This window comes from Bufo bufo, chromosome 3 (genome assembly GCF_905171765.1).
Source record: "Bufo bufo chromosome 3, aBufBuf1.1, whole genome shotgun sequence".
In the NCBI taxonomy this organism is placed as follows: Eukaryota; Metazoa; Chordata; class Amphibia; order Anura; family Bufonidae; genus Bufo; species Bufo bufo.
Window position 1 is genome coordinate 433,230,818 of NC_053391.1, and position 112,205 is coordinate 433,343,022.

The 112,205-nt window shown below is 43.7% G+C and overlaps 1 protein-coding gene across 2 annotated transcripts; it reads left to right on the forward strand.

Annotated features, from left to right (window-relative positions):
- The first annotated feature begins 24,568 nt into the window (after positions 1-24,568).
- On the forward strand, positions 24,569-89,353 carry TAB3 (TGF-beta activated kinase 1 (MAP3K7) binding protein 3). Of its 2 annotated transcripts, none has more exons than XM_040424997.1 (8): positions 24,569-24,817; positions 52,707-52,896; positions 62,251-63,631; positions 73,623-73,783; positions 79,028-79,121; positions 80,627-80,716; positions 87,774-87,881; positions 88,956-89,353. In XM_040424997.1, the coding sequence occupies exons 2-8, from the start codon at positions 52,795-52,797 to the stop codon at positions 89,093-89,095; spliced, it is 2,076 nt and encodes a 691-aa protein (XP_040280931.1). In that variant the 5' UTR covers positions 24,569-24,817; positions 52,707-52,794; the 3' UTR covers positions 89,096-89,353. The 2 variants fall into 2 exon arrangements, with proteins under 2 accessions (XP_040280931.1, XP_040280932.1); XM_040424998.1 differs by having other exon boundaries at positions 52,707-52,827.
- The last annotated feature ends 22,852 nt before the right edge of the window (positions 89,354-112,205 follow it).

The window sequence follows — 112,205 nt, forward strand, 5'->3', positions numbered from 1 at the left end:
TCAGACACTTACGCCCTATCCTGTGGACCCAGAATATTTTTTACTGACAACATAACCATGAGAGGGCTAACTTATTAGATTCGTTCCTAGTGATAGTTGTTATCCCTCTTATTGTAGCATGTAACGGGTATCATGAGAAAAGAGGTCTGCATATTGTATGGTCAAAATACCATGTGGAAAGGAGGGACAGTATAAAATCAGAGAGCAAGTATGCTCTCTGATTGATGGAGAAGAGGGAGATAGGCCATCAATATCAAAATCCCGGAGAACCCCTCTAACGATATAATGTGCATGACCACCTTTATTCCTTGACTAATCACAACATATAAATTCAAGTTACAATAAGCAAGAAACATCCTGGAAATATATGAGTAGGGGTTCTTTGGGAATGATTTAAAATGGCTGCCAGAAACCTGACTTATTTTCATATTAACAGTACTGGTTGCCACCATATGCATTTGGCTGCCTAGGGGAATGAGTGGTCTCACTACACTGCTTTATAATAGACGGTAATGGTGGGATCCTACCTATTATATTCCATTATGTAGTATATGCAAATGCCAGAGCGTAGTGAGGCCCCACCACCTCACCTCCCCTAATGGGGGCAACCAGTCCTGCTGATATTCTAGGATGGGTTAATTTAAATAATTCCCAGAGAACTTACTGGGGAACAGAGTAATTAATGGAATAATTCCCAGAGAATGGAGAATTCTGAGACATCTCCTCTCACCACTTAATCTCGGGTCCCAACCTACAAGTTTTACCCCTTTAGGACACAGCCTTATTTCACCTTAAGGACCAGGCCATTTTTTGCAAATCTGACCAGTGTCACTTTAAGTGGTGATAACTTTAAAACGCTTTGACTTATCCAGGCCGTTCTGAGACTGTTTTTTCGTCACATATTGTACTTCATGACACTGGTAAAATAAAGTTAAAAAAAATAATTTTTATTTATAAAAAAAATACCAAATTTACCAAATATTTGTTAAAAAGTGCAAATTTCCAAGTTTCAATTTCTCTACTTCTATAATACATAGTAATACCTCCAAAAATAGTTATTATTTTACATTCCCCATATGTCTACTTCATGTTTGGATCATTTTGGGAATGATATTTAATTTTTTGGGGATGTTACAAGGCTTAGAAGTTTAGAAGCAAATTTTTAAATTTTTCAGAATTTTTCAAAAACCCAATTTTTAGGGACCAGTTCAGGTCTGAAGTCACTTTGCGAGGCTTATATAAAATAGAAACGACCCAAAAATGATTTTACAAACGTCGTCCCATTTGAAGCCCCCCTGATGCAACCCTACAGTAGAAACTCCATAAAAGTGACCCCATCTAAGAAACTACACCCCTCAAGGTATTTAAAACTGATTTTACAAACGTCGTTAACCCTTTAGGTGTTCCAAAAAAATTAATGGAAAAGGAGATACAATTTCAAAATTTCACTTTTTTGGCAGATTTTCCATTTTAATATTTTTTTTCCAGTTACAAAGCAACGGTTAACTGCCAAACAAAACTATATTTATGGCCCTGATTCTGTAGTTTACAGAAAAATGGTATTACTTACCGGTAATTTGATTTTACAGAGCCCATGACAGCACCACCGGAGAGAGGAGGATCCGCCCCACAGAGACAGGAAACCTGCAGAATAAAACGGGCGGGCCTACTCCTCCTCTTCAGTGAGTTTTCCAAGTATCGGAGGAAGGCCGCCACATGAATTAGACATGCAATTTGTATACAGGGAACATATATTATATATATATATATATATATTTTTTTTTTAACACCCGTGTAATAAAGAAGAACCACCAGGGAGGGAAACCCAGGGTGCTGTCATGGGCTCTGTAAAATCAAATTACCGGTAAGTAATACCATTTTTTCCTATCGCCCATGACAGCACCACCGGAGATTTACTAGAGTAATCCATAAGGGTGGGAAGTAGAAAGAAGAATCCCTTTACCAAGGAAGGATCACCAGAAGAGTTCACGTCCAACCTATAGTGCCTAAAAAAGGTCAAAAGGGGAAGACCAGGTTGCTGCCACACAAATTTTCTCTATTGGAACAGAAGACCTCTCAGCTCAGGAGGCAGCCACCGCCCTGGTCGAGTGGGCCCTTCGGCCCCCCGGGGGAGACAACCCCGATGAAAGGTAGGATAAGGAGATGGCTGACACGACCCACCGAGATATGGAACTCTTTGAGGCAGCAGAACCTTTGTATCTCCCTTGAAACTGTAAGAAGAGTGAGGAAGATTTCCGCCAGGAAGAGGTAGAGGACAGATAGGCCAAAGAGCTCTCTTGACATCCAGACAGTGCAGAGATTCTTCTTCCTCAGAGGAAGGATTTTGACAGAGAGTGGGAAGAACAATCTCCTGAGAGCGGTGGAGTTTGGTGGCGACTTTTGGAAGAAAAGCCGGGTCAGGACGGATGATAACTTTGTCTTCTAAATCAAGGTATACGGAGGGTTGATGGAGATGCCCTGGATCTCACCAATCCTCCGAGCAGAAGTCAAGGCTATCAGAACGGATAGCTTTAAGGTAAGGTGTTTAATTGAAATAGAATCAATGGGCTCAAAGGGGGGCCCAGACAAAGCTTTTAATACCACCTCCAGACTCCAGGGGGGGGGCTTTTGGAACTACCACCAAGGAAGACCTCTCCACAGCTCTAAAAAACCTGGCAACCCAAGGGCTACTAGCTATGTTCTGATAAAAAAGAATTGACAGGGCAGAGACCTGAACTCTCAGGGTACTGACTGATAGACCCATCTCTAGACCTTTCTGGAGAAACTCAAGAATAGAAAGCAAGGGATCAACCCTAGGTAGGCTCCTTAACTGGATCTGGGCAAAATTTAAGAACCTGTGCCAGACTCTGCTATAGATCTTTATAGTAACTTCCTTTTACTTTTTAGCAGGGTAGAAACCAAGGCATTAGAAAACCCTTCCTTTTCTAATAACCACCTTTCAAAATCCAGGCCGTTAAATGTAGGCTGTCTACAGCTGGATGTCTCACAGGTCCCTGGCCCAGAAGGCCCCGGACCGTCGGAAGCACCCAGGGATCGGCAATCGACATGGTTCGGAGTCCCGAGAACCAGGACCTCCCGGGCCAGAAGGGCGCAATCAGGATTACTGCGGCCCGCTCCTCCCTGATTCTCCGTAAAACTCAGGGAATCAGGGGGAAGAGGGGGAAGGCATAAGCTAGGCGGAAATTCCACTCCTGAGACCGGGCGTCTATCCCACAGGGGGATCCCGCTCTGCTTAGGGAATAGAATTTAGCCACCTTCTTCTTAGAATACGTGGCAATAAGTCGATTTCGGAAAACCCCCAAAGATCTACTATCCTCTGGAAAACCATGGGGTCTAGGGACCATTCCCCCTGGGACAGGGTAAGACGGCTCAGAAAATCCGCCTGTCTGTTCTCCACCCTTCTGATGTGGACCGCTGAAATCGAGGTACATACCCTTTCTGCCAGACTCAGAGTGACATAAGCTTCCTCCATAAGAGCCCTGCATCTTGTCCCTCCCTGCCTGTTCAAATAGGAGACTACAGTCCTGTTGTCCGAAAGGATCCTTAGGTCCTTCCCTTTTATGAAGGGAGGCCCTCATCGCAAGGCCGACTGCCATCAATTCTTTCAGGTTGGAGGACTCTACTTTTTTGTAGGGGGTCCCAACGACCCTGGAAGGAAGTTCCTTGAATGTGGGTACCCCACCCCCAAGGGCTTGCATCTGTAGTCAGGCACACTAATTAAGGTTTGGACTGAGACCTCCATTTTTGCATTTAAGGACCGGCTTTCCTTCTAAGCAGACAGGATTTCCCACTGTAAAGCTCTGGAGTGCAGCTGAGCCCACCTTACTCCCGGAATACAGGATGTGAGGGAGCCGAGGACCGACATTGCTGTCCTTACTGAAGTAACCGGTCTCCGGGTTAGATTTCGGATCTTGTTCTGGACAACTACTACCTTGCTTGTAGGTAAGAAGGTTTTCTGGAGAGAAGAGTCCAGTATTAGGCCTAAGAAGGTCTGCCTCCTCGATGGACGGGGTCTTGACTTCTCCTCGTTTATTATCCACCCTAACCTGTTCAGGATAACCCGGGTCTCTGATACTGCCCAGATTTTTTATTTTTAAATATTTTTTTTTTTTTTTATTTATTTATATTTTTATCTTATTTTGTATTTAATTTTTTAAATTTTTATTTTGGCTCTGCATCTCGTTCCTCCTTGTTTGTTTAAATAGGATACTACCGTCCTGATGTCTGAAAGAATTCTTAAATTCCTTCCTTTTATTTTTGAAAGTGAATTCCTCATAGCTAAGCCTACCGCCATCAGCCCCCAAGGACTTGCGTCCGTAGTCAGGCAACCAAATTTTTGATCTTCCACGGGGCCCCCTTTGTGAGATTTTCATTTTCTAACCACCAGGCTAGTTCCTGGATAGTCTGGGAAGAGACTTCCAACTGGCGTCCAGTGATTTGCTCTTCTCCCAACTGGCCAGAATCTCCCACTGTAAGCCCTGGAATGAAATTGTGCCCACCTTACTGCTGGAATACAGGACGTGAGGGAGCCCAGGACTGACATTGCCTTCCTTATGGAGGTCACCGGTCTTTGGGTTAGACTTGTAATCTTGCTTTGAACGGTTTGTATCTCCTCTATAGGCCAAAAAACATCTCTGGAGAGAAGAGTCCAAAATTAAGCCCATTTATAATGGTTCTCCAGGAACTTTTTTTTTTTTGACCAGAAAAAGCGGTGAATAGAACCCTTTTCCTCCTCTTTTTCCCTAATGGATCTTCCTTGTATGGTAAGAATCTGGCAGGAGGAGACTGAAGGAATTCCAGATAAAGGCCTCTGGATATGGTATCGAGCACCCAAGGGCTCAAGGAATCTTCCTCCATTCTAATGCGCAATCCTTCAGTCTGCCCCCTACCGGAGTGCTGGCGTCATTGTTGGCCTGACTTCTTTTTATCCGAGGAGGGCTGGCTAAAGAATAAATTCCTGCTCTACCTTTGACCCCTAAACCGGTCTTCTCTAGATTTTCTATCTTGTTCCTGGTTTCCCTTAAAGGGACGAAAGGAGCGACTAAACCTGCTTTTACTGGGGAAAGAACTCTGAAATCCGGGAAACTTTCTCTTTTGACAGCTGCCTTATGCAGGAGGTCATCTAACTAGGACCAAAGAGGTACTCCCCCTCACACGGAACTCCGCAGAGCTTTGTCTTGGAGGCAGAATCGCCACTCCAATTTTTTATCCACAGTGCTCACCGAGCCGAATTGGATAGGGCTGCTGACTTAGCGGCTAGTCTGACCGAGTCAGTAGACGCATCCGCCAAAAAGTCAGCTGCTTTTTTTTTTTTTTTAGCTGAGTTTCTAATTCAGACAGCCAAACAATTAAGGAACGGGCAGTACAGGTGGAGGCTATACTGGGCCTAAAAGATGAAGTTGATGCCTCCCTTTATAGTAGAACGAAAGGCCTTTTAAAAGCTTCTCCGTATTTTCCACAGGGAAACACGGTCTCCGCCCCTGGCCTTCTTCCTCATTACTGAAGAAGGAAAATAGTCCTCTTCTTCTGAAAAAATTGGATTTCGCCGGGTCTCTTTACGAATAGGCCTCTGCTCCTTTTTAGCGGTTTTAAGGAGGAGTTAACCTCTGACCGAACCACAGCCTGTAGACATTTATAAAAGGAAGGAGATTCTTCTTCCACCATTTTGTCTATACAGGTCTGGCCCATTTTCTCCCGCCGGAGGGAAACCCCACTTTATACAACACACATCTATTTTCTTTTGGCCACCACTTTCCTAGGCTTAACCTGTAAATAAACAGTAATGCCTATCAGTATAAAAGTATCTAGGTCATAAGACCCACACTCACCCCTTCAGAGGTACCGGAGCAGGAGGGACAGCAGGCTCCTCAGAGGGCTTGTCTTCCTCCATTGCAGGCAGCCAGCCCGGTTGTAAACAGACACCGGCAACGACAATCGCACTCCTTTCCCTAGGGCGCAGGCAGATTACGTCACCGCCGACGCTTACGCCGGTCACATGACTACAGGAGCGCTATCCGGCACTCACTGCCAAAGCCGCTCCTCTTCCTCCCCCTGGTGGCCGGCGCTCAATCTTCGCGGCACCTCCATGGAGGTGCCGGCTTTCCCCCAGCTCCAGCACACTGAGTACCCGCTCCGGAGTCAGCTGTGCCTCTGCTCGGCCCCCAGCGCACCTCGATGCCGCCAACTTCCAGGGACCGCAGGTCAGTAGCGGAGCGCCACCAGAGAGAGGGCTTGTTGCATCCATGCTGCAGGCTTCCCACCAGAGACAGGAAACCACACTGAAGAGGAGGAGTAGGCCCGCCCGTTTTATTCTGCAGGTTTCCTGTCTCTGTGGGGCGGATCCTCCTCTCTCCGGTGGTGCTGTCATGGGCGATAGGAAAACACCCCATATATGGTCGTAAACTACTGTATGGGCACACGGCAGGGCGCAGAAGGAAAGGAATGTCATACGGTTTTTGGAAGGCAGATTTTGCTGGACTGGTTTTTTTGACACCATGTCCCATTTGAATCCCCCCTGATGCAACCCTAGAGTAGAAACTCCATAAAAGTGACCCCCATCTAAGAAACTACACCCCTCAAGGTATTTAAAACTGATTTTACAAATGTCGTTAACCCTTTAGGTGTTCCACAAGCGTTATTGGCAAATGGAGATGACATTTCATAATTTAAATTTTTTGGCAAATTTTACATTTTAATCCCTTTTTTCCAGTAACAAAGCAAGGGTTAACAGCCAAACAAAACTCAATATTTATTGCCCGGATTCTGTAGTTTACAGAAACACCTCATATGTGGTCGTAAACTGCTGTACGGGCACACAGTAGGGCGCAGAAGGAAAGGAATGCCATACGGTTTTTGGAAGGCAGTTTTTGCTGGACTGTTTTTTTTTTACACCATGTCCCATTTAAAGCCCCCCTGATGCAACCCTAGAGTAGAAACTCCATAAAAGTGACCCCATCTAAGAAACTACACCCCTCAAGGTCTTCAAAACTGATTTTTACATACGTTGTTAACCCTTTAGGTGTTCCACAAGAGTTATTGGCAAATGGAGATCAGATTTCAGAATTTAAATTATTTAGCAAATTTTCCATTTTAATCCATTTTTTCCAGTAACAAAGCAAGGGTTAACAGCCAAATAAAACTCAATATTTATGGCACAGAAACACCCCATATGTGGTCGTAAACTGCTGTACGGGCACACGGCAGGGCGCAGAAGGAAAGAAATGCCATACGGTTTTTGGAAGGCAGATTTTGCTGGACTGGTTTTTTGGACACCATGTCCCATTTGAAGCCCCCCTGATGCATCCCTAGAGTAGAAACTCCCAAAAGGGACCCCATTTTAGAAACTACAGGATAGGGTGGCAGTTTTGTTGGTACTAGTTTAGAGTACATGTGATTTTTGGTTGCTCTATATTACACTTTTTGTGAAGCAAGGTAACAAGAAATAGCTGTTTTGGCTCCGTTTTTATTTTTTGTTATTTACAACATTCATCTGAATGGGGCTGGATCTCACAGGCTCTTCACCGGAAGGCAGCGCGATGCCTTCCTTAGACATCACGCTGCCTTCCATGCCATCATCGGGTCTCCCCCACAGCCACATGGGGACCCGATGGCACCGCCCGATCGCCGCAACCGCAGGTAAAAGCCGCAAACCGCAGTTCTGCGGCCGTTTGCGGCGATCGCCGACACGGGGGGGGGGGGGTCACGGGACCCCCCGGCGCATTTAGCCAAGGTGCCTGCTCAATGATTTGAGCAGGCACCGGGTTGCGATCACTGCCCGCCGTCATGTGTCCTTAAGTACCAGGACAACATGCCGTACCGGTACGTCATGTGTCCTGAAGAGGTTAAAGGGAACGTGTCACCGGGATTTTGGGTATAGAGCTGAGGACATGGGTTGCTAGATGGCCGCTAGCACATCCGCAATACCCAGTCCCCATAGCTCTGTGTGATTTTATTGTGTATAAAAACCGATTTGATACATACGCAAATTAACCTGATGAGTCAGAGCTTGAAAATATGACTCTTCTCTGGTCACACAAGTAAGATATGACTCTTTTATGTTAATTTGCATATGTATCAACTCTTTCTTTTTTTTTTTTACAGAATAAAAGCACAATGAGCTAGTGGCCATCTAGCAACCCATGTCCTCAGCTCTATACCCAAAATCCTGGTGACAGGTTCCCTTTAACTACTATGAGGCCACCTCCACCTGTAAAAAAAAAAAAAAAAGGGGGACTAGAAAAATGTTTTTTACTTATAGATGTGGTTATTGCAAGACATATTAATATATCTAAATGCGAAAACCATTACGAGTGTAAGAGTAGTGCTTCTAAACGAGACTTGGTAAACTGCAAATCATGAAGACTCATGTACCTTTCTTTTTGAAGTTACCTGAATAACTATCATAACTTGATCATGACAATACATTTGAATTGACTGAAGGCCCCCACCATTGAGTTTCCCAGATTTGTTGTGTTAACCCCCAAGTATGATACAGAGCAATTTGGAAAATGTCAAAGCTGATTTCAGCGTGCATGCCTATAGAAGGATCAGGAAGAATAGCGGTCAGCCAAATGGATCTTCAGTTGATGGCGGTATAGGCAACCATACTTCAAAGGAACTGAAAAGTAATACATAGAATGAAGACTCATGCACTTTTATTATATTTTATGTTATCTTCTTCCTGTTTTCTTCCATTGTTACATTTCTATTCCCTTTCATTTAGTACAATCTAGTCTGTTACCTTGGCATACAAAATCAACGAAGGATGTTTCTGTCTGTCATTTTTATTTTCTCATCTCACTGTGCTATACATTTAGGGTTCCTACTTTCTTTACTTACTGACAGTTGTGCCTGCTTTTGGCTGTAATGTGACTTGTTTGAGGTGTGATCTTAGCAACACTAAATATTGGTTAAAAAAAAAAAATCACTTCTTAAATGAGTTTTCCAGGATTACTATGGTTTTTAACAGGTATGCTCATGTAGCTGCCTACCTTATGTACATCTTCAATATGCTTTCTTTTTCAATTTGGACTCTCCTGACCCATTTTCACCATTTAAACAAATCCCTCTGGTTTATTTCCATCCTCTATGAAGCATTTCAGGTTGTTGTGTCCAACCAAATCCATGATGCAATTCTCCTTCCTCTGCCACAGCTCCATCACTGCCCCTAACAACACCCAGCTAGTTTATAGCTTCTCCCACCAGATAGTTACATAGACACTCCCCGATCACTGCCCCTAAGAACTCCCAGCTAGTTTATAGCTCCTCCCACCAGCTAGTTACATAGACACTCCCCTATCACTGCCCCTAACACCCAGCTAGTTTATAGCTCCTCCCACCAGCTAGTTACATAGACACTCCTCTATCACTGCCCCTAACACCCAGCTAGTTTATAGCTCCTCCCACCAGCTAGTTACATAGACACTCCCCTATCACTGCCCCTAACACCCAGCTAGTTTATAGCTCCTCGCACCAGCTAGTTACATAGACACTCCCCTATCACTGACCCAACAAGTCCCAGCTAGTTTATAGCTCCTCCCACCAGCTAGTTACATAGACACTCCCCTATCACTGACCCAACAAGTCCCAGCTAGTTTATAGCTCCTCCCACCAGCTAGTTACATAGACACTCCCGTATCACTGCCCCTAACATCCAGCTAGTTTATAGCTCCTCCCACTCAGCTAGTTACATAGACACTCCCCGATCACTGCTCCTAACAACTCCCAGCTAGTTTATAGCTCCTCCCACCAACTAGTTACATAGACACTCCCGGATCACTGCCCCTATCAACACCCAGCTAGTTTATAGCTCCTCCCACCAGCTAGTTACAGAGACACTCCCCGATCACTGCCCTTATCAACACCCAGCTAGTTTATAGCTCCTCCCACCAGCTAGTTACATAGACACTCCCCGATCACTGCCCCTATCAACACCCAGCTAGTTACATAGACACTCCCCTATCACTGACTCAACAAGTCCCAGCTAGTTTATAGCTCCTCCCACCAGCTAGTTACATAGACACTCCTCTATCACTGCCCCTAACATCCAGCTAGTTTATAGCTCCACCCACTCAGCTAGTTACATAGACACTCCCCGATCACTGCCCCTATCAACACCCAGCTAGTTTATAGCTCCTCCCACCAGCTAGTTACATAGACACTCCCCGATCACTGCCCCTGATAATCCCCCGCTAGTTTATAGCTCCTCCCACCAGCTAGTTACATAGACACTCCCCTATCACTGACTCAACAAGTCCCAGCTAGTTTATAGCTCCTCCCACCAGCTAGTTACATAGACACTCCTCTATCACTGCCCCTAACATCCAGCTAGTTTATAGCTCCACCCACTCAGCTAGTTACATAGACACTCCCCGATCACTGCCCCTATCAACACCCAGCTAGTTTATAGCTCCTCCCACCAGCTAGTTACATAGACACTCCCCGATCACTGCCCCTAACAACACCCAGCTAGTTTATAGCTCCTCCCACCAGCTAGTTACATAGACACTCCCCTATCACTGCCCCTGATAATCCCCCGCTAGTTTATAGCTCCTCCCACCAGCTAGTTACATAGACACTCCTCTATCACTGCCCCTACCCACACCTAGCTAGTTTATAGCTCCTCGCACCACCTAGTTACATAGACACTCCCCTATCACTGCCCCTAACATCCAGCTAGTTTATAGCTCTTCCCACCCAGCTAGTTACATAGACACTTCCCTATAACTGCCCCTAACAACACCCAGCTAGTTTATAGCTCCTCCCACCAGCTAGTTATAGACACTCCCCGATCACTGCCCCTATCAACACCCAGCTAGTTTATAGCTCCTCCCACCAGCTAGTTACATAGACACTCCCCTATCACTGCCCCTAACATCCAGCTAGTTTATAGCTCCTCCCACTCAGCTAGTTACATAGACACTCCCCGATCACTGCCCCTATCAACACCCAGCTAGTTTATAGCTCCTCGCACCCAGCTAGTTACATAGACACTTCCCTATCACTGACCCAACAAGTCCCAGCTAGTTTATAGCTCCTCGCACCAGCTAGTTACATAGACACTCCTCTATCACTGCCCCTAACACCCAGCTAGTTTATAGCCCCTCCCACCAGCTAGTTACATAGACACTCCCCGATCACTGCTCCTAACAACTCCCAGCTAGTTTATAGCTCCTCCCACCAACTAGTTAAAAGACACTCCCGGATCACTGCCCCTATCAACACCCAGCTAGTTTATAGCTCCTCCCACCAGCTAGTTACATAGACACTCCCCTATCACTGACTCAACAAGTCCCAGCTAGTTTATAGCTCCTCCCACCAGCTAGTTACATAGACACTCCTCTATCACTGCCCCTAACATCCAGCTAGTTTATAGCTCCACCCACTCAGCTAGTTACATAGACACTCCCCGATCACTGCCCCTATCAACACCCAGCTAGTTTATAGCTCCTCCCACCAGCTAGTTACATAGACACTCCCCGATCACTGCCCCTAACAACACCCAGCTAGTTTATAGCTCCTCCCACCAGCTAGTTACATAGACACTCCCCTATCACTGCCCCTGATAATCCCCCGCTAGTTTATAGCTCCTCCCACCAGCTAGTTACATAGACACTCCTCTATCACTGCCCCTACCCACACCTAGCTAGTTTATAGCTCCTCGCACCAGCTAGTTACATAGACACTCCCCTATCACTGCCCCTAACATCCAGCTAGTTTATAGCTCTTCCCACCCAGCTAGTTACATAGACACTTCCCTATAACTGCCCCTAACAACACCCAGCTAGTTTATAGCTCCTCGCACCAGCTAGTTACATAGACACTCCCCTATCACTGCCCCTGATAATCCCCCGCTAGTTTATAGCTCCTCCCACCAGCTAGTTACATAGACACTCCTCTATCACTGCCCCTATCAACACCCAGCTAGTTTATAGCTCCTCGCACCAGCTAGTTACATAGACACTCCTCTATCACTGCCCCTACCCACACCTAACTAGTTTATAGCTCCTCGCACCAGCTAGTTACATAGACACTCCCCTATCACTGCCCCTAACATCCAGCTAGTTTATAGCTCTTCCCACCCAGCTAGTTACATATACACTCTCCTATCACTGCCCCTGTTGCTGCTCTGACATGCTCATGGACATAACATCAGAGGAAATAAGAAAGAGCTGCATAGACATGTTCATGTGACCACAGCACAGAATGGAAAGATAGGAGCAATAAAGGTAAATAAGGAATTACCTTCATAAATGATGAGTTTAACCCTTTCTCTACCAGCGCCGTACATGTACGGTGCTGGAGCGATGGGTAAATATGGCGCAGATGGCAGGCCAACTTAAGAAATTAGAAATTCTGCTCTCATCATGGATCTATAAGAAACATGATGGTACAGAATAAAAAATATAGTGAGTCTTGTAGCCTCAAACACGAGCTACAAAACTATAAAAAAGTTTAAAAAAAATACATTAAAAAATATAAAAAATGTAATCACCCCGCTTTCCGTGGAATAAAAAATTAAATACATAAATAACAAAAAATATAAACATCATGGGCATCACCGTGTCCAAAAACACCTGTACTATGAAAATATAAAAATATTTTTCCAATACCATGAATGGCGTTACGAAAAAAAGGATCAATATGGCCTATTATATATTCTCTTACACAAAAAAATTAATAAAATGTGATCAAAAAGTCACACACACTCCAAAATGGTATCAATAAAAACTACAGATTGTCCCGCAAAAAATAAGTCCCCACACAGCTCAGTAGATATAACTATAAAAAAGTTATGGGGGGTCAGAATATGGTGATGTAAAAAATATGTTTTTTTTCAAAGTTTTAATTTATTTTTACACTATTTAGACATAAAAAAAAAACAATACATATGTGGTATTGTTATAATCGTAATGACCCAGAGAATTAAGGTCACAGGTCAGTTTTGCCGCAAAAGGTAACGCTGTAGGGACAAAACCCGTAAAACGGTGGAGGAATTGCGTTTTTTTTTCCCAATTCCACACCATTTGGAAGTTTTTCCTGCTTCCCACTACATTGTATGCCTTATTAAGAGGTGGCATTAGAAAGTACAACATATTCAAAAAATAAACCCTAGTATGGATATGTGAACGGAAAAATAAAAAAGTTATGGCTCAAGGAAGATAGGGAAGAAAAATGAAAACGCAAAAACTAAAGGGGTCTTTAGGAAAAGGGAAAATCTATGTCGCAGGTCCACATGATCAGTGCCGCTTGCATGCACATATAACTCACCAAAACAACATTATTTTTTTGCATTTGTATTATTTTACAGTAATATAGAGGTTTTAAAACCTCAGTAAGATATTTTCTAGAATTTGCCCTACAGCTGGGTTAATATAATTTGGCCAATTCTACAATGTCAATTTATTTATGTAATTACCGGTAATTTCTTCAGGTGAAGAGAATGGGAAAGTAATTTACATATTTTTCCTTAAACTGAGTATAAGGTATGGTATGACATCTGACAACTATTTGTATGTTGCAATACATGTTGAGAGTTCTGACAGGAGGAAGTATAAGTACGTCATCACACAGTCACCTCCTGCGGCTAAACAGGCAGTGCTAGTTGTATTATGTCCCCATGGTGAGGGAAAACAATACAACCAATATGAGCACTCATAGGGCCAGATTTATCATTAGCTCAGGTCAGAATAATGGAGTGAAAAAGTCCCAAAAAAGTCCCAAACGCTAAAACTGCGCACAAATTTGCGACTTTTTTCTGCTCTGCACTATGCTCGCCAGTTTTCTGAAAGTGGGCGTGTTTTCTTATGTAAATGAATCTCTAGACAGATTTACTATTGGGACTATTTAAAAAAGTCGCAAAAAAGTCGCAAAAAAAGTCCCAATTTCACTCCAGTGAGGACCATGCTTATCTTATGAGACTTTTTAATAGAACATGCGACTTTTTCATAAAAACGTGCGACTTTTTCATAAAAACGTGCGACTTTTTCATAAAAACGTGCGACTTTTGTAAAGCAGCTTACTGACGGATAAACTGCTACCGTCAAACCACATTTATTACAGTCTTAAAGGGCCGATCATAAATCTGACTTGGCTAAAACTGACTTTAGCCATATGTGAAAGTGGAGTGAGCTGTCAGAGTAATGATAAATCTGGCCCATAGTGTTAAAGGGGTATTCCCATCTGCAAGATCATATTTGAGAAGTTTACACTAATGCCATAGATAATTTTTGCAATTTGCTTGTATTATTTAAAATGCACCCTCTTAACCCATTGTTGACATCTGCCAACCCATAGATACGGCCACCGCTCCACGGCCGTATCTATGGGCCGCGCTTGTGCAGACTGCACTTACTTTTCACCCAGGCGGCCGGTCATTCCCACAAGAGAGCGCATGGTGCCGCGCATGCGCGTTTTTTCTTTCTTCATGGCCGCGTCTAATACAGAGCCGTGCATGCTCTGTATGCAGCACGGCCGTAGGAGCGAGCGGGGGAGAAAGGAGCTGAGCGTGCAGGAGCAAGCAGCAGAGAGAGGACGTGATCTAGAGACCCGGAGGACCAACAGCCTATGTAAGAGGCTGCAGCACATAATTCCCTCATCCACTAAACCACCAACGATTTTATATGTTATAACAATCAAAGGGGGAGAACTCTATATAGTGGAGGGAGGCTGGGCACAACAATATGTAGGAAAATGGACCCTGGGGACAATAATCTTCTGGAAAATGGACCCTGGGGACAATAATCTTCTGGAAAATGGACCCTGGGGACAATAATCTTCTGGAAAATGGACCCTGGGGATAATAATATTCTGGAAAATGGACCCTGGGGAGACTAATAGGCAGTAAAATGGACCCTGGGGACAATAATATACAGGAAATAGGACCCTGGGGACAACAATATGCGGTAAAATTGACCCTGGGCACAACAGTATGCAGTGAAATGGCCGCTGGGGGACAACAGTATGCAGTGAAATGGCCGCCGGGGGACAACAATATGCAGTGAAATGGCTGCTGGGGGACAACAATATGCAGTGAAATGGCCGCTGGGGGACAACAAAATGCAGTGAAATGGCCGCTGGGGGACAACACTATGCTGTGAAATGGACCCTAGGGACAACAATATACAGGGAAATGGCCGCTGGGGGACAACAGTATGCGGTGAAATGGACCCTGGGGACAACAATATGCTGTGAAATGGCCGCTGGGGACAACAATATGATGTGAAATGGCCGCTGGGGACAACAATATGGTGTGAAATGGCCACTGGGGACAACAATATGGTGTGAAATGGCCGCTGGGGACAACAATATGGTGTGAAATGGCCACTGGGGACAACAATATGGTGTGAAATGGCACTGGGGACAACAATATGCAGGGAACTGGCACTGGGGACAACAATATGCAGGGAACTGGCACTGGGGACAACAATATGCAGGGAACTGGCACTGGGGACAACAATATGCAGGGAACTGGCACTGGGGACAACAATATGCAGGGAACTGGCACTGGGGACAACAATATGCAGTGAACTGGCACTGGGGACAACAATATGCAGTGAACTGGCACTGGGGACAACAATATGCAGTGAAATAGGCGCTGGGGACAACAATATGCAGTGAAATAGGCGCTGGGGACAATTCTATGGAATGGAAGGACGCTGGGGACAATTCTATGGAATGGAGTGACGCTGGGTAGGACACTATAGAATGGAGGGACACTATGGAATGGAGGGACGCTGGGGACAAATCTATGGAATGGAGGGACGCTGGGGACAAATCTATTGAATGGAGGGACGCTGGGGACAAATCTATGGAATGGAGGGACGCTGGGGACAAATCTATGGAATGGAGGGACGCTGGGGACAAATCTATGGTGTGTAGTGATGCTGAGGGAAGACAATATGCAGTGAAGTAGACAACAATATGCAGTGAAATGGTCACTAGGGACAACAATATGAAGGGAAAAGGCCACTGGAGACAACAATATGATGTGAAATGGACGCTGGGGAGAACAATATGCAGGGAATTGGCGCTAGGGACAATTCTATGGAATGGAGTGACGCTTGAGGGGACACTATGGAATGGAAGGATGCTGGGGACAATTCTATGGAATGGAGTGACGCTGGGGGGAACACTATGGAATGGAGGGACGCTGGGGACAAATCTATGGAATGGAGGGACGCTGTGGACAATTCTATGGAATGGAGGGACGCTGTGGACAATTCTATGGAATGTAGTGATGCTGTAGGAGGACAATAGGCAGTGAAGTGGACGCTGTGGACAACAATATGCAGTGAAATGGCCACTGGGGACAACAATATGAAGGGAAATGGCCACTGGGGACAATATGATGTGAAATGGGCGCTGGGAACAACAATATGCAGGGAATTGGCAAATGGGGACAACAATATGCAGTGGAATTGGCGCTGGGGACAATTCTATGGAATGGAGTGACGCTGGAGGGGACACTATGGAATTGAATGACGCTGGGGATAAATCTATGGTATGTAGTGATGCTGAGGGAAGACAATATGCAGTGAAGTGGACAACAATATGCAGTGAAATGGTCACTAGGGACAACAATATGAAGGGAAAAGGCCACTGGGGACAACAATATGATGTGAAATGGACGCTGGGGAGAACAATATGCAGGGAATTGGCGCTAGGGACAATTCTATGGAATGGAGTGACGCTTGAGGGGACACTATGGAATGGAAGGATGCTGGGGACAATTCTATGGAATGGAGTGACGCTGGGGGACACACTATGGAATGGAGGGATGCTGGGGACAAATCTATGGAATGGAGGGACGCTGTGGACAATTCTATGAAATGGAGGGACGCTGGAGACAATTCTATGGAATGGAGTGAGGCTGGGGGGGGGACTGGAATGGAGGGACGCTGGGGGAGGACACTATGGAATGGAGGGAAGCTGGGGACAAATCTGTGGAATGGAGGGACACTGGGGACAATTCTATAGAATGGAGTGAGGCTGGAGGGGGGGACACTATGGAATGGAGGGACGCTGGGGACAACAATATGCAGTGAAATAGATGCTGGGGACAAAAATATGCAGTGAAATGGGCGCTAGGGACAATTCTATGGAATGGAGGGACGCTGGGGACAATATTCTATGGAATGGAGGGACACTGGGGGGGGACACTATGGATTGGAGAGACGCTGGGGACAAATCTATGGAATGTAGTGATGCTGGTGGGGGGACACTATGGAATGGAGGGACGCTGGGGACAATTCTATGGAATGGAGGGACACTGGGGGGGACACTATGGATTTGAGAGATGCTGGGGGAGGACACTATGGGGTGGAGGGAAGCTGGGGACAAATCTATGGAATGGAGGGACGCTGGGACGAATCTATGGAATGTAGTGACGCTGGGACGAATCTATGGAATGTAGTGACGCTGGGACGAATCTATGGAATGTAGTGACGCTGGTGGGGGGACACTATGGAATGGAGGAACACTGGGGACAATTCTATGGAGTGTAATGTAAATTGCTTGAATGGAGGGACACAGAGGGGATGACATTATTGAATGGAGGACAAAACATACAATGCAACAGCACTCTGCAAACCAAATAAAGTACAAAAATGAATTATATTGCTAATGCTATGCTTATAAATTAGAGATGCTTGGCACATCATTTTGTACAAAATTATTTGAGCCCGTCTGCCACACGTCAAGGTGATCTCTGTAAGACAGGAACCTAACACTAAGTTTAACCTGTTAAGTGCCATGACAGCGACCATGAAGTTCAGGGGGTGTAGGTTCCTGATCAGCCTGTTTGCCTCATAGGCCGATTTTAAATTAGCATGAGTATAAAGCTTAGTTTGCTCTGCATGCATGTTGGTACTTGTAGTCCCTGGATTCAATGGAGGCCATTTTGGCACCGAAAATGAAAAAAAACCAAAGGGGGCCCAGCATGCATGCGGAACCTACACCCCTGAACTTCATGGTCGCTGTCATGGCACTTAACAGGTTGAACTTAGCGTTAGGTTCCCCTCTTATAGAAATCGCCTTGACGTGTGGACGACGGGCTCAAATAATTTTGTACAAAATTATTTGCCAAGCATCTCTAATTTATAAGCATAGCATAAGCAATATAATACATTTTTGTACTTTACTTGGTTTGCAGAGTGCATTGTATGTTTTGTTCTATGTTGTGTTTTCGGCCATGGCAACGTGCATCTGTGCATTGGGATGTGCTGACTGACCCCCTTTTTTTCTTTGCATTATTGAATGGAGGGACACAGAGTGGATGACATTCTGAAGTGGAGGGACACAGGGGAGGCCATTACTGGAGGGACGCAGAGGGGATGACATTATTGAATGGAGGGACACAGAGGGCATGATATTATTGAATGGAGGTGATCCAGCGCCATTCCCGACAGGCAGCCACATCATGATAATAGACCGCTGAAGAAGGTCTTCACGGGCCAAAACGTCCGGTCGCTATATCTTATGAATGTGATCACTGTAAATTTCCTATGACAGAACTGGATCATGAACTTTATGTGATGTAATATAAATAAATAGTTAATTGCAGACAAAAAGAGACTGTGTGCCGCAATTCTCTACTATTATTGAATGGAGAGACACAGAGGGCATGACATTATTGAATGGAGGGACACAGAGGGGACGACATTATTGAATGGAGTGACACAGAGGGGATGACATTCTGAAGTGGAGGGACACAGGGGACGACATTCAAGTGGAGGGACGCAGATGGAGGGTATATAGTGGGGGAGATGGACAATGACGGGAGACATTGGGGAGGCCATTATGAGTGGAGGGATGCAGATGGAGGGTATATTGTGGGTAGATGGACAATGACGGCAGACATTGTAGAATGCAGTGACACAGGGGAGGCCATTATGAGTGGAGGGACGCAGATGGAGGATATATTGTAGGGGAGATGGACAATGACGGCGGACATTGTAGAATGCAGTGACACCGGGGAGGCCATTATGAGTGGAGGGACGCAGATGGAGGATATATTGTAGGGGAGATGGACAATGACGGCGGACATTATGGAATGGAGTGACACAGGGGAGGCCATTATGAGTGGAGGGACGCAGATGGAGGATATATAGTGGGGGAGATGGACAATGATGGCGGACATTGTGGAATGCAGAGACACTGGGGAGGCCATTATGAGTGGAGGGACGCAGATGGAGGATATATTGTAGGGGAGATGGACAATGACGGCGGACATTATGGAATGGAGTGACACAGGGGAGGCCATTATGAGTGGAGGGACGCAGATGGAGGATATATAGTGGGGGAGATGGACAATGATGGCGGACATTGTGGAATGCAGTGACACTGGGGAGGCCATTATGAGTGGAGGGACGCAGATGGAGGGTATATAGGGGGGAGATGGACAATGATGGGAGACATTATGGAATGCAGTGACACTGGGGAGGCCATTATGAGTGGAGGGACGCAGATGGAGGGTATATAGTGGGGGAGATGGACAATGACGGGAGACATTGGGGAGGCCATTATGAGTGGAGGGATGCAGATGGAGGGTATATTGTGGGGAGAGGGACAATGACGACAGACATTGTAGAATGCAGTGACACAGGGGAGGCCATTATGAGTGGAGGGATGCAGATGGAGGGTATATTGTGGGGAGATGGACAATGACGGCAGACATTGTAGAATGCAGTGACACAGGGGAGGCCATTATGAGTGGAGGGACGCAGATGGAGGATATATTGTAGGGGAGATGGACAATGACGGCGGACATTGTAGAATGCAGTGACACCGGGGAGGCCATTATGAGTGGAGGGACGCAGATGGAGGATATATTGTAGGGGAGATGGACAATGACGGCGGACATTATGGAATGGAGTGACACAGGGGAGGCCATTATGAGTGGAGGGACGCAGATGGAGGATATATAGTGGGGGAGATGGACAATGATGGCGGACATTGTGGAATGCAGAGACACTGGGGAGGCCATTATGAGTGGAGGGACGCAGATGGAGGATATATTGTAGGGGAGATGGACAATGACGGCGGACATTATGGAATGGAGTGACACAGGGGAGGCCATTATGAGTGGAGGGACGCAGATGGAGGATATATAGTGGGGGAGATGGACAATGATGGCGGACATTGTGGAATGCAGTGACACTGGGGAGGCCATTATGAGTGGAGGGACGCAGATGGAGGGTATATAGGGGGGAGATGGACAATGATGGGAGACATTATGGAATGCAGTGACACTGGGGAGGCCATTATGAGTGGAGGGACGCAGATGGAGGGTATATAGTGGGGGAGATGGACAATGACGGGAGACATTGGGGAGGCCATTATGAGTGGAGGGATGCAGATGGAGGGTATATTGTGGGGAGAGGGACAATGACGACAGACATTGTAGAATGCAGTGACACAGGGGAGGCCATTATGAGTGGAGGGATGCAGATGGAGGGTATATTGTGGGGAGATGGACAATGACGGCAGACATTGTAGAATGCAGAGACACAGGGAAGGCCATTATGAGTGGAGGGACGTATATGGAGGGTATATTGTGGGGGAGATGGACAATGACGGCAGACATTGTAGAATGCAGAGACACAGGGAAGGCCATTATGAGTGGAGGGACGGATATGGAGGGTATATTGTGGGGGAGATGGACAATGACGGCAGACATTGTAGAATGCAGTGACACAGGGGAGGCTATTATGAGTGGAGGGATGCAGATGGAGGGTATATTGTAGGGGATCCTGAGGAACTCCTATATGTAATGTAGTTACTATAACCAAGTGTCTACAGACCAGCACTAGCGTGCTGAAAAATTTGAAACCCGGCATACAAACTCGTCAAGTGGGACGCCACGTGACACTCCGGACAACACGTGAACTGCCTCTTGGAAGAAACTCGCAGACCGCGAGACAAGTCCTCGGCTATACAGCGAGCAGAGCTCCACCAAGCTGGCCGATATCTGCTGAAACAGAAGCTGTAGACACAGTAAAACCGTACCAACTAACCATTAAAGTACTACTGTTGACATTATCTTTATAAGCCACAACTTTGTCAGCTAAGGAAGAGCACCTACATAAACGCATACTATACAGAGTGACACTAATTCGCGGATTATGCAAAACTGTTAAAACAGATACAGATCAGGTCATATTGGGTTACAGTAGGTCTGACTGATCAACTAATCCTTCAGTGCCCTTGGCATCTTACAACCTGATATATTTTATTCAGTTTTTTATATTATACAGAAAAGTGGAATGATATGACTCCCATATAAAGGAGGATCATTGGGACAACATACACCAACCCAGTCCAGATTTGGTGTCACCCATACCTACCACCTAGAATACATGCATTTATGTTTTAATACCCTATGATCCCAAGGGTTCCCAGGACTGACGATCCACGACCTTAGTATTTTGCATCCTGTATTTTAAAACTCTTAATTTACTAAATTTATACTTCCTTTATGTATATTGATGTCTGCAACATCCAAACAGACCTAGCCTGCTGTCTCTACTCCCACACACACAGCCCCAACTGGGAGTTGCCTGTTGGAATACAGCTAGCCTGAATACGTCCTATATATTTACATGCATATATGATATATGCTTTTTATGTTTATTTTGTATATACCCTTCATATTATCCTTAGGGTATTTTTAATTATGTATATAAACTACAAATTGGCGTGGAGATGAAAAGTAGGAAGTGCTCAACCCCATATGCAGTGGTGCATCTATACCGGGGGGAAGGGGGGGGGGGGCAGATCCTGCACTTGTGGTCCGCTGCTAATGGCAATCCCCAGCAAAAATGCATACAATGGAGGATGCCCGCAGCGGACCACAATAGACATGTGATAAGCAATAAAACAAAATAACAATAAATTTTACAAAGACAGGTGCACTCTGCGGTCTTACTTACTTGTGGGGCAGTCCTGGAACATGAGCACCTAGGTCCACTAGGTGAGTGGGGTGAGCCGCTATCTACAAATTATATCAAATTATATAATTAGAAATTACCAGATCCAACACAGAGCATTGCCCCTAGTGGGAGCTTCAATTGTTACATAAAACCGAGGGATGATGTAAATTAGGGAAGGGACTGGTAGTCACTGGACTCTGCTGATGTCTTACTGACCACTCTCTTTCACCCTCTCCAGGCACTGTGCACTTCACAGGAAGAGGAACTTCTGGGCTCCCATGTTATTGTCCCCCTCCCTGCGTACCGGTCTTCCACCCTCAATGACACTCCCCTGGTCCATCATCTATATTTTCATTGGTGAGGCAGTGGCTGACAATCTAAGAGCCCTCTTTGACTCTCCCTTCCTCAGCCATCTCAGTGGTGGCAGTGGCTGCACTGGCTGACGTCACAGTGGGAAGGAATGCTCTCCCTCCTTCTCGCTGTGTGGCCGCAGATGAGAGCATAGTCTGCGCATGAGTGGGCTCATGCCCTCCTGATGTCTTCTCCTCTGTGTACCCACTGCCCGGCAGCAAACCATCCAGGACCCGGTACACTGCCACAGCCTGGTTGTTTGGGACCACTGGCTTAAAGAACAGGGCAGGATCAAATGATATCCCCAGGCATTAGACCTGCGAGTAGGGATCGACCGATATTGATTTTTTAGGGCCGATACCGATACCGATAATTTGTGAACTTTCAGGCCGATAGCCGATAATTTATACCGATATTCTGGGAATTTTCATTTTTGAGAAAAAAAATAAATTCCTACACAAATCTGCTGAAAATTAATATGTTTATTGTTAATGTGTATTTTTTTTTTATAAATCTTTTTCATTTATACTTAATATTTTTGTGTGTTTTTTTTTACTAACTTTTAACCCCCTTAGGGACTAGAACCTTTGTCCTATTCACCCTGATAGATCTCTATCAGGGTGAATAGGATCTCACACTGTCCCTGCTGCTCTGTGCATAGTGCACACAGCAGCATGGAGCTGAACATGGCAGCCAGGGCTTCAATAGCGTCCTGGCTGCCATGGTAACCGATCGGAGCCCCAGGCTTACACAGCTGGGGCTCCGATCGGAGGAGCAGGGGATCCTGTGGCCACTGCCACCAATGATTAATACTGGGGGGGGGGGGGGGCGCACTGCGCCACCAATGTTTTTACTATTGGCCGGGATGGGGGTGGGGGGCGCACTGCGCCACCAATGAAGATAAGTCTATCGATCATTCATATACAGGAGGCGGGAGCTGGCTGCAGAATCACATAGCCGGCTCCCGACCTCTATCAGCGGTAGCTGCGATCCGCGGCACCTGAGGAGTTAACTACCGCGGACCGCAGCTATCGCTCATAGAGGTCGGGAGCCGGCTATGTGATTCTGCAGCCAGCTCCCGCCTCCTGTATATGAATGAATGAAAGGCTTATCTTCATTGGTGGCGCAGCGGCCACAGCCCCTCCCCTCCTCTTATGTTCTATCCCCTCATTGGCGGCAGCAGCATCACAGGGGGAGGAGACACTGCTTCCTTCTCCCCTGTGCTGCGGAGGGAACACAGAGAGCGCTGTCAGCAGCGCGTTCTGTGTTCCCAAAACGTTATCGGTATATCGGCAAAATAGATGCCGATACCGATAACGTTCAAAATCCTCAATATCGGCCGATAATATCGGCCAAACCGATAATCGGTCGATCCCTACCTGCGAGACTGAGAAAGTGTTGTGCTATTAACTGTAATGGACTGGTTAGGTAAGGGGACTGAGTGATGTGTGGGAAAGACCATGAATTCAGTTTTCTCCATGTTGAGTTTTAGGAATCGGGAGGAGAAGAATTAATAGATATACTGCGATTCTAGATAGCAGGGAAGTGACATCTTGGCCAAAGAGTTTCTGTAGATTCGAGTGCCGTCAGCATAGAGGTGGTATTAGAAGCCATGGGACTCTATGAGCGGTCTCAGGCCCAATGTATAAATGGAGAAAAGTAGGTGACCCAGGACATAGCCTTGAGGAACACCAACAAAGAGGGGACGCGACGAGGAGGTGGGGACGTATGAATGGGGAACGCTGAAGGTTCTCTGAGGTACGAGGCGATCCAGAAGAGGGCTAGGTCTGGTGCTGAGGAGAGAGTGGTCAACATTGTCCCAGCTTATTTCCTCCTCTGCGCAGGTGACAGACTATGCCTAGAAAGCTCTCCTGAAGTCCATGAAGTCCTCTCCTGTCCATTGTGTCTATGGACCATGGGGCTGCCGTAAAGCTTTTTTTTTTTATGCTGTTAACAACAGCTCAGGCAAGATGGCCGCCCCCATAATCATGTTTAGAAAATAGAATTAAAAAAATCTATCTGGTAAAAATGTTTGGCGTCCCATTTCCTAGAAGGTAAATAGTGCAGCAGACTGTGAACCATCCCTTCCCTCTGACTGCAGAGCAGGCTGAGCTGTGGGGGAGAGGCGGACAGCAAGCCTACAGGATGGGCGAGTGCCTCCAGCAGTAACCCGTCAGGGCGCAGCGGAAGTTCCCGCGAGAACGGGCGGGATTGTCGCTCACGTCCCACAGCCAGCCGCCTCTCGTCTGCGTCAGGCACCACGGGACCGGATCCAGGAAGTGAGCGGGGCTCAGCGCTGCGGGTCCTTATCTCGGCAGTGCACTGGCAGCCCCTGCTCCGGCCTGGTGACGTCACGGCCCGCTTAGCTGGGCCTAAAGTAGCTTAAGCCGGGGAAGCAGCCCAAAGGATAGGCTGGTGTGCAGCCGCCTCCCTGGCATGGAGCAGTGCCAGCTCCGGGGCACCCCCAGCCACCTGGAAGTGGACATGGGAGATGAATGAGCACAGCTGTTTTGCAGGTAGGATGAGTGTTGTGTCAGTCAGCTGCTGCACAGCCTGTCAGTGACGTGGGAGCCTGGCCGGGCAGGGTTCATAGAGAGGATCAGTCAGGGGTGGGCAGCCACTGGTTGTACCAACTGTAGGGAAGAACCCAAAAGTTACAGACTTCTCCACATTTCTGAATATGTGGATGCACAGTCTTATATCAAAAAGCAATGAAGGGGCACACTCAAAGGGCTCACTTGAAAAAGCAACGATAGACACTTTATTTAACCTAAAAATATACATAAAATATAGGCTGAATACAAATATGTGGCACATTGAGTGATATATAGCCGGCACATATGCACCACCTTTCTATCGATTAGTAAGGGTCTCAGCCAACATACTTGCTACAGGAATCACCCTGGGACGGGTGTACTGATACACGGGACTCAATCCTATATATATATATATATATATATATATATATATATATATATATATATATATATATATATATATAGGTCATATATTTGTATTCAGCCTATATTTTATGTATATTTTTAGGTTAAATAAAGTGTCTATCGTTGCTTTTTCAAGTGAACCCTTTTGAGTGTGCCCCCCATTGCTTTTTGACATCCACGTTTCACTTTGGTCCTTAGGGTGGGACTTGTAGGTGAGCACCTTATCTCATACGGTGAGAGGTTGAGCCGCTGAGCTTTCTGGTTATATATTTTTCACAGTCTTATATCAGACATGTATATGTGGTCACTGTGCATATCGCCCATGTATATGTAGATGCACACCTGTATATCACACACATGTGGATGCACACACATGTATGTGGTCACACGTGTGTGTATATTAAACATGTATATGTGGATGCACAGTCTTATATCAGATATGTATGTGTAGGCAAGTCTGTGTATATCGCTCATGTATATGTACCGTAGATGCACACCTGTATATCACTCACACATATGTGGACGCACATACATATATCACACATGTATATGTGGACACACGTGTGTATATTAAATGTGGATGCACAGTCTTATATCAGACATGTATATGTAGCCACGTGTGTGTATATCGCTCATGTATATGTAGATTCGCACCTGTATATCACACACATGTGGACGCACACACATCACATGTATATGTGGTCACACGTGTGTGTATGTATATTAAACATGTATATGTGGATGCACAGTCTTATATCAGACATGTATATGTGGATGCATACATGTATATTACTTATGTATGCACTTTACAGGACGAATCTGATAAGTCCATATGTAAACCATATGGACTTATCCGTCTTACTGCATAGCAGTCCTATATACGGCCACCAGTGCATGGGAGCAGTATTGCTGCTAATACAGGTATACCGCCCTTTATTGCTCTTGATGTGCTCTGTTAATCATCCTGATTTATTTTCTTCGCGCTCGCTTGCTGTGTAACATTTGGGGACAGGCGTGTGGCTACTATGCTCACGGATACATACCAGCTCGGACAGATCCCCAAGGCCATGTAGCTAATGGACCTAGAAATTCGATTTTGACACCTCTGTTTTAGGACCTCCTGGCTGTCAGACATGATGCAGACAGTGTTGTGGAAAGGAAATTGGCAGCACTGAAGCCTGGTTGTACATTAGCAGTATTAATCAGATTTCTGTGTGTACAGTATAGTACAGTGGCAGCACTGAGGCCTGGTCGTACGTTGTCAGTATTAATCAGATCTCTGTGTGTACAGTATAGTACAGTGGCAGCACTGAGGCCTGGTCGTACGTTGTCAGTATTAATCAGATTTCTCTGTGTGTACAGTATAGTACAGTGGCGGCACTGAGGCCTGGTTGTACATTAGCAGTATTAATCAGATTTCTCTGTGTGTACAGTATAGTACAGTGGCAGCACTGAGGCCTGGTCGTACGTTGTCAGTATTAATCAGATTTCTCTGTGTGTACAGTATAGTACAGTGGCGGCACTGAGGCCTGGTTGTACATTAGCAGTATTAATCAGATTTCTGTGTGTACAGTATAGTACAGTGGCAGCACTGAGGCCTGGTCGTATGTTGGCAGTATTGATCAGATTTCTCTGTGTGTACAGTATAGTACAGTGGCAGCACTGAGGCCTGGTCGTACGTTGTCAGTATTAATCAGATTTCTCTGGGTGTACAGTATAGTACAGTGGCAGCTCTGAGGCCTGGTTGTACATTAGCAGTATTAATCAGATTTCTGTGTGTACAGTATAGTACAGTGGCAGCACTGAGGCCTGGTCGTATGTTGGCAGTATTGATCAGATTTCTCTGTGTGTACAGTATAGTACAGTGGCAGCACTGAGGCCTGGTTGTACATTAGCAGTATTAATCAGATTTCTGTGTGTACAGTATAGTACAGTGGCATCACTGAGGCCTGGTCGTACGTTGTCAGTATTAATCAGATTTCTCTGTGTGTACAGTATAGTACAGTGGCAGCACTGAGGCCTGGTTGTACGTTGGCAGTAGGGCGGCAACGAGTATTCGTTTAAATCGAGTAATTTAACACATAAAAATCCTTGATGCAAATTTTTTGCATCAAGGATTTGTTTGTGTCACGTTACCACGGAGCGGGAGCGAAGAGCTTGCTATTACTCCATGGTCTCCCGCTGGCCCGCAATACTCACTTTCCAGCAGGGGGCCTCCAGACACTCCACGGCACGTCCATGGTCCTGCACTGACCTCCTGACGTACACACGCCGTGACCTGACGCGCTGTGTGACGTCAGGCATAGAGCAGCGCAGAACGATGCAGCGCCCCTGCTGGTAAGGTGAGTTAGTGACATCAAGGGGGTGGGGGCGTGACTAAAGCCGGGCACCCGGAGTGCACAGCGTTATATCAACCAATGACACTGTGCACTCCGGGTGTCAGGAGGAGGGCAGGCTGCATGGACAGGCACAGCTCTGGGTGCTGGGACAGAAGCTCTATGTGGTAGCTGCAGCTCCAGCTTGCAGGGGGCGTGTGCCAACCAAGATCCCAGACCAGAGAATCACCATGAATAGTTCCAGTCAAAAGGCCACCAGGAACAGTGCCCCCACAGTAACCTCCTCAATAGTGCCAGCCACAGTGCCCTCATCGATAGTGAAGGGGGGAGAGACAATGGCACAAGGGGGAGTGGAGCTGATGGCACTGGGGTGGGGGAGTGGAGCTGATGGCACTTGGGCTGATCGCACAGGGGGGAACAAAGGGTGTGGGGGACTGATGGCAGGGGGAGTTTTTATAAAGGAAAAGTCTATTAATTCATTTTTTTCTTATTAGATTACTCGATTAATCATAAATAATTGATAGAATGCTAGGTTTCTAAAATAATCGTTTACTGCAGCCCTAGTTGGCACTATTAATCAGATTTCTCTGTGTGTACAGTGGCAGCACTGAGGCCTGGTCGTATGTTGGCAGTATTAATCAGATTTTTCTGTGTGTACAGCATCTTCTCATGCAAATACCTTCTGCCTTACATCATAATTCCATAACGGATTACCAAAACAATGCAATTCTTCCTCATTTTCTTTCTGTTGAATGGAGCTACAACGAGTTCCTTTTTTCTAACTATAAATTCAGAGCCACTAGGGTATAATTCAGACACAGACTAAGGGTACTTTCACGCTTGCGGCAGGACGGATCCGACAGGCTGTTCACCCTGTCGGATCCGTCCTTCCGCTATTTCGCCGGACCGCCGCTCCGTCCCCATTGACTATAATGGGGACGGGGGCGGAGCTCCGGCGCAGCACGGCAGTGCACGGCGAAAGGCCGCCGGGCTGTTATAAGGGAAAATAATAAAGATCGGGTCCCCATCCCGATTGTCACCTAGAAACCATGCGTGAAAGTCGCTTGATTGCGGATGCTTGCGGTTTTCACGCAGCCCCATTCACTTCTATGGGGTATGTGTTGCAGAAAAATCATGCTAAAAAAAGAAAAGAAAACATTGCCACAAGCAATCCTGGGAACACATGCTCCGCACTGGAGGCTGCAGGACCTGGTGCTCCCAGTCTTGTGATGTCACAAAGGCCCTTTTTTTTTTTTTTTTTTTTTTTACACAATCTACTTGTTTTTAATGGATGTTAGAAAGGTGCAGCTCTGTCTAAATGGTCCCACTAATTAAAAAAAACTGCCATGTGAATAGCCCCCTAGACTTTATTAGATTCTGAAGACAGCCATGTTTTATTGGCTGTCATTCTGCAGCCTCGGGAGTGGGCATTTGAGTGCTGCTGGGCAGATACCCGCTCAGGAGAACGTGAGTGGCCCTCATTATTTCACTCCATGCCACCTTAGGCATGTCAGGGGACATATTACACTTACAGCCAGTATTTTACCATTGCCAGATTTTCTGCCTTACCATATAGTTTGCTTACTGGTCTTTTTTATTTATTTTTATTTTTTATTTTTAAGAACCTGGTTTCTATGCTATTTTTGGTGGTGTCACTATAAATCAGTGGACAACAACTTGAAAATGTAGGTGGAAGGAGCAGATTTAAAACCACATGGGCTTCCTGGCTCCTGACATACGACTTTCCCTTACCAGACCTCACGTGTACCTACCTAGTGGAGCGCTGGGTGTGCACTCCTGAATACATATTCATTAAGTAAACACCTTCTCAATGAAAATGAATGTGACGCCTCATAAATGGTCATCGCCTACACTTGTTCTGGTAGGATTTACAGGTAAGTACAGTGATCCCTCAGGATACAATATTCTCAACATACAATTGTCTTTTCTGACCCATCGTAAGTTGAAACCAGACTCCGCATACAATGCCTCAGACTCCGCATACAATGCCTATAGATTTATCAATATATAGGGCTATTACTCATTTTCGTTCAGTAGTTTTTAAAAAAAATTGACTTTTATAATATGTAAATTACCTCTCTACCAGCAGGTAGGGCGGCTACTTGCTGGTAGCAGCCGCATCCTCCTTTCATAATGACGCCCCCTCCTCATGTTGATTGACAGGGCCAGCGAACGCGCTCGTCCTCTGGCTGGCCCTGTCTGCGTTTTAAATCTCGCGCCTTCGCCGTACCAGTCTTCAGTCGGCGCAGGCGCACTGAGAGGAGGACGCTCACTCGGCCGCTCCTTCCTCAATGCGCCTGCGCCGATGACGTCACATCTACACCCGGCGCACTGAGGAAGGAGCGACCTGCTATCAGTGCGCCTGCGCCGACTGAAGACCGGTACGGCGAAGGCGCGAGATTTAAAACGCAGACAGGGCCAGCCAGAGGACGAGCGCGTTCGCTGGCCCTGTCAATCAACATGAGGAGGGGGCGTCATTATGAAAGCAGGATGCAGCTGCTACCAGCAAGTAGCCGCCCTACCTGCTGGTAGAGAGGTAATTTACATATTATAAAAGTAAATTTTTTGAAAAAACTACTGAACGAAAATGAGTAATAGCCCTATATATTGATACATCGCAGCATAAGGATTTTAAGGAGCCAAAAAAATAATAATATGACTTTAGGGGGGTGACAGAAGCCCTTTAACTTCATCTTTTATTATACATGTTGCAGATATTTCTGCTGCTGAAAATCTGTTCTGGAAGAGCACATGTAGCTGGCCTGCTGCAGAAAATCCACAGCGAATCGGGCTGGTTTCTGTGGTGGCTTCACTTCCAGGATCAGAGCGGGTCTTCTACTGCTTTCAGCCTTTGACATGTCGTAGATTGAAAACCTGCTGCATTTTTGTGGATCATGCAATATTCTTGTACTGTAAGAGCTGCAAATTATCCGCCTAAAATTTCACTATGGAGAACACCACCAAGTCTGGCTGTACCCTACACCTGAATGGGGCTGTTTCTACAGGTTGTTAAAGGGAACCAATTGTGTTGAACATGATGTCTGAGCTGCAGGCGGCATGTTATAGAGCAGGAGGAGCTGAGCAGATTGATATATGTTTCTGTGTGAAATGATTCAGTAAAACTTGTAATTTAGGCTACTTTCACAGTAGTGTTTTTGCTGGATCCGACAGGGTTCAGCAAAAACGCTTCCGTTACTGATAATACAACCGTCTGCATCCATTCTGTACGGATCCGGTTGTATTATCTTTGGCATAGCAATGATGAATCCTGTATGAACACCATTGAAAGTCAATGGAGGACGGATCCGTTTTCTATTGTGTTTGAGAAAACGGATCCGTCCCCATTGACTTACATTGTGGGTCATGCCAAATCCGTTCTGCTCCGCATCCCATAACGGCAAGAAAACGGTTTGCTCTCCGGTATGAGAACAGAACGGAATGCATTTTGGAGCATTCCGTTCTGTTCAGTTCCGTCCCCATTGACAGTGAATGGGGACAAAACAGAAGCGTTTTTCTCTGATATTGAGATCCTATGACTGATCTCAGTACTGGAAAAGTTAAACGCAAGTGTGAAAGTAGCCTTATCCATCTTTGCTGTTTCTGAGCCTAGGAGTCATGTGGGCGGTGCCATCCTTTTATCCCACATTTCAGGGAATGCTATCAGTCATTGATGAGATGACCCACTTCACTACTGAGCTCCGAAAGAACAGATTTAGGCCTCGTGCACACGACCGTTACCGGCTGTGGCATGTATTGCGGCCCGCAAACTCTTGAATGGGTCCGCAATCCGGAAGGAGTGCTTCTGTGCAGTTCCTCTCCGTGCCTCCGCACCGCAAAATAATAGAACTTGTACTATTTTTTTGCGGTGTGGACAGATTGCGGTCTCCAATGCACGGGACGGCCGAGCAACGGCCCTGTGCATTAGGCCGTACTGAACCTTTTCGCAGGCCGCTTCTCAGTCTTCATTCAGGTGGGCTGCTTGGTGGTCTTTCTCTGAAGGGTTACTTGCCGTTCAGACAGATCCTGCCGGCTTCAAAATGCTTGGAAGCCAGGGATCATTGCACATGGTAGTGACTTGTGACTTGCTTCCATTAGAGATAGACTGACAGGCTTTGATGAATTGCTGTTATTTTGAGGAGGTGTAAATGTGCGCTTCTTGGTATTTTGGGTTCTTCGTAGTCTCCTGCAGTTGCTGGATGGTATTCGAGAGCGAGGTGACTCTGGTAGGGGCCATTGTTATTTGCTGTTCTTGCATGATTTATTCTAGACATTTTAAATGGTGGGGTCAGTTTCACCCAACTGTGCAAATGTAGATTTATTAGTCTGACTCATTTCTAATTATACGGCTCCCCTCTAAAAGCAGGAGGAGAGCCTCACAGATTGTTACACTAGGCTTCATGTGCGTATGGTACTAGTTTGTGCTCACTACGGATCACTATCAGTACAAGTCTTCTTACTCAGAAGGAACACAACATGCTTTTAAAAAGGGTCAGTTTTTGTGTGGATGAGATTTGTTCAAGAGACCTCTATATGGACATCATCCCTTAGGGCTCATGCACACAAACGTGTGCCGGCTGTTCCGATACACGGGCAACGTCCGTTTCGCTGCCGCAGACGGATGCAGACCCATTCAACTTGAATGGGTCCGTGATCCATCCGCACCGCAAAAAAGAATCCTTCTGGATTGCGGACCCATTCAAGTAACTGGGTCCGCATCGATGATACAATGTGCACACGACCATTGCCCACATATTGCGGACCCGCTGTTCGTGGGCGGCAATACGAACACGGTCGGGCAACGGCTGTATGCATGAGCCCTTTATAGGTTTGGTAATAATGTGGATCCATTGAAAGTTTCTTTTTATTGTGGTGGTAGAGTATTTGTAGCATATATTACAGTAGTGCTTCTCAAACTGTGTCATGTAGCGGTATTGAGCAGTGTAATTGTGAATCCTAACACTGGAGTGAGATGGAAAACTTGATGGATATGCCTCTGCCTTTCTCCAGCAGCCGACTCCTCTCCTTTCCATCTCGAAAGACTTCAGATGAATCAGCACTCCAGACTGAAAAAAATATCAAGGAGCCATTGGCTCCTAACCTGAACAATTTAGGAGCCAAATTTAAAATACATATAATTACCATTTAATAAAAAATTTTTTAAAAAGGCATGTCTTACCTAGGGTTGTCACTATACCAAAATTTTTATTCGATTTCGATTCCATAAAAGTGTTGCGATACTTGATACCACGCGGAAAAAATAAAACGCCAAAAAAGCTGCGTGCATTCCGCATTTTATAGAACGTCTGGACCATAATAGAACAGTCCGATCCAAATTTTTGTCGGGCCAAGGTGACTAAAAAATGGCAAATTGCGTGTTTCTTTTTTGTTTTTGTTTTTCTGTTACGGCGTTCACCACATAGGAGATATTTTTTAATAGTTCACTCTTTTTTGGTTGTGGCGATATGTAATATGTTTCTTTTTTTATTGTTTATATATATTTTTGATTATATATTTTGAAAAGGGGGGCGATTTAAACTTTTAGTAATTTGGTGTGTTTTTTTATTTTTTATGGTAGGCCTTCACCTACCATAACTGATAAAATACCGTGCTGGTCCGGCACCACAAATCTGAATCTGTAACTGCAGTTTATCTACAGTGAGTCGGTGGTAGTCTGAGCCACACCCCCTGTCTCCTTGTTTGTTCTCTCTGTCCCTACAGCTGCTGTGGTTAAACATAAGCCACCACAAGCTCAACAGGGAGTCAATGGCCCAGATTTACTAAGGTTGTCTAGACCTGCACCAGGGGCTCAGGCTGGATGATAGATCTGGTGCAGGGATAGACACTTTTCTCCGACTATATATCAACTAGTAGTTGGCTTACTTTGAAGCAGATTGTTATGCCTGAATTATGGTGGAATTTTGGCACAAAATGGTGCAAATTACAGAAAATAGCATAGAAACCCTTGACGTGCCAAATTGTGCCGCTTGGTGCACTTTTTTGGACAGATTTTGGTGAACACACATTAATAAATCTGTCATCAAGGATAGTAGGATTATAAAGTCCAGGTCAATACTAGTGAAAAAACATGACTATTAGGTAATTGCCAAACACATACTAAGATGCTCATACAGCATCAATAGCTGTTGGCCGAAATGTGCCCTGGCATAATGCACATATCAAACCGGGGCTATACAAAGGCTTTTTTTCTTGGGCAACACCTTGGTTCAGCTGTGCTGCAGTCTTGTATGTAGTCTGTGCAGTCCAGGCCTAGACCAGTGCGTACGTACGTTACTAACCTTTGAACATCAGGTACAAGATAAGGAACCATACACTGATCATATTACCATCATATGATGCCGTGTTTACTATGTTTAACCTATTAGTGCTGTTTATATGTAAGGTTTCAAAAGGGAAGGCGAGTGGTGTAGACCTCATGCACACGACCGTATGTATTTTGCAGTCCGCAAAAAATACGGATGACGTCCGCGTGCATTCCGTATTTTACGGAACAGCTGGCCCCTAATAGAACTGTACTATCCTTGTCCGTAATGCGGACAATAATAGGACATGTTCTATTCTTTTGCGGAAACGGAATACACACGGAGTAACTTCAGGTTTTTTTTTGTTGTTTTTTTTGCGGACCCATTGAAATGAATGGTTCCGCATATGGTCCGCAAAAAAAAAAAAACACTGAACAGACACTGAAAGAAAATACGTTCGTGTGCATGAGGCCTTTCTCCTTGAAAGCCAACTTTTTGCTCTCATGTTTATGGACACGTGTTTCAAAATTTAAGGGGACGGCCACCTTTCTTAAAATCCTATCCATTTTTGCTGGTACTGTACAGCACTGCAAATCTGCCGCATGTAAGTCCCCTGGGGCAGATCCACTGTGTTCATGCCATATGTGAACATACCATGAAGGATTTACCACACATGAACCTTTCGAGGCTGAGTGTTTCTTTCTAGCACTTCCATACATAAGTATGAATGTACCCCGTCCTGTAGGGTTTATAATCCTTACGGATAACATGCTCTCTGGTGCAGTTGTCACCTTGCTTTTCCCACATGCCAATTATCCCTGTACAAAATCATGGGCATGTTCTGTTCTTTTCTGCAGTCATTACATGCTGCCCTATTTCATCCCCAATATAAAGCTAATTAAATGGCTTGTCCCACACACAATATACTACTTTTTCAAAGCAAATGTATTATAGCCACTGAGTTATTCAATAAAATGTATCTGTATAGCGCCATTTGTACTTTTCTTTATTTCTCTGTCCACCTCGCTGAGGTGGACACACATGGTCGGTTCCATCCATTGACTGCCATCAGCCATATCTACTGCTAGAAGCTTTGACAGATACAGGGCATGCCCCCTGAGAAAGGATATGTTTCCTCAGCTACCAGCTTGAAATAAATCTAGCACAGCGATTGGAGCAATGAGTGGAGAGATCTCTGGATCCATGTGAGGTACAGGGCTGCTTCTAGCTTTGTTAGCATTTGCGGATCTGCAATACACGGGCACCGTTCCATGTAAATTCCGCATCACGGATGCGGACCCATTCACCTCAATGGTTCCGCAAATCCGGAGATGCGGAACAGAAGCACGAAACGTAACACTATGGAAGCACTACGGAGTGCTTTCTGGGGTTCCATTCCGTGCCTCCGCACCCTTTAAAGACAGATTATGTTAGTGTAAACAGAGTCTTGGTCAACCATTAAGAAGGCTTTTTGAATCTGATTACCTTTAGTATATTATATAATTGTAATGGATAAATGTAGGGTTGTTTCGGGTATTGAACTTCCGATACCCAATCGATTCTTTTAGCTACCGGGATTTGTCTTTTTTATCAATACTAGGCTGTGCTACTGCACCGCCCAGTATCAGAGAACATGGATCGCACCGCTTTCAGCAGCACAGGGAAGAAGGAAGCAGTCTCTCCCTCCCCCTGTGCTGCTGCTGCCGCTGCCTCCAATAAGAGCGCAGAGGGGAGGAGGAGGGGAGGGGCTGTGGCCACTGCGACCACAAATGATAATTAACCTTTAGTACAGGAGGCGGGTGCCGGCAGTAGATCAGCGGCAGTTAACCCCTCAGGCGCTCTATTGGGGTGAATAGACAAGGGATTAAAAGATCCCAGGTTCTAGCCTGGGATTAAAATATAAAAAAATATCTACTATGCGGTGAACGCCGTAAAAGAAAAAAAAAGAAAAACTACGCGATTCACATTTTTTTTTTTTGTTTCACCTTGTCCCCCCCAAAAATAGGATAGGACTGTTCGATTATGGGCCAGACGTTCCATAAAATGCGTAATGCACGTGGATTTTTTTGGCATTTTTATTTTTTTTGCGTGGTATCGAGTATCGCAATACTAGATAAATGGTCTTCAGAGAGGTTGTCTTATGAAAACGGCCTCATGGCTGAATTCTGAAAGTGGTTGTCTCGGATGCGATTAACCTCTTTAGGCTGCATTCACTTGGCCATAATGCTGTCATTTGCAGTACCAGCCAAGTGGATGAGATTTTAAGATTTCTCAAGCACATGCTGCAAAACAGTCTGCAGTGTAAATTTGCCATAAATTCATTTATGCTGCAAATGTCCACAACAGATTTCACCCTTTGCAATGTGTAGGGTAAAATCCATGGCAAGTCCAAGTCTGCAGTGGAATCTGCAATGTGTGGCCATACCCTTAAGCCTCTTGCACACGACCGTATGGCTTTTTCAGTATTTTGCGCTCCGCAAAAAAATACAGATGACGTCCGTGTGCATTCCGTTTTTTGCAGAACGGAACAGCTGGCCCCTAATAGAACAGTACTATCCTTGTCCGTTATGCGGACAATAAGGGTCCATTCACACGTCCGAAAATGGGTCTGCATCCGTTCCGCAATATCGGAAACGGGTGTGGACCCATTCATTCTTTATAGGGCCGGGAGAGATGCGGAGAGCACACTATGTGCTCTCGACATCCGCATTTCCGGAGCGCGATCCCGATCTTCCGGAATTCGGACCCAAACTTCCGGGCCGTGGCTCCGCAAAAAAATAGAACATGTCCTATTCTTGTCCGCAATTGCCGGGGGGTGCCGGCCGCGTGTATTGCGGATCTACAATTTGAATATCCGCAATACACTACGGACGTGTGAATGGACCCGAATAGGACATGTTCTATCTTTGAACAGGACGGAAAAACGGAAATGGAAGGCATACGGAGTACTTTCAGTTTTTTTTTTGTTTTTTTTTTGTGGACCCATTGAAATGAATGGTTCCGTATACGGATGCGGACCCATTATTACGGACGTGTGAATGAAGCCTAAGGCTACATGCACACGAACTTTGTTTCCGTGTCCGTTCTGTTTTGTTTGCGGATAGGATGCGGACGCATTCATTTCAATGGGTCCACAAAAAATGCGGACAGCACACCGCTGTCCGCATCAGTATGTCCGTTCTGTAGCCCTGCAAAAAATATATATATAGAACATGTCCCATTCTTGTCCGTTTTAGGTATTGGGTATTGTTACAATGGATCTGCAAAAAAAACGGATGGCATACGAATGGCATTGTTGGGTTTTTTTGTGGATCCGCAATTTGCGGACCGCAAAACACATATGGTCGTGTGCATGTAGCCTTAAAGAGGACTCGCTACCTCTCCTGACTTTCATAAATAATTGAATTCCATGCAATAATGATTCTGAAGTGTATTTTCTTATAACTCCATGTTCTTCCATTCTTCTGTTATTGCTACTAAGGCTACTTTCACACTAGCGTTCAGAGCGGGTCCGTCTGGTATCTGCACAGACGGATCCGCTCCTATAATGCAAACGCTTAGATCCGTTCAGAACGGATCCGTTTGCATTACCATGAACAAAAAAAATAAAAAAATATTATTATTTTTTTGTTCATGATAATGCAAACGGATCCGTTTTGACTTTACATTGAAAGTCAATGGGGGACGGATCTGTTTGAAAATGGAGCCATACTGTGTCAACTTCAAACGGATCCGTCCCCATTGACTTACATTGTAAGTCTGGACGGATCCGTTTGCCTCCGCACGGCCAGGCGGACAGCCGAACGCTGCAAGCTGCGTTCAGGGGTCCGCCTGCTGAGTGGAGGACAAACGGAGCCAGACTGATGCATTCTGAGCGGATCCGCGTCCACTGAGAATGCATTAGGACTGGACGGATCCGTTCGGGGCCGCTTGTGAGAGCCTTCAAACGGAGCTCACAAGCGGAGCCCCGAACGCTAGTGTGAAAGTAGCCTAAGGCTGCTTTCACATTAGCGTTTTTTGCGCATCCGTCATGGATCTGAAAAAACGGTTCCATTACAATAATACAACCGCATGCATCCGTCATGAACGGATCCGGTTGTATTATGTCTTCTATAGCCATGACTGATCCGTCATGAACACCATTGAAAGTCAATGGGGGACGGATCCATTTTCTATTGTGTGAGAGAATACAGATCCGTCCCCATTGACTTACATTGTGTGCCAGGACGGATCCGTCTTGCTCCGCACCACATGGCGGACAGAAAAATGCTGTAAGCAGCGTTTTGGTGTCCGCCTCCAGAGTGGAATGGTGACTGAACGGAGGCAAACTGATGAATTCTGAGCGGATCCTTTTCTATTCAGAATGCATTAGGGCAAAACTGATCAGTTTTGGACCGCTTGTGAGAGCCCTGAACGGATCTCTGAAACGGAAAGACAAAACGCTAGTGTGAGAGTAGCCTAATAAGTTTATTAATGTAATTCAAACTGGGTGTTACTAGTTGGTGGTGTGTCCTTGCATTGTCTGATACTGTTCAGTCAGTGCTGTCCATGTCAGTCTGTGTAGGGAAACGCTCCCAAATGGTAACACTCAGTTGTAAATTTATCCATAAGCGTCTGTAGGAATAATAGAGAAACTGCACAAGAAATAGTTATAGGAAAATATGTTCCAGAATTATTTCATGGTAAATGTAAGTACTATAGTACTATAGTTTTCACTTTAGAAGACCACTTTTTGCCCCCAAAAGTGTAAGGAAATGGCAGTGCGTCTTATAAAGCGAATACTAATGAGTGCTTCCATTATGGTATGCTGTAGGCGCAGGGAGTTGTGAATGTAGCGCTGCTAGTGCAGGCTGTACTCACCGCTCCCTGGTCTTCTTTGGGTGCTGCACTGCATAGTCCTGACTGCATACAGCATTCGGTCATTATGACCTGGCACTATGCGACGTCAGGGCACAGTGCAGCGCGGGCCCAGAGAAGACCAGGGAGCATCGAATGCAGAAAGAGCATCTGGATGTGCAGAGCGGCAGCGCCATCTGGAGATCTGATCTGATATCTGATGAAATATATATATATATATATATATATATTTCATAATTTTTTTTATTTTTTTCCCTCCTCTAAAACCAAGGTCCGTTTTAAAATCCAATGTGTTTTCTAAAGTGAAAAATATGGTAGTTACTAAAACAGACATGTCAGAAGAGGATAAAAAAAGGCTTTCCACAATACTGATCTATGAGTAAATCAGAAGTGTGATGAGATAGTGAAAGTTTGATTTATGTAACTAGGCACTTCCAGTTGTCACTTTTTTTTGTAAAAATGGAAGTGATAGTTGTCACCTCTGAATGGGCTTCTAAAACTGATGATAAAGCCTTCTAACAAAGTCTTCTAACAAGAGTTTATTAGACGGGAGTTAAAATGTTATATAACACCCATGGCTTGGAAAGAGATTTTCTTGTATGGATGAGATGTGCTTCTCTCACTTGCTTTAGTCCAAGTAGGGATGTGCATGCTTGCCTGAATTATGTAAGGATTCTTCATACAGGACGTTCTAAAATGTCCAGTCTAAAATGGTTAAGGCATTTTTATCCCACGTTTAATGTATACACGTGGCATACGCACAGTGGAATCTGTCACCATAGGATTCCATTGTAAGAACGCAAAACACACCGGCCATGTGCACACCACATCACGGTGCAGACCAATTGACCTCAATGGGTTCATGGTCCACATGTTGTGGCGAAGTAATACATGTTCTATACACTGAGGAGTGACCACTCGAATGCAGAAGCACACGGAGGCCCTTCAGCCTGCTTCCGCATCCATGCCACCACACCACACCACAAGTGATAGGACATCTCCTATACTTTGCCACCAGATGTAGGGCAGCTATCCTATAAGTCAATATTCGACTCTTTAAATAGGCCTTGAGACGTGACTCGGATAATAAATAAGCCAGCACCTCATCTGCAGAGATTTTATTTATTTCTTTTATGCACTTATATAGCGCCACTATATTCCGCAGCGCTTTACAGACATTAGCATCCAACTGTCCCCAATCGGGCTCACAATCTAAGTTCCCTATCAGTATGGGAGGAAACCAGAGTACCCACGCAAACACGGGGAAACATACAGACTCCATGCGTTGTCCTTGGTCGGAATCGAACCTAAGGACCCCAGCGCTGCAAGGCACCAGTGCTAACCACTCTGCTCATCCCCCAAATCCTCTACTTTGCCGCAACATGCTGACCACGGACCTATTGAAGTAAATTGGTCTGCACCGTGATGCAGCATGCACATGGCTGGTATCTGTCTTTTGCAGATCCGTGATTTGTGGACCACAAAAAAATGACCATGGAAAAAATGCAGAATATTCAAAAAAATGAATATATAACACTATATTCAATATAGTGCTATATATTCGTAATGACGAATATTCGTAATTTTTTTCCATCTGAACACATGATTCCTCCCTGCTTAATTTGCTTGTGGGTCAATGAGTCATTGGCCCACAAGCAAGAAGAAGGGAGGAATCATGTGTTCAGATGGAAAAAATGCCTAATATTCTAAAAAATGAATATATAGCACTATATTCAATATAGTGCTATATATTCGTAATGATGAATATTTGTAATTTTTTTCCATCTGAACACATGATTCCTCCCTGCTTCTTGCTTGTGGGCCAATGACTATAGCACTATATTCTAAATATTCTCAAATTCTCGAAGTGCCGATATTCGCGATTAAAATTCGAATATTCACGCTCAACACTATTCTCTACATGATAAATGCCGTTTGCAGAAGTGACACATCCCCTTTAAGTTTCAGGTATTTGCAGTTAAAGGGTTCTCCAGGAATAAAAAAAAATGAAAATTCTTAAATATTATTTTATAATAAATATATTCACAAATACCTTTCATTACTTAGAATGGCTTGTTTTGGCTAGGGAGCAATCATTAGGAGAAATGATATGGACGCCGTCCTATCAGTACACACAAAACCTGTCCTAATCGCACAGGAGGAAAAGTTACTTCAACACAATGAGCCATAGTGCTGCCTCATCCTCCTCTCTGCTCTGCTTGTCAGGAATCATGATCCTGAATACAGGTGAATCTCTGGGAATGGAGATGATGAGGAGCCATGAGAGGAGGGTGGGGATGTGACTAATGAGCAGCAGCTCTTGTATGCAGTCTCCATTACCACAGTCTGTCCTGTCCGTCCTCTCTGTACTTCATGTCTCCTCATGAACTAAATTCCCCAGATATCCAGCTAAAGTTCTTATCATCTGTATTCAGTATCATAATCCCTGACAAGTAGGAGTAGAGGATGAGACAGCTCTTTACCTCAGTGTTGTAAAGTAACTTGTCCTCATGTGTAATCAGGTCAGGTTTTGTGTGAACTAATGGGACAGCGGCCATTTTGTTTCCCCTGATTATTGCTCCCCAGACAAAACGAGCCGTTATAAATAGTGAAAGGTATTTTGAGAATATTATTTTTATATATTTATAATAAAGTAATATTTAAGTATTTTCATTTTCTTAATTCCCGGAGAACCCCGTTAAGTAAGGACACATGTTACTGAAAGCAGTGCATAGTATGGGGAAGCCTTCTGAGACTAGTTTATGTTCCAAATAAAATTAATGAAAGCACTTCCTGGGTTTGCTGCCTACTAAAACAATGGCTGGAAGGGTGTGTTGCTACTGTAGCTTTAGTTTCATAGGGGTTCTTGTACTAAAATATATTAGTCCATTTTTTTATATCCTTTGAATTGAATGCATCTCATGTAGCGTGTGCAGTGTGTTTTTTTTTTTTAGGTTCAGGTTGTCTGGTGCAGTTTTTGTAACCAAAACCAGGATTGGATTACAAAATAGAGCAGAGATAGTATCTGTCGTTTGTATGTATTCTCCTGTTGTTTTAGCTTCAAAAACTGCATCAGAAAACCCAAACATGTAAACCCAGCCTGCAGATGGAAGACTTTCATAAGTGTTAAGACCTGTAGAAAAAAACTTTACTGCATGCCTCCCACCAGCCCACTCTCTTCTGCAGAAGGAAGACCTGGCAGATATGAGAAGAATAGACCTTTGTGAATCGCAGCCCTCTACCCCTTGTAATAGGGACTGTGTCTGAAGCGGGGCTGCATTTTACAAAGATTTTTTTCCCTTCACAACATTTAATACATCCATCAGAAAAGCGACATCCATCAGGTGACCGACTGTATTTGTGAAGCGGGGCTGTCTTTTACAAAGATTATATTCCCCTTCGCAACATTTAACACTTCCATCAGAAAGGGATATTCTTAAAAATCAATTAATAGAAAGCAATATATTTTTAGAATTTTGGGCTGTTTTTATTTTTCATTTCAGCTCGTCAGCTTGAAAATTGAATGCAAAACTTTGTCTTTCTGTAGGAGTCAGCAGAGACCTATAAAACTCATCTATAGATGTTTAAAGGGGTTTTGTCACTACAGAATAGGGTTGTTGCGATACCAAAATGTTGATTCGATTTCGATACCATAAAGTATTGCGATACACAAAAAAAATAAAACGCCAAAAAAGCAGCGTGCATTCCGCATTTTATGGAACGTCCGGCCCATAATCAAACAGTCCGATCCTATTTTTGGGGGGGGGGGACAAGGTGACAAGGTTTTTTCTTTTCCTGTAACTGCGTTCACTGCATAGGAGATTTTTCTTTTTATATATTTCAATAGTTCACACTTTTTTGGTCGTGGTGATATGTAATATGTTTAGTGTTTATTTTATATGTAAAATTGGGAAAGGGGGTGATTTTAAAGATAATAATATTTTGGTTTGTGTTTTTTTTTTTTGTTTTTTTTTTCAAATGTACTTTTTCTTTAATAACTATTAGCCCCCTTAGGGTCTAGAACCTGGGACCTTTCATCCCTTGTCCTATTCACCCTAATAGAGCTCTTTTAGGGTGAATAGGAATAGGATTTCTCACTCTCCATGTGCATAGTACACACAGTAGTAGGGACACTACCATGGCAGTCAGGGCTTCAGTAGCATCCTGGCTGCCATGGTAACCAATCGGAGCCCCAGGATTACACTGCTGGGGCTCCGATCAGAAGCTGCCACCGCCACCAATGAGGAGGAGGGGAGGGGACCCTGTGGCCACTGCCACCAATGATTATAATACTGGGGGGGTTGGGAGGGGCGCCATCAAAGTTTTTAGTACTGAGGGGGAAGGACGGACACCCATACTGCGCCACCAATGAAGATAAGTAACTCATTGAAACAGATGGCCGACACCCAACCTCTGACAGGGCGCTGCGATCCGCGGCAGTTAACCCATCAGGTGCCGCATAAACTAGTCTGTATTTGTATTAATAAGTTACTTATGTTCATTGGTGGTGCAGTGGCCACAGTCCCTCCCCTCCTCCGCCCCTCTCTCTCCCTTATTGGTGGCAGCGGCACAGGGGGGAGGGAGTCCTTCTCCCCTTTGCTTCTCAGGAGAACATGGAGCGCACTGAGAGCAGCACACGCCATGTTCTTTGATACTAGGCTGCGCAGTCAAATCCCGGTATCAAATGAATACCGGTACAAAAGTATCGATTGGGTATCGATAATTCGATACTCACTACAACCTTACTACAGAAAAGCATTTATTACGTAGAGGGAGTTAATACAAGGCACTTACTAATGCCTTGTGATTGTCCATATTGCTTCCTTTGCTGGCTTGATAAACTTTTCCATCACATTATGTACTGCCCATTTCCATGGTTATGACCACCCTGCACCCTGGCCGTGCTTCCACACTATAGAAAAAAATACCAGCCTGTGTGCACTCCTACGGTCTCAGCCACCAGAGAGACCAGCACTTTTTCCTATAGTGTGCGAGCAGGGTGGACGTAACCATGGAAACGAGCAGTGTATAATGCGCTGGAAAAATGAATCCAGCCAGTAAAGGAAGACTATTTCTCTACAACAGGCCACTCTATCCAGCCGGCTTCCCCTATGACCCAAAATCCTCCATCAGCCTCCATAAGCCAAAATGAGTTTGTGCCTACACTTATCAGGTTTGTCCTTACTCACAATTTTTTTTCTCTTTGTTGCCTGCTTCTACCATCAGCTCAGGGGTAGAAGTGGACATGCTAATCTCCTCCTGGGCTGGTGGGAGGATACCACAGTGTTTCCAGCAGAGGAGATGTGGTGGAATCCCAAAATAGCCTTTTGGGCCAGGTATATTGATGTTGTGTTTTTAGTCTGGACAGGCACTTGTGAGGAATTTACCAAGTTTGTAACAGCACTCAGCCTCACCTTTACATCTGAAATCAACCCAGATACGCCACCCTTTTCTTGACGTTAGGGTCACTAACACTGACGGTAAACTGTCCACATCAATATATCGTAAACCAACGGCCACCAACAACCTCCTCCACTGACAAAGTTTTCATCCCTCCTCTCTCCGCTGTAGTATATCTAGAGGTCAATATCTGCGGTGCACAGAAACAGGCTGACTTTTACGCAGAGGCCAGGGGACTTTTTGGCCGATTCAAGGCGAGAGGATATCCCCCCAGTGTCCTCCACTCAGCTTTCCATTCTGCTGAACGTCAGGATAGAGATCAATTGTTGGTCCTCAGAAGTAGAGTGGGCTCCGAGGGTGTTACCAGGATTATTGGAACCTTCGATAATCATAATCGAGCAGTTTGTGATATACTATCTGAGTATTGGCCCATTCTTCTTATGGAAGTGTGACATATATTCGAGGAAGGAACTTGTGTGATAGCCATTGCTCTAGAGCAGGGGTAGGCAACCTCCGGCACTGCAGCTGTTGTGAAACTACGACTCCCAGCATGCATACTTGCTCTGCTCTTCTAAGAACTCGCATAGAAATAAATGGAGCATGCTGGGAGTTGTAGTTTCCCAACAGCTGGAGTGCCGAAGGTTGCTGATCCCTGCTCTAGAGTCTAGACCCCCAGTTGTAGGCACCTAGCCGGAGAGGCGCCCACTTGGTATTTTCAGATGTGGAGGCTGTAAGACCTGTAGCTATATACATCCCTCCAAAATGTACATATCGGCAGTAACTAATCGGACATACTCTATACGGGACTTCCTAAATTGCAAAAGAAAAGGAGCACTATACCTCTGTAAATGCACGTGTCCACTGGATTACATTGGAAAAACCATTAGAGAACTACGTAGGAGTATCCTAGAACATATGAATTACATTGACAAGAAAAAAAGATACCCCCGTGGCGAGACACGTGCATAAGATACATGCATGTGGTCCTTGAGCCCTTACGTTTTTTGCGATTGAGGCAGTTCGTCCATCACTGAGATGTGGTGATTGGGATAAACACATATTACAAAAAAGAATCTGAATGGATATATAGATTCAAATCTCAATTACCCGGAGGCTTTAATAAAAATCACTTTTACCTGCTTCCTTTAGCATCAATACTTCAGTAGATTCACAATTAGAATCATTAGCCTAAGGCAGGGCTTAACAAATTTCCTTGGAATCTAGGAGCCAGCTAAAAAAGTTAGGAGGCGTTTTTTTTTTTTTTTTTTTACCTTATAAAGCCTTATTTTCAGCGACAAAAAAAAACACCTCTTTATATGTTAATTTAAGAATTCTAGAACCAAACAACATGGGCATTGTTTATTATCAGTGTACTGTGACGTCACTGTGTGCCGCATCTCTTCAGTGTACTGTGACGTCACTGTGCAGCATCTCTTCAGTGTTTATCATCAGTGTACTGTGACGTCACTGTGCCGCATCTCTTCAGTGTACTGTGACGTCACTGTGCCGCATCTCTTCAGTGTTTATCATCAGTGTACTGTGACGTCACTGTGTGCCACATCTCTTCACATTGTTTATTATCCGTGTACTGTGACGTCACTGTGTGCCGCATCTCTTCAGTGTACTGTGACGTCACTGTGTGCAGCATCTCCTCAGTGTTTATCATCAGTGTACTGTGACGTCACTGTGCCGCATCTCTTCAGTGTACTGTGACGTCACTGTGCCGCATCTCTTCAGTGTACTGTGACGTCACTGTGTGCCGCATCTCTTCAGTGTACTGTGACGTCACTGTGCAGCATCTCTTCAGTGTTTATCATCAGTGTACTGTGACGTCACTGTGCAGCATCTCTTCAGTGTTTATCATCAGTGTACTGTGACGTCACTGTGCAGCATCTCTTCAGTGTTTATCATCAGTGTACTGTGACGTCACTGTGTGCCACATCTCTTCACATTGTTTATTATCCGTGTACTGTGACGTCACTGTGTGCAGCATCTCTTCAGTGTTTATCATCAGTGTACTGTGACGTCACTGTGCCGCATCTCTTCAGTGTTTATTATCAGTGTACTGTGACGTCACTGTGCCGCATCTCTTCAGTGTACTGTGACGTCACTGTGCCGCATCTCTTCAGTGTTTATTATCAGTGTACTGTGACGTCACTGTGTGCAGCATCTCTTCATTGTTTATCATCAGTGTACTGTGATGTCACTGTGTGCACCATCTCTTCACATTGTTTATCAGTGTACTGTGACGTCACTGTGTGCAGCATCTCTTCACATTGTTTATCATCAGTGTACTGTGACGTCACTGTGTGCAGCATCTCTTCACATTGTTTATCATCAGTGTACTGTGACGTCACTGTGTGCAGCATCTCTTCACATTGTTTATCATCAGTGTACTGTGATGTCACTGTGTGCACCATCTCTTCACATTGTTTATCAGTGTACTGTGACGTCACTGTGTGCAGCATCTCTTCACGTTGTTTATTATCAGTGTACTGTGACGTCACTGTGTGCAGCATCTCTTCACATTGTTTATCATCAGTGTACTGTGACGTCACTGTGTGCAGCATCTCTTCAGTGTTTATCAGTGTACTGTGACGTCACTGTGTGCTGCATCTCTTCACGTTGTTTATTATCAGTGTACTGTGACGTCACTGTGCACCATCTCTTCACATTGTTTATTATCAGTGTACTGTGACGTCACTGTGTGTATAATCCCTGCGCTGTGACGTCACTGTGTATAATCCCTGCGCTGTGACGTCACTGTATAATCCCTGTGCTGCAGCTGACAGAACTGAGATCCCTTCCCCAGGATGTTTTGTCCGGGTTCATCATTCATCTCATAGTTCTTCTTTTGTAAACTTATTTTGTGACTAGATAAAACTGAAGCAGCGCTGGGTTTGAAGAGAAATGTCCCTTGTTGCTGCCTGTATCCGCCGTCACTGCGGGATCACTGCCCTTCTGCTGTCCCGGAATATTTGTCCTTTCCGGGGGATAATGGAGTCGCTGTTGTCGGCGTCTCCGGGGCCGTCCTTGTGCTCCCTCCGCTGTGGACGCGCACTGTGGCACTGCGATTGGACAGCACCACAGAGAAAGGCTGCGTGTCCTCCCTGTTCCTCTTGAGCGGGGAAAATACCGGGGGTACAGCGCAGCATAGGATTGCTATTTTAACAGAACAGACAGGGTGGCAGCATCAGGGTACCCCGCATGTACAGGTACTTATCTCCATTAATAAAATCCGGTGAAAGATCCTCTTTAAATAACTCTGTGGTGCTGCTTTGAAAAATGTAGAATATTTTTCATGGCACAACCTCTTTAATAGGTGGCATAAACTAGACAGTCTAAGGCTAGGGCTTCACGGCACAATAAGTCGCGTGACAAAAAGGGAACAACTACACTGCGACATGGATTTTGCAGTTGCAGTGCGACACCATTGACTATCATTATAAAAAAAAATGTCATGCGACAAGAGGTTGCGTGACACACATCGTCATGTAGCCCTAGCCCTAATGGTGCATCGGATTTATCATCCAGCATCAGCCGCTGTGATAAGTCTCGCTCCTCTTAAGACATCTTTAATCTTAGTTTGCACTGTCCTAGACAGTATTAGTAAGTCTGCCCTACTGTATCTTCTAGGGATCAGCGAATCGACTTCGGATGAAACATCTGAAGTCAATTCGCATAAAACCGAACCAGAGTTACAGTACAAATTAATTTATGAAGTTATTGCGCGAGGTCTCGTGAGACTTCGTGAAGCAATAACTTCGACTCATCGGAGCCAATACATTCTAATACTGTACTGAGCTCCTAGTATCTTCATATGCACTTCCCCATAGAGACATAAAATCAATACATAGACAGGTTTATTCTTACTCGTACTGTATGCTGCCATAGCTACTAGTCCAAAATGTCTGCATTCAGTATGTAGAATAAAATGAAATCTAAAATTCCTGCCTCAAAGGAAGCACTTTGATTTGTCCCTTTAAATCTTCCATTTCCTTTACACTGCTTCTTATATTTCAGTAGGCTTTTTGCAGAGTACTGGAATGTGTTTCCACGACTAGGAAACCTCAAACAAGTAACACCATTCCCTTATCTACAAATAGACAGTGGCAACGCTTCAGCGAAGGAATTCTACGTAGAAGAAAGTGATAAAGAGATAAGTCCCCAGTAGCGGGCATATTTCCAGGGAATTTCACGTAGGTTACATTGGTACGTAGAACGAATGATGCTGCTTTTCATAGAATATTATATTAAGAATAGTTGTGCTGAGATCATCGCCCGGTGTAAACAGTTAACAACAAACGCCTCCAAAACGATCTCTTGTCTTCCGCCCATCTCCCTGTATGAACAGGGAATGTGAAGTGTATGAGAGGAGGGTTCACCCCTTCGCAATGGGTGAAAATGAAAGTAATAATGAGTTCGGATCAACTTGCGTATCGTCCTTCGGCGCTCGTTATGGTCAGAGAATCCGTCTGTGTAAAGGGACTTTTAGAGGATTTCCACAAGGTGAAAATGTTATTACATGTAATACATATATTGGGGTACAGTAGTCAGATGTAGCTGAAATATTTCTCAACAAATCTATTACATCGAGGGCATGTGGTAGATTAAAAAAAAAATAATAATACTGTGTGCACTAAAATCTGCACAGTTTTTTTTCTTTTCTTTGTTTTTAGTAAAACATGGGGGGAGATTTACTAATCAAAATGTGCCAAAATTGGAAAGTGCGGAATCGCCCATAGACTGCAATGGTAAATCATTGCAGTCTATGGTAGGAGTGCTTAGACAGTCTCATGTTAAAGTCCCGTAGGGGAAACGAAAAGTTTAAAAAATTCAAATCGCACCCATTTTACATTTAAAAAAAAAAGAACCATCATCAGTATCACTGTCCCAAAATGCTCACACTATCAAAATATAAAAGGATTTATCCCTTACAGAAAAAAACAAATAGCTGTCACTGTTTTTTGGTTGCTTCACCTTCCAAAAATAATTGAAAAAAGATATAAAAATCCGTACACAGCCCAATCCATGAAAAATGAATCAGTGGTGTTGATGAAAACTACTGGTATCTTTGTAATCGCATTGACCTCAAGATAATGCGTTTTTTACTCTGTAAAAACCATGAAATTGTGTTTTTAATTTTAATCCTCAAAATAAATTTTTTTTTCAAATCTCACTTGGGGACTTTTATTTTTTTTTATGTATAATGCATTGTAATACTGTACTTGGATAATCAAGTGTATTACTGCCTTTTGCTAAAAGAAAACCAACTGTGGACATGCCTGAGGTACAGAATGTCCAACTAGTTACCGTAATTACTTTTTGGGGTTTTTTTGGGCAGTTTTTCTATTTGCCCTACAGGTGCTTTGACTGTGGCATCTAGTGGGTTAAATGGCAAGAATTGGAGTGTCTTCACAATACATCTTGTGCACGTTTAGGCCTCTTGTACGCGAACGTATTTTCTTTTCGTGTCCGGTCCATTTTTTTTTTGTTTTTTTTACGGACTGTATACGGTACTATTCATTTCAATGGGTCCGCAAAAAAAACGGAAGGTACTCCATGTGCATTTAGTTTCTGTATGTCCATATTTCCGTTCCACAAAAAAAATAGAACATGTCCTATTATTGTCCACATTATGGACAAGGATAGTACAGTTCTATCAGGGGCCAGCTGTTCCGTTCTGCAAAATACAGAATGTACACGGATGTCATCCGTTTTTTGCAGACTGCAAAATACATACAGTCGTGTGCAAGAGGCCTTACTCTGTGAATCGTCCTACAACAGGGCGGGCCTGATGAAAGCACTTTAGGCTATATTTTGCACAGTTGCTTTATATTCCACAACAGCTTCTTGAATGCTTGCTTGAGGAGGGTCTTCAAGGAACTGCAATTACTATTTACTACTGGTAGAAAATAGAAGTTCCGGCGTTGGATTATTCATGTGTGGCACTTGTCTGTGTCCTGGGTTTTGACCTTTTGTAAAGCTAATGTTGACACTGGCGTAGTGTACACAGCTAACCTCTCCAGGACTGGCACACGTACAGGACAGTTTTTTCAGGCCCAGACTACTTCTGTACAAACAGAAATATGCGTGTCTGTATGAATTCTTCACCCTGAAGATCAGCCCCAGAGGTTGGCTTCTGGGAACTCGTCGTGCATGTCAGGGTACTTTCACACTAGCGTTTTTCTTTTCCGGCACGGAGTTCCATCCTAGGGGCTCAATACCAGAAAATAAGTTTTTATCCCCAGTCATTCTGAATGGAGAGAAATCCGTTCAGGATGCATCAGGATGTCTACAGTTCAGTCACTGAACGGCGTTTTGGACGGAGGAAATACCGCAATGCCGGATCCGTCCTTCGGGTTCTTGCAATGCATTTGTAAGACAAATCCGCATCCAGATCAGTCTACAAATGCTGTCTGTTTGCATGCAGATTGCCGCATCCGGCAGGCAGTTCCTGCGACGGAACTGCTTGCCGGATGACTCTGCCGCAAGTGTGAAAGTACCCTAAATCATAATTAGTGAAGGTCACTTTGTGTCAGATCTCCAAGAATCAACTAGCAGTGCTTATTAAAAAAATGTAAACCGGAATTACAGCTAGAAGACGTGAACTCCTCCAACCCACTGCATGAAAAGTAAATTCAACAAGAACTTTTCTATAAAAAAAGTCAATTGCTGTTTTTTTGTGGTGTATTTGCCAGTTTTTGCCACTTTCTTTTTTAACTCAGATGGCAGTGGGGTTTTTTAGTGGGTTTTTTTTTTGTCAAAATGCAGCATGCTTCTAGGTATGTAAAAAATCTGTGACCAAGAAATTCATGGCATTTCTACACGCCCAAATACTGCCACAGCAATTAAAAAATGAAATTCTACAAGAACATGAAGATCTGACCCTGTCTGTTACTAAGTAGCTGACTAATTATGTTTATCTCTACTTGGTTACAAACTCTTGACCTGATTCAGTTATCACAATGAGGAAATGAAATATTCTGATGTTTGCCAACCTTGGCATAAAATCTGAGTATATCAGCATTTTAAGGTGGTTCGTCACCGCTGGGGGGGCCTCTCGGGCAGACCCGCCAGCATGGACGGACCTGTGGAGGGAATCATACTTGCCTAAAGTTTTGGCTCCCCCGGGCCACTGCTGATCTCGGCATTCTCATCAGCATCCGGTTGGACACTGGTGACATGATGCACGATATGCCACGTGACCTGTCAAGTGACACATGGGGCACACGTTGCTGCAGTGACCTGTGTCAAACCAGACCTGAGAGCTGCAGCGGCCCAAGTGGGGGAAGGGTGGAGGAGATGGAACCCAGCGGTGGGGATCAGGTAAGTATGATTCCCTCCACAGGCCTGGCCATGCTGTGGGTGGGATTTGCCAGAGAGTCCCCCAGGGATGACCAACCTTTTTACTGTAATCCTACTGTGATATTTTTAAGGCCCCCATACAAATTAGGTTATGGTCGGCCGAACCCACTGTTTATCTAATGTGTATGTGGAGCTTTCGACTCCCCCGATAACAGTGGAGAGAAGGATTAGACCCTCTGAAATGCAACACCCGATGGATTTTATTCTCCAGGGAGAGGTGTCTTGCAGCAGCTTTCTCTTCTCTCCACATTAAAAATACACATACACACTCTGGCGTGTTTGTACGGGGGAGGTCGGGGGGAGCTATTGAAGGTGTGTAGCACCTTTTTAGGCTATGTTCACATTTCTGTTGGGAATTAGTTTTTTCTGTTCCATCATAGGAGCACAAAAACGGAGCATGATCAACACCGGTGGCACCTAACGGCCCCCATTGACTTATAATGTAGTTGGTATGGTTCCATCATGGCGTCCATCATCATGTTACTATAATATAGTGCTGCATGCTGCAATGAAATATGACCGAATCTGTGGTGGAAGCTCTACCTCCACAGCAGATGGAACAGGGCCTTGCATTGTAAATATGTTCAGTAATTATTTGTGATAGTGAAATATAGTATGGCATTTATGTTTAAAGGCATTGTGCCCCCCCCCCTCCAATTCTGCCGGACCCTCAAACAGAAGATTACTTTCCTGCTTCCCGGCGCCGGCTCCCCTCTCTTTCTCCAGCAGGCCCTTTGATGCTCCCCTTGGGTCCATTAAGGTAAACGTCCAGTTTGACTTCACCGCAGCCAATGACTGACCCCGGTGGTGTTTAGCACCCCTTGTATCATGTGATTATTTGTCATGACGCAAAAGGTGCTGAGGCGATGTCAAACTGGATGTTGACATTGATGGAGCCCAGCTGAGCATACCAGGCCTGTTAGAGAAGGAGAGGGGAGCCGGCACCGGGAAGCAGGTAAGTCATCTTCCTTTTGCAGGTCCGGCAGAACAGGGAGGTTCTCTCGCTGTCCCCCTTTCCCTTCTGGCACAACCCCTATAAGGCTCAATTGCAGACTTGCAAACTCCATCATTTTTGCTGGAAGCGAAAGTAGCTCAGCATGCAGTGCTGTTTTCCAGATAAAATGATGGACATCTGGAAATATGTTTTCACATTAAGAAAGTCGCTTTCTCTGAAGTATTGGCAGGAGTGTTTAAAATAATTTTTGTTTTTTTTTGTGGCAGAAAATGCCAGAACGGTCAGAAGACCACAACCACTGGTGGGCGTTCTGAGTCCCGTCCTGTCCCGTCCTAATCCAGCAAGCATCCGGAGATGGCACAGAGCAGTCATCAGTTTGACATCCAGGTATTAAATGATCTGCAGCAACGCTTCCCTGAGATCCCACTTGACGTGGTATCTCATTGCATGATGCAGGTATGTGCTAGCATCTTGATTAGTATCTTTGCTCTGTGTATTGTCTGTATTCTACTATTTTACTAATAAAGTTCTGATAATGCTACCTGACTACTGTTCTATGCTGCCAATAGTAAAAATTCCATCCTGATTGTCTGCATTTGTGTAAGGCTCTATTCACATTAAGCTTGAACCATACAGTAGGGATATATTTTGTTTTTGGTGTAAAAAAGGCTATGTCCACATCTTAGGCCCCTTGCAGACGAGCGTGTCCTGATGCGTCCCGGGTGCATTGCGGCAAACCCGCGCGAGTAGGTACGCAATTGCAGTCAGTTTTGACTGCGATTGCATTCCGTTGTTCAGTTTTTATCGCGCGGGTGCAATGCGTTTTGCACGCGCGTGATAAAAACTGAATGTGGTACCCAGACCCGAACTTCTTCACAGAAGTTCAGGTTTGGGTTCGGTGTTGTGTAGATGTTATTATTCATTCTTTAATACAGAATGCTTAGTACAAGGTCAATTGAGGGTTAAAAAAAAAACACCTCCTCCAATTGATCTCGTAGCTGCCGGTCTCCTGTTCTTTCTTCAGGACCTGTCAAAGGACCTGTGGTGACGTCACTGAGCTCATCACATGGTCCAATCACATGGTCCATCACCACGGTGATGGACCATGTGATTAGACCATGTGATGTGACACCACAGGTCCTTTAGCCAGCAGCTCATGATTAAAGAAGTAAGAAGAGATCGGCAACTACGAGATCAAGAGGAGGAGGGGAGTTAATTTTTTTTATTTTTTAACCCTCAATTGACCTTCTACTAAGCATTCTGTATTAAAGAATGCTATTATTTTCCCTTATAACCATGTTGTAAGGGAAAATAATACAGTGAATAGACTGTCATCTTAGCAACCATGCGTGAAAATCGCACCGCATCCGCACTTGCTTGCGGATGCTTGCGATTTTCACACAGCCCCATTCACTTCTCTGAGGCCTGCGTTGCGTGGAAAACGCACAATATAGAGCATGCTGCGATTTTCCCGCAACGCACAAGTGATGCGTGAAAATCACCGCTCATGTGCACAGCCCCATAGAAATGAATGGGTCCGGATTCAGTGCGGGTGCAATGCGTTCACCTCACACATTGCACCGCGCGGAAAACTCGCTCATGTGAAAGGGGCCTTAGAGGCGCTATAAGGAGTCTCAATAGCAGGTTCTGTTTTCGGCAGGAAGAATAGCACTAGCTGATATCTGTTGGACTTCATTATGTGTCGATAGGATTTGTCACAACTGGTGTCCGGATCCAGCCCTGTATCATGGGTATCCATTTGTGTAAGAAACTACGATGCAGAGGTGAACAGAGCTTAAAAAAGTGTCAAACATACACTACTCACAAAAGGTTAGGGATATTTTGCTTTCGGGTGAAATTTATGGAAAACGTAAAAAGTGCATGCTACAGTGATATTATATCATGAAAGTAGGGCATTTAAGTAGAAGCATGCAATGGTTATTCCTAATCTCAAACAATTTATTGAAACAAAAGCCAACTATGGTGGTGGGCATAACCCCACAAAGAAAAATTTCAATGTATCAAAAACTTATGTGCCCTTGAGCATCAATTACAGATTGACAACAACGTCTCATGTTGTTCACAAGTCGACTTATTCTCTGCTGAGGCATAGCATCCCACTCTACTTGAAGGGCGGCCCTCAGGTCATTGAGGTTCTGGAGTACAGAGTTACGAGCCTCTACACGGCGACTCGGCTGATCCTATAGGGTTGTTATGGAATTCCGGTCTGGAGAAAGTGCAGGCCCCTCTATTTGAGGTACCCCAGTCTCTAGCAGCTGTTCCCTAAGGATGCAACCTCGATGAGCTGGCGCATTGTCACCCATGAAGATGAAATTAGGCCGGTGTTGTTCATGCAGAGGCACAATGACTGGATTAATGATGTTATTCAAGTAGTATGGGCTTGTCACTGTACCATTCACAAAGTATAGGGCTATTCGGTATTGACTAGACACATCTGCCCAGACTGTAACATCACCACCACCACCAAAGCCAAACAGTGGCTAATGCATAGAGCTTTTCTTGACATCTCCAACTTTGTTGGCAGCCATTATTTCTGCTTAGTGTGAATCGACTTTCATCAGTGAACCAGTGGGGTCCCTCATCCAGCGTAGATGCTCCCTGGCCCATGCAAGACGATGATGCCTGTGGTCCGGTATCCTCGCTAGCACGCAGACCACGCTGTAAACTGTTTTGAATGGTCTGGTGTGACACTTGGTGCCTCTCGTCTCCTTTAAATGTGCCTGGAGTTGTGTGACATTCATCATCTGGTTCCGCAGTGCATTGTTCATAAGGAAGCGGTCATCAGTGTGGGATGTGGCCAAAGGACTTCTGTGCCTTTCTGTGACTCCTCCAGTCTCTCTGTTGTAACCTGCGGATGACACTCTATGACATTCTAAACTCAGTGGCCACTTCTGTCTGAGAACATCCTGCTTGAAGCCTCCCAATGGTGAGATACTGTTGATCAGTTGTTAGGTGTCGTCTTGGTCTGATGATGTCAAAATGTGAACAGCATGATTAGGAGGACTGTTTAAATAGCAATTCTAATTGAACTAGGAAATGTATTGGGTGCATTTTTGGGTCATGCTAAAATTTCACCCACAAGCCAAATATCCATAACTTTTTGTGAGTAGTATATACCAGTGCACATGCTTTTTGCAACATAGAGAATGTCCTTAAAAGTGTATGTACAACTTTGAGCAACATTGTATATACTGTATGTCACTGTGAGGATGTCGTCTACTTGAGACCCTCCTGATTTAGAATGGGTACCAGATAAAAATACATATCCCATACCGCAGCAGAAATGCATGGTTGCTCACAGCTTCACCCAACCATAATATGGGGGTATTCTCAGCAACTATACCCGTGGTAGGCAGCAAATTGTTAGATTGGTCGAGGGTTTGTCCACATGGGACATCCCCCTTAGTTAGATTATATTTGGTAGTATTTCATGAATAGATATAATTTCTGTTGTCAGCGATCATGCCGTATTTGAAATTGCCGATCAAACAGACTGCGATAAATCCATGAAAATGGGATATATAAGAGATGGATAGACGGATGGGTGGATTTTATACACGCTAAAACTCCATTCGGACGTCCGTAGAATGGGTCCGTACCCGTTCCGCAATTATGTGGATCCGTTCATTCATTCTCATTCAGCGGCTCCGGAAAAAAATAGAACATGTCCTATTCTTGTCTGCAATTGCGGACAAGAATAGGCAGTTCTATGGGGGTGCCGGCCGGGTGTATTGCCGATTCGCAATGCACTACGGACGTCTGAATGGACCCTAAGTCTCACTCTCATAGAAAATGCCTTTTCTTGTCCGCAATTGCGGACAAGAATAGGACATGTTCTATTTTTTTTTGCGGATCCACAAATGAAGATGTGGAAAACACATACCGGCCCCATTGAAAATGAATAGGTCTGCACCTGTTCCGCAAAATTGCGGAACGGATGCGGACCCATTTTGCGGACGTGTGACTGGACCCTTAGGCAGGATGTCAAGATCTGCACCAGATTTATCACAGTGGCTCATGCTGGATGGTGAGAGACACTTTTCTAACTGTATACAAACTGTTGGTTGGCTTACTTTGAGACTGAATTTTATGCTAGAATTGTGGCAGAGTTTTGGTGCATCTTAGACTTCCTGCTGAGCACTGCCCACCTATTCAAGCAAGTTGGAAAAAGTGTAGGAATTCAGGTTGCACCAAAATGCACCACTTTTTAGACAGATTTTAGGCACAAACACATTAGTAAACCTATGTGTGCTGAAACATTTTTATTCTTCACTGTAGACAAGTATGTGATCTGGCAAAACCACTGGGCTGTATGTCCACCTAAAAACCTCTCACGCTTGACCACAGTTGGCATTACAAGTATCTAAACTTAACCAAGGTATTAGCTGGTCACACAAAATATATAAATATGGCACCCAATTGTAAATGGTAATAAATTGAATAGTGGGAAGACCTTAAAAATACTCTTATTGATCATATTAAAATAATAGGCCCGAAAGTTTATAACAAAAGAACCTCACTAGGAGGTAATATTCTACTGCCACCCAGGGTGATATGGTGGAGAGTTTTAAAGCAGCCAGGAGGTGTGTTCACTGGCTCACTCAGAGGGGGAGTTAGGAGTCCTAGGGATACAGTAAAAGAGGGAGACAGATACTGGGTCTCTTCCCCTAAAAACGTCCCTATGTCCTAGCTGTTCTAACAGCACCCCTCTCTGTCTGTCCCTTGTAGGCTATCCGGTGACTGCCCAGCTTCGTCGGAAACAAAAGGACAAGTCACACCCTGGGGCAGACAGACAAATACAGAGCAAAAATGTCCCAACGCATTTCACTGGCTGTGGGCCAGATCATCAGGGGACCAACAAATACCCGGAATTCAGTCCAAAACACACCGTGGGCGCTTGTTCCAGCATCAGATACCATCAAATATGCCGGCGCCAGCAAGTAAATAACAATCTTACAGATAAGGCATAGAATGTACTTATCTCGCCACGTATGTTTGATTCCTGGGTCCGCTCATCTCCTGCGTATGGCAGTGGGGGCATACGCATACGCAGGAGAGGAGCGGACCCAGGAATCAAACATACGTGGCGAGATAAGTACATTCTATGCATTATCTGTAAGATTGTTATTTACTTGCTGGCGCTGGCATATTTGATGGTATCTGATGCTGGAACAAGCGCCCACGGTGTGTTTTGGACTGAATTCCGGGTATTTGTTGGTCCCCTGATGATCTGGCCCACAGCCAGTGAAATGCGTTGGGACATTTTTGCTCTGTATTTGTCTGTCTGCCCCAGGGTGTGACTGGTCCTTTTGTTTCTGACGAAGCTGGGCAGTCACCGGATAGCCTACAAGGGACAGACAGAGAGGGGTGCTGTTAGAACAGCTAGGGCATAGGGACGTTTTTAGGGGAAGAGACCCAGTATCTGTCTCCCTCTTTTACTGTATCCCTAGGACTCCTAACTCCCCCTCTGAGTGAGCCAGTGAACACACCTCCTGGCTGCTTTAAAACTCTCCACCATATCACCCTGGGTGGCAGTAGAATATTACCTCCTAGTGAGGTTCTTTTGTTATAAACTTTCGGGCCTATTATTTTAATATGATCAATAAAAGTATGTTTTAAGGTCTTCCCACTATTCAATTTATTACCACAGTTGGCATTAGTTATATAGTCCTTCAGCTCAGGATCTTTATAAAGGGGATTATACACACTGAATCTACAAAGTAATTAGAGCTGTGATGACCTTTCAGATATTGGTTGGCACCATTAATACCTGACTCTGTGTGATTGGTCACTACTTTGAGTCTTTTTGTTAAAGGGTCGGTCTCACTTCAGCAAATAGCATTTATTATGTAGAGAAAGTTAATACAAGGCACTTACTAATGTACTGTTATTATCCATATTGCTTCCTTTGCTGGCTGGATTCATTTTTCCATCACATTATAAACTGCTGGTTTCCCTGGTTATGACCACCCTGCAATCCATCAATGCAGGTCATGCTTGCACACTATACCGCTGGCCTATGTGGGTTCCCATGTTCTTGGCCACCAAAGAGGTGGCCACTTTTTCATATAGTGTGCAAGCGCGGCCACCACTGCTGGATTGCAGAGTGGTCGTAACCATGGAAACAAGCAGTGTATAATGTAATAGAAAAATCAATCCAGCCAGAAAAGGAAGTAATATGGATAATAATACACTAGTCAGTGGCTTGTATTAACTTCTACATAATAAATGCTATTTGCTGAAGTGACACAACCGCTTTAAAGAGGTTCTCCTGAGTATTGACGAGCTATCCTCGAGGTAGCTCATCCCGGCACCTGTGCCAATCAGTTGTTTGAAAGGGCAGCCGCACTAGGACAAGCGCTGTTGCCCCCTAGGACAGCGACATACATTGCATAGCAGCTGTGTTTGGTACTACAGCATAAGCTCATTCACTTGAATGGGACTGATCTGTACATAGGCAATGTGACCAATGAATCTGATGTCACTGGCTAGGCCATACTGCTCACCATCCTGAGGATAGATCAACAATATTTTGCCCCGATAAACCCCTTTAACAGACAGGCACCAAGCTAGTGTATGACTAGAGTGCTAGATAACCTGCTGCAATGCACCATAAAACAGTCATGCGTTACAGACTGCATTTAGTAACCAATATCAGTTGGTGTAATACTCCTCATACACATGGATGAGAAGAACACGCCACAGGAGGTATCAATCCAATGTATGCATACAAACATGACAAATAATACAATATCAAAATATGACGTCAAGAGGGTCCCAGCAACGGTAACTGTCAGGACTGCACCAAAACGGTAAAGTGTGAACTGGACCATATAGCGCTTGATGCACTTGTTTTTTTTTCCTTTCGCAGATACTTGTCATTCTGATCTCTAAATGCAGAAAGTAATCTTACATTCTCCCCATTCATTTCTCCTACTTTTTCTTGCGCTAAATGATGGGCTTTTGTGCACAGTGCTGCATGACATGTATTGTAATATAGAGAACGGTGTAGTATCACAGTCGTTCCACTCTGCTGCATGTCTGGGTGGTGCTGCATAGTTTAGTGTCTGTGCCATGGCTTTATTCTAATCTGGGAGAAAAGGAATCTTCTGTCCCTAATTACCCATCATAAATCTAATTGTTTCTTGCCACCTTCGAGAACAATAGCTTGCAGTTAATCTATGCTTCTTCATTAGTCTTATGGCAAGGAAAGTTATTAATATTTACAGTACAGGTACAGCCCACAAATAACCCCAAGTGGTTTGTCAGCGCGACTGGAAAAATGGTATCTGTGCCCATAAAAGAAAATGAAATACTGTAGAGTTTGTCTAGAGAAGGATAATAAGTTGAAAGGTGGCACAGAAATAAAGGTGTTCTACCCAGTGACCCTATTCACTAGTTCTGTTATTAGAAGGAAAAATGGGAAATTTCTAGCTGATCTATACACTGTCTGTCCCCAAAAAGTCGCCACCAAAAAAAAAAAAAAAAAAAGGTCACATGCTCTAATATTTAGTTGGACCGCCTTTAGCTTTGATTACGGCACGCATTCGCTGTGGCATTGTTTCGATAAGCTTCTGCAATGTCACAAGATTTATTTCCATCCAGTGTTGCATTAATTTTTCACGAAGATCTTGCATTGAGGATGGTAGAGTCCGACTGCTGCACAAAGCCTTCTCCAGCACATCCCAAGGATTCTCAATGGGGTTAAGGTCTGGACTCTGTGGTGGCCAATCCATGTGTGAAAATGATGTCTCATGCTCCCTGAACCACTCTTTCACAATTTGAGCCCGATGAATCCTGGCATTGTCATCTTGGAATATGCCCATGCCATCAGGGAAGAAAAAATCCATTGATGGAATCACCTGGTCATTCAGTATGTTCAGGTAGTCGCTGACCTCATTCTTGGAGCACATACTGTTGCTGAACCTAGACCTGACCAACTGCAGCAACCCCAGATCATAGCACTGCCCCCACAGGCTTGTACAGTAGGCACTAGGCATGATGGGTGCATCACTTCATCTGCCTCTCTTCTTACCCTGATGCGCCCATCACTCTGGAACAGGGTAAATCTGGACTCATCAGACCACATGAGTCCAATCTTTATGCTCCCTAGCAAATCGAAGCCCTTTTTTCTGGTTTGCCTCACTGATCAGTGGTTTTCTTACGGCTACACAGCTGTTCAGTCCCAATCCCTTGAGTTTCCTTCACATTGTGCATGTGGAAATACTCTTACTTTCACTATTAAACATAGCCCTGAGTTCTACTGTTGTTTTTCTTCGATTTGATTTCACCAAACTTTTAAGTGATTGCCAATCACGATCATTCAGGATTTTTTTCCCGCCACATTTCTTCCTCGAATACGATGGGTCCCCACTGTCCTTCCAGTTTTTAATGATGCATTGGACAGTTCTTAACCCAATTTTAGTAGTTTCTGCAATCTCCTTAGATGTTTTCTCTGCTTGATGCATGCCAATGATTTGACCCTTCTCAAACAGACATCTTTTCCACGACCACGAGATGTGTCTTTCGACATGGTTGTATAAGAAATGAGAAGCAACTCATTGCACCAGTTGGGGTTAAATAACTTATTGCCAGCTGAAAGATAATCGCCCATGCAGTAATTATCCAATAGGAGGCTCTAACTATTTGCTTAGGTAAATCCAGGTGGCGACTTTTTTTGGGACAGGCAGTGTATTTTGACAGTATTATAATATGCTAGAAACAAACAAAAAATGACACCTCAACATTTTTAACTTTTTATGTTTTCATTAAATTTTCCTATAAGGGCTCATGCACACAACCTTTTTGCGGATCTACAAAACAGAAATGCGGGACACAGGGTGCTGTCCACCTCTTTTGTAGCCCCATTGAAATTAATTGGTCCGCATCCGATCCACAAAAAATACAGATCGGATGCGAAATGAAATTAGTCGTGTGCATAAGGCCCTTCCTGAACACCATGTTCAGTATGGTTTTCCTGCCTTGTGTTCCCGCTTCTCAAAATACACATAATGATATGCATAAAGTAAATGTTGTGAAGGTTCACTGTGACATCAGGGGAGAGGGGTGGAAGCAGACAGCGGGGAAGTGCAGCGGGCTTGGGCACTTTGAAAAGGAAAGTCTGCCCAGCTGGGCACTTAGGAACTGGACACAGAATAATCACCCAGATGACATGAAGGGATGGTTATAATGCTTTTACAACGTTCTGATGGTCATTGCTGGTAGTTATATTGGTGAAATTTACGCAACAGTCTCCCTTTAAGGATAGGTAATCAATGTAAATTCCTGGAAAACTGTTTTAGGTACACAGACGTTTGAGAAAAGTATGTTAAATTATGGCTCGGCGGAGGCGAACGTTCACGTGTTGTGAATATGGACAAAGGGCAAGTCGCTGCCAGACAACTCTGGTGGCGGTAGATCAGAAATGTTGAGAGCTGTCAATCCGATCCTTTATTCCTCTGACAACTGCTTTTTTTTTGCCTGCATTTTTTTTGCTCCAATGACTGCAGTGGGGAAAACCGCATCAAACCGTTCCAAGATAATTTGCTAAACTGTGTGTGTAAAATTGTGTGTATTTATTAGTAAATGAATGTATATAATGTACTTACGGTACATTATATACTAATTATGGGTCGATATCTACTTTCAGAGAAATAGCTTATGGGGTATTTTGTACAGTTTTTGCATATATTTGAAGACTGCCTATGGAAACTACATGATGCTTTTTTTTTTTTTTTTGCCATTTCTATTTGTGATTTTCTTTTGTTTCTTTTTATTATCTGATTAAAGAACAATGGCAATATTGAAGCTTGCCACAGAGTGCTGCGCCAAGAAAGCTGCAAGTACCTTTATATGGAGGGCCACAATCCAGAGGACAGCAGAACCAACGGCAATCTTTTGCACATCAATCTTGGCATCCATTCAGGCACTAATTTCCAGGGAGGAGATGGAACACAAGTAAATGGACGTCCCCTGGTTCACAGTTCAAGTGACGGCCACATTGACCCACAGCGTACTTCTGGCAAGTTTATCTGTTTGGTTGAGCCCCAGTCGGCGCCAGCAATTGTGGCACAGAATTTCAACCCATTTTTTTTGAATGACCAGAGTCGAAACTCGCCGACTCCACCCCCACAGCCTCTTCAGCAGCAAGGTGTGAACGCCTCAGCTATGCAAGCTTCGGTGCCAACATATATGCACTTACCTCACTATAGTCCAAATCCAATTACCGTAACAGTGTCGCAAAATATACCTTCTGCTCACAACGTGCCAAGAGCTTTACAAATTGTTCCCCAAGTTCAAAGCAATCCTTACGGGACTCCAAACTCCATTTACATAAGGCAGTCATCACAAAATTCTCCAGGCAGGCAAACCCCACAGAACTCCCCTTGGACGCAATCTCCTCCAGTTCCTCTGCCTAGCTATAGTCCTTGTCCTCTTCCTTTATACTCGCAAGGTTATCAACCTACACAATATTCTCCAAAGCAGACTCAGATCCCACAGTCTGCTTTTTGTTCCCCTCCCACATCTCAATGCACATCTCCTTACAGCTCTCCACAGCATCACAGCCACCAGACTTCCCATGTGTTTATGCCACCTAGTCCATCAACCGCTTCACCTCATTCTTATCAGCAAGCTCCACCTTCTTATCCTAAACAAAGTAGCTTATCCTATCTTCCCTATGGATCTGGCATGAATAAGGCTCCTATGAACAAGATAGAAATTACTGTGGAGTCACCGCAAAGACCAGGAACGGCGATGAATAGAAGTCCTTCACCAATAAGTCATCAGTCTTCCCAGAGGAGCCAACCGTCTGCATATGCCTCGAATGCACGGCCAGGGTCTCCATCAAGAGCGATGCCTGGCCAGCCAAAGACTCCTTATGGTGTTAACCCATTGTATATTACATACACACAACCACCTGCCACTTCTGGCTCTCCAACCCCTTCTCCTCGTGTCCTGATGTCCCCATCTAACCCAGCTTTTTTAAAAATCACTGTTGCACGGGCTCCTACTGAAAATCTTTTAAATATTGTGGACCAAGAGCAGCATCCAGGGACTCCAGAACCTATACAGCCCATTTCTTTGATGCCAATTTCAGGTGTAGAAAAAGGTGTTCCCAAATACCACAGAAGTTCAAGTTCTGGCTCAGATGATTACGCGTATACACAAGGTACTCTTTTCTTCTTTTTTGGCAAGTGGCTAATTAATTGTCATCATTAATGCACTAAAGTCTTGTTTAATAATGCAGAAATTGTGATGATTAAGTGAACAGCTTTTTAATTGGGTTTATATTCAGCATCTTTTAAAGCAGGATTTTTTAGACAATTTAAGAAATGCACTTTTGCTGTAAGCTACTGAATCCCTTCTATGCAGAGATGTGGTCACTGAGAGCTTCTGATTACGTCTTAGTTGCCAACAATTCCAGATCTACCTGGATTGCCCTGCACTGGCCTGTGTAATGGGACCACAAAGGTGTCTTTACACATACAGATTTCTGTAGCAGAGTACTCTTACCCAGATTCCTGTGCCCAGGAGGCCCTGACTTCTGCCCAGTATATTCTCAGGCTATAGTAATGTGTACATGCATCCTGTAATGTTATTAAGCTGCATAATCTGGGGACAGGTCTACTGCACTGTTGGCGCTCAACAAGCACAGTGAATTAATGAGTCCGTGGTATTGGTGAGGGGATCACTTCTTGTCCCCCTCCCTCGCTAGCAACTGATGGCCACGGAATATGCATGCCGATAGGACCGCCGTCAGCCTCTCACTATAGTATTGCATCCTGCAGTATTATTATGCTGCATAATATGAGGAACGGTTTGCCGTACTGTTGGATAATAGGAGTGATCATGAGCATAGCAGATCAATACTTATGAGCCCATGTTATTGATGAGGGGATCACTTTTTGCCTCCCTTCCCCACTAGCGACTGATCGCCATTGAATATGCATGCCGATAAGATCGCCGTCAATCTCTGGTGACAGGCGAGTAGGAAAACGCCTCATGTGAATATGGCAGGCTATGAGGCCATCCATCTTTGTTAGGTTTTATTAGGCAAATGGTGAAATTTGTGTATTATTTTTTTTTTTTGGGGGTTGATAGTGCAGCAGACCTGTCCACCTGTCAGTAACACACAGGACACCCGCCTGATTCTTCATGGTAATTAAATCTAACATGATCTCTTAGGGCAGCATGAAAATATGATGAACTATCTGACAAGTAAAACGGCAAGCAGCTCTAGTTGTAATGTTTCTATGGGTCTGCATTGTGTAATGTTCCCTATGAGTCAGAAGCATGCACTGTGCTTAATCCATAAATCCATGTGGGATTAGGCTGATAATGCTACTATGCACATACTGGAAATAAATATGAACTGCGTGTACCGTAAAGGGTTACTTTCCCTGGATTTCAAAGGTATGTGTATTGCTGTATGGCATATTTGCTGCTTATAGAAATAAGGTTTGCTAAAAATGCTGTTATATACTTCGGTATACACTGTGACATCAAATCGAGCTTCCCGAAGATGCTGAAGACCTGCAGCTAATGTGACCAGTGTGCTTGTCTCATGAATATGAAGCTCTTGTGCAATGCATTTATTCTTCTAATTCATGCGCGGAGATTCAGAATAAAAGGCGGCACTTACCATTTATTTGTATCCCCTGAACCGCTTGGATACAATTAATAGTCATAAAGACCCCGCTGCCCCAGATGGGTACAGATCCGACCAAATTGTAGTAGATTGACTATATCGAGACAATTGTCTATCTCTGTTAGGTCAAGCGTGGACTCCACAATAACTCTCGTCTGCACCTCCTATATTGGATAGGACGGAATGGCCAAGAATAGTGAAGTACTGCTAGCACTTGGTATCAAACCAGTATTTATTATACTTGCAAGATTCCAGAAAACATAGACATGTAAAATTGGTCTCCCATCACTCGCCCGACTCAGGTTTCGCCTCCGCTTCGTCAGGGGCTTGGATACAAATAAATGGTAAAGTTATTTGAAGACGCTGGTGAGTGCCGCCTTTTATTATAAATCTCTGTGCATCAATTGTATACAGGGTGGGCCATTTATATGGATACACCTTAATAAAATGGGAATGGTTGGTGATATTAGCTTCCTGTTTGTGGCACATTAGTATATGTGAGGGGAGGAAACTTTTCAAGATGGGTGGTGACCATGGCGGCCATTTTGAAGTCGGCCATGTTGAATCCAACTTTTGTTTTTTCAATAGGAAGAGGGTCATGTGACACATCAAACTTATTGGGAATTTCACAAGAAAAACAATGGTGTGCTTGGTTTTAACGTAACTTTATTCTTTCATGAGTTATTTACAAGTTTCTGACCACTTATAAAATGTGTTCAATGTGCTGCCCATTGTGTTGGATTGTCAATGCAACCCTCTTCTCCCACTCTTCACACACTGATAGCAACACCGCAGGAGAAATGCTAGCACAGGCTTCCAGTATCCGTAGTTTCAGTTGCTGCACATCTCCTATCTTAACAGCATAGACAATTGCCTTCAGATGACCCCAAAGATAAAAGTCTAAGGGCGTCAGATCGGGAGACCTTGGGGGCCATTCAACTGGCCCACGACGACCATTCCACTTTCCAGGAAACTGTTCATCTAGGAATGCTCGAACCTGACACCCATAATATGGTGGTGCACCATCTTGCTGGAAAAACTCAGGGAACGTGCCAGCTTCAGTGCATAAAGAGGGAAACACATCATCATGTAGCAATTTCGCATATCCAGTGGCCTTGAGGTTTCCATTGATGAAGAATGGCCCCAATATCTTTGTACCCCATATACCACACCATACCATCCATTTTTTTGTTCCAACAGTCTTGGAGGGATCTATCCAATGTGGGTTAGTGTCAGACCAATAGCGGTGGTTTTGTTTGTTAACTTCACCATTCACATAAAAGTTTGCCTCATCACTGAACAAAATCTTCTGCGTAAACTGAGGGTCCTGTTCCAATTTTTGTTTTGCCCATTCTGCAAATTCAGTGCGCCGATCTGGGTCATCCTCGTTGAGATGCTGCAGTAGCTGGAGTTTGTAAGGGTGCCATTTGTGAGTAGCTAATATCCGCCGAAGGGATGTTCAACTAATGCCACTCTCCAGTGACATGCTGCGAGTGCTACGCTGTGGGCTCTTGCTGAATGAAGCTAGGACAGCCACTGATGTTTCTTCATTAGAGACAGATTTCATGCGTCCACATTTTGGCAAATCCAACACTGAACCAGTTTCACGAAACTTAGCAAGCAGTTTGCTAACTGTAGCATGGGAGATGGGTGGTCTCGTAGGGTGTCTTGCATTGAAATCTGCTGCAATGACCCGGTTACTGCGTTCACCAGACATCAACACAATTTCTATCCGCTCCTCACGTGTTAACCTCGGCGAGATGTCAATGGCTGTAAACAAAGAGAAACTTGTAAATAACTCATGAAAGAATAAAGTTACGTTAAAACCAAGCACACCATTGTTTTTCGTGTGAAAAGGGGGGAAACTTTTCAAGATGGGTGGTGACCATGGCGGCCATTTTGAAGTCGGCTATTTTGAATCCAACTTTTGTTTTTTCAATAGGAAGCATTTTGAAGTCGGCTATTTTGAATCCAACTTTTGTTTTTTCAATAGGAAGAGGGTCATGTGACACACATGACCCTCTTCCTATTGAAAAAACAAAAGTTGGATTCAAAATAGCCGACTTCAAAATGGCCGCCATGGTCACCACCCATCTTGAAAAGTTTCCCCCCTCACATATACTAATGTGCCACAAACAGAAAGTTAATATCACCAACCATTCCCATTTAATTAAAGTGTATCCATATAAATGGCCCACCCTGTATTTATCTTTGCGAGGAGGCACAGCGAATATAAGTCTTATTACAGACAATGTCGCTCCGTATAGTGGCTACATGAGGGTGCGTCAGCAGTGCCATCACAAGTGACTGTCTCTTGTATCAGGACAAGTCACATTATGGAGTAGTGTATTCACAGAAACCGCATCCTTCATTGTGTATGTAAGAGTTACCCTAAGTTCACACTTGCGCGTTTTACAGCGCGTTCCTACGCGCTGTAAAACGCTCAACAAGGAGAAACCAATGCTTCCCTATGGGAATGGTTCTCACCTGGGCGTTTTACAGCGCGTACGATCGCGCTGTAAAACGCCCGACGCTCAAAAAAGTTCTTGAGCTTTTTTGGGGCGTTTTGTCGCGCGTTCCCGTACATAGACTTTCGGGAACGCGCGACAATGGGCGTTCGCTTGTCTCTGTATGCGCGATTGTAAACGGCGGTACAATCGCGCATACAGAGCGCTCCATCGCGAACGCTCAGGTCTGAACCCAGCGTTGGGGACCATTCAGACGGCCGTAGTGCTTTGCAGATCAGCAATTTGCACGGATACCGGCCATGTGCAGTCCGCAATTTGCGGGCCACACATGGCCGCAACCATAATACAAAATGCCTATTCATGTCCGTGATTGCGGTCAAGAATAGGACCCATTCTCCCACGGATGCGGACAGCACACGGTGTACTGTCCGCATCTTTTGCGGCCCAATTGAAATAAAATGGATCCAATACGGCCATCTGAACAAACCCTTAAGATGAGGTTTAGTCGCTGTCTCTTATAAATCTTGAACAACGGTGCCAGTATGTGCCAATAAGAATTAGACGAGATAATATACAGGCAGGTACTAGAGGCTGGAGTCTTATATTAATGGCAGAGCCATGCTTTATCTGTCTATAGATAAACTGAAGCGAGAATTAACACACAGCTAGATTACAGAAAAAGGCGTATCTTTAGTATCCGAAAGGGAACTTAACTAAAATGAAGTACGGTAGTACTACCAGGAAATGAAGACACTCAGTTATCCTGATGTTGTTTTTTTTTTATTTTATTTTTTTATCATTTGTTAAATGCATATTTTTTTTTTATATCTTGGGATTTTTTAAATAAAATGTTTCTGTTTGAGCTGTTTTCCACTTATTACTAGTATTAGAATGAATGGAAACTGAGCCGCAGTAACCTGGCACGGCCTCTACACAGTACAGTGGACGTACACTTCTGCTTCCCTTTCCGTTCCCTGTTTTGTTTTTACCGCCATCAGCTGCCAAATACATATTCGGTTTCTGAGTGTTGAATCCCCCACTAATCTGATACGGATGACCTATCATGAAGATGGGTCATTAGTTATCTACAGGCTGAAAAGCCCCTTTAACCCTTTAAGGACCCTGGGATTTTCCATTTTTGCGTTTTTGTTTTTCACACCCCGCCTTTCCATAGTCCTAACTTTTTTATTTTTCCATTCACATAGCCTTATGAGGGCTTATTTTTTGCGGGACAAGTTGTACTTTCTAATGGCACCCTTTACTGTTGCATACCATGTAGTAGGGAGCGGGGAAAAAATTCAAAATGGGGTAGAATTGGGGAAAAAACGCAATTTTGATCATTCTCCAGGTCAATCCGTATACAACTATACCACACTTGTATAATTTTTCCTGCGCTTTAATACTGAAAAAAAATTTAAAACCTTTTGAGGAAATTTTTTTTTTCTTCCATAACCGTATTCTGACCCCCTATAACTTTTTTGTAGCTATGTGTACGGGGCTGTGTGAGGGCTAATTTTTTGCTGGACGATCTGTTCTTTTCAGTAATAATTGTAAGTGTGTGCCACTTTTTGATCACGTTTTATTAAAAAAATTATTGGGTAGTTGAAGTGACAAAAAACGTATTTTTATTTCAGCTACGCCATTTGCCGTATGCCATTATTATTGTTATATTTTAATAGTATGGGCATTTTCGCACGCAGCGATGCCCATGATGTTTATTTTTTTTATTGGTTAAGTATTTTTATTTTAATCAAAGAGGGGTGATTTGAACTTTTTAGTTTTTTTTTTATATTTGTAAAAACTTTTATTTTATTTTTAACTTGGGTGACAATAACTGGCAATCATTCAATTGCCCATATTATTCAGTGATGGCTAAATAGCCATCATTGAAGACTTCATTTGCACTATATCAATACAAGGCTGCCACCTAGTGTTGTATTGATATATACATCTAATTGACTCTGAAGCCTGTTTGAGGCTTCGGTCAATTAGCTCAAGGTAACAGGTCCCCCCGTTCTCAGCCGGGGAACGCTGTTACTGGACCGGAAGTGCGGGTCTTCCAGTTCCGGTCTGCGCAGATGCCGTGGTCACATTTGACCAATGCATCTGAAAGGTAAGATGTATGTTATCAGCCTTATGGCTGATCGCATACATATGCCACGGGTCTCTTCTATTTAAAATAGCAGAAACCCCGCGGCTAAGGTGCCCGTTGCATTCGCGAGCGGGCGCCCCATGTTTAGGGATCGGACCCATGACGTACAGCTACGTCATGGGTCCTTAAAGGGTTAAAGAGGACCTTTCCAGACATGTCTGTTTTAGTAACTGCTTGTTTTCATCATGTAATAACATTTCTGGAACATCTTGTCTTTATTTTTCCTGCTAGAAATGATGAATGACTTTCCTGCAATTCGAAGCAATGGTCCCACAGGGGTGTTAACAGTTGGGGTGTGTACCGGCACAGTCGGACACTGACAGCACTGATTGAATAGTGTCGGACTGTGCAGAAACACACCTCGTACTGGTGACACCCATCTGAACCTTCACAGCAAACTGCTATTAATTAATTTATAACTTCTAGCAGGAATAATGAACAAATGATATAGCATAGAAGAATAAATGCTCCAGAATTATATGTGGAAAGCAGTTATTTACTAAAACAGACGGGAGACTGGTTCTCCTTAACATACAGAATATATCCATTATTATTAATACATTAGAGTGCACAGTTAAGGAATGAGAATCGCACATGACAGGCGGCCTATGGCCGTTTTGCACGCTCACAGGTAGGTCATCAATATTAGATCGGCAAAGGTCTGACTCCCTGCACCCCCTGTTTGAGGCTGCAGCATTTGTGAGAGCACTGCGTCCTCTTCAGTGTTTGTCATAACGAGACAACACGCAGTGTAATGTTGGAGGAAGCAGCACTTGTATGAGCACCACCTCCCCTTTAAACAGTTGACCAGTGAGGGTGGAGGGTGTTAGACTCCCACCATTTTGATATTGATCATCAATATACTGACACTGCACAACCCTTTTTAAAGGGGTTTTCTGAGAGTTTTACACTGATGACCTGTCCTCTGGCACCCACAGTAGTGCAGCGGCCTTCTCTCGGCAAACCAAGCACAGCACCGTACATTGTATAGCGGCTGTGCTTGGTATCGCAGCTCATTCCCATTCACTTCAGTGTGGCTGAGCTACGCCTAGGCCATGTGACCGATGAACTTGACATCACACGGCCTAGGAAAACCTGGAGAAGGGCGTGGCTATAGATGATCGGCTGGGGTCCAGGGTGTCAGACCCCCACCGATCAGATACTGATGACTTATCCAGAGGATAGGTCATCAGTAGGGATGAGCGAATCGACTTCGGATGCTTCATCCGAAGTCGATTCACATAACACTTTGTTAGAATACTGTACGGAACGAGTGCACCATACAGTATTAGAATGTATTGGCTCAGATGAGCCGAAGTTATTACTTTGTGAAGTCTTGGGAGACTTTGAGTAATAACTTCAGAAATTAATTTCTACTGTAAAAAACCTTTGTACAGAGTTTTGGTTCGGTTCCAGGTGGTACGAGACTTCGCAAAGTAATAACTTCAGCTAATCTGAGCCAATACATTCTAATACTGTACAAAGTTTTATGCGAATCAACTTCGGAGGAAGCGTCCAAAGTCAATTCGCTCATCCCTAATCAGTGTTAAACTCCCAGAAAACCCCTTTCAGCTTTATATATAGGAACCTGTTGCACACTAGGCACTACCATTTGCTGCCTAGTGTGCAGGATCACACCTGTCTAGGATTGATATACAGTCCTGATCAAAAGTTTAAGACCACTTGAAAAATGGCAAAAAATCATATTTAGCATGGCTGGATCTTAACAAGGTTCCAAGTAGAGCTTCAACATGCAACAAGAAGAAATGGGAGTGAGACAAAACATTTTTTGAGGATTCAATTTAATGAAAACAACGAATAAACTGAAACAGGCTGTTTTTCAGCTGATCAAAAGGTTAGGACCACACCTCCAAAGAAAACCGAAATCCAACTTCCAAACATGAACTCAGTAATGAGTAGCTCCGCCGTTATTGTTTATCACTTCAAAAATTCGTTTCAACATGCTTGCTGCAAGCGTTTCCATGAGGTGAGTGGGAACATTTCTGCAAGTGGTGAAGACGGCCGCACGAAGGCCATCTACTGTCTGGAACTGTTGTCCATTTTTGTAAACTTCCCTTGCCATCCATCCCCAAAGGTTCTCAATCGGATTTAGATCAGGGGAGCACACAGGATGGGCCAAAAGAGTGATGTTATTCTCCTGGAAGAAGTCCCTTGTCCTGCTGGCATTGTGTACTGTAGCGTAGTCCTGTTGAAAAACCCAGTCGTTACCACACAGACGAGGGCCCTCAGTCATGAGGAATGCTCTCTGCAACATCTGGACATAGCCAGCGGCCGTTTGACGCCCCTGCACTTCCTGAAGCTCCATTGTTCCACTGAAGGAAAAAGCACCCCAGACCATTATGGCGCCCCCTCCACTGTGGCGCGTAGCAAACATCTCAGGTGGGATCTGCTTGTCATGCCAGTAACGTTGGAAACCATCAGGACCGTCAAGGTTACATTTTTTCTCATCAGCGAATTACTTCTCATCCGCCTTTGAATGTCCCATGTTTGGTGCTCTCTTTGAAGACGTTTTTTGTTTTTGAAGCCCTTCAGTCTCAGATGCCGTCTGATGGTTATGGGGCTGCAGTCAGCACTAGTAAGGGCCTTAATTTGGGTCGAGGATCGTCCAGTCCAGTGTCTTGACGGACAGCCAATTGGATCCTCTGGCTCAGTGCTGATGAAATTTTTTGGGGTCTTCCACTTGACTTTTTTGTTCCATAACCCTCAGGATCATTTAGGAATTTAATAAATTCCAAATGACTGTCTTACTGCATCCCACCTCATCAGCGATGGCGCGCTGTGAGAGACCCTGCTTATGCAGTTCAACAACCAGACCACGTTCAAAAAGGGAGTTTTTTTGCCTTTGCCATCACAACGTGTGACTACCTGACAGAAAATGACAATGAATCCACATCTTTGCACAGATTTGGCCTTTTAAAGGCATGTGGTCCTAAACTTTTGATCAGCTGAAAAACAGCCTGTTTCAGTTTATTCGTTGTTTTCATTAAATTGAATGCTCAAAAAATGTTTTCTCACTCCCATTTCTTCTTGTTGCATGTTGAAGCTCTACTTGGAACCTTGTTAAGATCCAGCCATGCTAAATATGATTTTTTTGCCATTTTGGTCTTAAACTTTTGATCAGAACTGTATATTGTTACATGAGCTCTGAGTAGTAGCAACCATTTTTCTGTCTTGGATTGAATTTTGGCACAGCCCACCAATTTTGATGAGACTATCCAACCATCTAATATGTGTGGTGCTGTCCTGATAGCAGATGTCAGGGGATAGATTGGACATGTTGATATTTTGTAGCTACCCCCTCTCCCTGTTAAGAACATGCACTCTCAAACAAGGGAAGCATGCATGTTTATTGGGGAGTCGAAAGGAATAGCTGTTCGGCTAACTCCTATCTGTATGGTCAACCATAGTCATTTACTTCATGTTCACGAGATGTCTAATGGGAAGACCCACTTCTGGGACTGTCACCTATTTGGACAACAGGGACTCACAAGTGCAGACTGCATGGAGAGATGTATGCACATGTGCGCACTTCTTTTAAATGAATCTACGTGATTTACAGTAGCAGCAGGGCAAGCTGTAGATATATCAGAAATGTCTGCCATCCCCTTTTAGAGAAAAACCTTGCTGTCTGTGCAAAAATATTAAGGTTCAACCATGAGAAGTTAAATAATTTCTTAAAATTCTAATTTCATGTGATATGCATGACAACCACTAAAGGGCAAGGAAGCGTTGCAACATATATCAGATATTCTCAACTTACATTTCAGTGGAGAACGTCTCATAATGAAGGACACAATTTCCATTTGGTTTGACAGTACAAGATATTGACTACATAAGAAACCTCAATAATACAGTCTTCTCTTATACATAGCCTTATTGCTACACCAGCGTGCAAGAATGGAAAGACTTGCTAAGGAACTGAAACTTGAAAAACAGGGTCTGGAGATGTTGAAGGCAGAAGTGAATAGTATGGAGCATGATCTGATGCAAAGACGCCTGAGGAGAGTGAGCTGCACTACATCGATCCCAACTGTAAGCGGTCTGCCCCCTGGTGTTCACATCTGTCTCTTTAGTAAGAATACAGAGGCTCACTTCACTCTGTCATGGCTTCCATTGTTAGAGGGGCATTCCCATCTGAGACATTGATGGCATATCGCTATGATATACCATCAATGTACAGTCAGGTCCATAAATATTGGGACATCAACACAATTCTAACATTTTTGGCTCTATACACCACCACAATGGATTTGAAATGAAACAAACAAGATGTGCTTTAACTGCAGTCTGTCAGCTTTAATTTGAGGGTATTTACATCCAAATCGGGTGAACGGTGTATGAATTACGGACAAATAACTGTGGATCACTAATGAATATAGGACCAGGCACTCCGATATAGAATCAAATGAGATAACTATTTATTGGAGGTATTTCTTCCTAAAATGGCAGTGTAAAATAAATATTAAAAATAGAGTAAGCAGTATTAAATACAGAAAATAGCAGCAATAGGTATAAATTACATTAAATACACAAAATAGCAGCAATGGGTATAACTCATAGGAGACCGCAATCAGTTGATATTCATCGAAGGGCCCGAATGTGCTGCAATGTGAACCCGCAATCGGATGGTCGTGGTTTGTTATATTACTTGCTGAAATCGCCCTTTCAAGCAGTTATGTTTATATTGCTCCTCCCAGAGATATAGACAGAGCATAAGTAAACAGTCACAGGAACTTAAAGGGGTTATCCGAGTTATGGGAAAAAAAATAAAACCTAACAAAATTAATCAGGATATACATATACATTAGTCAAGCTTGATTTTTTTGAAAAAAGAACGATCCTTACACCTTTTCCAGGTTCTGTTATTGCTGTGTTTACATGCAGCAGTAACAACAATGACTCATCTCTCCCTCATGAATATTTGTGGGAGGGGTTGAGCTATTAGCCGCAGTTAGAAAGTTGGAGGTAGCCGCGGCACAAGTGAGGATCGCGCATGCGCGATCAACTCACAGCCGCACGGACTGTAATGCAGAGAGGTGGGGGCGTGGCCAAGGCTGATGACGTTCCGTTGACATAGCTTAGTCACTCCGACAAGCAGAGAGCTCCATGTCAACGGAACGTCACAGCTGATGACGTGGGCGGTCACATGACTGTTTAGTGTAGCAGAGAAACGGCACAAGATAGGTACAGTAAGTGATTTAGGAAAACTAAGGTATAGGAGAAATAAAGCCATAAAGATAAGGTTAAGTTAACTCGGATAACCCCTTTAAGGTATCAAACAGACACAGTGCGATATTGTATCAAGGTGGCGTCCCACCTACTAAACGCAACTGTACCACTTTTACCTATGTCCAGCTGGTGTCTTCTTATCTGTACTGATCTTCTTGTGTATGTATTACGACAGTTTACATATGTGCCTCCCACTTGTTAAGGGACCAAAAGTAATGGGACAATTGGCTTCTCAGTTGTTCCATGGCCAGGTGTGTGTTATTCCCTCATTATCCTAATTACAATGAGCAGATAAAAGGTCCAGAGTTCATTTCAAGTGTGCTATTTGCATTTGGAAACTGTTGCTGTCAACTCTCAAGATGAAATCCAAAGAGCTGTCACTATCAGTGACGCAAGCCATCATTAGGCTGAAAAAAACAAAACAAACCCATCATCGAGATAGCAAAAACATTAGGCTTGGCCAAAACAACTGTTTGGAACATTCTTAAAAAGAATGAACGCATCGGTGAGCTCAGCAACACCAAAAGACCCGGAAGACCACGGAAAACAACTGTGGTGGATGACCAAAGAATTCTTTCCCTGGTGAAGAAAACACCCTTCACAACAGTTGGCCAGAACAAGAACACTCTCCAGGAGGTAGGTGTATGTGTGTCAAAGTCAACAATCAAGAGAAGACTTCACCAGAGAATACAGAGGCTTCACCACAAGATGTAAACCATTGGTGAGCCTCAAAAACAGGAAGGCCAGATTAGAGTTTGCCAAACGACATCTAAAAACGTCTTCACAGTTCTGGAACAACATCCTATGGACAGATGAGACCAAGATCAACTTGTACCAGAGTGATGGGAAGAGACTAGTATGGAGAAGGAAAGGAACTGCTCATGATCCTAAGCATACCACCTCATCAGTGAAGCATGGTGGTGGTAGTGTCATGGCGTGGGCATGTATGGCTGCCAATGGAACTGGTTCTCTTGTATTTATTGATGATGTGACTGCTGACAAAAGCAGCAGGATGAATTCTGAAGTGTTTCGGGCAATTCAGGGAGTGCAGAATTATTAGGCAAGTTGTATTTTTGAGGATTAATTTTATTATTGAACAACAACCATGTTCTCAATGAACCCAAAAAACTCATTAATATCAAAGCTGAATATTTTTGGAAGTAGTTTTTAGTTTGTTTTTAGTTTTAGCTATTTTAGGGGGATATCTGTGTGTGCAGGTGACTATTACTGTGCATAATTATTAGGCAACTTAACAAAAAACAAATATATACCCATTTCAATTATTTATTTTTACCAGTGAAACCAATATAACATCTCAACATTCACAAATATACATTTCTGACATTCAAAAACAAAACAAAAACAAATCAGTGACCAATATAGCCACCTTTCTTTGCAAGGACACTCAAAAGCCTGCCATCCATGGATTCTGTCAGTGTTTTGATCTGTTCACCATCAACATTGCGTGCAGCAGCAACCACAGCCTCCCAGACACTGTTCAGAGAGGTGTACTGTTTTCCCTCCTTGTAAATCTCACATTTGATGATGGACCACAGGTTCTCAATGGGGTTCAGATCAGGTGAACAAGGAGGCCATGTCATTAGATTTTCTTCTTTTATACCCTTTCTTGCCAGCCACGCTGTGGAGTACTTGGACGCGTGTGATGGAGCATTGTCCTGCATGAAAATCATGTTTTTCTTGAAGGATGCAGACTTCTTCCTGTACCACTGCTTGAAGAAGGTGTCTTCCAGAAACTGGCAGTAGGACTGGGAGTTGAGCTTGACTCCATCCTCAACCCGAAAAGGCCCCACAAGCTCATCTTTGATGATACCAGCCCAAACCAGTACTCCACCTCCACCTTGCTGGCGTCTGAGTCGGACTGGAGCTCTCTGCCCTTTACCAATCCAGCCACGGGCCCATCCATCTGGCCCATCAAGACTCACTCTCATTTCATCAGTCCATAAAACCTTAGAAAAATCAGTCTTGAGATATTTCTTGGCCCAGTCTTGACGTTTCAGCTTGTGTGTCTTGTTCAGTGGTGGTCTTCTTTCAGCCTTTCTTACCTTGGCCATGTCTCTGAGTATTGCACACCTTGTGCTTTTGGGCACTCCAGTGATGTTGCAGCTCTGAAATATGGCCAAACTGGTGGCAAGTGGCATCTTGGCAGCTGCACGCTTGACTTTTCTCAGTTCATGGGCAGTTATTTTGCGCCTTGGTTTTTCCACACGCTTCTTGCGACCCTGTTGACTATTTTGAATGAAACGCTTGATTGTTCGATGATCACGCTTCAGAAGCTTTGCAATTTTAAGAGTGCAGCATCCCTCTGCAAGATATCTCACTATTTTTGACTTTTCTGAGCCTGTCAAGTCCTTCTTTTGACCCATTTTGCCAAAGGAAAGGAAGTTGCCTAATAATTATGCACACCTAATATAGGGTGTTGATGTCATTAGACCACACCCCTTCTCATTACAGAGATGCACATCACCTAATATGCTTAATTGGTAGTAGGCTTTCGAGCCTATACAGCTTGGAGTAAGACAACATGCATAAAGAGGATGATGTGGTCAAAATACTCATTTGCCTAATAATTCTGCACGCAGTGTATTATCTACTCATATTCAGCCAAATGCTTCAGAACTCATTGGACGTCGCTTCACAGTGCAGATAGACAATGACCCAAAGCATACTGCAAAAGCAACCAAAGAGTTTTTTAAGGGAAAGAAGTGGAATGTTATGCAATGGCCAAATCAATCACCTGACCTGAATCCGATTGAGCATGCATTTCACTTGCTGAAGACAAAATTGAAGGGAAAATGCCCCAAGAACAAGCAGGAACTGAAGACAGTTGCAGTAGAGGCCTGGCAGAGCATCACCAGGGATGAAACCCAGCGTCTGGTGAGGTCTATGCGTTACAGACTTCAGGCTGTAATTGACTGCAAAGGATTTGCAACCAAGTATTAAAAAGGAAAGTTTGATGTATGATTATTATGTCCTATTACTTTTGGTCTCTTAACAAGTGGTAGGCACATATGCAAACTGTTGTAATTCTTACACCGTTCACCTGATTTGGATGTAAATACCCTCAAATTAAAGCTGACAGTCTGCAGTTAAAGCACATCTTGTAGTTTCATTTTAAATCCATTGTGGTGGTGTATAGAGCCAACAATTTCAGAATTGTGTCGATGTCCCAATATTTATGGTGTGGGACCCACCTCTGCGACCCGTTCCGATCTAGAGAATTGGGCCCCCAAAGTGAAGCGGACCACACTGCGCAATGAATGGAGAATGCACCGCACAAGCAGTCACCTCTCCATTCAGTGCTATGGGACTGGGGGAAATAGCCAAGCCAGTGCTTGGCTATTTTCAGAACTTTCATAGTGGTGAACGGAGGTTAGCCAAGCATGGGTGGCTGCTCTCTATTCACTTTGGGGAAGGGGTCCCTTTCTGGAGATAGGAGTGGGTCCCTAGAGGTATGCCATCAATCTCCCAGGGTGGAATACTGCTTTTAAAGCATTTTAACGGAAGTGTGAACAAAGCCTTAAGTGTCTGTCTGTTCATGTGTAGAGGGATATCATGAAGCAGCCATAGCTCAACTTGTTGTCCTCACTTTTTCCATTGCTTAGGCCCGATTTACACAATCGTCCTTGTGTTGGCCATATCTTTCGGACTGACCGCGGCTCCCTGACCCAAAGGGACTTTATCATAGTGTTTTTATTTAGTCAATTCCTGTCTGACCACAAGTCTATTGTACTGTATTCACAAGTTATATCGGGATGGAGCCGCAGTCCGGAGGCACACGGTCACTAGTGGCAGGACGGATCCGACAGGCTGTTCACCCGACAGAACAGGCTGCCGGAGGTCCGTGCCGCTAGTGTGAAAGTAGCCTTAGAGGAGCCGCGGTTGGTCCGGGACAATGTTTCCTGGACCAAGCACATGTCATGTAAATCTGTATGGCACATATCTTCTATTTTAACTGATTGTGCCTATTAGTTATAGTGTTTAGTTATGATTTCTGCTGCACCTCTCCCATTTTCTCTATCTTTTCAGCCAGAAGAGATGAACAGACTGAGGACCCTAAATAGGCAGCTGCAGATAAATATAGATTGTACACTGAAAGAAATCGACCTGCTTCAGTCAAGAGGTAGACATTAAAGATCCAATGTGACATTCACCATTTAGAATTTACTATAGTGATGACTTCAGTGCAGCCCTGCCGGTGACTGTGTGATGCTTGTACCACCACTGTTTTTACAGTAAAGCAATTGTTTGGTCCAGACAGCTTCTGCCAAAAGATGGGCTGATTGAATGCATTACTGAAACAAATGGCGTTTTTCATTGTACTATGCTATCGTACTGTAGGAGTAACTGCGGTGCGCAAATGCAATAAAGTCACGAAAGCTTGGTGAATAATTACAAAACTGTTTTTAATGTAAATCCAAAGTAACTAATTTGCAAATAAACTGGAGAATTATGGTTGTAAGTATCCATTAATATTTACTGGCCTCCCATTAAATCTTGTAATATTGTACATTATGCATACAGGTTCTGTTTGGCATGTGGCAGATATTGAAATGTTCTCCAAAGCCCTTACTTTTCATCTCGTAATAAATGTTTCCATCGCTTGCATTTTCTGGCCAGTTGACACTGAATTATTGGAGTTTAGTTTATACAAATTAGAGGATTTCCACCCAAAACTTATCTTTCCATATGTTGGCTGATCAATTAGAGGGAAAGGTATGGTCATTATGGGGTCATTTATTAACCTGAAATACGCCTATATTAGGTGTATTTCGGGCGCAGATTGCAGTGCAACGGTTCGTTTTGCTGCAGTCTGCGACTTTTCCCCAGTCACGCCAGGTCTAAAACAGTGGGCATGGAAGGGGACGGGCCGGCAGGCCCATCTGAATCATCATTTTCTACGCTAGGAAGGTGTCTTGCATTTAGAAGTTGCGCTGGGTGCGCCGAAGTTTTGTAGAGGCCGACTCCTCTACATAACTTTGGCGATCCACTGCCAGGGCTTTATTAAGACCAGCGTCTAGACTTTTAAATTTACTTTTCCTTTACTTACAGACACATTAGCATTCTTATGATTCAACAGCCATATGCAAAAGTGATACCAGGACGTTTAGAGCCATGGCTGTCACTTTTGGATTAACTGCTTTGCTAATCTTTGCTATTGACTGAATATACAGACAAAATGATGGACTTTTGTCACTTTTTATGCATTTAAAAAGTTTTTGTGTGGATTAAAAAATTTTTTTTTACTCAAAATGATAAATTACCTAATTCTTGCTCAGGTCAGGCCACCTCCGTTTACGCTGTTGCCTGCTGAAATGTCATGTGAATGGACCAGCCAATCACAGGCCACTAAAGTGACGAGTCAGCATGAGTGACGTCACTACAGAGGACCATGACTGGCTTCTAAGACCGGAGTGTAAACGGAAATGTGGTCATTATTTCTGCTAGGAGGACAGGACTTTAGTGTTTTAAAATCCTGTGAATTCTGGAAATGTATTTTTTTCTCTTGGATTCATTGATTCACTTGTTCTTACAAAGATCAGTTTAGATTTCATACCTGTTTCTCACTATTCTCTGTCATAGTCATTGGTTTATATAGTTTCTTTTAATTTTTAATTTTTTTTATAGGCGTGGGGAAACTTGATGCCAAGGCAATGAGCAACTTCTATGATAACATAGCTCCTGGTCCTGCTGTACCTTCCAACTCAAGTAAAAAAGGTATATTTAACAAGTTACAGGTGGGGTTCTTCCTTAAGGCCCCTTGCAGACGAGCTTGTCCAGATTAGGTCCGGATGCGTTGCGTCTGCGATCAGGGAAAATCATGCGAGTGTGTACGCAATTTCAGTCAGTTTTGATTGCGTTGGGTTGCTCAGTTTTTTCCGTGCGAGTGCAATGCGTTTTGCACGCGCGTGAAAAAAAACTGATTGTGGTGCCCAGACCCGAACCCAGACTTCTTCACTGAAGTTCGGGTTTGGGTTAGGTGTTCTGTAGATTTTATTATTTTCCCTTATAACATGGTTATAAGGGGAAATAATAGCATTCTTAATACAGAATGCTTACTAAAATGTGGCATGAGGGGTTAAAAAATAAAAATTAACTCACCTCCTCCACTTGTTCGTGCAGCCGGCATCATCATCTTTATTCTTCTTTCAGGACCTGCCAAAGGACCTTTGACGTAATCATGCTCACCACGTGGTGAGCACGGTGACGTCAGCGCAGGTCCTGCTGAATGACGATAGAAGATTCTATCTTCATTCAGCAGGACCTGCGCTGACGTCACAGCGCTCACCACGTGGTGAGCGCTATTACGTTATCAAAGGTCCTTTGGCAGGTCCTAAAAGAAGAAGAAAGAAGACATGCTGGCTGCGCAAACAAGTGGAGGAGGTGAGTTAATTTTTATTTTTTAACCCCTCATGCCACATTTTATTAAGAATGCTATTATTTTCCCTTATTAACCATGTTATAAGGGAAAATAATACAGTAAACTGACTTTAATGGGGTTGCTCATCCCTATCATCTCCTAGCAACCATGCATGAAAATCGCACTCCATCCGCACTTGCTTGCGGTTGCTTGCGATTTTCACGCATCCCCATTCATTTTCTATAAAATTCTGAATATAGGGCGTGCTGCATTTTTCACACAACGCACAAGTGATGCGTGAAAATCAACGCTCATCTGAACAGCCCCATTGAAGTGAATTGGTCCGGATTCAGTGCGCGTGCAATGCGTTCACCGCACACATTGCACCCGCACAGAATTCTCGCCCGTGTGAAAGGGGCCTAACTTTCCAGCTTTGAAAAAAAAAAACTTTGCATATTCTCTTGGGCATTGTGAATAATGCAAATGCTGGTCATCTGGCGCCACTCATCTGGTAATATCTCAAGCTAAGAGGAAAGGTAAGGAAGCACATAGCTGTAATAATCTCCTTATGTGTGTTTGTTATTTCCCAATTGCACACCATGATAAATAAACTAGAAAAGCAGTGCATTTTTCTCTCAGGCTGCAGCCGTGTCTTCTCCCTCTCCCCCCTCTGATGCTAGTGTACATGACCCAGGAAGTTTACGAGGAGGGAGCTGGGTTTAGTCTGAATAATTTTTGTCTACCCAGTGAGTGTGGCCATTTTGTTGGAAGGTATCTTTTAGTTACTTATAGTACAAATTAGATTAGGTAACAGCACCAACCATATTACCAGCTGTAGTATATACATCGTACCAGCCATAGTACATGAAGCCCAATATCTAATCTGCCCATTTACACAGCGATAATTCTTCTCTTCACTGTATAAGGCCCCTTTCACGCGAGTTTTCCACGCGGGTGTAATGCGTGACATGAACGAATTGCACCCGCACTGAATCCGAACCCATTCATTTCTATGGGGCTGTGCACACCAGCGGTGATTTTCACGCATCACTTTTGCGTTGCGTGAAAATCGCAGCATGTAATATATTCTGTGTTTTTCACGCAACGCAGTCCCCATAGAAGTGAATGGGGCTGCGTGAAAATCACAAGCATCCGCAAGCAAGTGCGGATACGGTGCGATTTTCACGCACGGTTGCTAGGAGGCGATCGGGATGGGGGCCCGATCATTATTATTTTCCCTTATAACATGGTTATAAGGGAAAATAATAGCATTCTTAATACAGAATGCATAGTACAATAGGGCTGGAGGGGTTAAAAAAAATAATATAACTCGCCTTAATCCACTTGATTGCGCAGCCCGGCTTCTCTTCTGTCTTCTTCTTTGCTGTGCACAGGAAAAGGACCTTTGATGACGTCACTGTGCTCATCACATGGTCCGTCACATGATCCATCACCATGGTAAAAGATCATGTGATGGACCATGTGATGAGCGCAGTGACATCATCAAAGGTCCTATTCGTCAAAGAAGACAGAAGAGAAGCCGGCTGCGCGATCAAGTGGATTAAGGTGAGTTGAATAATTTTTTCTTTTTTTAACCCCTCCAGCACTATTGTACTATGCATTCTGTATTAACAATACTATTATTTTCCTTTATAACCATGTTATAAGGGGAAATAAAAAAAATCTACACAACACCTAACCCAAACCCGAACTTCTGTGAAGAAGTCCGGGTTCGGGTCTGGGTACCAAACATGGCGATTTTTCTCACGCGTATGCAAAACGCATTACAATGTTTTGCACCCGCGTGGAAAAAACGCAAACATGAAACGCAATCGCAGTGAAAACTGACTTGTTTTACTGTCAAAATCACACCATTTTCCCTGAACGCATCCGGCACCAATCCGCAACGCCCGTGTGAAAGAGGCCTAATTGTGCAGATTTGCCTTTCAGCAGCTTTAGAAAGCTGGTTGTCCTGATATTATATTTATGGATGTAGTGTATACAGAATGTATGTACCATGTGTGGCTTCAATTACATCTCTGTGCTGGTTGTGACCCAGCTTTCCCAGATTGCTGAATTCCAAATTTGCCTAGTTGCGTAGTGATAAATCCCTTGACATAGCTAGAACAATGTGTCTTTCAGGGTCCTGGAAAAGCTGGGTGACAAGACTGTAGCGCTGCATTAGTGACAATAAATTATGTTGCCCTGGTTGCATATGGTAGATTCACATAATGTGTCAGGGCAGCATTGTGTGCATTTTATAAATCCAAATTTTCCCCCTATCAGAGCTCCGGAGACATTATCCAGCTTTCCCAGACTACAGAATACCAGATCAGCCTATTTATGAATTGGTTAATCCCCAGTATTGTAGAATACCTAGCTGGATTTGCTAGCCAGGGACTTGAAAAAGGTGAGTAAGAATCCCAGTGACAAATCCTCTATACCAGGGGTGTCAAACTCAAATTCATCGGGGGCCGCATCAGCAGTTTGGTCACCCTCAAAGGGCCGGAAAACTTAGTTACTTGGCTTGGCCCTTGGGGATCTCGGACGCCACTTCCACACTTTGGCCGGGGGCTCGGTGGAGCTGATGAGGTGTTTTATCCTAATGAGAAAGATTTCATAATAAGTATTTGGAGAAGGTGCAGAGGGATAGCAGAGCAGGGAGAGGCTGGTGCTGCTACTAGGGGGTCATACCATGGGGGAGTAATAAAGCCCACCATAATGCCCCCCCCCCCCCCCCCAGTGCCAGTAATAATTCTCCTTATAATGTGACAGTGCAAAAAATACCCCCTTGTAATGCGTCCATTTGAGCTAATGTCCTCATAGTGCCCCCATAATGTGCCAGTATAAAATACCCCTTCTTAGTGTCCCCCGTAGATGACCCCATAGTACTCCTCCCCCCTTCCCCATAGTACCCACCATGTGTCCCAGTATAAAATTGTACTGTACAGAGAGCCCATATAAAATACCCCTTCTTTGTGGCCTCAGTAGATGCCCCTATAGTGCCCCCAATCATGTGCCAGTATTAACAGCCCCCCCCGTGCCAGTAATAATAGCCCCCTATGCCAGTAATAGCAGCCCCTAGTAATAAGAGCCCCTCTGTGTCAGTAATAACAGCCCCCAGTAATAAGAGCCCCTCTGTGTCAGTAATAACAGCCCCCAGTAATAACAGCCCCTCTGTGCCAGTAATAACAGCCCCCAGTAATAAGAGCCCCTCTGTGCCAGTAATAACAGCCCCCAGTAATAAGAGCCCCTCTGTGCCAGTAATAACAGCCCCCAGTAATAAGAGCCCCTCTGTGTCAGTAATAACAGCCCCCAGTAATAACAGCCCCTCTGTGTCAGTAATAACAGCCCCCAGTAATAAGAGCCCCTCTGTGCCAGTAATAACAGCCCCCAGTAATAACAGCCCCTCTGTGTCAGTAATAACAGCCCCTCTGTGCCAGTAATAGCCCCCAGTAATAAGAGCCCCTCTGTGTCAGTAATAACAGCCCCCCATTTGCCAGTAATAACAGTCCCCCCTTTGCCAGTAATAACAGTCCCCCCTTTGCCAGTAATAACAGTCCCCCCTTTGCCAGTAATAACAGTCCCCCCTTTGCCAGTAATAACAGTCCCCCCTTTGCCAGTAATAACAGTCCCCCCTTTGCCAGTAATAACAGTCCCCCCTTTGCCAGTAATAACAGTCCCCCCTTTGCCAGTAATAACAGTCCCCCCTTTGCCAGTAATAACAGTCCCCCCTTTGCCAGTCCCCCCTTTGCCAGTAATAACAGTCCCCCCTTTGCCAGTCCCCCCTTTGCCAGTAATAACAGTCCCCCCTTTGCCAGTAATAACAGTCCCCCCTTTGCCAGTAATAACAGTCCCCCCTTTGCCAGTAATAACAGTCCCCCCTTTGCCAGTAATAACAGTCCCCCCTTTGCCAGTAATAACAGTCCCCCCTTTGCCAGTAATAACAGTCCCCCCTTTGCCAGTAATAACAGCCCCCGCCAGTAATAACAGCCCCCCCTTTGCCAGTAATATCAAACAGCCCCCCCTTTGCCAGTAATAACAGCCCCCGCCAGTAAAAGTATTGTACATAATAAAAAAAAAAACACATACTTACCTCCATGTCAGTAATGCGATGCAGGCCTCTTCTGGCCTGTGTCCCACGCTGTATGGCTCAGGCAGCGCGATGACGTCATCGCGCCGCCTGCGCCGGCCTCTGATGGGCTACAGGCACTAGGCCGGCAGCCTATCAGAGGAAGGGAAAGGGACACTCCTCTCCCTCCTCTACCGCAGCACAGGCAGGCATCTGTATCGCTGTCCTGATGACGGCGATACAGATGACTGGAGATGAGCGCTTCCACAATGGAAGCGCTCATCTCCCTGTGCCCAGCCGCCGCCGCCAGCTCGCTCGCTGCGCGGGCCACATGACGAGGTCTGGCGGGCCGGATTCGGCCCGCGGGCCTTGTGTTTGACACCCGTGCTCTATACTGTACCATAGCTAGACAGATTTGTCATTCTGGGTCTGTGGAAAAATGGGTAATACATTATGTGGAGCTGTGATAGGGACTGCTATGTACTAAGTCTATCCAAGTAAGCCCTTTTCTTCATTCCAAAATAGTGCTATATAGCTAGGCTGATTTGCCTTTTAGGGTCCTGGGAAAGCTTGGTTACCACCATGTGGAGTTATAATGGGGACTGCTAAATAAATCCATTCTCACTTCTAAATAGTTCCATAGTTTGGCAGATTTGCCTTTCAGGCCCCTGGGAAAGTTGGGTTACTTGCATATTGTACGGGTAACGTTATCTGGATAGTGTATACAGCTCCACAAGACTTGTAATCCAGCTTTCCTACACAGATGGATGTCATATTTGCCTAGACAGACAGTGAGAAATGCTTCTTGCCTATATAGGTAAACTTGACATTCCGTGGCGCTTTCTGTAGTGTCGGTGCACTGGTACTGTCTAGCATCCCTACACACAATAAGGAGAAGATTTTGTAAGAAGCTGCCGGTTTCCAGTGCTTTCACAGTGCTTGATGTGTATTGGAGAGAAACACCGCCCTTTTCTGAACTTACTGTGTAACTGTGAGGTCATGTTAGTGCACATAAACTGATGACAGCCTCTCTCCAGCCAAAGATGGAGAGGCAAGGAGGAATGAGGGACTTGTCTGACTCCTGTAATTCTCCTGAATCTACTTTCTGTAGCAGTTTGAAAATGTGTAGGCAGAAAGCGGTAAAGACAAACTTCTCTTAGCAGATAATACTGTTTCCTTGGAACTTCTGCTGCAAAACGTGATATGTATCAAACTGTGACACTGCCCCTGAATTGTCTTGTATTGCAGTTTTAAACATCCAGAATTCGGTTGGTTGATACTTGTTTTAATTGCATTCCATATGTTTGTAGAAAAGGTCACCTTCTCATATTTTACAACTTTATATATAATATATGTAACGGAACGCCTAGCACCCCGACCGGGTACCTCCGTCGATAGATGCTCCTAGTGCTTCCAGAGGACTCCACGCACTCCACTTGACACCGTCAGCACTGCAGACCCCACAAACCGCCGAAGCTTGGTGGAGGTCTCGCCGTCTCCTACCCACCCTGGACCTACGACAAGGCTCCAGTGGGTGAACCTCTCCTAAATGCAGAGACAGGAACCAGGAACAAGCTCTTACAAGAGCTTATACTCAGGGGAGTATTGTGATATAGCAATCCCCAATAGTGTAGTTATCCCATGAGCCAAACATGAGCCAAAACTTCATGAAGGTATAAAAACAGGAACTCTATTTGAACACACAAGCATTTTATACACATCTTCCAACAAGGTTACCACCCACAGGGTTTTGTAAAAACAGCCAATAACCACGTACAATACACTCAGACACTCCCACACAAAATCCACCCCTCTGCCCGTGATAGAATTACCTCACACTGGGTTGATGCAATCATCACAGGCAGGCGAATACACAATATCCTCTGTCCTGGAGACAACCGAGACGTAATTCAATTATCTCTCAGGACAAAGGACATCGCCTGTACACACAGAGAGACAATGGAACAGACCTCCCTACTCAACGTATACAATGTCCTACCCTTTTCAATACACATAGACATTTAACATCCCAAAATGGCACGAATTAGACCAGGGTTCAAGTTAGTCCAAGTCCTTTGTGAACAAATGAGGCCTGGCTGATGAGAGGGCCCATAATCCTGGGGCAAGAGGCTGGTAGCCAGGCTTCTCCACCACCCAGTGGCGAGGTTGGTTTCGCCACAATATACATATAGTTTTATATACTTTTTTGATGTTTTTGAGTGTCTTTATGATTAATAAGTAATGACTATACAATGTATGTTTTCACTTTTAATACTTTCGTGTTATCCAATTAATTTAATTTAAGAAAATAAACTTTTTTGTTTTTATTTTTTTCATTATAGAATCTACTGAGTCTTCATCCGGAGAACGGAAAGCTAGAAGAATAAGTGTGACTTCAAAATTAAAAGTTGAGCCACCTGATATTCCTAATCCAAGTGCTGTGGACATTGGTACATATTAATTTAGATTTCCATTCTGAATGCTATTCTTCTTGTCATGTATAGTACCTACAAGCTACTCTAGTGTTATATAAATGTTTTAAGGATTTGTCAGCCATTTACACATTTTTCTTAAAGAGGTTCTACAGTGGGTAGATACTGATGACCTATCCATATATCCTCAGGATAGGTAATCCGTATCAGATCGGTGGGGTCTGACACCCAATCAGCTGTTTGAAGAGGGTGTAGCACTCACTCAAGCGCTGCATCCTCTTCAAGATTACACTGCTTGTCTTCTCTCTTGTCGTGGCGGTGCAGATTAATTAGAGCTGCTTATCCCATTCACTTGTAATTACACTTCGCTGCCAGCGAGATGACACACACGAACACCGCCTCCTCTTCAAACAGTTGATTGGCGGGGGTCCCAGATGTCAAAACCTACCTATCTGATTTTGATGGCCTATCCTGAGGATAGGCCATCAATATGTACTGTCTGCACAACTCCTTTAAGCCTAATATAAAATATATGTTGTGTTTCCTGATTTGCTGTTTAGACTTGGTCAGGGTCAGGTTATCAGACGTCTGGTTTAGAGTCCCAGGATGAATTGCTGGAGACCTAGATAATGCGGGATTGCACCACTGACCGTGAAATGAATGCACATTATGTGAATTAACGGTCAACTGCAATTATGTTGCAATTTGAGAACGTTTTCTTTAATTCACTGCATACCCTGTACATTGTGAGCATTTTCTGCAATTCTGTGTGGAAAAAACAGCATATCAGCTCAGTCATACGACCATTTCCAGTCTGGGAAACACAGCCCGTTTGTTGGCCTTTTATCCCAGATTGATGTATTCATCAGTATGGGAGTAAAATAGACCTGCAGTCAGATAGGAACTCATTGTATCATAAATGGCTATGATGCAGTGAGTTCAGGTCTGATGAGTTGCTATCTGTCCGGGATATGCAGCAGACACACGGGCATGTTTCCCAGACTGCAAACAGTTGCATGCATGAGCCCTATTACACTTTTATGCATTTTGTATAGTGTCTTGTTTACATACATGGCATTGTCTGTCTTCCAGCTAATCGAAACAGGCCCAGTCAGAGACCAGCAAGAGATGAAGATTTTGAAGGGTCTCCATGGAACTGCAATAGCTGTACTTTTCTCAATCACCCGGCACTAAATCGCTGTGAGCAGTGTGAGATGCCTCGGTTCACCTGAGCTCTCCGCCTACTGCTTCACTTTTGCTTGAAGTTTTTTTTTTTTGTAAAGATACTACTATCTAGCATGCACGAGAAAGTAAAGGGACCTTTCTCTAATTTAATCCACAAGCTGAGCCCAACTCCAGTGCTGCAGTTAGAGACACATTGGTCACAAGTTATGAGTGAGCAGGACTGTTTTGTTGGTGATCCACCAAAACCCTCTCTGCAGTTTCGTGAATGATGGAGATTTCAAAATGCTGGTCATTTGGTTTCTTCTCCAAGACGAGATGTTGTGGAGGGGCACTTGAGGATGTAGTTTTGTAGACCAATTAATTGGATTTATGAGTTGGAAGACAGAATACACAAACAAAAAAAGAAATGTTGCGCTTCCCAGAAGTATCCTACTGAAAGAAGACTTTGGCAGGGAGCAGGTGTTGTAGTATAAAATATCTTATAAAGCATACTTACAGAGACGTAATTGCTGCTTTTTTTCAGGGTAATTAAGTCCATACAAAATGAAAAATGCTGTTCTAAAATGTTGCTGGTGATAAGAAAGCAAGGTTTTAGCCCTCTCTTTTAGAGCACATTATCTGATGTGATAATGCAGTCCCTTTTTTTAGTTTTTGTTGTGTCCCGCAGGCTGTATCATTAAACTACTGGTTATGTTCACAATTTTAATATATAAAAAGCTAAAGATGGAAATATTACTGCATGTGTTAAGTCTGTATTCCTGTTCAAGTGATTCCTCCAAAGCTGTTAGGCACATTAAGTGTGACCATCTTGTATGATTATTCGCGGCACTTCTGCCAAGCGCTGATTTAAGTTCTCTGAAATGTATACACTAATATATATCTATATGTTGTATATTTATCAGCAGTCAAGATCAAGAAGTCAATCGTCCAACTAATCCTAATGTATACTACAGCATTATTTTATCTATTCACTGGATTGTGATATTTCGCAAAAAAGTGGACACGTCCAGACCCTATGGTGTTAAGTGTGTGTATTGATGCACACATTCTTGGTTTCCTTCATTGTCTTTCCCTTCTTCACCCTAACCTGCTGTTGAGCTTCCCTTTTTGTGAAAATGGCTTGATGTTTACAGCAAAGAAGGTACTTTGTGCCCTCGATGGACCCACTTGACTTTAATTCAAATAAAATGCCAGAGTCAATATAGCTGTATTATTTGCACATTGTTAATGAGCCTACTCATACAAGTGAAGGCAGATTTAGAAATGTTGTGCACTGCATACTTTTTTTTATGAAGGTAATATTTTTAATGTTTTTTTTTTTTTCTTAGAACAAAATACATGATAAATTAAAGAAATATATATGGTTGAAAGATTCATACTGGTACTTTAATGCATCTAAATTCCTGTATTGTCAAGGTGATTGGTTTGCATCATGCAAGTGGCTGAAAAAATAAAGCACCCAATTCTTTTGTGAAATGAAAAAAATCTGAGTTTTTGAAACTTCTAAATTTTGATCTATTTTTTTTTTTTAAACATAGGTTGGTTGTATTTAACCATTTAATCAATTTCTAATCGGAAAGTGTCTGTGTATCTAATGTCCTGCATGTGGCTGACTGTGAGGGACAAGTTATTAGATGAAGCACTCAATGTGCATTGGGTCATTGTACTGTTAAAAACAAAATGGCTGCTCAGCTAAGTGGAAGAACGTGTCCAAAACTAAATATGGGATGGTGTAACCTCTGTTTAAAATAAATCACTAAGACTGGATTTCCACGTTCTGATTCTATTTTTGAATCCACATATGGCTTTGGCTTAAAAAAAAAAAAATACATAAAAAAACCTGAACATGGAAATCCAGCCTAAAAGCATCACCAAGAAAGCATCCTTTGCTTCATGGTTGGTTCCACACAACCAGACACTACCCCTCACCTTCACTGTGCCCCAAAAAAAAATAGGTGGTTTGCACCAAAGATCACAAGTTTGGACTCATCAGACCAAATACTAGATCTTGAGTTGTGTGATCCACCCCACTGCCTATGCTTCTTTTCAAGATGTGTATGTTACTTGAAATTATTAAAGGGGTTGTCCACTTTTTTTTATATTGATGACCTATCCCCAGGGTTGGTCATTCATATCAGATTGACAGGAGGCTGCCTCCTGACATCCCCGCTGATCAGCTGTTTGAAGAAAAAGCAGCGCTTTTTTGCCTGCTCGCTATTGCAACTGCAGTGGTGAGCAGGTGTAATTAGAACTCCGCTATCTCATTTACTTCAACGGGGCGGCTCTATCTAGTTCAAGTGAATAGAATGGAGCTGTCTCATTGAAGTGAATGGGTAGAGATGTGCTGTAATTACACCTGCTTACCACTGTGATTGCAGTGGTGAGCAGGTAAACAGTCAAGAGGAGGCAGTGCTCGTACAAGTGCTGCTTTCTCTTCAAACTGCTCATCGACGGGGGGTGCCAGGGGTCAGCCGCCTGTCAATCTGATGTTGATGACCTATCCCGAGGATAAGTCATCAATATAAACAAAAGCGGACAACTCCTTTAAGGGTTTACTTGGGCCATTGACGAGGAATAAACAATGCATGTTCCTAGTCATTGTCCCATGTAAAAATGCTCCTTTGTTGGGTGATTCAAGTATAAAACTGCTGGTTTATTGGCAGCACATTTCCCAGCGGAATAGGGATTTGCTGCCTCTAAGGCTACATGCACACGGTCGTTGTTTTTCACTTCACTTTGATGGGGCCACAAAAGATGCGGACAGCACTCAGTGTGCTGTCCGCATCCGTGGCTCCGTTCCGCAGACCGCAAAAAAAATATAACCTGTCCTATCCTTGTCCGCGCTTTGCCGACAAGAATAGGCAGTTATATTTCTTGTTTACTGAGTATGCCTTATTATACTTATTTTAAGATTTAACTTTTATTCTTATCATTTAAAATTATGATGAGACAGCTGAGTTTAGTGAAACTACTGCGCTAGTTAGTTAGAGAGAGAGGAGAGGGACTAATTAAATAGTACTGGATTAGTGATGTTCCTGTATAAAAGGCCTTTTGCATATAGGGGGAGAGCCTAGTTAATTTTACTAGAAGTCCCTATGCACTTACCCTACTTGACCTAGTCTAGTCAGTGTGACAGCCTAAATGGCTGTAGTCGGGGCACTCGTCTTTAACCCCTTAAGGACCGGGCTCATTTTCACCTTAAGGACCAGGCCATTTTTTGCAAATCTGACCAGTGTCACTTTAAGTGCTCATAACTTTAAAACGCTTTGACTTATCCAGGCCATTCTGAGATTGTTTTTTCGTCACATATTGTACTTCATGACACTGGTAAAATGAAGTCAAAAAAATTATTTTTTTTTGCACAAAAAAATACCTAATTTACCAAAAATTTGAAAAAAATTAGCAAATTTCAAAGTTTCAGTTTCTCTACTTCTGTAATACATAGTAATACCCCAAAAAATTGTGATGACTTTACATTCCCCATATGTCTACTTCATGTTTGAATTGTTTTGGGAATGATATTTTATTTTTTGGGGATGTTATAAGGCTTAGAAGTTTAGAAGCAAATCTTGAAATTTTTCAGAAATTTACAAAAACTCAATTTTTAGCGACCAGTTCAGGTCTGAAGTCACTTTGCGTGGCTTACATAATAGAAACCACCCAAAAATGACCCTATCTAAGAAACTACACCCCTCAAGGTATTCAAAACTGATTTTGCATACATTGTTAACCCTTTAGGTGTTGCACAAGAGTTATTGGCAAATGGGGAGGAAATTTGAGAATTTCATATTTTTGTCAAATTTTTCATTTTAACCCATTTTTTCCACTAACAAAGCAAGGGTTAACAGCCAAACAAGATTGTATCTTTATTGCCCTGACTCTGCCGTTTACAGAAACACCCAATATGTGACCGTAAACTACTGTACGGCCACACAGCGGGGCGTAGAGTGAAAGGTGCGCCGTTTGGTTTTTGGAAGGCTGATTTTTATGGACTGGTTTTTTGACACCATGTCCCATTTGAAGCCCCCTGATGCACCCCTAGAGGAGAAACTCCCTAAAAGTGACCCCATCTAAGAAACTACACCCCTCAAGGTATTCAAAACTGATTTTACATACGTCGTTAACCCTTTAGGTGTTGCACAAGAGTTATTGGCAAATGGGGATGAAATTTGAGAATTTCATTTTTTTGCCTAATTTTCAATTTTAACCCATTTTTTCCACTAACAAAGCAAGGGTTAACAGCCAAACAAGATTGTATCTTTATTGCCCTGACTCTGCCGTTTACAGAAACACCCCATATGTGGCCGTAAACTACTGTACGGGCACACAGTAGGGCGTAGAGTGAAAGGTGCGCGGTTTGGTTTTTGGAAGCCAGATTTTGCTGGACTGGTTTTTTGACACCATGTCCCATTTGAAGCCCCCCTGATGCACCCCTAGATTAGAAATTCCATAAAAGTGACCCCATCTAAGAAACTACACCCCTCAAGCTATTCAAAACTGATTTTACAAACTTTGTTAACCCTTTAGGTGTTGCACAAGATTTAATGGAAAATAGAGACACAATTTCAAAATTTCACATTTTTGGCAGATTTTCCATTTTAATATTTTTTTTTCCAGTTACAAAGCAAGGGTTAACAGCCAAACAAAACTCATTATTTATGGCCCTGATTCTGTAGTTTACAGAAACACCCCATATGTGGTCGTAAACTGCTGTACAGGCACACGGCAGGGTGCAGAAGGAAAGGAATTCCATACGGTTTTTGGAAGGCAGGTTTTGCTGGACTGTTTTTTTTGACACCATGTCCCATTTGAAGCCCCCCTGATGCACCCCTAGAGTAAAAACTCCAAAAAAGTGACTCCATTTTAGAAACTACGGGATAGGGTGGCAGTTTTGTTGGTACTAGTTTAGGGTACATATGATTTTTGGTTGCTCTATATTACACTTTTTGTGCAGCAAGGTAACAAGAAATAGCTTTTTTGGCACGTTTTTTTTTTGTTATTTACAACATTCATCTGACAGGTTAGATCATGTGGTATTTTTATAGAGCAGGTTGTCGCGGACGCGGCGATACCTAATATGTATACATTTTTTTTTATTTATGTAAGTTTTATACAATAACTTCATTTTTAAAACCAAAAAAATGTTTTAGTGTCTCCATATTCTAAGAGCCATAGTTTTTTCAGTTTTTGGGCGATTATCTTGAGTAGGGTCTCATTTTTTGCGGGATGAGATGACGGTTTGATTGGCACTATTTTGGGGTGCATATGACTTTTTGATCGCTTGCTATTACACTTTTTGTGACGTAAGATGGCAAAAAATGGCTTTTTTTACACTGTTTTTATTTTTATTTTTTTACGGTGGTAATCTGAGGGGTTAGGTCATGTGATATTTTTATAGAGCCGGTCGATAGGGACGCGGCGATACCTAATATGTCTACTTTTTTTTTATTTATGTAAGTTTTACAGAATGAGTTCATTTAAAAAAAAAAAAAAATCATGTTTTAGTGTCTCCATAGTCTAAGAGCCATAGTTTTTTCAGCTTTTGGGCCATTATCTTGAGTAGGGTCTCATTTTTTGCGGGATGAGATGCCGGTTTGATTGGTACTATTTTGGCGTACATGCGACTTTTTTGATCACTTTTATTACCTTTTTTGGGAAGTAAGGTGGGCAAAATTTCAATTTTCTCATAGTTTTTATTTTTTTATTTTTATGGCGTTCACCGTGCGGGGAAAGTAACATGACCATTTTATAGATCAGGTCGTTACGGACGCGGCGATACCTAATATGTGTAGTTTATTTCATTTTTTTAATTTTTATTCAGTGATAAATGTTTTTTTTTTTATCTTAACTTTTTTCACTTTTTTTACATTTTTGTGACCCAGACCCACTTGGTTCTTGAAGATCCAGTGGGTCTGGTGTCTGTATAATACAGTACAGAACAATATATATTGTTCTGTACTGTATTTTACTTACACTGAACAGATCTGTGCTTTTAGCATAGATCTGTTCAGCACCATGGACAGCAGGACGCCTGAGCAGGCGTCCTGTTGCCATGGGAACCCTCCCCATCTGCTCAGAACTTCGCAGACGGGGAAGGGTAAGCACGGGGCTGAGGGGGGCTCTCTCCCTCTCCATCGGGGGGCTGCAAAGGCACAGCAGCCCCCCGATGGAGAGGGAGGGAGCTCCCTGACCGATGACAGTTAACGTTTTCCATACCGCGGTCCGTACGGACCGCGGTATGGAAAGGGTTAAACGGCTGACATCTTCACAGATGTCAGCCGTTTATACCAGGGTGCCAGCAATGTGCTGGCACCCTGGTACAACCACTAGAAGCCAACGATCGTTCATGGGGAGGCGGGCGGGGGATCGCGATCCCGCCTGCCGCACCGCCCGCCTCCCGCAACGCCCCCACCGCCTGCGACACCCCCCCCGCACCACCCTCCGGCATAAAATCGTGCAGGGGTGCAGGGGGGGGTGAAAAATATTTATTTTAGCCACTCTAAAGTTTCTGATCCCCGCGGTCAGGGACCGCGGCGATCAGAAACTGCAAAAAGCGCAGCAAACCGCAGGTCTGAATTGACCTGCGGTTTGCTGCGATCGCCGATACGGGGGGGGTCAAATGACCCCCCCCTGCATTGTTACGGGATGCCGGCTGAATGATTTCAGCCGAAATCCCGTTCCAATTAACCCCTGGGGCGCCGGAATACAGATTTTAAGTCAGGACGTACCGGTACGTCCTGGGTCCTTAAGGACTCGGGAAATAGGGCGTACCGGTACGTCCTAGGTCCTTAAGGGGTTAAAAAGATGAAAAAGGAAATCAACCGTAGAGAGGTAAGAGCATAGGAACCTGTAGTACAGGCCCGAGGTTCCTGAGGCTGGGGGTCGTCTTTTTAAAGACGAGTGCCCCGACTACAGCCATTTAGGCTGTCACACTGACTAGACTAGGTCAAGTAGGGTAAGTGCATAGGGACTTCTAGTAAAATTAACTAGGCTCTCCCCCTATATGCAAAAGGGCTTTTATACAGGAACATCACTCTAATCCAGTACTATTTAATTAGTCCCTCTCCTCTCTCTCTAACTAACTAGCGCAGTAATTTCACTAAACTCAGCTGTCTCATCATAATTTTAAATGATAAGAATAAAAGTTAAATCTTAAAATAAGTATAATAAGGCATACTCAGTAAACAAGAAATAGATATTTGAGACCACTGAGAATACTTTATAGTGGGTCTATCTTATAGACACCTACTATAAACACATGACAAGAATAGGCAGTTATATTAAAGGCTGTCCGTGCCGTTCCACAAATTGCAGAACGCACACGGACATCATCCGTGTTTTGCGGATCCGCAATTTGCGGACCGCAAAACACACAACGGTCGTCTGCATATAGCCTAAAACTCAAACTGTGGGAGCAAAATATCGTATTAATGATCCTTTATCTCCATACGGTGCAATGATTGCTGCATGTAACAAACACTGATCAACATCATGTCATGATTGATCAGCGCTCATTGCCGAACAGAATATCTACCTGCGTAAACGGAGCCTGGTGATAATTAGAGGGGTTTTCCAGACTCTTGATATTGATGACTTATGCTCAGGTGAGGGTCTGACACTCCACCTCCACCAATCAGCTGTTTCCTGCAGCCTCAGGCTTTGGAGCTGTCTCTTGAATGGAGCAGGGAGCACAGTTCCTTTCAAAGTGTAGTGACCATGGTGGGTTACTGCTGTTTCAGTGGTTTCTAGCAGATGATTGGGGGAAGAAACACAGAAATTCATACATGGCCATCAATAGTTAAAAGGGTTGGCCACTTTCTCACTTCTTGTGACCAATGTGTATGTAAGATGACGATATGGCACTTACTAATAAAGCTTTTGTTGATATTCTGTCCCATTTGCTATACTTCATAAACCATGCCCTGTCGTAAGGTAAATCTGTGCTGTCCACATAGAGGTCCTGTCCATAAGATGGCCGCTGATGGAGGGTCATGTGACAAGACACAGTGTCTCCTCCATTCCAACACATTGCACCTGCATTAAACTCCCAGCAGTGCAAGTACAGATGGCAGGTACAGTGTATTTGAATTGAGGAGGCCCCATCAACAGCCATTTTATGGACAAGACCTCTGTGTGGACAGCACAAAAGACTTGGCAAACACAAGGGGTCATACCTTATGAAATATAGAAAATGGTGCAGAATTTAAACAAAATCTATATTAGTAAGTGCCATATAACCATCTCACAAACACATTTGTGAGCATTTAACCTTTTAATACACAGTGTATTATTTTTTTCATCATGTATTATTTTTTTATTACATTTTCGGCAGAACATATTTTTTTTTTTGTAATTTATCTAGTTACCGTATGTCCAGTAGCTATCACGAGAAACTGTAAAAAAATAAAGTTTTTGCCTTCTATGACCCTGAACCTGCACAGTGAAGCTCCTCAGTGGCTGCCATGTTCATGTGAAACACGCTTTCCGTCATATATGTCCAGCCAGTTTATATAGGAATACCAGATGTACAAACTGATTTATAGCACTAGTTCTGTTGGAATTATTTGTCTGCGCTCAGTACGTTGTGACCGCAGCATGGATGAATGTAACCTGGAAGATTCATCTTTATTATAATGCACCTTGAACAGTCCTTATCCTTCCTGTACTATGCAGAATGTGAATTTACAATGGAACTCAATTAATCTCCATGGTTACATCTGTCAACTGTGCCCCCACCTGAGTTATGTATAAAAGCATCTGCAGTCATTTTAGAGAACATGCACCTGTTCCTTTCATTCCACCGACATAAAGCAAATAAATGGCAAATCACTTCTTAGAGAACATTCACACTAAAGTCTGCAACGCAGCTCCCGGCCTGAACTCCCAGTGCTGCCGGAGAGAAGGGGGGGGGGTCATATAGCATTATAATAATTTATGATGTTATGTAACCCTTACAGTTCTGGAATGTATTGTGTATTGGATAACATTGGCATAATGCTGCCAGTGTTATCCAATACATTCCAGAACCTAAGAAGTAATGATGCTGCAGAAAGCATGGTAAAAATTTTTTTTTAAAGTGCTGTATAAAAAACATGGGTTTTACTGTGTCTATGGGCTAAGGGGAGATAAGTTGATTGTTAAAGGGGATTTCCAGGACTGCATAAATCCCTATTCATCTGTGTGGACCTGTAAAATACTTACTTTCTAATGTACTCACTATTTCAGAACCAGTCACGTGACTGCAGAGGTCAAAATTTTTCTGAAGTGGCAAGCCGTATGAGTGCTTTGAAATGGTGAGTACATTAGAAAGTGAGTCTTTCTTGACAGGTTCTCATCACAGATGAGTGGGAGGGTTCGTAAGTCGCTCAAAACCACTTTAACTATGGAACTATACTCTAAGTAACCGCCCTGCAAAGAAAATGCATACAGATCCATAGATAATAAGCCTGGTGCTGCATTTAATCGTGCAATGTGGGGTGGCCTGGTTCATCCTTGGTAGGTTTCATTAGGAATACTGGTGTCACGGGTAAGGAAGGTAGAATGGAAGTGTACCCCCTTAACTGCCACCCTCAACCCTGTCCCTGCCTACTTGCACCTCCCGCCCTAGGTGATGGAGCGCAACTGGGCGACGGTCCCTGACCTACGTAAGTGCAGAGTAGAGCGAACAGAGACAGAGAGGAACAGACAGCCAAGGCAGAAGGCGGTGCACGAGACTTAGGCAAACAGATAGACAGGAAGGTTGATAAGACAAAAGTACCCAGTGATGGGAAAGGCAATGGCGGGTCAACTAGCCGAGGTCGGTCCGGGAGGTCACGTCAATACAAGGGATGAGGCCAGAGACCAAATCGGAGAACGAGCCGAGATCAAATCCGAGAGATAGCGTAAGTACCAAGGGAGCAGGCAAAAGCGAGATCATGAAACGAACTAGGTCAAATACAGAAGTCAAGTAGGGTAGGATGCTAATAATAATAGTACATACAGCCCTAGAGACGAAATCACAGGCAACCTGTGGCCAGCAGGTTGCCTGTTTAAATAATGGAGGAGAGGGATCATGTGACGTGGCCAGCGTCACATGATCCATCCTCCCTGACTGTAGCCGAGTGCCCAGCTTGGCGCTCAGCCCCTCCCGGTTCCCAACGCCGGGAGCCAGGAGACGCAGCCAGATGCCACGAGCGTCCAGACTGCAAGGAGATCGGGGAGCACCGAGAGCGCAGAGGGACAGAAGCCCACCACCTGCCTCTCGTGACAACTGGTTTTGGACTTTACATCACTATTCCACAAGGTAGCACTAAACAGCTGTGTAAAAAGGTCAGTGGATTCTATACATGCAAGTGTGAACATAGCCTATTGCTTTAAGTCATTTTATTGCATACATCTTATGGACCACTCTGATTTGATATAACCCTATCATGACCACATTGGTTGCCATATTGCATTGCGCTGTCTTTCAGACTCAGAATGGCTCCACAGGTGCACAGATCTTTTGTCTCACAACATTGGAGCTAGTCTTCAGCTCTGTTATTGTGCCAGCCACACGACATGACCAAATAACGTGGTCTCAAAAAGAAGGAAGTGCTGTGATGGATGCAATCAACAAAATCTGACTAAACCCTCACACTGATGTTAAAATGAGACTTTAGCCAATATATCTTTATATGAAGGACATACCGGAGCCCGTGCACGACATCAAGTTATCTCAGGTGGCATGGGACTTGATGCTAACCTACCTGTGCCATATGGGCAGTACCAGGGGCCAGTGGGCGAATTACAGGAGTGCAAGGTCTGACACACAGCAAACAGCTCCCTGTTACCTCCAGTGTGAAACCACACATTCAATGGGAGGAGGCTGTGAGTCCCACCCAAGGCTGACTGATATGACGCAGGTCTCACAGGTGCACCAAATGTAGCCTATAGATGAAAATCAAGGCACATTCAAATTTGGAGTTTATACACCTCCAAGCATACATATACAAACTACATGACACAATAACGTGGTCTCAAAAAGCAGGAGATGCTCAACCCCGTATGCAGTTATGCATCTATACTTGGGGGAGCAAATCCTGCACATGTGGTCTGTTGCTAATGGTGATCCCCAGCAAAAAATGCATGCAATGGAGGATGCCTGCAGCGGACCACAAGTGCCACAAAAAAATCCTACACCAGATAACAAAATGTGTGGATGTAATTGACTATATGAAATAAACTTTTACACCTGTGAGGCCTGCGTCATATCAGTCAGCCTTGGGTGGGACTCACAGCCTCCTCCCATTGAATGTGTGGTTTCACACTGGAGGTAACAGGGAGCTGTTTGCTGTGTGTCAGACCTTGCACTCCTGTAATTCGCCCACTGGCCCCTGGTACTGCCCATATGGCACAGGTAGGTTAGCATCAAGTCCCATGCCACCTGAGATAACTTGATGTCGTGCACGGGCTCCGGTATGTCCTTCATATAAAGATATATTGGCTAAAGTCTCATCGCATTGTATGTGTGGTTTCACACTGGAGGTCACAGGGAGCTGTTTGCTGTGTGTCGGACCTTGCGCTCCTGTACTGCCCATACGGCACAGGTAGGTTAGCGTCAGATCCTGTGCCACCTGAGATACCTTGACGTGGTGCGCGGGCTCTGGTATGTCCTTCATATAAGGATATATTGGCTAAAGTCTCATTTTAACATCAGTGTGAGGGTTTAGTCAGATTTTGTTGATTGCATCCACCACAGTAGTGCACCTATTTGTGTAAAAGTTTATTTCTATGCCAGCCACACGGCCTAGTTTCTCACCGCCCAACCTTGCTGCCTCTCCAAGACACACACAAACAGACATGCTAGTTCCAAATGTAGTTTAGGATCGCTTTTATTGGATGGAGGAAGTGAGAGATACTTCTCTGATGTGTGAGATGGAAGGATTTTTAACCCCTTTATGTCTAGAGGGCTTTCAGTCCTTCATGCTCAGTGAAATTTGACCTTTTGGAATACCATATTATAAAATGAAGATTTTTTGTTTTATTTTTTTCATTTAATGGCCTATGAAAATTATTTCATGTATTTCTTAATTGCATGACAAGTGGAGCATAGTACAATACTCAAATCCAGGACTTAAATATTGACAACCTAGCCTCAAGATAGGTCATCCATATCAGCTGTTTGATGGGACTGATTACAGTACAATGCAAGTGTATGGGGTTTTAAAAAAAAACAACAACTTGCTAATTAATTTTAGCTCTTTAATGATTTCCAGTGAACAGAATGCCTCTCTCATGGACATTGGAATAGGAGTAAGAGCACAACTATATTCAGAACAGAGATTGTATTTGTGGAATTGGGTTAAGATATACAGTATATCGTTATACAAAAATGGTGCTTAGGTCATATATACTGCTGGTTAGCATGTTTTACTTTAAAATTTACTATAAAAAAAATGCATAACTTAATATGTTGCTTTACCTATGATTCTGTATTATGTGCCTTTGTATTGTGCCTCCATAAGACATTTTTGGGGTTATTTATCAAACTGGTGTAAAGTAGAACTGGCTTAGTTGCCCATAGCAACCAATCCAAGTCCACCTTTCATTTTTTAAAGCTCCTTTGGAAAATGAAAGGTGGAATCTGGTTGCTATAGGCAACTAAGCCAGTTCTACTTTACACCAGTTTGATAAATGACCCCATTTATTCATATTCCTCGCTAGAAGCAATGTGTTAGAAAATAACCTGGGTGCCCCCGTATATAGTCTGAGGTACAGCATCAGCACCCATTTGTCCTTCACACAGTATCACTTGACATCATGGTGACTGCATGAATTTAGAATTCCAGCTTCTGCCCACATGTGCGGCCACCCTTTGTTCACCGCTATGGGACTTTCTAAAATAGCCGATTGCAGTGAATGGAGAGTATTCTGGGCGTGTACCATGTCTCCATTCTTTTTGGGACCCCATCCTTGAACAGGACACTAGGTGCACCTATATAACATATCTGTTAGCCTTGTAAAACAGTCACATGTTGGTTAGATGTTGACTCTCATTATAATAGGATCAAGGTTGTGGTCTATTTGCCAGTCATATGTAGATTTACTGAGGGTCACTACCTCCCTTCAGTACCACCTCAGCCTAGGACTACCCCACATGTCATAGCGCACACCTACTTTCAGCATTCTGAACTTCCCACATAATGCACAGCTCTGCAGCCTATTTTATAAAGTAGTAGTGGGGTCCTATGTACCCTATGAACTGAAAATCCTTATGCGCCTCAGTGAGCGACTAGGAGCAAAATTTATCACAAATAGTGAAAAATCACAAGTACGTAGTACCTGGAGTTTTACTATAAAATGTGACTAGCCTATAAGTATGGTACAGCTCCTGCTCACTAAACATAGATTGTGTCCTAGTTCACAGTACCAGACTTGACTTTCGTTCCACCTCAAATGTTTGCAGCATTCCTTGGTATCTTCTGTCAGATATATAACTTAGCTGAGCTTTTTCAACCTCCACCTAGAAAATGCTCCAGAAATGAAGTAGGACTTAACCTCTCACTAGACAGATCATTCTCAAGTCTATATAGTATACTAATTTATGTTAGTCATATTGGTCCTAATTTATGTTAGTCATATTGGTCCTAACCAGGCAGAAACACAGGGACAGATTTACTAAACCTGTAGATGGCGTAAGCTTAGACGGGCTGTTTAGACCTGCACCAGATTTATCCCAGAAGCTCAGGCTGGATAATGAATCTGGTGCAGGTCTAGACACTTTTGTCCAACTCTATACCTATCGGTTGGCTTAATTTTAAACAAAATTTTTCATCAAAATTATGTCATAGAAATTAAATTCTACTGTTAAAAACCTTTTCCCGAACTCGGGCTCAGTTCCAAGGTACCACTTGGAACCGAACCCGAGTTCGGAAAAAGGTTTTTAACAGTAGAAATGAATTTTTGAAGTTATTACCCGTGACTTGCGTGACTTCGCGAAGTAACTTCGGCTCATCTGAGCCAATGCCTTCTAATTCTGTATGGAGCGCTCGCTCCATACAGTATTCAAACGAAGTTTTATGCGAATCGACTTCGGATGTTTCATCCAAAGTCGATTCGTTCATCCCTAGCTTCAGTGGCGCAAGTAAACCCCGTCCATGCAGCAGTTCACAAATGGGAAAGGAAGTCCAGTGAAAGGAGACAGGGCAGCGTGAACAGTGAAAATTTCTCCACAGGTATGCCAGGCTGAGTTGAGAATTAAAGAAAAAAAAAACTGGAATCCCCTTTAATTGATAATTGTGAAGACAGTCTAGAACCATAGGAGTGCAATGGATTATAAAAAGTCAAACCTTCCATGTCTGCATGATGACTGGTTGACAGACTTGTTTGTGTGTGGCCACAGCCCATTTTAATTGAGATCCACAATTCAGTTGGCTTCTGCTTGGCACTCAGATGTTTCAGCATCTGTACACTGCTCTGAAATATCTTTGATACGACAGCTGATTTGCCTCTGGAGCATTGGAGCGGATTGCTGCAGTTTTGCCTTAGGAGCTTCTTGGTTTATTGAACACTCTAAATAGTTTAAGGGATCATGAAAAATGCAGGGGTGGCCTGTGGATGCTTTTCCCATCACACCAGCCTTTAATCCTCATTGCAAATCAATATCAAAGTAGAGTTTTATATTCATGGACACTACTGTCAAAATTCACTACTCAGTTCAACTCTTCCCCTTCAATGTGTTTGAAAATCTGAATGAAATACTGTTCCATATGTTAGGTCTGCAGCCAGGAATTTCAGATGATGATGCTGCGAACAAACTCTGAAGCTGTTGAAATGGGATTTACACCAGCATGATAGATTTGCAGTCGGCAAGCTTTCATTCTTAGAATCTAAACACATTTCTGTCCTACTTCTATCTTTGACTAAGGGCTTGTTCACACGACCGTTGCCGTATTGCGCTCCCTGCTTGTGCCTCCACACAAACCTTAGGTAATTAATCTTAGTTACTACGGTTCTTCCTCCATGCTGTTTGTGGGCCCTCTTGAGGTGCTTTATATCTAGCCCTCTTGTTGGCCTATTACTGTGTTGTCTGCACATGTTCAGTGATTGTGGGGGGGAGGTTTTCACATGTATTGGGAGTAGTTCAATACCGTCTGCTATTAGCGGCACTTGACACTCTTTGAATTTTCCCCTGTATTTGGATTTTCTATACCCTGGGTTTGGTGGACGAGCAGCTTTTCGCAGCGCTTAGCCTGCACTGCTGCTACTCATTTTATAATTGTCTATGGTTGTTGTAATATTTATTACTTAATAAAATTTGTTTTGATTGTACATGTGTGTCTCCTGTCTAATTGGTTGTGTTATAAAATTTTGGCACACATTAAGCTCATCCTTTGGATGATTTAGTAGGTTGTACGTATTGCGGCCCGCATGAAGCATGTCCGCAATACACGGGGCACCGGCCGATGCAGAACGGAAGCACTACGGAGTGCTTCCGTGGGTTCCGTTCCGTGCCTCCGCACCGCAAAAAGATAGAGCAAGTTCTATCTTTTTGGAGAACCGACCGATCGCGGACCCCATTCAAGTGAATGGGGTCATGATCTGCATGCAGCAGCCCTACGGCCGGTGCCCATGCTTTGCGGACCGCAATTCTGGCCCACAGCACTGGCACGGAGGAGGAACATTTGTGTGAACAAGCCCTTAGCCTCAGGCATGTGGAGTGTTCTTGAAAGCCCTCAGTTTAGTTTCTTCCGTACTATTCATGTCTGCTATGCAATGTTAGCACACCACTCTTTTTTATATGTTTTATTTCATTTCTGTATTATGGTTGCCCAAAGAACTACTACATCTACGAAATGTGTCCCTACCAAAACTGTAACCTTAAAGGAATTGTGCAAGGATGGGGGCTGTTTACATTGAGGGAGCCCAGCAGAGCATCGCAGATCGGGAGGAGGAGTGGGGAGCCAGCTCCAGGAAGCAGGTAAGCAACCCTTTACAGGTCCGGTAAAGTGGACAGCCCCTTTTAGGTCTCATTCACCCGCCCGTATTTTTGGTCCACATCCGATCCTCATTTTTTTGCAGCTCAGACACTGACCCATTCATTTCAATTGGTCCACTAAAAATGCAGACCTCTCACCATGTGCTGTCTGCATCCGTATATCCGCTCCGCAGTCCCGCAAAAAAGATACAACTTGTCCTATCCTATCCTTTTGCATGCAAAAATAGGCATTGTTACAATGGATCCTCATACAACACAGACGTCATCCGTATTTTTTGCGGACAACAAAATACATGCACTAGTCTTGAGCAAAGCGAGCTTGGGATGCTTCATCTAAAGTTAATTCATTCAAAACTTCGGAATAATACTGTACTAGAATGTAGGGGCTCCAATGAGTAAGCTATTCACAAAGTCGAGCGTGACTTCGTTGAATACCTTCAGTAGTTGATTTTTCAAAGTGGAAAACCACTTTAAAACTTGAAACTAAACTCTGCTTAGGTTCCGAGTAATACCTTGGAACCAAAGCAGAGTTCGGTTTCAAGTTTTACTTTTAATTTGGCTCATCGGAGCCCATACATTGTAATACTGTATAGAGATGAATCTCCATACAGTATTATTCTGAAGTTTTAAAGCGACTTTGGATGAAGCAGCCAAAGCTCGCTTCGCTCAACACTAACATGCACCCTTAAAATGGGAAATTTTTCTAGGATTAGGAACTCCATATAGAATGTAGTTAGTGAGTTACAGATCAAAGCACTAGAGACTTTTATACAATTTGCTCAGTAAATTCACAGACCAACAGATGAGGCCCTATAATTCTCTAAACCAGGCATGCTCAACCTGCGGCCCTCCAGCTGTTGTAAAATTACAACTCCCACAATGCCGTACTGTAGGCTGATACCTGTAGGCTGTTCAGGCATGCTGGGAGTTGTAGTTTTGCCACAGCTGGAGGGCCGCAGGTTGAGCATGCCTGCTCTAAACTAATGGTAAAAGATTTAAAGAGGACCTGTCCCCACCGCTGACACGTTTTAGTAAATAACTGTATTCCACATGAAATGACAGTCCTGGAGCACCTTTTCTTATGTCTGTATTGTACCTGTATTAAAAAATTTTATCTGGATTAATAGAGTAATTGAACAAGTCATAAAAATGTTCCAGAATTGTTATTACAGAGGGGAATCCACATAGTTACTAAACAGACATATCAGGAGAGGTTACAGGTCCTCAAGTAGTATCCCAAACAAGCGGAACATGGAGTGATGGCCTATGCTACGGATAGGTCATCACTGTGTGACTGATGAATGTCTAACTTCTGAGACTCCCATATAATTAGTAGACTAAAGGCTAATGGACCCTCACCATCCACATATCAATGACTTATCGTCGGAATAGGCTAATGGGACATCACTTTATAGTCCTGGAAAGCTCCTTCAGAATATTTCTCTTCTTTGTGCATATACAGTACTACCTGTATATTTCTAAATCTGCTAATATTTACCAGTAATTGTATAGATGCATATGCCTTTTTGTAATAGAAATGTGTAGAAATATAAAATTGACTTTGGAGAAATTAGTATTAACATTTTCTAAAATAACAGATCTTAGCAATTTCCCCAAAACAGATAAAAAGTAACTTGCAAAACACATTTTACTGTCCTAATCCTTCTGTATATACTAAATGTATGTATGGAAATTTGCAAATTTGCATTGACTCATCAGCACGAGTTCTTCACCTGCGAGGGGCTGTTCTTGCTGCTGAACAAGCCGCTCATCTTCCACTTGATTGACAGGGCTGGATTGCGGCACAAGCGCAGAGGCTCTGCTGCCACTACCTGCGCAGGGGCTGTGCATGCTGCACTACACTGCTTCAAAGCGGAAGCAGATCCTTTAGGTCTACGCTGCTACTTTACTTGGATCAGCGGTACAGGTACAAGATGGTTAGGGCTGGACAACATGTCTGTCTAGCCCTGTCAATTATACAGCGGGGGGGGGGGGTGGAGACGACATACTTCTTCAGCAGCGAGGACAGCCTCTTGCAGGTAAATAACTCTTGTTCATAAGATAATTCAAAGCATGCCAATCAATTTGCCCATCTCTAACCAGTTTGTAGGTTAAACAGGTTAAAGGTCTAAAGGCTTTTGTACGTGTGCCTGTGTTGTGTATATACTGCAGTACGTCACGCATAGCGTGCTGTGGGCCTATACTGAATCTCATACTTTCATGTGGAGGCACCCAGGCTTTTTCTCATGCAGAATCCAAGAGAAATACAGTATTTATGGTCTGCTCCATCAATGCCATATTATGAATGTATTCTCCCCTGAAAGCTTTACTTGTAGAGGGGAATATTGGGCCTCACCCACCGTTGCTACCTGTAGGTACTCCATGTGATCTGGAGTGGCTATAATCCCGAAATCAATTTTTCAGACTGTCAGACTGTGCAGGTAAACACCCCCAATGGGTAACTCCCATCTGTACCTTTATCCATTCTAAAACCAGGAGCTGCGACAGGTCCTCTTTGATAGATTGCAAGCTCTTGCAAGCAGGGCCTTCATTCCTTTTCCTTTAATTGTTGACCTGTTTGCTGCTAGGTTATTTATGACTCTGCTTGTACTTGAACCCCCTGATTGTAAAGCGATGCGGAATATGTTACCGCTATATAAATAAAGATTATTATTATTATTAAATGAAGATTATTCTAAGACTACAAAACAGATTATCAATGGCATTCATTGAAGCCCTAACGCTGTCATCTTTTAGTTGGCATTACTTAAAACTACATTTGTGTGGCATAGAATAGGTTAGCTCAATCTACTGATGGAGGACTTACATATAGTTGCTGATGTGGGTACCACATTGGTCAGAACGCGGGGACAAGCAGAGGAGAAAGCACCAGGGTAAATATAATTGGACGTGTGTGATCCATGCGGAGGCCTAGTGGGAGTTATATTACAGTAAAAGGAATTTTATTCATGTTGTTCGGTTGCATTTTAGCAATTTTTATATCATCTTAACAAGATTGCATTTGGAATGTTCTAGGTCTGTACTATACACAACAATATGATTTCAGAATCATGGGGCAGAGGGGAATGTATATGGTTATGTAGCGTGTCCATGCCACAGCATTTTACCACTTTATGCAGCCAAGTCAATGAGTCACAGAAAATATTAACTATAAAATTATGCTTTTGGCTCGAAGCTGTGATTTAAAAATCTTCAGTTCACTGACTTAACCAAGTAAAAACACTTGACTCCAGCTGGTTTCTACGGCATCATGTTTAGTGTGTGTATTATGTAAATGAGCCATGTCATTATTTCCCATTTGCAAGTAGAAGACATTTAAAGAATTTATATAAATACACAACAGAGTTGCTGGGTGGATAAATGTTTCTATTTGTGTGCCTGTTTTTTACTTTTTAATATTAGTCACTAACTTTTCAATCAATAATAAAGGTGTAGTATAAGGAGAGCCACCTGGACTCCTTCTCTGTAGTACTACTCATGTATTGGGGTACTTTCACACTTGCGGCAGAGTGATCCGGCAGGCAGTTCCGTCGCCGGAACTGCCCGCCGGATCTGGCAAAACATATGCCAACTGATGGCATTTGTAAGACTGATCAGGATCCTGATCAGTCTTAAAAATGTCTGATCCGTCTTTACGGTGTCATCCGGCAAAACAGATCCAGCCTTTATTTTTTTTCACCTTTTTTCGGTCTGCGCATGCGCTGACCAGAAGGACGGATCCGGTAGCATGCTGCGGTTTTATCTGTTGCCTGATCAGTCAAAATGACTGAACGGAAGACATTCTGATGCATCCTGAACGGATTGCTCTCCATTCAGAATGCATGGGGATATACCTGATCAGTTCTTTTCCGGCATTGAGCCCTTTTGACGGAACTCAGTGCCGGAAAAGAAAACCCCTAGTGTGAAAGTACCCTTATTATGGATAATAGTCCAGAATCATGGTGACAGATTCCCTTTAATTGGTCATTTTTGCACATATCAATGTTACAGGTGAGCATAAGATATGTTGTAAAACATCTTTGAGATAAAAATACCTCTTTTTCCTCATATCACTTCTTTTACTTCCCCCACCCCCTAAACTAACATTCCCTGAGATGGAGAACTGACTGAGTTCAAGATCCTGGTGAGAGATCCCTTTAAATTCAAGCACCCAAAGATAGGCTAGACATGTCTTTCATTGCTTATGTCACGAGAATAACATTATTTGTATTAGGATTTATTCTTTATAATTATTATAAATAATTACACTATGATGATTTTATTTCTGTATGGTCTGTCTTTTTACCTCTGTGGAATGGCTATATTGGCCGGGGAATTGTACATTGTGTGCAGTATAAACAGTGTCACTAAATTATAAAATGAGACGGAGGCATCCTTGACCTCATTCAGCTGATTTTAACATTAAAGGTAATTGTTTTCTTTGTAAACAGTGTCCAGATATAATTTAGATACATTGTCCAAATATCAATACTTATAGATACCTATGTGGTTGGGGCATCTTACTAATTTGATGTTAAATAGAAAGACTACCCCCTTCCCTGCTAAAGTTTTAAAATGCTCTAGCTGTATAATCAGTATTTTTCTATCACTATAAAATCAGATGATCTTTAGGATAACACCTTACTGACTTTCCTTGGGTCAGATAAAGGAGTAGAGGGCATAGAACTGTGATAAAAAATGAAACCTGTCACAGCCACTGAGGAATAAGGCTAGGATTTTTTTCCCCCCTAAGACGTGAAAACTCTGCTTCTACCACGTGGAATTTTTGCACATTAATTATTAATCTCAGTAAAATCAAAATTGTGACCGAACTGGATCACAAGAGTACTAGAGGAACCTCTAGTAGGCCCAGTCTCTGAAGCAATAGTGGGCCCCAAAGGTCCAGGAGGAAAAAAAACATTTGACGCTGCCTTTGGAGCTAATTACTTGCCACTAGGGTATATTTCCTTCATTCAATCCTATTAGACTTCATAGATGATTTAGACCTTGGGCCTGATAATCATTTCCCCTGGAGGGGCCAAGGAACCCTACTCCAACACTATAACATGGCCACAGTCAAGGGCCATGAGTGCAACAATAAAAATGTTTCAAATGAGCAGCACCAAGAAAGTATCCAAGATGGCAAAATAAAATAAAATCTACAGTCACAAAGAAGCACAAGCCCACAAAAAAACTCTTAAAGTCCAATATTCCAATAAACTGGCTTACCGCTTAACGTTGAAGTAATCTTCTATGACCGTTTTCAGTCATCTTTCACTCATCATTATGCACTCAGTACAAGATTTTTGCAAAACAGCTGGGTCAGTTAAAGAAAGTCACCCAGTATTTTGCTAAGGGAATCTGTCACTAGCTTAAGTTGCCCTTGGTTAGGACACTGGTGACAGATTACTTTTAAAGGGGTTGTCTCATCATGGACAATGGGGGCATATCGCCCGGATATGCCCCCATTGTCTTATAGGTGTGGGTCCCACCGCTGGGACCCGCACCTACAGTACAGACCAAAAGTTTGGACACACCTTCTCATTCAAAGAGTTTTCTTTATTTTCATGACTATGAAAATTGTAGATTCACACTGAAGGCATCAAAACTATGAATTAACACATGTGGAATTATATACATAACAAACAAGTGTGAAACAACTGAAAATATGTCATATTCTAGGTTCTTCAAAGTAGCCACCTTTTGCTTTGATTACTGCTTTGCACACTCTTGGCATTCTCTTGATGAGCTTCAAGAGGTAGTCCCCTGAAATGGTTTTCACTTCACAGGTGTGCCCTGTCAGGTTTAATAAGTGAGATTTCTTGCCTTATAAATGGGGTTGGGACCATCAGTTGCGTTGAGGAGAAGTCAAGTGGATACACAGCTGACAGTCCTACTGAATAGACTGTTAGAATTTGTATTATGGCAAGAAAAAAGCAGCTAAGTAAAGAAAAACGAGTGGCCATCATTACTTTAAGAAATGAAGGTCAGTCAGCCGAAAAATTGGGAAAACTTTGAAAGTAAGGGCTATTTGACCATGAAGGAGAGTGATGGGGTGCTGCGCCAGATGACCTGGCCTCCACAGTCACCGGACCTGAACCCAATCGAGATGGTTTGGGGTGAGCTGGACCGCAGAGTGAAGTCAAAAGGACCAACAAGTGCTAAGCATCTCTGAGAACTCCTTCAAGACTGTTGGAAGACCATTTCAGGTGACTACCTCTTGAAGCTCATCAAGAGAATGCCAAGAGTGTGCAAAGCAGTAATCAAAGCAAAAGGTGGCTACTTTGAAGAACCTAGAATGACATATTTTCAGTTGTTTCACACTTGTTTGTTATGTATATAATTCCACATGTGTTAATTCATAGTTTTGATGCCTTCATAGTAATGAAAATAAAGAAAACTCTTTGAATGAGAAGGTGTGTCCAAACTTTTGGTCTGTACTGTATATCCAGAATGGAGCCCCGCAAGTGAAAAAGGGTGCACTGCGCATGCACAGCCACCCTCCATTAATTTTCTAGGGGGCTGGCGAAAATAGCAGAGCGCTGGCCCCGGCCATTTCAGTCTGCCCCATAGAAATGAATGGGAGTAGGGGCACGGTACACTCCCATTCACTTCTATGGGGAGCCGACTTGGTGGTGGCTGGACTGGAGTTCTCCAGCCACCACCTTGCCGGGCTCCGTTCTCGATATAGGTGTGGGCCCCAGCGGTGGGACCCACGCCTATAAGACAATGGGGGCATATCCTAGTGATATGCCCCCATTGTCTATGATGAGACAACTCCTTTAAGTCAATGCTGAGCAGTGAAACATCTCATTGCTTTTGGGAGTACAATAATCTATATAAAGGGAAAAAATAAGTGCATTGGTGCAATAAGTGGGGTTAGTGCAAAATCCTGCAACAGTGAAGTACTGGGTATGTAGCAGAAGTGATTTGTTTTGATTTAAGAAATACTCCTAGTTTTAGGGACTGTAAACGTCTACTCTACAGCATAGTTAGGCCAAGTTCACACTTCAGTTATTTATTTAGTTATTTCCACCAGTTATTGTGAGCCAAAACTAAGTGATGGTCAAAAACACAAAAGAGGTGCAAATCTATCCATTATACCTTATGTCTGTGTAAGCTTCACTACAAGTTTTAGCTCACAATAACTAATCAAATAACTGAAGTGTGAACTCTCCCTTAGTTATGCAAACAGGACT

Bases quoted from the DNA above. Each gene is read 5' to 3' on its own strand.
- TAB3 (XM_040424997.1), top strand. From the start codon at position 52,795: ATGGCACAGAGCAGTCATCAGTTTGACATCCAGGTATTAAATGATCTG. The intron at 79,122-80,626 runs GTAGACATTAAA...TTTTTTTTATAG, and splicing joins CGACCTGCTTCAGTCAAGAG to GCGTGGGGAAACTTGATGCC. The intron at 80,717-87,773 runs GTATATTTAACA...TTTTCATTATAG, and splicing joins TTCCAACTCAAGTAAAAAAG to AATCTACTGAGTCTTCATCC.